The sequence below is a fragment of the Pogoniulus pusillus genome, chromosome 33 (assembly GCF_015220805.1).
Source record: "Pogoniulus pusillus isolate bPogPus1 chromosome 33, bPogPus1.pri, whole genome shotgun sequence".
Taxonomy (NCBI): Eukaryota; Metazoa; Chordata; class Aves; order Piciformes; family Lybiidae; genus Pogoniulus; species Pogoniulus pusillus.
In genome coordinates, this window is record NC_087296.1 from 724,869 (window position 1) to 863,848 (window position 138,980).

The 138,980-nt window shown below is 54.9% G+C and overlaps 2 protein-coding genes and 2 long non-coding RNA genes across 7 annotated transcripts in view; 1 reads left to right on the forward strand and 3 right to left on the reverse strand.

The window, feature by feature from the left end:
* Positions 1-44,282: 44,282 nt before the first annotated feature.
* Positions 44,283-46,708, forward strand: POU3F2 (POU class 3 homeobox 2). The gene has a single exon (XM_064170053.1). The coding sequence runs from the start codon at positions 44,350-44,352 to the stop codon at positions 45,667-45,669; it is 1,320 nt and encodes a 439-aa protein (XP_064026123.1). The 5' UTR covers positions 44,283-44,349; the 3' UTR covers positions 45,670-46,708.
* Positions 46,709-58,142: 11,434 nt separating this feature from the next.
* Positions 58,143-88,262, reverse strand: FBXL4 (F-box and leucine rich repeat protein 4). 3 transcript variants are annotated; one of them, XM_064170177.1, is made up of 9 exons: positions 88,215-88,262; positions 84,580-84,724; positions 82,989-83,563; positions 78,991-79,336; positions 75,616-75,860; positions 70,355-70,568; positions 66,632-66,703; positions 65,212-65,524; positions 58,143-62,289 (listed from the first exon to the last, which is right to left on the reverse strand). In XM_064170177.1, the coding sequence occupies exons 3-9, from the start codon at positions 83,495-83,497 to the stop codon at positions 62,126-62,128; spliced, it is 1,863 nt and encodes a 620-aa protein (XP_064026247.1). In that variant the 5' UTR covers positions 83,498-83,563; positions 84,580-84,724; positions 88,215-88,262; the 3' UTR covers positions 58,143-62,125. The 3 variants fall into 3 exon arrangements, with proteins under 3 accessions (XP_064026247.1, XP_064026248.1, XP_064026246.1); XM_064170178.1 differs by lacking the exon at positions 88,215-88,262 and adding an exon at positions 87,727-87,934 and having other exon boundaries at positions 84,580-84,671; XM_064170176.1 differs by lacking the exon at positions 88,215-88,262 and adding an exon at positions 87,727-87,934.
* A 26,522-nt stretch (positions 88,263-114,784) lies between these two features.
* Positions 114,785-118,278, reverse strand: LOC135189566 (uncharacterized). 2 transcript variants are annotated; one of them, XR_010308153.1, is made up of 3 exons: positions 118,242-118,278; positions 117,928-118,045; positions 114,785-115,454 (listed from the first exon to the last, which is right to left on the reverse strand). It is a non-coding gene; the product is annotated as an uncharacterized LOC135189566 (long non-coding RNA). The 2 variants fall into 2 exon arrangements; XR_010308154.1 differs by lacking the exon at positions 114,785-115,454 and adding an exon at positions 117,702-117,824.
* Positions 118,279-137,021: 18,743 nt separating this feature from the next.
* The window catches only part of LOC135189724 (uncharacterized), a 2,008-nt gene continuing 49 nt past the window's right edge, over positions 137,022-138,980 (reverse strand). The window contains exons 1-2 of the long non-coding RNA XR_010308243.1: positions 138,962-138,980; positions 137,022-137,172 (exon numbers count right to left, since the gene is read on the reverse strand). The exon at positions 138,962-138,980 is cut by the window's right edge and continues 49 nt beyond it. This is a non-coding gene — a long non-coding RNA (uncharacterized LOC135189724). The remainder of the gene's footprint in view (positions 137,173-138,961) is intronic.

The following is a 138,980-nucleotide window of genomic DNA, read 5'->3' on the forward strand; positions in this document are numbered from 1 at the left end:
CCCTCCCCTGCCCCAATTTCAGGCCTTTTCCTCTCGTCCTATTACCTGATACTAGGGAGAGGAGACCAAGCCCCACCTGGCTCCAGGCTGCTTGCAGGGAGCTGTAGAGGAGAGCTGCCCCAGGAGAGCATTTCCCTGGTGCTGCCTGAGGACAGCAGCCCTGTTCCAGAGGAGCATTTAAGCATTTGCTTATGTTTAAGCACACACTCAGCTCCCGCTGACCCACGCAGAGAGGAAGCATATGTCTTTAGATGAGCATATGCTTAAGTGCATCCCTCAGCCAGGAGGGAGGAGGGCAATTAAGCAGGGATCTCTCTGCAAGCTAAGTGTCTGTCATGTAGGTTTAGTCATTGTCTGCGTCTTGGACAGTGAACAATTCTGGCAAGGAATTTTTTACTGATTGCTTCACAACATTTGAAAGCTTTCATGAGAAGACAGCATTCCCTCTTCCCTGGAAATCAGACTTCTCTCCCCTTGAACCAGAGTGGTGAATAAATAAAGCAAGGCACAGATCTTGTAGCTGTGACTGGGTTCCCTTTAGAGGAGGTAACCAACAGCTCTGGGGTGCCAGCTGCAGGCTGTGGCCACTCTGGGTCGTTTCACCGGGGAGGGACATCGTGCACAGGGATGAAAGGAGACAGAACTGCCTTTGCGAGGCTTGCAGTCCAGGGTGGAGTTTTCCCACCCATTGCTCTGGTGTGTGTGGGTGAGTGCTACCTTCAGCCAGCAGCGTTTGACTTCCCCTTGCCCGCGCTGCGGCTGGTCCCATGGGGTCCCATCGGTGCCATGCAGCTGTCCCCAGGCACAGCTCCTGCAGCCTGGTGAGACTCACTGCAGCAGTGTTTATGTGAGAGTGCTGCAAGTACTTGGGAGAAGGAAGGCTGGGAAGGTTGAAAGGCAGTGCAGCCATAAATTCCCAGTCCTGCTGCAGTCGGGGAGTGACGCAAGGTTCAGTGGCCTCAGCCCTCCACACTGTGTCCCCATTGTGTGGGACACTCATCTGACTGCCACCAGCCAGGGCTGGCTCTCTCCCGGCCTGGATGGGCTCTCAGAGCAGGACTGGAGGGGCTTGAACTGGTTCTCTGAGGTCTGTTGTGTGACTTCCTGGTCTCCAAGACAAGGATCAGCCTCAAAGCTCAGCTCAGTGACCAGAACAGAGCAGGGAGCCCCTGGGGGTGCAGCCTCTTGGGCCTCACTCACCCTTTCTTTGGCTTATTGCCCCCAGTGCTGCTCAGAGCAGCAGCAGGCAGGCAGGGCTAACCAGCCCAGCAGATTTCTTTGTCTGAGGGTCTTTGAACTACATTTTGGGAGCCTTCTGCCCAGCCAAGTCTAGAGAAGCCCAGAGCCAATGGGTTGTGGCACTGCTGGCACCACTGGAATGTCCCTACCAGGCAGGGGACATCTGGGGCAGCATTTGCCCCAGGACAGGTTGGGAAGGAGAAAGAGATGGAGCCAGGACAAGGAGCCTGGGGGAGGATGCTGCTGTCCCCTGCCGTGGCCATCACTGTTTGATCTGCTGCCCAGCAGCAGCCTGCTGGCTTCTCTCAGGCTGCAGCAGAGGCAGAGTGAGCAGCAAAGCCAGGGCAATCCTGGCCCACACTGTCCCTGGCACCTTTCATCTGTGTCTAGACCAGCACAAGGGAAGACATCAGCAGATAAGTTTCTGCATAGCAAGATTGCTCCAGGCTGTCCTCAGCCAGACCGTGCCATCCTGACTCCCTGCTGAGGCAGTGGAGGGCTCTGTGGTTCAGGCAGATGGCTCCTTGATGAGCTTTACTTGGAAATGACAAGTTTCACAGAATCCCAGAGAGGGAAGGGGTGGGACAGGAGCATTGCCCTCTCCTGCTCCTCTCCTCGTTGGGTGCCGTGGGAGGAGGGCAAGCCCTGCCCGGGAGCCAGTGCTGTGTGTGGGGCAAACAGCTGCTCAGCTCTCTATGAACACACTTCTTCCAGACCTTCAGAGAGCCCCACTCCTTCTGGTTTCACTCTCTCATCTCCTGCCAGCCCCTCCTCAGCATTACTGGTGGCTGCAGAGTTGACCCCAGGCTTGGGCTGAGCTCTCCTCTGGCATGAGTCACAACTTCTGGAGATGAGATGCAGCAGCACTTCCGAAGCCTGTTTGAGTGAGATGGGCAACAGTGCCCTGCAGCTGAGCATCCTCCAGCCACACAAGGTCCAAAGTCACCTCTGCTAAGCAGAATCTAACTCCTGCCCCTATAAATGTGCATTATTTCTATCTCATCATCCTGCATACTTCGGAAGCAGTTAGGGCCTCAGAGAGGTGCCTGAGCTCTTGCCTTTGCAAAGCAGTGCTTGGGCTCTGCTGCAGCGAGAACTTTGCTCTTAGCTTTAATTGCAGACCATTCTTCGAGGAATGTCACTGCAGCTTGGCAGCTAAGGGGTAAAGGAAGACTCTGGGGCCAAGAATCAGACTGCCAGTTTCACTTGAAGAAAGCACAGCCTTGTTAGTCAGAGGGGGAAATTAGGAGCACTGGAGGAGAGGTTCCTTCTGCAGGCTTTAGTTGTCCAGATGTACCTAGAATGCAGGTGGAGTCCATGGCAAGAAGCAGAGGTCTCCAGAGAGGGATTTGTGTCTCTTACCTGGGATGGAACAATCAGGAGTGTCAAAACCACATGCTCCTCAGTGGCATGGAAATGCACAGATTTAAAGACCACAAACCTTTGTGGGCCCTCTCCCTTGATTTCTTCCCTCCTCAGCCTGCCCACTGGTTTGAAGACACATTCTTCTACCACCCCCATTCCTCTGGCCCTTCTCTCTCTGGCTGCACAGGAGGGGTCCCAGGCTGTGGTGCCTCCACAGTGGGTGTGCAGGTGACTGCTCAGGGCAGCTCCTGAGAGCTCTTCCTCCTTCTCTCACTTGTGCTTCAGCTGCATGACCCTCTGAGCAGCTTCATTAGCTGATCTCTGCTGTTATCTCCCCTTTTGAGACCAGGTAGCAAAAATGGGTTTGCCCTTGGGTCTGTTCTAGGCAGAATCCATCTCTTTGGCCCAGACCAACACATGTCGCAGTCTCAGCCCATGTGCTGTCATTTCAGCTTCCTCAGACTTGTCTCCAGTGCTCCCTGGCTTTGCCTGCCAGAGCCAGGTGAACAAGTGCAGGCTGCAGCCAGTCCTCTCTGCGAGATGATTCTTTGCAGAACCTCTGCCTTTGGCTTTTCTCAGCACTTGCCCTTTCCCTCACAAGGTTTGTTTATGGTGCAAACGATTTACAGGGGCCTGACAGCAGTTCAGCGAGGTGAGAAGCAAAAGGCAGAGAAACTCCACACTCCATCGTGTCACAAACATGATAGAACAACAAAAACAATTCCATTTTCTGCTTCCTCCTTGCAGTGGTGATGGAGTCAGCTCTCTGAGGAGGTATTACTGTGAAACTAACACTTCAGTAGGTGTCTTTGAGGCTCCCCCCCCCATTGTTTTCCCTTTAAAATGAAGTTTAAAAATACATTTGGGATTCAGTAATATCTATAATTCAGCTGCAGCTTTCTGCCTCCCTGAGATCTGCTTCTTGGAGTGTCTTTCACTCTCAATCCACCGCTGGTGTAAGCAGCTGCAGCACTCTCCTCATCCACAGAGCTGCACCTGTGGAATCATGGAATTGTTTGGATGGGAAAAGGCCTCCAACCATCACCCAGCAGCACTCTGTCCTCCCCAGGTGCCACTGGCAGGAGGGGATGGGTGGTGGTGCTCAGGGTGCAGCTTGCCCCCTCATCCCCACAGGGCTCCCTGCCTGTGCTGCAGTGGATTCACCATGGGCTGGCAGCTCCTCCACCCTGCCTGGGGCCTCAGCCTGCTGCAGGTGGTGGGGGCACACCAGTGGCACCTGATGGCTTCAAGGGCACCTCCATGCTCTTTGTTTAGAATCACAGAACCGTTTGGGTTGGAAAGGCCCTCTGAGACCATCCACTCCACCCATCACCCAGCAGCACCCTGCCCACCACACCATGGCTTGGGGACTCCACCACCTCCCTGGGCAGCCTGTGCCAGTGCCAGATAAACCAAACCCTTCACCAGCTCTTATTGTTCCTCCTCCAAAGAGAGGAAATTTACACTTGGAGGGTGGCTGCACCTTGGGGCACCTATTCTGGGACAAAGCAGAGCAGAGGTCCAGCTCTTCTGATTCTCTTTGTGTCCTTGCAGCATTAATTGATGCTTATTGGCAGGACATCAGATCTGTCCCTGTCTTGCCGCTTCCCCTCCAATCAAAACTCCAGCCCAATCATTTTACTTTGAATAAAATGCAACCACAGGTTAGCAGAATTGATTTGTGAATAAGATGGCAAGGCCTGGGGGGAGGGAGGTGTGGAGATATCTTCCTATGAATCAATCTCTTGGCAAAAATTAAAGCTAAAAAAAGAAGGACAAAGTTAAAATGGGCAACTGAGCAAAACCCAACCTCTGCAGCAGCACCTGCCCCTGTAGAGGGGCTCAGGGAACACCTGCCCATGGGCCCCAGGGCATGGCTTAGTGGCCATGCTGCTGTTAGGTTGATGGTTGGACTGGATGATCATAATCATAGAATCACCCAGGTTGGCAGAGACCTCCAAGCTCAGCCAGCCCAACCTAGCACACAGCCCTAGACAGTCAACCAGACCATGGCACTAAGTGCCCCAGCCAGGCTTGGCTTCAACACCTCCAGGAACAGAGACTCCACCACCTCCCTGGGCAGCCCATTCCAATGCCAATCACTCTCTCTGCCAGGAACTTCCTCCTAACATCCAGCCTAGACCTGCCCTGGCACAACTTGAGGCTCTGTCCCCTTGTTCTGTTGCTGTGTGCCTGGCAGCAGAGCCCAACCCCACCTGGCTACAGCCTCCCTTTAGGGAGATGCAGAGAGCAATGAGCTCTGCCCTGAGCCTCTTCTTCTGCAGGCTGCACACCCCCAGCTCCCTCAGCCTCTCCTCACAGGGCTGTGCTCCAGGATCCTCCTCAGCCTTGCTGCCCTTCTCTGGACACCTTCCAGCACCTCAACATCTCTCTTGCATTGAGGAGCCCAGAACTGGACACAGCACTCAAAGTGTGGCCTGAGCAGTGCTGAGTACAGGGGCAGAAGAACCTCCCTTGTCCTGCTGCCCACACTGCTCCTGAGCCAGCCCAGGCTGCCATTGGCTCTGCTGCCCACCTGGGCACACTGCTGCCTCCTCTTCAGCACCCATTGCCCCTGCACCAGCTCTGCCCCTTAGGATGGGCAGGGCTGCTCCTGCTGCCCAGAGGGGCTGGGGATGTTGGCATCGGGGTAATGGGAACGTTGCCTTTGGTGTTAGTGGCTCAGGGGTTCATCCCCACAGGATGCTTGCATTTGGTGCTTGCAGCACTTCATGAGGGGAAATAAATCAAAATCCCATTTCCCCTTTTTGATGTCAGCTCTGACATCAGTGCACTCAAACTGTTTGCCACTCGAAGAGAGCAGGATCCTTGCCCAGCCTTCAGTTCCTGTGAAGCTGTTGCAGGCTGATCAAGAGCTCTCTGGTCACCCAGCAGAACCCTCTGAAACTTCTGCAGGCATTTGTGCTGCCTTTTTCCGTTGTCCTTTCATCGTTTGCATATCACATCTGCCTTCTCCAACCATCTCTTAGCTAATTAGCTCAGCTTGTCCTGCTCAGACCCTTCCTGCAGGCTGCAGCAGACATACCATGGGATGTGCCAGAGTCGCTCCAGCGCTGTTCTCAGAGCTAGTGAGAAGAAATTCAGTTCACACAGCAGCTCTGCAGGATCCAGTTCCACACTCAGCCCGAGTGCAGTCAGTGCCCCTGTGCCTGATCCCTTTATTTCAGCCTGGGTAACCCTGCAGCTCGTTTCACCTGCCCTGAGTTGTGCTGCTCCTACTCAGTTACCATAAGCAAGTTGTTGTTGTCTCCTAATTGTCTTGAATTGTCACCTTCTCTTCCACCTCCCGTGCCTAGGACCTTGGAAGAGCATTGTGGGGGTGCTGGGGGGAGTGAAGGGACAGAGGGCTGTGTGTCTGGCCATCCAGTCACAAAAAAGTCCACTTTGATTTCCATAACACTGAGCCTGCATAGTTTTGAATGTTTAATTATTTATTCCAGCCATCAGAGCACGGCAAAGTGCCTGACCTATTGCTTTTTAATTATTGGGGTTGCTTCTGAGACTATTAACCGTGACATTGTGCTGATTCAGCTGCATTCTGCCGCGGGATTTGGCCCCGAGATCATTCAATGTCTCTGTCCATCGCTGTCAGCAGAGAGTCAGCTGCTGCTGCAGGATGCTCTCACCCGAAGATGCCTTTGTTCGTGGTGGCAGCTCCTGCTCTGCAGCAGGGAAGTGCCTGTGGAGATCGTCAGCCCTAGGGCGTCACAGGACCACAGGCTCACAGGATGTCAGGGGCTGGAAGGGACCCAAAGAGCTCATCGAGCCCAGCCCCCTTGCCGAGCAGGGCTGCTCAGTCTAGCCCAGGTCACACAGCAGCACCCCAGAACGCCAGACTGGGCAGGACCCCAAAGAGACCACCTGGTCCAACCTTTCTAGGGGATCGTGTGGTTGTCCTGATGCTCCCTTCCCAGCTGGAATTCTGTGGTTCTGTGACACCATTGGCACCCTTGAGGCTCACCGAGAGTCTGTACCCACACAGCTCCTCCCCAGACCTGTGTGAGCTCACCTGGGCAGGTGTCCTGCAGCTCCGTCCCTCTGCTGCCAGCAGGCTGGGGCAGCTCAGCCTCCCAGGGACTCTCTTTGCTGCTGACAACCCCAGCCCGTGGAAAGATTGGGCCAAGTGCTGCAAGCAGCAGAGCCCTGCTGGGACCCTGCTGCACCCTGCTCTTCTAAGGGCGCTTTCTGCAGCTCTTTCTCAGCCCCTCAGAGGTAATCAACTGTGAAGCTCTTCACAACAGCCACATCTCAGCTATTAATATTAATCCAGAGGAAGAAAAGGCAGAACCTGCTGCAGATGCTGCTGCCAGACCCCTTGCAGGTCTTCTGGTTTGCAGAGGCAAAGTATTCCAGACCTGCTGCAAATGCAGGTCTTGCTCAGCTCCAGGGGAAAGAAAGCAGGTCCCAGGCAAGCTCATGGGAATTTCCCCATTGGCTGTGCTGTGCCAGGACTTCAAATGGGTCTTTAACCTGGTGAAGAAATGAGTGGAGACGATTGCAGGGTTTCCTCCCGTTTGAAGGTTCTCATTAGATGAGGCCTGGCTGACCTCTGGGCTGCTGGGTTGCTCCAATGTTTAATTGCTTTGACCTTCGGGGAGGTTCTTTTCATGTCCAACATAACCTCAGGTTTCCTTAGTTTAATGTGACAAATCACTCCATAAACCCAGCCCTGGATATTTCCATTAGTCCAGGACAAGTTGTGTTACACATAACAGATGTGTAACCCTGGAATTGTGCTGCCCGAGCTCCCCGGTGCCTGCTGGCACACCCCAGGGGAGCTGCTGTGCATCCCGAGGGCGTGGAAGCGGTGCTGGAGCTCCAGGAAGACAGGGCTGTGGCTCCCTGCTCCCCCAGCCAAGCCTTTCCACGGGCCCCACTTGCTGAGAACAAGTTGCTTCTTTTCTTCTGAGAGGCAGCAGAGGCCCCTGCCGCCTCGCCAGGGCAGCTCTGCCAGAGCACACCATGCTGCCGCGCTCGGGTGGGGCTGGGCTGGTGCTTGGATGGGATGACCTTAGAGAGCTCTGCCAACCAAGGTGATTCTATGATTTTGTGACTTGAGGCCAGCCCTGCCCAGATGGGAGTTGCAATTTCTGCATCTCTGAGAGACTTCAGAGAGGTCCAGGCAGAGCTCTGACACCGCCACCGCTGGCTGCTTCCCACACAAGCCCAGCACCAGCTCCCCTTGGCACTCTGAGCCACAGCATGCCAAGAAAAGCATTTCGGCACTAAAGCCTGAAAGCCTGAGGATGGCTCCTGATGGTCCCTTTGAAAGCAGAATGGCCTGAAACTGTGCCAGGGGAGGGTTAGGTTGGAGATGAGGAAAAATTTCTGGGCTGCAAGAGTGGTCAGAAACTGGCACAGGCTGCCCAGGGAGGCTGCCCAGGGAGGCATTCAAGAGAGCTGTGTCCATGGCACTTGGTGCCATGGTGTGGTGGGCAGGGTGCTGCTGGGTGATGGGTGGACTGGATGATCTCAGAGGGCCTTTCCAACCCAAACGGTTCTGTGATTCTAAACAAAGAGCATGGAGGTGCCCTTGAAGCCATCAGGTGCCACTGGTGTGCCCCCACCACCTGCAGCAGGCTGAGGCCCCAGGCAGGGTGGAGGAGCTGCCAGCCCATGGTGAATCCACTGCAGCATGGGCAGGGAGCAAGCTGCACCCTGAGCACCACCACCCATCCCCTCCTGCCAGTGGCACCTGGGGAGGACAGAGGCCACCCCAGGAGGCACAAAGCTGGGGATTGTTTAGGCAGAGGGAAAACGACACCTGGGGTGCACAATGGGATTTTTATTGTCGATGGCACAGATAGGAGAGCTGCTGCTGACATGCTTGAATTGGGAGAGACAAAGTGAGCTGTTAGGAGAGGAGGCCACTGAGCTGAGGACAAGTGGAACCCTCCTGCTTATGTTGCAGCATTCCATTTCCTCCCCAGCCTCAGCAGCAGAGAGCAGATCTGTGTTTCAGCTGCCATCTCCTGTGTCTGCAGAGCAGGGGAGGGCCGCTCCAAGGCGTGGGCAGTGAGGAGATCAGCTCTGCCATCCCCACTCACTCCCGTCCCAGCACACATCTCTGCAGAGCTGCAGCTGGGGAAAAAAAGTCAAGTATCAGAGAGCCAGAGAAAGATTTGGGTTGGAAGAGACCTTCAAGACCTAATTCCAACCACCCTGGCATGAGCAGGGACATGCCCACTAGAGCAGGTTGCTCAAAGCCTCATCCAGCCTGGCCTTGAACACCTCCAGAAATGAATCAAGTCTCAAACCACCTGCCATGGACAGGGACACCTTCCACTAGCCCAGGTTGTTCAGGGTCTTCTCTCAACCAAGGGAGGTGTCCACAGCCTGCCTGGACAGCCTCTTTCAGTGTCTCACCAGCCTCACAGTAAAGAACTTCTTCCCAGTGCCCAATCTAGATCTGCCCTGCTGCAGTTCCAAGCCATTGCCCCATTTCCCACTAGAGGGGCTGGAGACATGGCTGAGAGCTGAGCAGCTGACAACATCTCAGCTCTGCCATGTCCTCAGCATGCCACTGCTGCAGAGGTTTGGGGCCTCCAGATTCATAAGGAGCCAGGGAAATGGTCACCTCATGCCTTAGAGCTGCAACTGGCCATAAGAACCTGCAGGCTTTTGTCCCTGGCAGAGGTTTGGATGGCAGCTGCTCTGAGAAACTGGGCAGTAAAGGTGGCACTCAGGTGCCCATTTGTTTTTGGGATGTATTGGAAACACAAAGTAAGTGGTGCCCTGTGGTGAAAATGGGAGAATGGGGGAGGTCCTGGCCCTGCTGGCCAAAGAAGGGTCCTGCTCTAGGCCTTGTAGAAGCAGCAGTGTTGAAGGGGAGCAGGTGTAGGCTCCACAGGTCCTTTTTCCTTCTAAGGAAACCAAAGTGTGCCAAGGGCTGCCCAGCATGGCATGCAGGAGGCTGGCGTGGTGCCAAGGGCTTCGTTCCCAAGAGCAGCCTCGCTCCCTGAGGGCTGTTAGCATCTTTGCTCTGACAGACAGACACAGACAGACACGGAGGTGTCTTGGGAGGCCAACGATCTGGTCCTCCCCTCTGCAGAGCTGTGCAGCAATGAAAGAGGGCAGCTGTCAGGAAGGAGAGAGGAGAGGCAAAGGAGGCTCTGTATGAGTCAGAGCTTCCCAAGTGGTCAGTGAAACGCTGCTCTTGGTCACAGGCTGCATTCTTCAGCTCTGTTTGCTGCTCTAGGAGACACATGAGGTCATTTTTGTCACCAGCCTGATGAATGGGGACTGGAATTTTCTACAAGCTCTTCTTTTCTTATCCCCCACTTCTCCCCCCTTTAAAAACAACTCCCAGTCTGCCAGTACAAGAGGGTTCAGTGTCTGGGAGTTCCCTGCCCATGATACCTATAGCCCTAGAGGGGACCTCCTGGCCCCACTGGGTCCACAGAGCAATTTGCCAGCTTACCTGCAAGCAACCTGATCTGCAACCCCTGCCACCCTGCCTGGTGTCATCTGGCATCGGTGGGAGGCTGAGAAATGTCAGGAATAATAGAAGCCTTTTCCTCTGAAGCCAGAGTTTATGCTAAGGAGGAGAAGTGAGCGGCAGGTTGCAGGTGTCTGTGGCAGAGGAGAGCATGAGCTGCTCAGCAGCACTGCCTGCAAGGACAGCAAACAGCTGGAGCTGGAGTGGAGGCCATCAGCTGGGTCCCTGCTCCCTGCACTCCTGAACAGTAGCAGCTGCTCTTGAGTGCTGGGGCCAGGAGGAGCACAAAGCTTCTCCAGCTTCAGGTTGGAGAAGTTTCTTCACAGAAGGGTTGTCAAGCCCTGGAACAGGCTGCCCAGGGAGCTGGTGGACCTTCCCTGGAGGGATTTGAGACAGGGATGTGGTGCTGAGGGATGTGGTTTAGTGGCAGTGCCTTGGCAGTGGCAGTGGCATTGTGAGCTCTGGGTGTGTGGTTGGGCTTGGTGATCTCAAGGGTCTCTTCCAACTTCAGCAGTTCTATGAGTCTGAAAGCAGGACTCTGATTCAGACACCTCCTCAGTGCATCTGAGGGGTGGGGAGCAAGAAGCAGGGCTAGGCTCTTTTCAGTGGTGCCCAGTGACAGGACAAGGGGCAATGGACACAAACTGGAACTCAGGAGGTTCCACCTCAACGAGAGGAGAAACTTCTTCAGTGTGAGAGTGCTGGAGCCCTGGAGCAGGCTGCCAGAGAGGTTCTGGAGTCTCCTCTGCAGACTCTCAAGCCCCACCTGGATGTGCTCCTGTGTGGCCTGCCCTGGGTGATCCTGGGGATTGGACTCAACGATCTGCAGAGGTCTCTTCTGACCCCTACCATTCTGTGAGCTGGTGGGGGTGCCCAATTGATGGGTGTGCCAGACTGGAGGGGGTGCCAGACTGACAGGTGTGCCCAGCTGATTGCTTGGCCAGGCTGGCAGGTGCACCACGCTGGCCGATGTGCCCGGTGATGTGGGTGCCAGGGCGAGTGCGGCACCGCAGTGCGTCCTGAGTGCGCGCAGGCTGCTCATGCTGCGCAGGGCTCTCGCCCTGTGCCCCTCCCCACAGCCAGTGCTGCCTCTGCTGAGCTCCGAGGCCTTCGCTGCCACAAGTGTTCTTGTCAGGAATGCCTGAAGAGAGCAACAGCGACAGCTGCGAGCAGGGGACAGCCTCTGCCTCCGCTTCCATCGCACACCTGGGCAGAAATCACCTTTGCCACTTCGTCCTTGCCCTGCACGTCTTCAACAGCGACCCCCACCCCGTGCTGCCAGGCAGCTGGCCCAGGGAGGGAGCTGGTACCTGGTGTTCAAAGGGTGACACCGCCAGAGGTGCTGCCTCGCTCCCCTCTGCAGCGGAGCCTCGGCACGGCGATGAACTGTGCCAGGCAGGAACCTTGGCTGCCTTCTGTTGGAGAAAGCCACTCAGAGACCTTTGATGTGACAGCGAAACTGGGAAATATTCCTGACTCACAGCCTTTAAGCAATCAAGGAGTGATCAAAGCAGTGACTCGAGAATGCAAGGGGAAAATTACATGCTCAGGGAAATGAGGAGAGCTTATTACCCACTGATAGGCAATGGAACAGGCGACTCAAAGTCTAATTTGGGGGAATATGCTTTAATTGCTGCTCCCTGCCTTATTGTATATTATTGATGGGAAAAGCAGCCTTGCAGTTACAGAAAAGTACAGGGAAATGAACGGCTCCAAATTCCTGTCATGAGTGTGGGCTGGAAATGCTTTGTCCCACTGCAGCTCTGTCTGACTCCTACGTAAAGCACACAGCAGGGAGACATCCAGAGGGCTTCAGAGTTCACCTCCCTGACCTCAGCCTCTGAGCCATCAGCCCTGTGCAGATTTGTCCTCTGCTGAAAGGTGAAGGGCTGGTGAGAGCATCTGGGCATCACTCAGTGGAGTGCCTGTGCCTGCAGATCAGGCAGGAGCAAAGCAGAAAACTCAGAAGAGCACCTGGGGAAGCTCCAGTTAGCTGTGCAAAGTCAGTGAGATTTGGACATCCAAACTCCCCAGGGAGGTTCCCACAGCTCATGCTGGTCTGTGCTTACTTTGCTGTGCTCTCCTTTGGTCTAAGCTCTGCATTCCTCAGTTTCCCACCATGACTGTGCCCCTACTGGAGCTGGAACCCATGGGTGCTCTTCACTGCCCAGTAGCCTAGACATGCAGGGAACACTAAATTGGATCACTCCACCTGAAGGCCAGTGGCAAGAGGGCACATTATGAAACTCCACACAGCTGTGAGAGCTGTGCTGATGAGACAAGGTCACACTAGCCAGAACATTTCCTTCATGGGCAAAGAGATAGAGTCCTTTCACCCACTAAACACCAGCAGACAGTCAGGCACTGGCACAGGCTGCTCAGGGATGTGGTGGAGTCCCCATCCCTGGAGTGTTCAGGAAAGGTGTGCACTTGGGGCCACAGTTTGGGGGCCGTGGTGGTGTTGGGTTGATGGTTGGACTGGATGACCTCAGAGGGCTTTCCCAACCCAACCAATTCCATGATTCTATGATTTGATGTTTCTGTGCTCCTGCCCTGGTGGGCAGCACCAGTTAATTTGCTGGGTGAGCTGTGCCATCAGCCTGGCTACAGATAATTGTTGTGCACCTCCAAGAGAAGCCTAACAAGTGACTGATTTGCTGCCCGTGGATTGCTTGTCAGGCATCACTGTGTGCAGCACAGCTTGGGTATGCCAGTGATCAGCTACGAGCTGCAGCTGCTGGTCTTGATGTTCCACTCAGTTCCCTCTGGACTCCCGTTTTTAACCGTCTCCAGCGCTGCAAAGGAGAGCTCGGTGCTGAGAGGCTGATCCATGCTGACAGGCACTCGCTCGCTGTCTGCCACAGGTAGCCCAGCATTAAGGTAGAAAGCTTCAGGGCATGGGAAGGATTTGATCTAATCTTATATTATAAGAAGCATCCAACGTTGTACCTTCTCTCTTCCGACACAGACACTTATGTACAGGCCAAGGACCCAATCCTGCTCTGCTTGAAATCAGTTGGAGGTTTTTGCAGGAGAGGGAGCGACTCCTGTCAGGGCAATAATGATGGCTGGGCCCTCGGCCTGGCCTCCCAGGTCACTGCTCAGCAGACACAGCGCTGCTGGGGAGCTCTGGCAGTGGCACTGCTACCTGCATAATGAGAGCAACCTGCCCCCCAGCTCTCTGCTGTCACTTAGCTTCACTTCCCCTGCTCCTTGCCAGAAGTCTGCCGCTGGGTGTGCTGACTGGAGATGTGGATTAGGGGAAGGAGAGGCTCTCTCAGCAGAGTTGTGCAAGGGTAAAGAAGATTTGGGGCCTTCTGTGAGACACTTAAACACAGAAGCAGCTCTAGAAGGACATTGGTGCAGCATGCAAGGGCAACTCAACACTTCTTGAAGGCAGGTGGTGAGCTGTGCTTGTTGAAACGAAGCCTGAACGCAGAAGGCAGTGAGACAGCCTCGAGGACACCTCCCTTGTTCTTTCCCATCTTGTTGGCATTTGCCTGCCCCTTGGAACTGGATGATCTGATGGGCCCTCAGACGACAGACCCTGGGGCTGACACTGCTAACCCACGCTGGGACACCCACACTGGCAATCCTTTCTCTTCCAAGCGACACAGGTCCTTAGGAGCTGGTGCTGGCTGCTTGCAAGCAGCACTCATCTCTTCTTCCAGCAGCTGCAACTACAGGACCGGGATCGAAAACAGAGAGTCAAAAAGAAAGTGTTGACCAACACCAAGGCATCGAAATCCTTTAACAGCTTCGAACACAGAGACAGAAATGAGATGTAAAAGCTTGAGGAAAACAGCCCAGGAAGGTCTGGTTCCATACCACATGATCCACTCCCGGCTGCAAGCATCAGAACCTGCTCCTGCCAGGCTTCATCCCTGTGGGCAGCCCCTTTGAGCCCCGCCACAAAGGCATCACTCCAGCTCGGGATGGTCTCCAGGTACCGGTCTGAGCTGACAGCTGTACACACACACACGTTCTGTGTGGCATCCCGGAGCTGCAAGAGCAAGCAGGCTGGCCTGGCCTGGCCTTGTGCCTGCAGGGAAAACACGAATTATCCCAGCATGCCCACACCAGGTCTGACTTCTTAGAGCAAAACCAAGTAACAATCCAGGTGGCTCACTTTGGAGAGAACCTTTGGGTTTGTGGCAGTCCTCTTTCCGTGAGCCTTTTCTCCCCCCAGGGCAGACATTCATACCCATATAATTCCCTCTTCTTGTCACTGGGCTTCTGGGTCAGTGAGCATTCCTCTGCTGTGGTGTTTTTCAGATGGAACTCCAAGAGAAACACTGTCCTCAGTGATGGGTCGGATACAGAAGAGGAGGATGGGCAAATATTCTAAGATTGGCCTGGATTCTTGCCAGGAGCAGAAGAAAAGAGCCTTTGTGCTGGGACATCTGAGGGCCAGGCACAAACATGTTAGCCGATGCTTAACACCCAAAGCCAGAGCCAGGACCGTTAGACACCCTGAATAATCCTCCCTCGGCCTCCTTTGGGTTTCAACTGCCCAGCACAATGGGGCAGCCTCCTCCAATTACCGAATGTGTTTCTTCTCAAAACATCCTTGCAGGAACTCCCAAAATAGCAGCGATTAAAAGCAAACAGCCTGCGATTCATTGACATATGCAAACCTTTTAATGTTTTGCTGGAGACGAGTTGCAACTTTTTGTACCTACAAGACTATTTATGCATTTTTAATAATTACCCTTGTATATGATGTGATACAATTCCTTTAGGCATTTAGTGAGGAGAGGCAGCAGAATTCACATTCAAAAGAAACTGTTAGTTTTGCTGCAAGAAGCACAGCTAATTTATGTACTGAATTTTTTATACTTTCCTTTTTTTTCCCCCTGATTTCTCTTCCCTGCTGTCCTCTTCCCTCTTTCTTCTTCACTACATTAAGAAATTCTGATGTGCCTGCAGCAACATCCACTGGTGGGGAGTGTCTGCAGTGATGCCAGCCCTGGCTTCCCGGCAGTGGAAGCCGCTGATGTGTGCCGCTTCAGCAGCGCAGGCTCCCCCGGCAGCCCCGCTGGGAATCGCCTTCCTCTGGGGGCCTCTCTAATCACCTGCCTCTGCGAGCTGGAGGGGACCCTTCTCTTCTGACAGGCAGCCCCAGCCCATCCCTCCTGCACAGAGCACAACACCAGAGCAAGAGTAGTCATAGAATCATGGAATCGTTTTGGCTGGAAGAGCCCTCCAAGGTCATCCAGTCCGACCTGCAATCCAACACCACCATGGCCACTAAACCACGTCCCCAAGTGCCATAGCCACAGGTTGCCTGAATACCTGCAGGGATGGGCACTCCACCACCTCCCTGAGCAGCCTCTGCCAGTCCCTGACCACGCTTGCAGCAAAGAAATGGTTCCTCGTCGCCAGGCTAACCCTGCCCTGGCACAATTCCAGGCCATTTCCTCTCCGTCTATCACCCAGTACTAGGGAAGCTCAGACACAAGGCTGGGCAGTGTGCCCGCAGGTCCCACCACACACAGGCTGGGAAAGCAGGATCTGAACTAACAGCACAGCTCACCAGAGCAACCAAGGCTGTAGCAACAGGCAGTGCTTGACCTGCCTCAGGGATAACAAGAGGAGATTTGGGTTCTTCCTCCCCGGACGCCAAAGCAGTGGCTCCCAGCTGTGCAGCTGCACTGGGATCACCATTTACACCTGACACAATCTGCTGCTCCTTCCCTCCCTTTTTATCCCAGCCACCAAAGACAGCCAAGGCAGATACTTTAGTGTTACTGAAGAGGGGTTCTCAAGCCAGCCCATGCAGATACCACAGGGAAGAGGAAAGGAAACCTCTTGCTCATTACGTGCAGGTCACAGTTCTTGCACCACAGCACTTCCCTTTGGCTTCAGGAGGCAGTTTGTCGAATCCAGGACTTCATCTTCCTGTTTCAGATCAGCAGTAGATAATTAGGAACTGCCTACAATTAAATATTGATGTTAAAACACAAATAAACCCCAGCTCTTACCTGTTTGGGCAGTAAGGAGAAGGCTTGGCATGGAAAAGCAGGGGACATATCAGAATGTGAACAGCAAAAAGCTCCGACAGGGAAGATAAACTCTGTCAGCTTCCTGCCTTCATGTATTGCTCTGTGACTGAGAACCTGCACAAAGAGATGGGATCAAGAGCCAACAGGCACCTTGATACCAGCTGTGAGCTGCTGCTTCTGCCACCAATGCCACCTGACACAAAGGCAAGATTCACACAGCAGCCACATCGAGTCAGCTCCTACAGCTGCGGCAGGACAAGCCCAGCACTCACAAAGCCCTTGGCCAAGTGAGCTGCTGGCTCAGCCCCAGTGTGATTTGCCAGGGGGTGACTCCTTCTGCAGCTGCTCCAGGGCAAGGCCAGTCCTGCACTGCCAGGTTCCAGCATCCAGCTGCATGTGGGGTAGGTCTTTGTCTGCAGACCGTGAGGTGGCTTTGGTGTGTGGATCAGAAACCATCTCTGGCTGAGGCTGGCAGAGAGCCCACCTGCAGTAGGGGACAGCACTACAGGGTCCCCAGAGCATCACCACAAGGCAGCTGTTTGCTCATTAACTTCAGCATTTGCTTTCCTGTCCCACAAAAGCACAAGGATGGAGACCGGCAGAGATTGGCAGCATCACTCCTGCCCCGATACCTTGCTTTGGCTCAGGTCTTTTCTTCTGACTCTCTCTCCTGAGCCAGATTCAAGCCTCTGGTGGGCCTGATGCAGACACCTCTGGAGCAAAGCAGTGCTGCTGAGGAGCCAGGCAGGAGAGTTGTCAAATAAACTTCCCTTTTTATTTACAGTTCAGGAGCCCTGCAGAATGAGACCCACTTCTGCTTTGGGATCAGCAGCAATTATGGTAAAGGTGAAAGCAGATACTGCAAATTTAACAGGCCTTTTGTATGGACTAATTGCATTAGAATACATTAAGAAGGGTGCACGTTGTAGGTTTTATGTTTCATTGGAAAGGTCATCCTGGAATCTGGCTGAATAGTGAAAGAGAGGAAACCATATTAGCACTGCATCCAGCAAGTGTCTCCAGGATGAATTTCCTTCAGGTCATTTGCATGATGTGATTGTAGCTGAATAGTTCTCGCTCTGCTCAGCAAGTAGGGGAAGACCTACGGTGACAATAGGGGAAGTTCAAAGTCTTTGAGCCTTATTAGAAGGCTCATTTTCTGCACTCATTTTCATGCACTGCTTTCCCAGAACTAGGCTAGCAGCTGTATAATCAGGACAGCAAGCTGAGGTGTCTCCTGTAAAATGCCAGCCTCCCAGGGGAAGTTGCTGGTGGTTCTCAGGAGGCAGGAGGGCTGCTCCCTCGGAGCTGGGACACCCTCTGTGCCACTGCAAAGTGCCCTCTGCTGAGCTCTGCGAGTGATCTGGGCCTGCCACCTGAGCCGTGCCAGGAGGGCCTGCCTTAGCTGAGAGATTCTGAGCAAACTCGTGCACCCTGCCCCCAGCCCTGCCTCAGCCACCTCCAGTGGCCCCAAGCACTCTGCTGGGGCCAGTGACCACACCAGCTGCAGCAGCCCATGGGGCTCCAGCAGCTCTGCAAGCCCAGGGGAGGTGGCGGCACTGTAGAGAGCACAGGGGTGGCAGAAGCAGAAGGCAATGGGAGCAGAGAAGCCAGCAGGACTCTGAAGGAGGGGAAGGGATGGGGAAGCTGGGATTTGCCATTGGAATGGGATTGGACAGGGCTGGGTGCTAGGTTAGACTGGATGAGCTTGGAGGTCTCTTCTAACCTGGTTGATTCCATGACTCTAAGATCTGGTTCAAAGGGGAACCTCTCCCCAGTCAGGCAGAACTCCTGGGAAGCTCTCTGCCAGTGCTGCCTGATCCCAAAGCGCAGGGACCAAGCACTGGCCAGAGAAGGGCAGGCTGTGTCCACCAAGACATGGAGGTTTGCTGACCTGACTGAAATCTTCTGCCTACTCCCTGCATACCTCCTCAGGATCTCCACAAGAGTGGCTCCTGTCCTCCACTTTCCCTGGCCCATGGACTTAAACCAGCCCTCCAGAAGACCTGCAGAGACCATAAGACTGTGTTGCACCAGGCTAAACAGTGCCAGCAAAGATGGTAGAGAAGCTAAATGAGGGTCCCCAGTGCCTCTCCTCTTCCCCAGGCCCCTCTCTATCACTCTCTGGGAAGGTGTAGTGGCATTTACCCTGTCACCAGCCACCTTTGCTCTGAAAGGAGGTGGCTCCTATCCATCTGCCACCCCCCAGAAGATGTGAAAGAGAGGAACATATGGTTCTGAGAAAATAAAGGGTTCTGGTATCTCAGCTTGGTAAAGCTATTGACTTGCTGTCTGACCTCCAGCAAGACACGTGCCCTCCATCTGCCCTGCTCAGCCTGGCTGCCAGACAGGCAGCAGTGACTCTGCTGCAGAGATGCTGAGTTTGGGTTCAGGCTGTCAGAGCCCCAGCAGCTGGTCACTCCTTTGATGCTGACAAGCCTCGTCAAGGACCATTTCAGCCAGCTCAGCTGGCCCTGCTCTTCTCACAAATTCAAAGTGGCTGTGAAGGCTCCCAGCAGCTTCCCCAGCCCATGAACAGGAGGAGTGTAAAACCACAGCACAGCTGCTTCGAGGCACCCCTGAGCCCTGCTGCACCTTAGCCCCTGTCCCCCCAGCTCCATAACCCAGGCCTCCAGCTGCTGCAGCCCCATGGGCCCCTGGCAGCTGCTGGCACTGTGTGGCCAGTCCTTGCCTGTGGCTCCTTTACACAAATGCTTCCAAGGGAGGGAATCAATCCACTCTGCAACATCTGTCACCTCTGGCAAGGTCAAACCTCCCACTCAGCAGAGTGCTCCTGCCTCTGGTCATGGGAAGGCATCCTGTGAGCACAGCACCCTGCGACAGTGCAGCGGCTGGGAGAGCTCTTGGGGTGCTTGGGGTCACAGAGTCACACAACTGTTTTGATGGCAAAGCCCTCTAAGACCATCCAGTCCAACCTTCAACCCAACACCTCTGTGGACATTCAACTGTGTCCCCAAGTGCCATGGCCACAGGCTGCTTGAACTCCCCCAGGGATGGGGACTCCACCAGCTCCCTGGGCAGCCTCTGCCACTCCCTGACCACTCTTGCAGCAAAGACGTTTTTCCTGAGCCCCAACCTAAGCCTCTCCTGGCACAGTTTCAGGCCATCTCCTCTGGCTCTGTCACGTATTATATTAGAGCCTCCTTACAAACCAGAGCCATCCCAGCTCTCCAGCACCGGGGCAGCCGAGTCTGAGCACGGGAACAGCAAACATCCCTCACTCTTCTCAGAACCTGCAGGTCAGCCCAGGCAGGAGCTTTTGCAGGCTTTGGCTCCGGATCTCAGTGTCCCGCAGTCTGCACCCTGCATTCCAGGGAGGACCTTCGCTGGAGCGTCTGCCAGAGCTGCTGTGTGCCTGCGCTGTATCCAAAGGGCATGGCAGTGGAGCGCAGCATCAGATAAGGCCTAATAATGGCCATCTTTGAGAGCCCACGTTAAATATTTAAAGGACCAATCTGAAATAAAAATGAAGTGTGAACCGTCTGTATTCATAACGTTATCATCGGCCATTAGCCAAGTCAGAGCCCCCAGTTTCCATCACACTTACAGCCTCCTTAATAGCTTCCTCCTGACAAATGCACTGAGGAGCTCTATTTGCTCCAGTTAACACCATGGGCCACTCCATCATCTCCTTTCACAGGCAACTAAAAGCTGAAGTGCTGGAGGGGAGGTGAAAGCCTCCCTGTCCCACCAAATCCTGCTGCCCCAAACGCCGCGAAGCTGTTCCTGCTCAGAGAGCCACAGAATGGCTTAGGTCAGGAGGGACCTTCGCCTGCCCCCTTGTCTTCATTTGCTCTGCCCCTCTTTGTGGTGTTTCTCTCCAGCTCAGTGGGGAAGCTCAGTAGGAAATGACTGAGTTCTCACAGCCTGGCACAGGCTGCCCAGGGCGGGGGCTGAGCCCCCATGCCTGGAGGTGCTTCCCAGAGGCAGAGCTGTGGTGCTGAGGGCCGTGGCTTAGCCCCAGCCTTGGCAGCATTGGGCTGGGCAAGCTTGAAGGGCTTCTCCAGCCCAAACAACTCCATGATTCTAAGAAAGGAAGGGGACAGTGCTCCTGCCTGCCCTGCACAGGGTGTGGGTGAGGCAGGGAGGCTCCATCCCAGAGCCACATGAGTTTAATATTAATTATATCAACATCCTTGCCCAGCAGCACAGCAAATATGGGACTTGGAACAATGTGTTTGGAAAGCTCATGAAAAGACATTAAAAAACAACAAATCAATAGCAAGAATTCCACCAGCACTCTTGGAAAACCTTAAGTAGCTCCATGCAGGAATGATAACCATCAGAAAGAGCTCCACAAGAATCATTTCTCACTTTGGTATCCTCTTAAGAGCTGATGGAAAGATTTTTCTGCTGGGGAAGAAACTGATTTGTTTGTAATGTCAGCCCCATGCTCCTGGTGCCATCGATTCCTGTTAGGCTGTGGACTGGGGAAGGGCTCAGGCCTTGGCACCACGCAGCTGGTGGAAACCTCTCACTGCAGCCTATGCCTGGGCCAGGTGCAGAGCAGTGTGCCCAGGGTCCTGCCAGGTCCTGCCTAACCAAGCAGTGTAACCACCCTACAGGTCGGCAGGGAGCTTCTCCCTTGCTTCACATTGTCTGGGTCAGCTGAAAGAGTTTTACCCACACGTGGAGACCTTGAGCACCTGCCCCTAAGCCACACTACAGCCCTAATTCCCATGCTCTTGGGAGTGCACATCTCAGCCCAGTTTGGCCACACCCAGACCAGAACCTTTCATTAATAACCCTTAAAATAAAACCACTGCTAAAATCCAGCAGAGCAGGAAAGCAGAAGCACAGTTTAGGGTGAAGGCTCATGTGAGGTAATCAGGGCAAAATCAAACAGGATCACACAACCTGCCCTCTTCTTCATTTTTGCTCCAGCAGACCCCCCCTCAGCAGCCACTGCAGCCCCACATTTAGCCAAGCACTGCAATTATCAACTGTGTGCAGTTGCTAAAGCTTCTGCCCTGTCTGTGGCTGTCTGACAGGGAATGCTTCAATCATCAAAGGGCACATGACAGGCAGGTGCAAGAAAGGAATTTCCCTCCTCTTCCCGACGTGCCAGGGGAAGGCTCCCTGCTGCAAGATGGAAATCTTGTATGCAAAGGAGCACAGCACCTTCCAGTGCACAATCACTCTGCAGCCCTGTGTCTGGGTCGTGGCCTTATTCCTGAGCCAGGTAAGGAGGGAGAATAAAAGGAGGCCCTAAAAAGGAGTGGCAAAGTTCTGTGCTTCTCTGGGTGCTGCAGAGTGCTGCTAGGGCCAGCAGCGGGAGATTAAAATGCACTGAAGCTCCACACAGGGACCTGCCCTCTCTGAGTGACACTTCCTCTGCTGCCCCCAAGGCCGTGGCAGTGGAGAGGTCTTCAGACACAGCTGAAGCAAGGTGTGAGACAGAGAGGGATGCTGAGTGCAGCAGGAAACAGACAGGGACATCCTGGATTGTGTCTCCTAGAGGAGCAAGGGGCAGGCTGCAGGGACCTGGCAGGTGTGTGCTGGGCTCTTACTGCTGCTTCTGGGCAGCATCCAGACAGGAAACTGTGCAGAAAACCAAGCTGCCATTGGACTGAAGCAAAACTGACTTGGGGATAAATACATTTCCTTCCCCTTTCCTATTTCCTTTTCCCTTTGGCCTTTTGCTTTTGCTTTTAATTTTCCTTTCCCCTTCCCCTTTTCTTTCCCTTCCCCTTTCCCTTTCCCTTTCACGTTTTCCTTCCCCTTTCCCTTGCCCCTTCCCCTGTCCTCACCATCCCCAGATGAAACCTGGGCTCCTTTCTGCTGCAGTGCTTCCCTTCCACCGGCAGCCCCAGCCTGGCTTTTCTGAGCACCTATTTACATGATGCATTTTTTGCAGGAAAAGCACATATATATTTTGCTCCCAAGCCCTGTTTGGTGAAGAATCCACATTCCTGCTGCAAAACAGTCTCAGTGGACAGTCTCTTTGAATTACTCACAGAGAAGTTGAATAAATCCCAGCAGCCAGACACACTGTAGAGAAATATTTAGTTCCTGAGGGAAATAACACAAGGGGAAAAAAAACGTTCAGTAAGTGATGGCTGAAACCCAGCAGAGCTGATCCTGGTGAGTGTAGATCAGCTCTTGATTTCAATGAACCCAGCTCATAGAGTCACAGAATGGCTTGGGCTGGGTTGGAAGGGACCTTAAAGATCATCCAGTTCCAAGCCCCTAGCCCAGGTTGCTTCAGGCTTCATCCAGCCTGGCCTTGAACACCTCCAGGGAGGGGGCAGCCGCAGCCTCTCTGGGCAGCCTGTGCCAGTGTCTCCACTCTCACTATAAAGAATTTCTTCCTCATCTCCAATTTCCATCTCCCCTCTTACAGCTCAAAGCCATTGTCTCTCATCCTGCCACCACAGGTCCTTGTCTGAAGTCCTTCTCCAGCTCTCCTGGAGCCCCTTCAGCTACTGGAAGGCAGCCCCCAAGGTCTCCATGAAGCCTTCTCTTCTCCAGGCTGAACAGCCCCAACTCTCTCAGCCTATTCCCATAGCAGAGGTGCTGCAGCCCTCTGATTTTCTTTGTGGCCTCCTGTGGACCATGTCCTTTTGGGGCTCCAGAGCAGAGTAGAGGGGCAGGGTTGCCTTCTTGACCTGCTGGCCATGCTGCTTTTGAAGCAGCTCAGTATGGGAGATAAGTTTTGGCTCTGCTCACACTCTGGAAAGGAAGGCACAGCAAGCATTGGAGAGCCCTTCCCATGGAGGTAGGGCTGCGGGGGGAGGGTGGAAAAGAGATGAGGGAAGAAGCATGGAGAGCTGCTAGATATAACGGCTAGCAACCCAGTGCAGCTTTGCCACAGGTGAAGGCTCCTGAGCCACCACTTTGGAGCCACGAGCCCAATCTGCTCCAGCAAAAGCAGCAGAGAGACAAGAAGGAGGAGCAGGGGAAGCCTCCTGCAGACAGCTCACTGCCCACGGAGCCGTGGCAGCAGAAGCAGCTCACAAGGGTGAGTGTCTGACCCAGCTCCCCCCCACCAGAGTTGTCAGATCCAGGAGAGTCAGGAGAAGGGAACTGCCAGGGAGAGGCTGCGATTAGCCAAGGCCTCTGCTGGGAAAGGAGTTTGTCAATTGTCATAAAAATTTAAAGCCCAACCTCAGCCGAGCTGCTGCAGTGACTCTGCTCCCACCTACAGTACACTTCATCTCCTTCCACTCTGCCAGCACAAGGGGGAAATCTGCTGGCTCTTGCCCCCAAAATTAAGTGCTGAAGCAGCATGTCATTATCTTTCACAGTCAAATCTATTATTAATGAGCGACACACTACAAACAGCTTCTGAGCAGGAGTGAGACATCTCCTGATCCTGACCTATTAACAGAGGCACAGGAGTCTCCCTGGACCACAGAAACCAGTTGCTGAGGAAGATTAATCACTTCTGCAGCCCAAGGAGCATGGCAGTTCCTTGAAAGGGCCCAAATAAAAGTTCGTGAGCTGACGGATTGGTTTGGCTGCTCTGAGGCTCGGGCAGGCAGAGCAGAGCAGCCTCTGCTGCTTCCTGAATCGCAGGAGTCAGCTGCTCCCCGGGGCTGTGCTGAGCAACAGGCTCCCGAGAGCCTGCCAGGGCCAGGAGCAGCACAAGGCTGCTGCACATCCTTCATGTGCTTTGTAGCCACAGAGCCATGGAGGTCTTGAGGCTGGAAGAGCCCTTTGAGGCCACCCATTCCAACCACTCCCCCAGAGCTCACAGCCCCTCCGCTTCTGCTGAGCCACTGCCACCGAACCACCTCCCTCAGCACCACACCCAGGCAGCTGCAGAACATCCCCGGGGTGGGCACTCCACCAGCTCCCTGGGCAGCCTGGGCCTGTGCCAGTGCCAGAGAAACCCTTGCTGGGAAAAAATGTTTTCTAATAGCTGACCTGAGCCTCCCTGGCACAACTTGAGGCTGTCAAGTTCCTCTTGTCCTGGGCTGCCAGGAGGAGGGCTGAGGGAGGCAACCCACTGCCGGGGCTGTGGCCGAGCAGGAGCCCTGCAGGCTGCCGGAGCAGAGCAGGCTGCACCAGCACGGGTGGCCAGCCCACGGTTTCCATTCCCTCAGGCACTTGCCAAACTGTTTCCTTAAGCCTGCAGCAGGCTTTCAGCAGAGGTCTCCCAGGCTTTCAGCAGTTTCTAGCTGTATTTATGTGCTCCATCCCTAGAGCAGGATAAACAGGTTAGCAATTAACTCCAGCTTCCTGACCCCTCTCTGGATAACCAGATCTCTAATTATATTTCCAGTGGCAGCAAATCTCAAGAGTTGTGTGACACTAGCTGAGAGTTCCCACTCCTGTCAGCATCTGCAGCGCTCTGTGGAAGCTGGCAGCTGAGAAAGGACTGGCAAAACAGAGAGCAAACCCTGCCCCTCCCTGGCTCTTCTGCCTAGTTCCAGGCAATGGCAGGAGAGCAAAGGGCCTCGAGTTGCACCAGTGGAGATGAGGAGAAATGTCTTTGCTGCAAGAGTGGTCAGGCACTGGCACAGCCTGCCCAGGGAGGTGGTGAAGTGCCCATCCCTGGAGGTGTGCAAGAAAGGTGAGGCCATGGCACCTGGGGCCGTGGTTTGGGGGCCATGGAGGTGCTGGGCTGGTGGCTGGACTCCATCGCCCAGCCCCAGGGATTCCACCACTCTGCAACCCTGCCTCCTCAGCACTTCCATGCTGCTGCTTGGGAAATGCTTCCCCTGAGAGGTGATTCCTGAGCACAGCACAGGCAGCTCACCTTGGGAGGCAAAAGGTTCTGAGAGGGATTTCATTCCAAAATCCTTTTTATTTAATAGGGTCCTCTGGGAGGAAATATTCACAGGGGTCAGTAAACTGGAGGCAAGGCTAAGCCCCGTGTCACAGAACCACAGCATGGCAGGGGCTGGAAGGGATCTCTGGAGATGGTCAAGGCCCTTATGGGATGTTTTCAATGGCTCCTCAATGAGGCAGTGTGTGGGGAGAGAGGCTGAGCTGGTTCCTTTGCGCTGCTACAGAGCTGGCATTTATCAAAAGGAAAGAAGAGGAAAAGGATTGAGCTGCAGGAGCACAACTGACCTCAGAAAGGTGGCAGAGCTGGAGGGCCTGCTCTGGAGCTGGCAGAGCACACCTCTGAACCAGAGGATCTGGGTGGCCTAATGCCAGCAGGGATGAAGCAGAGCAACTTGGAAAATCAGCCTGGTGCCATCCTGAGTGCATGGAACTGGTGGAAGAGAGCAGGACTCTGCCAGCAGGCAGGGCATGGATCTGCTCAGGCAAGCACTGCCCGCAGGGGGCACAGAGTTCTCTGTGGAACAGGGCTGGAATCCACAGCAGATGCCCCACACTCACCTCTGTGCTGCACTTGTCTGAAGGGCTGCAGGCTCTCCGGGAAGCTCTGGCATTCCCCTGCCCCTAGAGTGGGCAATAATCCTGCATGAGAGGATTGGGCTTTCAGTGGTGTCCTGGAGTCTGGTATACCCCAAAATCCCTCTCCCCCTGTGCTTTGAATGGGAGAGGAGAGGCTTGGAAAACATGTCCTGCCCTGCCTGGTGGGCACGAAGGGGGTGGCAAAGGCCCCCTCAGCACCAGGGCTGCTCGCGGTGCCCGCGCTGGGGCCGCGCTGCCACTGGCTGTGCTCTTGGCACCTCGGCAGCAGCAACTCGACCCTTCGTCTGGGAAGTAAATGTTGGGGTGCTGCCCACCTTGGGGTGCTGCCTGCCTGCATGGTGCCTGCAGAAGGAGTCCCCTGGCGCTGGGAAGGACACGCTCCGGAGGCACAGGCCCGTGCCCACCCTAAGCAAGTGCTTTATGCAGCTTGGTTGGCCTTAGCCAATTGGACCCTCGGATGCCCTTTGAAAGAGAGCAGCAGCCAAGCCTCTGGCCGCCCCTTCTGTCAGCCAGCCTGGAGTGAGCTATGGGCTCAGCCTGACTGGCGCTGGGGGATGCTATGGTTAGTAGCTCAGCCTTTCCATCTCCTGCCTTCCAAAAGAGTCAGATTTATCTGTGGTATCCTTGTAAGGTCTTCTCGATCAAACTGAGTCTGCTAATTAAAACTAAATCCATTTCTGTGTCTAGTTTTGGGGGCAGGTTTGGAGAAAATGAAACAAGTCTATTTTTATATATATTCCTGACTCAGCCACGTTAATTCCCTGCCTCCACAGACAGTGGTAAGTGGTCGGCACAGGTCAGTGCCCAGCCTGCACCTCAGCAGGAATTCCAGTTTCAGTTTTGGTTTTCAGCCCTCTGTTAAATTCCCCAGAAAACCAGAGGTGATGCAGAGCCAAGTTAAGGCTGGCAATGAGAGGTGGCACTCACCTGCTGCCACCACCCAGGCACCATCACGCATCATCAGGTTCTTAATGTATAATCAAGCAATACCTCACACCTTTCTGGAGTGGACCAAAACCAATCTGCTGCTGGTGCCTGCTAGTTTGGTGTAGAAATGATGAGTGAGTAGCAGCCCTCCCTGCTCACAGGAAGCCTGCAGGTCTGAGTGAGAAGTCTGAGACTGGATTTATGGAAGAGCCTTGGCAGTAAATAACAGCACACCTCAGAGCAGGATTCATCCCACACCTGTGTGCTGGGGAGTGGATGTCAGCTTCATCGCGCTTCGGGTATCAATCACTCCCAGGATGCAAATTCCATGAGCCACAGAGAGATTACTCTACATAAGCTGCAGAAAGTTGTTGAATCAGTGGAATGAAAGCTTCAGCAGAGCACTGTGCAGCGCAGCAGCGGCCTGAGGAGAAGGCTTTTGCCATCACCTGGCGTGGGAGCAGGAGCATGGGGGGCAGAGGGACTTGCCAGCTCAGAGCTCTGCACATCCCAGCCTGCCTTCAGAGATTTGTTCACAGCTTCCAGCAAAGAGTGGTGACTCTTTGGGTCAGAAGGAGCAACTTCTTCCTTCAAAGGAGCAGCCAGAACTCCATGGCCCTCACTAAGGGTGGATCTTCCACCCTACATGGATTTGCTGTGCTCTGCTTCTTTCTGACAACCTCTGGAACTCCTGAGTGGTGTCCAGAGGAGCCTCAGCCAGCCAGGACATGCAGCCTCATCCATCTACATCATCCTCCTGGCTGGGACTGCTGCTCTGGAAGTGTGCCCCAGGCACAGCCATGCCTTCCTAGAATCATGGAGTGGTAGAATTGTGGACTCATTAAGGTTGGGAAGGCTCTCTAAGATCATGCAGTCCAACCATGAACCCAGCACCACCATGGCCACTAAACCATGGCCCCAGGTGCTGTGGGCACACCTTTCCTGCACACCTCCAGAGATGGGGACTCCACCACCTCCCTGGGTAGCCTGTGCCAGTGCCAGACTTCACAGACTGCAGCCCTCTGTGGTCCTGCCCCTGTCCCTGAACAGGCTCCCAAAGGAAACCCCTGCACCTCCAAGCCACCCAGCATCCAGCAGCTAAGCCTGACTCAAAATTCAGCCTCTGGGTGAGGCACATTTCTAAAAGTCAAATTCTTTTGAAGCAGACATCCCAAGAGGTTGGACCTGATGTTCTTAGAGGTCTTTTCCAACCAAAACAATTCCATGATTCTATGCCATTTGCTAAGACCACACAAACTACTGCATCCTGGATACTGCAAGAGATTCCTGACACCAGGACACCTTAGGGGAAGAAAGAAGAGGCAGATGAAATGTGAAGGGGAACACAATGAAGATCTCTTTTTCTTTCTCTTGCCATCAGAGAATGTAGCCATAAATACACAGATCCTAAAGCTCCTTTTGGCTGCTTTTCCCATGTTAAACACTGCACTGCCTTACTTCCATTCCTTTTGAGAGGTGATTAATATACAAATGTTTCTGAAGGAGGCATTTTGCCTCCACTTCCTCCCCGTTGCACTCTTGGTGGTTGCTTTGAGATGACAACATGAAAAAACACACCAGAAGGCTGCAAGTGGCACTTTGTTCCCTGCACCTTTGGGTCCAACTCAGCTGCCCAGCACGTTGGTCTGACTCCCTTCCTTCTGGCTACCACCCATCCTCACAGGAGATTTTGCCACACAGTCCTCCTTGTCTCAGCCCATCTACACCTGTCAGCACACAGCTTCCCACGTTGCTTTTCTTCCTTTCTTCTTTTTTTGTCCCTTTTCCCCTCTTCAAGATTCCCAGATACAATCCTCACCCTCACTGATGTATAAAACATCAGGGGGAAAGACAACAAACCTGTTTTGCCTGTACAGACATTTTAAGTGTAGTGGTTCTTATTTTATAGAGGTACCTTTTTACTTCAAAAAAAAACGGGGGGAGGAAACGCCCAACGCTGGAAGCAGTTAAAATGTTCTGTTCAACACCGACTTACTGTTTAGCTGTTTGCAGCTTAGAACGCTAAGCCATGTGCCGAAGAATCACCAGGGAGGAGCAAGAGCTCTGCCAGCCTGGCAGCAAGCAGATGGAGGCAGCAGCTCTGCAGAGGGAGCACAGGGGCAGCAAGCTGGGGGCCCTGGGTCCTGCAGTCACAGCCAGAGCTAATTGAAGTCACTGCCAGCCTCGCTGTGACACAACTGCAAGTCTCAGCTCAGACACAAAACTCCCTCCCTTGCAGACAGGCTTCGTTCAGGGCACATCAGAGGGCCAGCAGCAGGCAGCTGCTGGAAATGAGGCACAAGGCTGATCCCCGAGGGGCAGAGCTCTGCCTCTGCTGCAGCTCCAGGGGCAGGGCGCGGGGGCTGCGTTCCAGGGCACCACAGCAGCGTTCACAGCAGCCCTGACCCTCAGCAGTCCTTCCTGCTCCGCCAGGCTGTGCAGCCCTCTCGGGCTTGTTTCTGGGGAGTTCGCCTGGGGAATGCTCCTCATTAACACCGACAGGTGTGTGGCAGGTGCCCAGGTAACCTGGGGCTCAGGCTGTGCACAGATGGAGAGGGAGGAGCTACAGGGAGGACGGACGTGGAGGAACTTTAAGAAAGGATGGAGAGGGAAAAGCTAGAGGGAAGATGGAGATGGAGGAGGTAGAATGGAGATGGAGAGCAGCAGCCAAAGCCAGGCCTGGCTATAAGCTTCTGCAGCTGCACTGTGCCTATTCACATGGACAAGTTGGACCAGCAGAAGCTTCCCAAGCCTGTTCCAGCAAGCTCACATCTCAGAGGTCCTGCAAGGTCCGAGTGAGCACCAGACATCGTGGCAGGGAACAATATGACATCAAGTGGTATCTGTGCTTCATTCAGGCTGAGAAGCTGAGGGGCAGCAGGCAAGGATGACCCAGCGATGCTGTTCTCTGCCCTCCCCAACAGAGCAAGCAGGGCGTGGTTTCGGGTGGTTTCTGCCCTTCCAGGCAGCAGGCTGAGTGCTGATGCTCCACAAACAACGGGTCAGATTTCCTACCCTGCTGAGGGCTGGCTTTCAGAGAGGAATGAGGTGTTCCACCCACATTACGAGGGAGGCTTTGGGATGAAAACGAAGCACATGAGATGTGTGGTTGTTATCTATCAGTGCCATATGCAATTAAAACCTCCTACTGGACCAAACTCCTCACAAAGCATCCCTCAGCTTTGGATGTCCACTTTGGTCAGCTGGGACCAGATGTGGGACCACACAAGAACATTGGATTTCTGCACAAAACAGAAGAAACAATTCCAGCATGCTGGAACTTGTGAAGACTCAGTTATTCACCCTTCATAGCCCTCAGACAGATGGGATTCAGGAGGAGGAAGACTTTATTACTTGCTTTAAAATAAATGTATCACTGGGTAGGAGAATGAAGTCCTCCACTCGCATTTAGCTCTCTGGCATCATCACTTGCTCCATACAAGAGTGGTAACAGGCTGTTAGCTTTCAAGTGGTGCTCATCAGAGGCCCACTGCTACAGCCTTCTCTTCTCCAGGCTGAACAGCCCCAGCTGTCCCCACAGGGGAGGTTCTTCAGCCCTCTGATCATCTTTGTGGCCTCCTGCAGACCTGCTGCAGCAGTTCAGTGTGCTGACTTGATAGCCAGGGGAGGTGTTGAGGGAAAAGAGAGCCATGAAAAAGACAAGGAGACAGAGACTTATTGCTGCACTCCTATCTCCCTGCAGCTTCCAGGGGAGCTCCCTGAACATGTATCTAATGCACCTTCTAAACAGCAAACCAACTTTGGCAGCTGCAATGAGCTTGCGGTGGCAGCATGAAGGGCAGTGGCTTTGAGCTGTAAAAAGGGAGGTTGAGACTGGAGATGAGGAAGGAATTCTTGGCAGTGAGGGTGGTGCGACACTGGCACAGGCTGCCCAGGGAGGCTGTGGATGCCCCCTCCCTGGGGGTGTTCAAGGCCAGGCTAGATAAGCCTTAAGCAACCTGGGCTGGTGGGAGGTGTCCCTGCCCATGGCAGGGGGGTTGGAACTGGATGAGCTTTGAGGTCCCTTCCAACCCAACCCGTTCTGTGAATCGATGACTGAGAGGAGGCTCCTCACACACCCAACACTTCCAGGTTTACATCGTGGATGTCTCTGCCAGCAAGGAATGGGGTGGCGGTCCCATAATTATAAACCCAGTTATGTGGGCATGGAGATGGAAAGAGAGATGCAAAGTGTGCTGGGCAAGAAGCCCAAACCTCTTTTTAAAGGGGAGCGTCTCAAGCCAGTCTCAGGCACCTGTTGTTAGGTGCTAAAGGGGAAATCTTGCCACCAAATCCACAGGGCAGGTCTGCGATAAGCAGCTGCAGTGATAAGTTATCTGTGCTGCAGTTCAGGAAATAGAGATGCTTCAGATGCTAATGGGGTGTCAGCAGGGGGACAGCCGCGGCGCGGCGGGGCTGAGCCAGCCGGGAAGGCGTTTATTTATGGAGAACGGCTGCAGAGAAGGGGACTCCCCACCTCGCTCCTGCCTGCCCGGAGGAGCTGCTCAGAGCCCGGAATGTGCTTGGAGAAGACAAGCAGAAAGGTTGGGTGAGGTGGGGGTGAATGCCTGCCGTGACAGCCCTCCCGTCGGTGCTGGTGGTCACCATGCACGTCCCGGGAAGGGCAGCAGCCTGCCCAAAGCCTGACCCACACAAGCTCCTGCGCTGGTGCCAGCAAGGGCACCAACTGCCAGCTCCCAGGAAGCATGAGGAGCTGCAGCTCAGAGCAGAGGGCACTCGTGCCTCCCTCTGCAGCTCAAGGCAGAGGGCACTTCTGCCTCCCTCCGCAGCTCAGGGCAGAGGGCACCTGTGCCTCCCTCTGCAGGCTGCATCCCCTGCAGCCGAGCCGTCGCCGTCAGACTTGTGTCCAAGCTATTTTGAACTGCCTCCCACTGCCACTCGAGGCAATCTATTCTCGTGCTCTCCAACTGGAAGTTAGAAAGCTGTTCTTAATGTCGAATCCAAATCATAAGTCAGCTTTAAACGTGACAAGCAGGGGTAAAAGTTTCGAGCTCCTTCCTAATAATAAATGTGGGTTTCATGTTATTTCTCTGCTGCTTGCTGCGCCTTCCGGGGACTTTCAGATCTCTTTTTAAAGCATCCCTCTAGAATCACGAGGTATAGAAACCATATTTTTTATTTTCCACGAGAGCAGAGATTGTCATTTAATTACATAAATCCGGGAGTAGGAGATTTAAGGAGGAAAAAAATGGTGCTGAAGTCCTGTGAGAGAAGCCAACACTTAATTTAGCTGTAAAAGGCTTTTTTTCCTCCCATCCTCATGCCTCACAGACCCATTGCCCAACAACCTTCTGAAGAGGAAAGGGGCTCAAGTCGTGCCTCAGGTTGGTTATTAGGAAGAATTTCCTCCCAGCAAGGGCTCTCAGGCACTGGAATAGGCTGCCCAGGTCAGTGGTGGAGTTACCATCTCTGGCAGGATGTAAAGGACTCATGGATGTGGTGCTGAGGGACTTGGTTTAGTGGCTTGGCAGCAATGGTGGGATTTGATGATTTGAAAGTGTCCTCCAGCCTCAGCAATTCTATGATTCTATGGTCCCCTGGGTCTATGGAGCAGCAGCACTGTCAAGCAGAAGAGACATCTCACCTGCAACTAAGAGAGAAGACCTCAGGTGTGGGAGACAAGTTCTGCTGTACACATATGCACTGACCTCTCCTTTGAATCCACTGTGCCCATCCCAGTGCTGAGGACTTGGCTTCTCAGCAGCAGCAGTGTGAGATCCTAGTCAAACAGGTCGATATCAAGAGAGGTAATTTCCTCCTGTGTCACCAGAGATGAGCCCATGGAGCACCCAGCTCTAGTGCTCCAGAGCACCTGGGCTCACTTTCTGCTTCGAGGTTTTGGGATGAGCAGTCTGCAGTTGCCTATCAGCCCCAATGCAAATGCAGAAACAGAGTGAAAGCACAAACAGGAGTCCTGATCTCCTACAACAGAATCCCAGAATCAGAACCAGACACAAAGGGAATTGACACCACCTCGACTCTTTAGACACACACAGCTGGGCACCACAATGTCCCTGGAGACAACCACATTCAGAATGTTCATCCTCCAAGCCTGCTGTTTATCACTGGCAGTGCCTGGCTTTTTCTCTAGGGCCTCACATTAGTATTGCTCCACTCCGGCAGCGCCGGTGCAGCCAGCTACATCCCCGGGAGCCGCCCTGGGCAGAGCTCAGCACACCACAGGCGCCCAAACACAGCAGAGGAGCTGTGCCTCCTGCTGACTGCCAGCGGCCCCTGCACTGCCGGCAGCTGCCCAGGCAACCTGCTCCTCACCATCACTGCCTGGAGTCCTTCCCTCCAAAACTACCCAGGGGGAAGAGGGAGAGGGAAAGGGAAAAGGAGAGGGAGAGGGAGGGAGAGGGAGAGGGAAAGAAGAGGCTACTAGGAGGAAGGAGATTCCCTTTTTGCAAGGAATCCCATGGAAAAGACATGGGGTGATGGGGACAAGATTCCCGTTGGACTCCAGATGGAAATGTTTCCCCATGAGGACAGCCAGACACTGGAATCATCTCTCAGATGTCCTGGGGATCCCTGCACTGAGGAGTTTGAAGCCTCAGCTTGCCAGGCTGCTGGGCCAGCTCACTGCAACTCCACCATCACCTAGAAAGGTTGAAGCAGACGATTCTTGGGGGCCCCTCCAGCCTGGCACTCTGGGACTCTGTGTGACTAATTTTGGAGCAAGAGGACTAACTCAGAGGCCCCTTCTGCAAAAGAAAGCATCTCTGTGGAGAGGAGAATGAGGTGCCATGAAGCCATGGCAGGGAGAGCAGTGACACAAGGCCACTCGGGATTATCACTGCAGCAGACAGCCACCCCCGGCTCAGAAAATGCTCTCCTGACACGCCCAGGATTCAAACTGTCTCTTGCCAACCACCCTCACCACCCATCCCCAAACCTGCCATATGGTCCAAAGCAGCAGAGCAGCTTTGGCCGGGTTCTGGTGTGCATTGACAATGAGTCCAACACACAGAGTACATCATCCCTTAACTTTCTGTGATGTATAACATCAGACAGCTTTGGCTGGGACAATCCATCATGAACTAGGCTTGTTGACATTTTGGATCCTCTCTCCTGACCTTGTCCTTTTAGGCATAATTGTGCTTATGATAATTTTATTCCCAGTTAGGCAGTGATTTTGCACACCTTTGAGTTGCAGAATAACTAAGGAGCCAGCTCTCCACCACCCCCCAAACGAGGCACCTTGAGCCAGTTTGTGCTGGGGAGCAGGCAGGTGGTGCAGCAGCAAATCCAAGTGGGTCCTCTCTGCTCTCTGGGTGCACAGAAGCAGGCTGGCTCGCTCTAGCTGTGTTTGCTGGTGACTGTGCCACAGGTGCCAGCACAGTTGGGGCTCCCTGCTGAGGAAAACACCAGCAGAAAGCACACAGCAGAAAGCAGAAGAGAGGTGTGGGAGAGTGCACAGCTCAGTCCTCACAATAGGAAGGGTCTAGTGGGCATCCACTCCTGCCACCCAGCCCATGGGCAGAGAGCCTCCCCTGTCACACAGGGAGCTCCAGGTGCAGGAATCATCACTTGTCTGTCTCTGCATCCCAGCCCTGCATCCTAGCCCAGCCTTTTAGGGACGTTTTCAGCAGTTCTCTAGGGTGATGGCCAAATCCTTTCTCCTGAAGGATCACCTGCTCAGAGCCACTTCAGTGGGAACACACAACGATTATGGAGCATGAATTATTTGAGCTGCTCCCTACAGAGACTGATTGCCTTTCCTGGGCTGTGTGTGGGAGCAGCAGAGAAATCCCTTCTGTTCTAACTGACGGCAGCACCCCCAGAGAGAGAGGCAGAGTCACCATCCTGTCACCTGTTGCATGTGCTCCAGACAAGGTCCCTGCCCACCCTACCCTCACAACAGGAGAGTGATTTAGCTTGTTCCTAACCACCAGATCTACAGGAGCGTGAGAAAATCTGCTGGGCTGCAAATAATTCCACTTAGAGCTATCACTCAGCACAGCAAAGGGAAGGGCCATCCCACCACGTCCACGGCTGCACCACCAGGGAAGATGCCAGCTGCAGCCTCCTGTCGGGGGAAAACTTGCAGGCCCATGATTAGCTGATCACAACAAAGAGGCTGCTCAGCTCACGGAGTACTAAGTGGTGAACTCGGTGGGTGCAGGTGTGTTCTAGTTAAGACCACAACCTCACATCACCCAATTCTGCCTTCTTCAACATATTTTTCAGCCTCTTCAAGGCCTGGCACTGAAGAGATGGAGGAGCAGACCAGAGGAAAAAGTAGCCTCCTCCAGACACCATGGTGGTGGCAAAGTGGGAGCTCTGCAGGATGCTCTGGGTTTTTGCTGCTTGCCACAATATCCTTTTGTGCTATTTCTGGAGCTGTTTCCTTTTCCCGTGTGTTTTGCAGCCGTTCCTGGCTGCAGCATGGATGTGTTCCTGGAGATGCTGTTCAAGCTCACAGACTGCTTGCACGCTAGCAACTTCCACTGCCCTGGGCACTCTTGGCTCCTGTCAGTCAGACTTTATTTTGCCATCAGATTTAAAATTAAAGGTAATGATTATTTAAAATAAAAGCTCTCTGTTATTTATCAGTAAAAACTGCCCCCCCTGGGGAGCAGTGACTTGGTCTGAGCATCACTCTGGCTGCACGGCCTGGGCCTCATACCTGAAGGCAAAGGTGCTCCTGGAGCGGAGGGAGGCAGCCCAAGAACAAGGCAATTTCCTCTTATCTCCTCCACAGCCTCCTCACCTACTCCCTTTCTGGAAGCTGTTACTTAAGGCAGCATTAAAGGTAATTGGTTATCAATCCAGCCCAGAAAGTGAGCCAGACACACTCACAGACAAGATGTGGATGTTTGAGACAAATGTTGAGGCTCATGGAGCAACAGCAACAGCTTCAGCTGAGTTGGGAAAGCAATTTCCTCCTCTTACGGAGTGAAGTGAGACCAAGGCAGCACTTCGTGTTGGGATGATTCCTCAGCACAGCTTTCTCCGGGTGGGGAGGGGCTTGCCATGGCCTTCGGGTAAAACCTCGAGGCCACCAAAGGCCACCCCAGCTCTGCTGCTCTCCTCTGGTCCTGGCCTCCTGGGACCTCTCTGCAGGAGCTGTCCTGGGAGCTCAGCACAAACTCAGACCTGAGGAAGGTCCATCGAGGTGACATCAGCATTGCCCCACCAGACCTGAGGAAGATGAGCTCAAGTGACCCCAGCATACCCCACTGCCACTCCCGGGATGCTGCCAGGAGGAAGGGGCCACTGGAGCCACCTGGAGGCTGGGGGCAGAGAAGGGAAGGCTCCGTTTGAGGTGGCTTCGGTGGCATCTCCACCCCGCGGGTGGGCACCCACGCACACCCCCCCCCACCCGCCCCCCCACCCCGCTCCCTTTTCCCTTCTGGTTTTCTTTTCTTTTCTTTTCTTTTTAGCTCTTTTCCCCCTGCAGGAGCCGAGGTTAGAGCCCTGAAACCCGAAGCCCGGTAACCGAGCTGCCTGCCCCCGCCGGTGGCACGGCCCCGCCACTCACTCCCCTGTCCGCTCTGTGGCCCGGGTGCCGCCGGAATGGGGAGAGGGGGACGGGGGACAGGCACCGGGCGTGCCCCGTGGGTTACGCGTGGGTGCCAGTGGAGATGAAGGAGTCCAGGAGCAGGGGAGAGAGGGATTCCCGGCGAGCTCCATCTCCCCACGGGAAGGAAAAGGCAGAAAGCCGCGTGTCTGCCCGGGGGCATCAGCACCCACGGGGGTTTATCCTTGGCAATGAAACACAGCTCGGCCCTGTATCTCGGTGCCCACCCCCGCGGGACAGCCCGGGGCATCGTGGGTGGCTCAGAGCAGCCCTGGAGATGGACGATTCACCTCCTCACTTCTGCACACGCGCACCCTCCGCGGACGCCCCCACCCCCCCTAGACCGGCCCCGCCGCCGCCTCGTGGGCTCCGAGGGGGAGAAACCGAATTGGAAAGAGACCCGGAGCCGCTCCCCGGTCCCGCTGCCAGCCCGCCGGGGGCCGGGAACACCAGGATGGAGCCGGGAGCAGCGGGGACGTGGTGGGGAGCATCGGGACGGGGACAGCAGAACGGAGAAAGGGGCAGCGGGGCCGGAGACAAGAGGATGGGGCCGGTGGCACCGGGATGGGGCCGGGAGCAGCGCCCGAACCAAGCTGGTCTGCACAGTCTGCATTTTAATCCTGAAAATCTGAAAATGGAAATTGTTTGATGTATGAGGAGACGTTATCTAATTAGGGCGTAAGAAATTTAATCTTTCCAGCAGGCAGGTCATATAATTAATGTTAATTTAACGCTCAAATTCTCAGTCATTAATTTTTATTCTCTTAAATGTAGTTTGGCAAGGCCCCCTGATCCATGGCAATGGATTTCACTGAATGTAAGAGCACACTTGGTCTTCGGAGTGAATTACTGCAGCCCTTCGTAGCCCAATAACAAGATCACATCGTGTATGCATTATTAAGCCATGTAATTGAATGGTCCATAGTTTGCATATCAGACTATTAAAATAATGTGTTTTGCTTTTCTCCCAACACGTAACGTTGGAGCCTTTGCGAATATTTGGTGATTCTGATAATTATCACCAAATTACTACAAATGTTCTCTTCATTAACGTGATTTCTTTCAAGCATTTCTCACAAAATGTGAATAATGCATTAAGTGGTGGCTTGAAAAGTGTTGTGTTAAAAAAAAAAATAAGAATAAAACTTGTCAACTACAATTCGAACATGAGACCAAGGGCGAGGGGCGGGGGAAGAGAGAGAGAAAGTTAAAACAGAACAATTCTCCTCCAAGACTGGCAAAGAGGAGTTGCTTTTTCCCCCTTCTCTCAGATAAGTGACTCTACACCTTTAAAGTTTCGCTTCATCGGGAGCAGAAAGTGCACGGAATGTAAAGAACTGTCGATTGCAGATGATACCCAACAGATGGAGGAACAAAGTTGGAGCTTTTTCTCTTTATGAGGGAATAGACAGGGACACAGGCAGACAGACAGAGAGATTGATTTGAAAAGATACTGACCTCTCTCCTTCAGCTGCAATTTAACTTGTCCTGGAAGGGAGCAAAAATAATACCCGAGCCAAATCTACCTCCTCCTCCCTCCCCAAACTCCCACTGTCATCTGAGCAAACCGCTTTGTCTATCTCCAAAGGTGAATAATTTCCAATTAACTAAGTAACTAACTTTCTTCTTGCCATCTTGAGTCACTCGACTCAATCGTAAGCCTTCGAGACCCTTCATTATTGCCTCCTGTTTGTAAAGTTCAATAGCAAGGCAACCAAAAAAGCAAAAAACGCCGCTGCAAAATAAGAGTCTCTTTTAAACTAAAAAGCCGGGCATTTGCATCGCAGGAGTTCTTTTTCCCTCTCTTTTCAATTACTTTGGCACAAAAGAAAAACCCCAAAACCCCACAACCCTCAGCCGGGCACCACCGAGGCCGTGCCCACCCCACGCATCCTCTACCGGCTACCCCACGGTCGATGGAGGATGCGCGGGGTGGGCACGGCCGCTCCGTGGGGCCAGGACCGGCTTTTTTTTTCCTTTCCCTTTCCCTCCTCTCTCTTTTTCTCCCCTTTCCTCCTCACTATAGCAACCAACGCCAGCCTGACAAAAATGCACCCTCTGTGGACAATGGCCCAGCCTTCCTGCGAGCCCCGCTCCTCTTCTTCCTCACCGAGCGAAAGTTTCAAGCCCCCCACCCCTCCCTCCTCTCCTTCTCTCCTCTTCCCCTCTGTGCAAATCCTGGTGTGGGGCAGCCAGGACCGGCCCGACACAGACGTGGGAGCCGAGGCGGGGGACGCACATCAGTAGCCCCCCAGCCTGGGGTCCTGTTTCTCCTTCAGCAGTCCCGCCAGGGGGAGGGGTGATTTCTGCCCTGCCGGGGGTGGGGGGTTGCCCCCGGTTGCGTTGGGATGGAAGGGGGAAGGGGTGAAGCAGAGGGCCGGCAAGCTGTGCCGGTGCTGTCCGCAGCTCCGGGGTACCCAGCGGTGCTGTCCCCAGCGCCCCGCCGGCTCCCGGGCTCGCCTGTGTGCTGGCGAAAAAAATGTCACCCCCAGCCTGGCACTGCGGGCGGTGAAGCGGGGCAGGAGGGGGGAAAAGCCCCCCGAGAAGGTGGATCGGGAGCAGGAGTTGTGACCGAAAGTGCCCCGGAGGCTGGAAGCGCGGAGGGAGGATCAAGTCCCCTGGTGAAGCAAGGACATGATTTATCGGGGCTCTGCCCGGGTGTCAGACATGAGCACTGAACGAAACAAACACAAAAGCAACTCTTGGACTCCTCAGAGCAGGCTGGGCACTTTGCCCTCTCTCGTCCTTTACCCTTTTCTCCTCTTCATTTTTCACTTTATTTCTTTCTTTTTAATTATCATTTTCCTTGTTTTTTCCCCTTCTTTTTTATTTCCTTTTTTCTTTCTTCTTTTCTTTTCCTTTCCCCCCATTTTTAATCTTTCCTTTTGTTTTTTCTTTTCTGTTTTGTCTTTTTAAATTTTCTTTTCTTCGCTTCTCTATTATTTTCTTCTCCTTTCTTCTCTTTCCTTTCCTCTCTCCCTTCTTTTTTTTTTTTTTTTCTTTCCTTCCCCCCACCCCCCCGCTGTGTTTCATCCCGCCTCAGACAGAGCAGGCTTTGGAAAGCCACTGCTGAACGCCTTCCCAAACCCGGAGAGGCTGGATCGCCTCCCCACTCTCACCAGTTCACCTGCTCCTCACACCAGTAGAAGTGCCCTTTCTAGCTCCAGTGTGGGGCTGCTACCTCCCAGCCGGGCTGGGGACCGCTGAATCGCCACCTCGCAGCATCTGGGGCTGTTTCCGAGAAGTCAATAAACGAGCTGAATCCGCTCCAACCAGAATTTATCTCCTCGACTGATGGAATTTGTCTTCTTTTTTTTTCTTCCGTCTTCTACTACTTCTGCTTCTTTTCCCCTCCAAGGCCTCATATTCACCACTCAAAATTTAGCAGCCTGCCTTTGATAAATGACTCAAAGTAATCCCTGCACCAGCCGAGCCTGACTGGTTGATGCTGTGTTAGAAGTGTTCCTAGCGCTATCTGTCTATAAAATATTCACTGGCGGACTACAAAGGGTGGATCATTTTTAATGACAAGATTCAGAACTGGAGGATGAAGGGAAAAGATTAATATCCGTGAATTCAAATAATTTAATTTCAAACACCCAACTTAGAACGACGAGTTTGAACAGTGATGCAGATAAAACAGCAGAGCCTCAGCTGCATGAAGTGGCCAGAACAGGCAATGCTGGAAAGGAACATTAACACCAACTTCACAGCAACTTCTCTTTTCTCCTTTCCCTTTCCTTTTCTTCTTTTCATTCTTCTTCCTTTGATTTTTTCTTTTCCTTTCTTTTTTTTGTCTGTTTTTTGTTGTTGCTTTGTTTTCTTTCTCTTATTTATTCTTTCTTCTTTTCTATTTTTCTTTTTTTTTCCTTTCTTTTCTTTCTTTTTCCTTTCTTTCTTTCTTTCTTTCTTTTTCTTTCCTTCTGTCTCTTTCTTTCTCTCTCTCTTTCTCTCTTTCTTTTCTCTTTTCTTTCTTTCTTTCTTTCTTTCTTTCTTTCTTTCTTTCTTTCTTTCTTTCTTTCTTTCTTTCTTTCTTTCTTTTTCTTTCCTTCTGTCTCTTTCTTTCTCTCTCTCTTTCTCTCTTTCTTTTCTCTTTTCTTTCTTTCTTTCTTTCTTTCTTTCTTTCTTTCTTTCTTTCTTTCTTTCTTTCTTTCTTTCTTTCTCTTTCTTTTCTTTCTTCTTTCTCTTTCTTTCTTTCTTTCTTTCTTTCTTTCTTTTTCTTTCTTCTTTCTCTTTCTTTCTTTCTTTCTTTCTTTCTTTCTTTCTTTCTTTCTTTCTTTCTTTCTTTCTCTCTCTCTCTCTTCCTTTCCTCCTTTCCTTCTTTCTTTTCACATTCTACACCTTTCCACCTTCTGGAATAATCAATGTTTTAGCAATGTTTAAGTAGCACATGTGTGTGTGTACATCTATCCACGCAGGGAGAGAGATTTCTTTCCTCTAGAGATAGGTGGAGAAATCTATTTAGACGTCGAATTTTAATTTCAATGGGTAATGTGAGCCTGTGCAATCAAAGTTATCAATTTCTGTCCTTTTTGTTTAGATTTCTTAGTTAAATGTGTTTGTTATATCTACCCCGAGGAGAAGCAACTTGAAAGTGTAGCTTTTGAGTCATCTTATAAATACATCCCTGAGGCTGCGGTTCTTGCAGCTTTAAGCAGTTTTCATTAAAGCAGCCAGCTGCCTCTTTGTGTAGATTGGATTTTTTTTTAAGCAATCACTTGTGAAGCCCCGGCCTCAGTTTTGTCTCTTCGCAGGCCCTTAAAGTTGAAGTTTCATTCATGTCTTGGGTCTCTCCACCGAATCAGACTCCTTGGAGCAACACTGGAAAGAGCCACACGAAAAGTGCAGGGTTGAATACCTCATAGAGAAAGGTTAAAAAGGAAGCAGAGATCAAAACAATCCCATCTCACAAAAGGTGCATTAAACGCGCCCCAGCAATAAGCACAAATCTTCCAAGTTGGCCTTTAAAGGCAGCACCAGGAGCCTCACGTTTATTGCACCCAGCAATTCTCGCAGCAACTCCTGGCGCATTTCCTCCTAAAACAACATCTAATGGGAAGATAATAGAGAGGCAGAGAGGAGCGCGGGGATTCGCTCTCCCCCCTCCCTCCCTTGACTTTCCTTTTAGCTGCAAGAGTCTGTCTCAGGGCTTTGAGAGAAGAGTTTAAAATCAGCTTTCTTCCTCTGAACAGGACAGGCACATACAATAGATGTTATCCGCCCTGCAAACGCGGGCACCCAGGCGCAGCAGGAAAGAGCCTGTGCCCGGAGCAGGCTCCCCCCGAGCCGAGGAGGCTGTTTGGCCGTGGCTGGCTGCCGAGGATGGCTAGGAAAGAGCCCTGCTCCTCTTTTCCTTCTGGAAATGCATCTTTTCCTCTCCGGCGCGCTGGGAGCCGAAACATCAAGGGAGCCCCAGCAGCTAGCAAGTCAGAGCCCGGAAGGAGGGTCGCTGAGGACCCCCCCGGGAGAGGGGGGCGAAGGGGGGTTGGGCTCTCCGGAGCCTAGCAGTGTCTCCTCTGACCGCACCTGCTGTGGATGCGGCACCTCGGCTGCCAGCCGAGAGGCAGAGGAGCGGAGCTTTGCGTTTTAGAGCGAATATTCTCGAGTAGCTGCACTGCAATGAAGGAGATATCAAGGAGGCCTGTCAGTTCAAAGCTTTTGGGGTTGTTTGAAAATCTTCTTCACGTCAAAGTAAGCAGCCCCAGTATTTGAACAGCTGCTTTTGAACAGTGAAAAAGGGCTGAGCTGAATCAAAACACTGCAGTGTCTGCCCAAGACATCGCATCACCTTCAACCTGCTTTTATAAGGAGCAGAGAAAAGGAAAAGAAAGGCTGCTGAGACCTCTAATCCCGTGGGGTCAGCCCTGCCAGAAAGGGGCCACATTATTGTCCCTTTCACATCCCAAGCTGTGCCCGCTGCCGATGCCCGCAGCCGGGACCCCGCAGCCGGGAGCTCCTGGTTGTGGGCACCGGCTCCCCGGGGCTACAAGGGGAGCGGAGGATGATGCTGAAGAAGCGGTGTTAATAACAGGGCTAACAATGATGGGGAGGATGAGGAGGAGGAGTCTACGGCGGCTCTGAATACACTGGCCGCGCTCCTCGCTGCTCCCAGCTGCGACTCCATAGGCGTGCGCTCAGCCGAGGAGGGGGCAGGAGGGGCTGCAAGAGGCTTTGCGGCGGGCCTGGGGGGTTGTCCGCCTCCTGACAGTGCCTTGGTACGCCGGTGCTGGTGTGACTACTGTTATGTGCCGCTGAGGACGGCAGGACGGTGTCTGCGGGCATCACCTGCCAGGCAGGGTGGAGAGGGGAGCATAGATGCACGTCCCGGGGTTGGGGGATCGGCTGTGTGTAGGACGCACACACGCCCCGTGGGGCCCGGGCACAAGGGAGCTCCCTCCGACGGGAGACAGGTCCCGCACAGCCCCCGTGTGAAAACCTCGCCCCGGTAATGACGCGCGGTGCGGCCCCTCGGGTTGCGGCCACGCACGAACTTTTGGCGGCGGAGCCCGAGGCAAAACCGCCCCCGGCAGAGCTCCGGGAGCGGGGCGGGAGGGCTGGACGAGATGCAGCGAGGGAGCGAAGTAGTTCTCCCAGGACGGTCCCTGCGATGCTTTAGAGGAAGCCTGTTGGGGACTTGCCCCTCTTGTTTTGTTTCAACTCACTGGTCTACACCTAATTGGGAGGAGAGAGACGAGAAAATGAGCATCAAATGATAAAACTCCTCCGTGCCCAGTTGTTTGTTTCCACACGGGAAACAAAAGGCAGAGCTTCACTTCAGAAGCGCTGCCTTCCCCCCAGCGACACCCGCAGAACAGGCAGTATTGTTCTTCCCTTCGCCTGCACCTCAAAGAAAGGGGAGGGGGGCGCTTTAAGCGGGAATACCCACTCTTTCACGGACTTAGTTTGTTTTCCAGGTCCCTCTCCTTCCTTTTACTTTCCTTCCCATCCCCGGAAGAAGCAGCTCTCGATACACCACTAAACCGCCGAAAGGAGGTGACTCCCGCTGCGCCCCTCGTCTGGGGCACTGGATATCCTGTTTGTGATGCTCCTCTCTGGATGTTGATGTGCAGGAGGAGCCCATCCCCCAGCTCCTCCACACCCCCACGCAGAGGAATATTTCCAGGCGAGGAGCCCTTTCCGAGCGCTCACGTTAAATGCGATGATTTACAAACAACTCGCAGAAGAAAGCTGCTTCTTGTTAGTAGCAATAAATCCCCGCTCCGCCCTATTGTGTTGTTTCGCTGGAGATAGCGGCAGCCTGCGACGCGCACCTACCCCGGAGCGCAGGTTATTCTCCAGACAAAGCTGCGTTTTCCAGCTCGGAAATGGGCAGCCAACTCTTTTTCCGCGGCGGCCAGCCCGGCGGATTCCTCATTCCTAGGAAATGCGGATCCACTTCCAGGGTCTCCTTCCTTCCTGTCCAGGCCGCAACTTCTGGTTTGGTTGTTGTTGTTGTTGTTGTCGGTTTCCTTTTTTCCCCTTGTTTTCTCCACTCCCTATCCCATTATTTTTTCTTCCCCCCTCACACACACCCACCCACCCCCCCCTTTTATTTTCCTTTTTTTCCTCTCCTTTGCTTCTTCACCACCGCGACCCCGCATCACCCCTTCAGCCTCCGAATCTCTCCAGCGGCCGCAGAGCTGCCGAGGCGGCCTCGCAGCACCCCGTTCCCCGGGGATGGCACAAGGGGAACAATGCCACCTCTGCAATACCGAGGTGCTAAGCCCCGGCAAATGCCTCCATCGGAGCGGTGTGCCCCGGGTGAGCGGCGGGCAGGAAAGAACGGAGGGCTCCCGTGGCGGCTCCCCGCCCCCGGGAGGCGCGGCGCACCCCAGCCCCGCCGGCGGGGCTGGATGCGGGTGGCCGAGAAAGTTGGGGGAGGGCGGGAACCGGACATCTCTCGCCCCGCAGCACCCGCCCCCGGGGGACAGCAAGGCCGCGGGGCTCCGCGTACAGTGCCGCGGAGGGGCGCTGGGGGTGGAGGAACCGGGCAGAGAGAGAGCAACAGGAGCCGGCGGGCGGAGCGGCAGCGGCGGCAGCCTCCCGCTGACGGGTCGTTGGGGCGGACCGAGGCGGGGCCGGCGGCGGAGCCCCGTCCCCTTCCTGCCCTGCCGTTCGGTCCCCTCCCGCCGCCGCCGCCCCCCGCGCCCCGTTCCCCGAGTTGGATTCCAGAGGGGCGGGGCGAGGCCGAGGGGGGCGGGGGGGGGGGCGGGGCTGTCCGCAGGGACGCGCCAATAGCGGGCGGCGGCGGCGGTCGTCGCCAGGGGCGCCGCGTCCGTCAAGGCTCGGGCAGCCAATGGCGTGCGGCGGCGGGGCGGGGCGGCCGCGCGTGCCTTCGCAGTGGGCCCCGCGCGCGGGCCGGGGGGGCGCGGGCGCCGCGCGGCGCCCGAGGCGAAAAAGTATCTGTCAAATGCGCGGCGCCTTTAACCGGCGCGATCAGTGCGGCGCGGCGAGCCATGGCGACCGCAGCCTCCAACCACTACAGCCTGCTCGCCTCCGGCTCCCCCATGGTGCACGCCGAGCCGCCCGGCGGCATGCAGCCCGGCGGCGGCTACCGCGACGCCGGCGCCCTGGTGCAGGCGGACTACGCGCTGCAGAGCAACGGGCACCCGCTGAGCCACGCTCACCAGTGGATCGCGGCGCTGTCCCACGGCGGCCCCGGCGGCGGAGGCGGCGGAGGTGGCGGCGGCGGGGGCGGCGGCGGAGGAGGCGGCGAGGCGCCCTGGTCGGCGGGCGCGCTGGGCCAGCCCGACATCAAGCCGGCGGTGGTGCAGGCGGGCGGGCGCGGTGACGATCTGCCGCCGCCGCCGCAGCACCCGCCGCCGGGGCGGGCGCCGCACCTGGTGCACCACGGCGGCGGCGGCGGGCACCACGCGGCGGCGGCGGCGGCAGCGGCGGCGGCGGCGGCGTGGCGGGCGGGCGGTGCGGCGCACCTGCCGCCCGGCATGGCCGCGGCCAACGGCGCTCAAGCTGGGCTGCTCTACTCGCAGCCGCCCGGTTTCACCGTCAACGGCATGCTGGGCGCCGGGCAGCCGGCGCTGCACCACCACGGCCTCCGCGACGCCCACGAAGAGCCGCCGCCGGGGCCGCCCGGGCCGCCGCATCACGGCCCCGAGCACCCGCCGCCGCCCCACGGGCCCCACCCCGGGGCGGCCGGGCCGGCTCCCGCCTCCGCCGCCTCCGCCGCTCCCCCCGGGCCACCGCCGCACCACGATCCGCACTCGGACGAGGACACGCCGACCTCGGACGACCTGGAGCAGTTCGCCAAGCAGTTCAAGCAGCGGCGCATCAAACTGGGATTTACCCAAGCGGACGTGGGGCTGGCGCTGGGCACCCTCTACGGCAACGTCTTCTCGCAGACCACCATCTGCCGCTTCGAGGCCCTGCAGCTCAGCTTCAAGAACATGTGCAAGCTGAAGCCTTTGTTGAACAAGTGGTTGGAGGAGGCGGACTCCTCCTCGGGCAGCCCCACCAGCATAGACAAGATCGCGGCGCAGGGCCGCAAGCGGAAAAAGCGCACCTCCATCGAGGTGAGCGTCAAGGGCGCGCTGGAGAGCCACTTCCTCAAGTGCCCCAAGCCCTCCGCCCAGGAGATCACCTCGCTTGCGGACAGCCTACAGCTGGAGAAGGAGGTGGTGAGAGTGTGGTTTTGTAACAGGAGACAGAAAGAGAAGCGCATGACTCCCCCGGGAGGGACGCTGCCGGGCGCCGAGGACGTGTACGGGGCCAGCAGGGACACGCCGCCGCACCACGGGGTGCAGACCCCCGTGCAGTGAACTCGCGGCGGGGGCGCCCGGCCCCTCCTCCTCCTTCCCCCAACTTTTGATTGTCCTCCTCGTTTTCCTTTTTTTTTTTCTTTTTTTTTTTCCTTTCTTTTTTGGTGGTTTATTTTTTTGGTTGGTTTTGGTTGGTTTGGGTTTTCTTTTAGTTTCTCCTATCTTAAAAAAAAAGACAAAAAAATTTTTAAAAACCTACAAAACGCGGGGAAAAAAAAAGAAAACAAAAAAGCGAGCGGAGAGGGTGAGCACGAATCACAGCAGACAGACAGACAGACAAAGCATCCACGCCGGCCTGTCCCCCAGCCGGTAGCAGGTGCGGAGCTGTGTTTTGGCCTTTGCAGGCGAGTGCCGGTGCACCGGAGCGGAGTGAGTACCGCGCAGAGGCAGCGGCAGACACCGGCAGGGCAGCGGCGGGGCCGAGCGCTCCGCACAAAACTCCTTTGCTCACTGGAGAGGAAAAACAAAAAACACAAAACAGAAAAACAAAATAACGGCGCTGCCCGGCCGAGGAGGGGGCGGGAGGGGAGGAAGGAGGAGAAGGGAGGGCTGTGCAGCCACCTTGGATCCCCTCCGCAGCCCCCTCCCGCCACACAAAGGCAGATTGCATTGTGGAATGTCGCTCGGTGTTGGCACATGCTGCTGTGTTTATTTTCTGTGGATCTCCTGTAGGAATATATGAAGGGGGGGAAAAAACGCAAAGAAAAGAAAAAAAAAAAAAGAAAGAAAAGGGGGGGGGAAGGAAAAAAAAAAGATAAAAAAACAGAGGGAAAAAAAGCTTAAAAAAAAAAGAGAAAGGAAAAGCTACCCCTTTTGATGTAGACAGTATTTAACCGTACCAATTTGCACTGCAAGAAAATCGAAGTTTACATAAACAAGTTATTTTTATTATTTTTTTTTCCTTTCCGACCTTAATTTTTGCATTCTCCACGGTGAGCGTTAGTCCAGCTGTGAGCGGTCTACAACATGTTCCTGTGTTTTAGCCTTTGCTTTATGTGTACATGTGAACTTTTGTTATAAACCAGTCTTCTTAACGATGTGTAACGCTTATTTTCTCCTCTTCCCCTAGCAGAAAGCCTGCGTGTCTCTGTCTGTCTGTCTGCACACAAAGTGCACAGCCCTGCAGACACACAGACGTACACAATCTGTCTGTCCACAGCTAGGTGCACCGCCAACTCCCCTTCTCCAGAGACACGGCTCTCCTGCTTGCCTAAATGGCAGGCAAGAGTCGGGTTTGGAGGAAGGGAGAATAATGTCAATGGACAAAAGTGAACTTCGTTTTCAGGCAGTGTTGTCTGGGGGCCGAGGCGGAGCCAGAGTGGGGAGGGGGAAAAAAATCAAATGCAAGCATCCCCTCCAGCTTGTGTCCAGCGGGCAGCAGGGCCCGGTGTGGGAAAGGGAGAGAAACGGCAAGCTTCCAGAGTTTTCCTGGAGAAAGTGGCACTTCCTTCCGAGGGAAAGGGAATTATTTCACCTCTCCCCAACTCTCCTGCAGCCCCTTCCCTTCCCCGCCTCCCCGTGCATGCCTTTGGCATCCCCGGTTCTGCTGCTGCGGGGCGATGCCAGCCCCCCAAACTTTCCCCCACTGAGCAGCTTGGCATAAAGGCAGAGCCAGGGAGAGCCCGCGGTGTGGGGGGCCGGTGCTTACACCTGCTTGCAAACACCCTCTGCCCCCTTCCCCCGGCACAGACCCCCTGCCCCCCGCCTTTCTTTTTCTTTCTGTTTCCTTTTCTTTGCTGTATTTATTTATTTATTTTCTAGTCGTACCTAACCTCCTTCCCCACCTGCTGCGGTCAGATTGCGGGATATAATTTATTGAAGGAAAGGGCCAGTTTTAACTCGGACAGCCTTGCCTTGTGTCTCACTGGAAAATGCAATCATGTGTTTGGGGGGAGGCGGGGAAGAAAAGCCATTTTCAGTCTCTCTTTTTTCCCCCTTCATTCATGAAGTGCATTTTGTGACATTATCTTGATGGGATATGGTTAACTTCGGGGAAAAAAAGAAAAAGGAAGAAAGGAAGCAGGGGGGAAAATCCACGGAGATGGAAAAAAGAACCAAAAGGGAGGGGGGAAAGACAACAAAAAGCTGTAAGGGGAAGCAGAGGAGCAGGACCTGGGAGCAGTGGGTGGGTGGATGTGTGTGTTTGTGTACCTCTGCACACACACAGCCGCGCATATACATCAGAGCAACTTCATGGTAGTTAGGAAATCATAAAGGGATCATTTACTCAGCACGAACGGGTGCTACAGAGGCAAAGCATTTTTGTCGCCTCAAAAGTTTACTTAGTTGAATGTTGGGCAATTTTGGAGCAGAACCAGTGAAGAAATTCTTTCGCAGAACTCTCCTATCAGTACTGCAGTCAGTAGCTAAGGCTTCAGAGTGTGTTTCTCATTGTCTTTTAAAGCGCCTGTGACACTGTGGGTTCTTTCCTCCTTTCTTCTTTTTACCCTTTCTCTTTTTTTTTTTTTTTTTCCCTGTCTTGCTCCTTTGCTCCCTTTCTTTTATTTATTTCCTTTATCTTTTTCTCTTTTTTCTTTTCTTTCTTGTTTACTCCCTTGCTCCCTTTCTCTCTCCTTCCTTCTTGCTCCCTCTTTTTCTTTTTCTCTCCCCTTTCTTCCTCTTGTCCTCTCTTTTTTTTTACCCTTCTTTTTTTCTTTTCCCCCTTTCTTTCTCTTTCTCCCCTTCTCCCTTTCTTCCCGTTCCTTTCTTCTTGCTAAGACAGATGCTGATTTCCAAGAGGCACATGCGTTACCCTCATTCCTAGTTTTCCAGCAATCCTGACAAAGATACGGGCACCAAGCTTTTCTCTCTTCTTCTTTTTTTCCCCCCTTTGTTGTTTTTGGTTTGTTTTCGGATGTATTGAGCTGCTTGTTATTTAAAGTGTTGAGGACCAGCGCCTAGTGCAGTGAATCAGATCGGGGAAGGGGGGGGGGGGCAGATCCAGAGGTAAAGGGAGGAAATGAACTTTCAGAGACTTATTAAATACGTGCGTGAGGTCAGAAAAGGGAGCGGAGAGGAGGTTTGAGAGAAGCCTCAAACTCCAAATAGGTTTACTTAAAAATAATAATAATAATAATAATAATAATAATAATTTAAAAAGTTACCAGGCAAACCTTACACTCTGTATATATGTTTAATATTTGTCCTTTGAGATGCAGAAATAGTTTCGATGTTTCCTTTGTCTATTTTTCTTTATTTTATTTTTTTCTTTTTTAAATGCTACCCAGGGAAAATATTTTCATATCGTTTTTAAGTGGCCTGCCTCAATGTATATTTATTTCTTTTAAAGCAAACAGGTTCTGGAGACTGCTTTTCTGTAGCTTTAAATGAGTAGGTGAACAAAATCTATATGGGATGTACTTTTTTTTTTTAATCTGTTTTGTTTGGGTTTGGTTTGGGTTTTGGTTTTGGTTGTTTGGGGTTTTTTTGGGGTTGTGGGGTTGTTTTTTTTTGTTGTTGTTGTTGTTGGGTTTTGGGTTTTTTTTGTTCGGTCTCTTTACAATGACTTTGTTTTGGTACATTTGGATGTGCTTGTGGGGAAAAAATAAAACCGCAGAGATCCTTATATATTTATGTTAAAGTAATATTTTATTATCTACATAAAACAGAAATGCACAATGCCTTTATAGTTTGTTCTAATTATTGAAAAGCCTTTATTTTATTTCTAAAGACAGCACAGATTCGGGTAGCTCTTAAGATCCGGAGGGAGAGCACCCCGGTACTCTCTGCTGAGTTTAGTTGTGTGTAAAAGCACCGCCATTCCTTCCTATTTCTTGGAATTTTTTGGAATAAATTTGATGCCTATACCGAGAGGTTCCACGCTCATAACTTCCAGGGGCTTGGAGGAGTAGCCGAGGAGCTGTGTTCATTGTGTCTGTCCGCCGGGGAGCCGCAGCTGTGTGTTTGGAGCGTCGCTTTCTGCGCGGGTGCTGGTGTCCTGTCCTGGATGCTGCTGCTGCTGGGGGGATTTGCTCCTCGGGTTAACCAGGCGATCTGCTGCTCCTGCTAACCAGGAGATCAGCTCAAGTTAACGAGAGGATCTGCTGCTCAAGTTAGTTGCACGTTGTGGTGGAAGGCGCGGAGAGGAGAAGAGCCTGGACTCTCCTCCTTCCCTTTTGGTAGTTTAAGGTCTGACTCCTTGAAAAAAGGAAAGAAAGAAAAGGACGAAAATGAAAACAGAAAGGCGGAGCTTAGCCATGGGGAGTGCTGGTGGGAACCCGGAGGAAGGATGCGGTGCCGGGCGAAGCTGTGCAGCCCTAGCGCGGGTGAATGCTCGCCGGGCCGGGCCAGGCAAGGCCCTGAGGCTCCGCGGCGGCGGTACCGAGCCGAAGGGAGCCGGGGGGCTGCGGCTCCGCGTGTGTCACGGCCCGATCGGTTTTACCAGGGTGGGAGGTTCGTCTGGGTAGCGGGGGCACGGCGTGTTGGCGAGCGGCAGCAGGCTGAGCGGTGGTGGCACACGGAAGGTGTGCGCAGGTCGGGTTTGGCTGCCTCGGGTTCCTAAGCACAGTGTCCTGCTCTTTTCTGCTCCCCCCACCCTTCCGCTCCCTCCTTCGCCTTGTTCCTCAGGCTTATTAGATTTAATATCTTTCCTAACTGCTGGTCAATATCGCACTCATCGCGAACAAATTCAGCTAAATGATCTTATCAATAGTTTGGAGGAGAAGTGACAGAAAGAAGGAGTGTTGTGTGCCGCGGACGTGCCATGGGGGCCGGGGGTGGCGGCGGGACCCGCGGTCAGCACCCGCGGAAGGCGAGCAGCCTCTGCCCTCTGCAGGACACTCGGGTGGGCGCCGGGGACAGGACCCGGCTGTCGGCGACAGCTCCTTGTGTGTCGTGCGGCCGGGCGATGAGAGCTCAGGGCTGTGCTCGGCGGCGCGGGCCCCATGCTGCGGGGATGGCTACGGGGAGCCGGTGTCGGGGCTCTGGGACAGCTCGGGCGGCTCCTGGGGGGCTTCCGGAGGCTGACCCGGGCGGGAGCGGCTTCTCCCGTTTCTCCCGGCTGTCTCTCAGGGCCGTTCTCCCTGCTTCCTTCCGCCTGCCTTTTAGAGGAAGAAGAGGGGGAACGGAGCGTCCGGGATGCTGCTACCGTGGGTGCTGTCGAGGTGCGCGGCAGCTCCCGGGGCTCCCCTCGTTCCCAACGGGAACTCCTTGCCGAAGCTCCAATGGCACCGACAGAAGCCCCGCTTCCTCGTCTCTCCCGGGGCAAGGCGGGAGGGGACTGTGTCATCCCAAAGCCGCCGTTGCTCCCGCAGTGTCCCCGGGGCTGAGGGGCAGCGAGCAGCTGTTGTCCACCCTGGGGAGCTTCCTCCGACGCCCCTAACCCCATCAGCTCTCCTGAGAATGAGGCTTGGAAGAAGGGGAGACGACCCGGCAAGCACCCCCGGGGCTGGTCAGGCCGCGAGGTACCGGGAGATGCTCTCGGGCTGAGCAACCTCTGAGACATCCGACGGGCGCAAAGGCCCCGGTCGTCCGCTGTTCCGCCTCGTCGTTTCTCTCTTTCTCCCTAGAGTGGAAGCTCCGAGTTCTGCTCTCCATGACACCTTCCTCAGCGTCCGATCCCCCGGGCAGCGGGGGTGAGGCGGGACGGGCCCGGTTTGCCTGCCTGCTTTTCAGCCTCCTGCTCTTGGCCTCGACTTCCTGGCCGGGGGCCGCCGATCCCCGTCCTTCTCCCGCTGCTCCGTTGCGGGAAACCCTTTCCTTCGGTTGCCTGCCCCTGCCCCCGAGGCCGCCTCAGGTCCTCGCGAAGTTGTTGAGGGTTTAATAGCGCTTTGTGCCGGTACCGTCGGTGCGGCGTTTCTCCGGTACGGAGGGAAGCGGCGGTGGGGTCAGCGCTGAGCTCTGGTCTTAGATAAAGCCATGGGGCAGGAGGGTGGGAGCAGGCGGTTCTCTGCGGCTTCTCGAAGGTGGCTGGGGCCAGGGCAGCCTCCCGATGCCTTCAAGAGGGAGGCCAGGCTGCGGGTGCGTCCCGGGCAGCGGCTCTGAGCTGCAGCCTCTGCGGGGTTGTAGCTTCGTTTCGTGTTTGGGAAGGAAACGCGGGGCTCGGGCTGCACCCCCCCCAGCTTTGACTCGAGGTGGAAAGGATTTTAAACCGCCACACTTGCAGAGCTGCAGAGGCTGAGCTGTCAGTGCGTGGTCGGGGCTGTGGAAGGGGCAGAGAAGGGCAGTGCCAGCCTGTTTGGAGCGGAGGTTTTCCAGGGAAAATGAGCCGGAGCAGCCCCGAAGCGTGCTTTGGCAGAACAGATAAATTAAAAAGCAGGAATTCCACCTCAGACCCAACTTCTCCTCCAACTACAAACCAAACTAAGCAGGCTTCCCGGCAGGCTTGCCCGAGCTGCCCTGTGGAGAGCTCCAGGGAGTCACCAGGCCGCACCGACGGCGACTCCCTACCGGCAGGGTCGGTGTGAACCTCGAGGAACCCCGGCCAAGTGTCCTTGGCAGCGCCTCGAGACCTGGGATGTCGCCTCTGCCGGCGCCGAAACCCTTCCTCTCGCACCCTCGGGCCCCGTGGTGTCCTTGGCGGGACTCACGGCTCGGATGCTGCCCTCCCGGCGGCAGGGGAACGAGCCGAGGACGGCAGAAAGCCTTTGGCTGTGCTGCCGGGAGACTTTCCCCGGCGGGGCGGGCAGCCGGGAGCGGGGCCACTGCATCCCTTCGTCCCCGGGCTGGGGGCAGGGTTTGGGCGGTGTTTGCCCTGAGCCCCTGTTCGTGCCCCAGCTCAGTCGCCTACCGGGGCCGGGCGGACGCCTGCCTCGCTTTTCGGGCCTGTGATGGGCGAGGGGAAGCTCCGGGAGGTCTCTGCCCGCTCGGCGGCCGAGGGGCCGTGCGGGCTGTCCCGGGGAGCTGCAACGGGCTGCGGCTTCTCTCGGCGGCCCCGCAGCCTCCATCCCACACCGCCCCGTGAGTCTCCGAGCATGTCCCCGCTGCTGCCAGCCATGAGGACCGGCAGGGGCAGGCCGGTAGGAAGCTGGCGGCCGGTGATGCTTCGCCTCCTGCTCGCAGGGAGCTAAATCCCGGCAGGAAAACGCGGGCAGAGTCGGTGACTGGGAGACCGCTTCCCCCACTGCTCCCCCCTGTCCCATCCCGGGAGCTGCAAGAGGCTCTGCTCTCAAAGTTCGGGCTCGTTTTTAGCCAGCCCCGCTCATTCATTAATTCCCTTCTCTCCTTGATTCATTCATCTCCGCAGCCATTCATTGCCAAGTCCATGGAGGCATCAGCTCCTTGGTCAGTAGGGGAGAGACACAAACAAGGATGCTGCTATTTATTTCCCTCTGCCTGTGGATTTCTAAGACGTTCAAGCAGGCACAATCATTAAACTAATTTGTATTTGATTGTTTGGGCGGACGAGGGTGAATTTTATTGCACTAAGCATTCAAGCACGCACGCATCGCTGATTACCAGTATACATTAAATAAAGTTGTTTGTACACATTGTCTTACCACATATAGGCAGTCTTATTATTCTAATTACTCTAATTAGTGCATTGAAATGTTTTCTACTTGATTTGAGGAGACAGTGATTAGTTCTATTACTTCTTTTAACTCTTATTTCATGGAAAACTGTTGGTGCATGTACCAATTACCTTGGGTCTTTTTCTCTTTAATATAGCGCGGGCCAAAATTATGATGAAATGGCATCGTTGGCAGGCACAGAATTTCGTCCGTTCCCCCTGCTTAAAGAGCTGCAGTATTTTACAGATCTCCCCATCAGACAGACACTTCTCTCCCCCCATCTTCCTCAGCGCTCGGGAAGAATCATTTCTAGGGAAAGCAGCTCGGGGTTTATTTACAATTTCTTCTGCGACTTCTTAGCGACTTTGTGCTTGTAGCGTTTACTATTTGGTTTTTTTTCTCGAAAAGAAAGGGAAAGAAAAGAAAGGGAAAGGAGAGAAAGGAAAAGAAAGGGAAAGAAACGAAAAGAAAGGGAAAGGAAAGTCTGAGATATATTTGACGCCAATCTATTTAATAACTTTTAAATTAAGGTTACTATTAATTGATAAAATCAGTTCGCCAAAGAAGTTTCTTCGATAGGGAATTGTAATTAAAACCTTAATCTCGATTGAGGGTTTTTTTTTCTCTCCCCTTAAACACTTTCTTAAGGGATTTTGTTTGATTTTGTTTTCCTTCCCCCCCCCTTTTTGCGCTGTTTTCCGTTTCCAAGCTCGGAGGAGCCCCCACCCTACCCAGAGCAGGGAGATTGTTTCGTTATCGAAATCTCCATCTCCACTATTGAGCCAATAGAGGTTCTGGGGGCAGGTTTGGGCTGTTTTGTGTGTGGTGGTTTTCGCCTTTTGTGTTGATGTGGAGGCCACTCAAACCCAGCCGGTGACAAAGCAGGCGGCGGGGAGGGAATCTCGCCTTCCTCTCACGTTACAAACAGGGAAGCCTGGCTATTTCTCGGTCACCAAAACACTGCTTTTATTGTTGGGGTCTTCCTTCTCTTCCTTCTAGTTTGTTAAATAAATACAAAGGGATGGAGAGGGGAGGGAAAAAAAGGAGGGGGGGGAAGAAAGAAAGAAGATGGGGGGAAGGAAAACAAGGGGGGAAAGGCAGCAGCGCAAAGCATCCCATCAATTCCTAGCAGCCCAGGTCTGGAGGGAAATCTATGGAGTTACATCGGTAAATACCGAGCCTAGGCTGCTTCTACTTTTAATATTTAAACTAGGATTAAAGAGGCTCTAACGACGCCTTCCTAACCTTTGCCAATCGCCTGTGCGAGGAGAAACGCACCAAAAATTCACAGAAGGGGCGAGATGGCTCCCGATGGCCTCTGACGAGCGGCTGGAGACCAGGACAGGGGTGTGGATGGGGACAGCGGTGGCGTTTAGGGGCTTGTTCGGTGTAGAGCGGGGGGATTCTGCTGCTGCTTCTCGCAGAGCATCTTCTCGTCCTGCTTCGTGGGCTGGTCGCAGGGTTGGCAGTGTTTGGGTTCAGGGAAGACGCCAACGTTCTCGGCTTCGGTCCCGGGCTCGGTCCCGGCCCTGGGCCCCAGGTACCAAGGGACAGAAGCCGGGACCGAGCCCGGGACCGAAGCCGGGGCCGTGCCGTGGAGTGCGAGCTCCCTCCAGCGGTCTCCGCCGCCTCCACCGAGATGGGCATTGGAGCATCCCCCGCTGTCCTCTCCGAGACCCACCTCTGCCTCCTCGGACACAAAGGCAGCGAGGAGCTTCTCTTCTTGATGAAGATCAAACCATCCCAACGGTCAGACCATCATCAGAACCCCCAGATCTCATGCCCAAAACCTTTCCCTTTGGGTGCACCCCCCATTCCCCAAGGAATAGGGAAGCAGAAGCAGCCCTGATGACTCGAGGGAGCTGCTTTGGAGCTGCTTGGGTTCTGTCTCTTCTCAGCCAACACCACAACATCCTCTCCAAGCCTCCTGCCAGCTCTCAGCGGTTTGAGTCTCTGTGGGGCTCCGACCCCAGCAGCACTATGGGGTTGGTATAACCACAGGGGTTTACATCCTGTGCTTGTTTCAGTCACTGTGGCTTGCCAAGCCGTGTAAAGTAGGTGCTGGAAAGGTTAGAACATCGTGGGGATGAGGAGCCTGAGCTGCTCAGACGTTCTGCTGCAGCAGACTGGAGCTCACTGCAAGCAGAGAGGTGACATATCAGGATCTCAGGAACTCCCTAATTCAACGAGCAAATTGTGCTGAAACAAAACAAAACAAAGCCACAAAGAAGTCTGAGAACGGAGTTCTGCAGAGAGCTCTCCTCACACTCAGCCAGCCAGGCCCATGGCACTCGCAGACACGGGAGAAGAGAGGCAGCTTTCCAGCTGGACGTCAGCTGCGGAGCTCTTCAGGCGACAAAAGCAAGAGGCGACGCCAGGCTGGAGCTGGAAAGGTAAGCAGTGGCTGCACCTCTCACTGCAGCCCAAGGCTGAGAAGATAGCTCTGTCCACACTGGGCAGGAAACCACCACCAAGGCTCAGGCTTCAGACGGCTTCACTTCAGGAATCTCTCCTACACTGGCAGACCAGTGAGGGTTGATTTATTTGCTGACAGGTCAGGGGAGCTGGGTTGACATCAACCCTTTGTGTACTAATCATGCTGAGGACCCCCAGTGTATAAATCATTGATCTGTAGGATGGTTTGAGTTGGAAGAGACCTTGAAGATCCTCTAGTTTCAACTCTCTGTATCCCAAGGCAGTTTTGAGCACAGCCTTAGCCCTTCACTTCAGCAATCCCTCAGCAAAGCCATGCAAGTCTGGCCCTTGGCACTGGAGGAGCGGCCGGAGAGCGCAGCCTGCCCGCACACCTCGGGAGGGAGGTGCTGCAGAGGAGCAGTGGAGGCGCAGCTGCACCGTTTGGGGTCGGTGCTGCCACCTCTCAGCTCAGGACCAGCCGCAGCGGGGGCCAGGTCACTCCAACAACGGCCACAGCTGCATCTCTCTGGGGCAGGTTTGATTTCACTTCCCACAGGCTCTACCCACCAGGCTGAAATCAATCTCCCTCCACCCAGCCTCACCCAGCACCGTAGCTCCTCTCCTGCCACTGCATCTGCAGGGAAAGGGCAAAAGAGGCTCACCCAGAGTGCCAGTACGTGGCCCAGCAGCTGCACCCTTGAGTCCCCTGAATCCAAGCCTTCCCACATCCTTGGGGTGCTCCACCACCAGGCTTTGTCCTAACACTCACCAGGCTGAGACAGGCCAGCAGCAGACAGAGCCTGCACACAGCGAGTGGGAAGCTGTCACTGACAAATCCCAAACCCTTGTCCTGCCAATGGGCACCACTGGGTCTCACCTTCCTGACACCCACCCCTGAAGTACTGATCAGCAGCGATGAGATCCCTCCTCAGGCTGCTCTTCCCCAGACAAAACAGCTCCAATTCCCTCAGCCTTCCCTCCTCACAGGGCATTCCAGTCCCCAGCACCTCTGTGGCCCTTTGCTGTGCCCTCTCCTTGCAGCAGGGAGCCCAGACCTCAGTGCTGTTTGAGTCCAGTGGAGACTGTCACCTGCCTCTTCCAGGGACAGAGACAAGTCCACGTTTCTGAGCCCCCCCCTGCAGCAGGCTGATCTCTGTGTCCCTCTGGCCACACACGCCCAACCCTGTGAGTGTGAAGAACATGCAACTGCTTCCCCATCCCAAAGCAATCCTGGAATCATAAAGGTTGGAAAAGGCCTCTAAGAGCCCCAAGTCCAGCAGCCTTCTACTTAATGCACTCCCACACATACCAGCTTGAGGTCTGTCACAGTCTCTTGGGCAGGGAGGTCTGAGAACCCTGAAATATTTTGAGGTCTGGCTTCCCCTGCGTGGTTTGTAAACCACTTGCATGACCATGAGTGCCAGAGAGACACCTGGCAGTGCCCAGTGCTGGGGGGGAATTTGCAATACAGGCATCAGTCACCGTCGGGGCACTCAGGACACCTGGAAGAGCACCTGGTGGGTGTCAGGAGTCAGCTGTACTCTGCCCCAGACGCACAGAAGCCAGGTTCAGCCTCCTCCCTCTGCTTCTTGCTAATCAAAAGCAGCAGCAGCTGTGAGCTGGTGCTGGAAGGGAGGCTGAGCACGTCTGAAACAATATTGGCCTGAGGCAGAGTTGTGATACAAAAGCACATGAAGGAGGCTGAACACTCCTGGAGGTGCTGGAGATGAACAGAAAAAAGAGAAGTTTCCTTGAGATGCAAGCAAAGGACTCAGAGCTCAGTGTCTGAGCAGGAGCTTTGTCCTCAACCATTAGCAGGTGACTCTGACACGGACTAAACTGCCCAGAGGAGAGTGGCACAGCTCAGACCAGGAGCTCTTGGCTAATTCTGAGCCAACAAGCAGGCTGGGTGCACAGTGGCAGGCAAGCTGCCCAGCAGGGAAGGACCAAGGTGCTGGGGGACAGCTGAAGATCAGCCAGCAGTGTGCCCAGGAGGGCATCCTGGCTTGCAGCAGCAATGGTGCAGGGAGCAGGGCAGGGGCTGTGCCCCTGCACTCAGCACTGGTGAGGCCACAGCCTGAGGGCTGGGGTCAGGCTTGGGCTCCTCAATCCCAGAAGGACACTGAGGAGCTGGAGCAGGTCCAGAGAAGGGCAACAAACTGGTGAAGGGTCTGGAGAGCAGGGCTGGGGAGAGGCAGCTGAGGGAGCTGGGGGTGTGCAGTGTGGAGAAGAGGAGGCTGAGGGCAGAGCTCACTGCTCTCTGCAGCCCCCTGAGAGGAGGCTGCAGCCAGGTGGGGTTGCACTCTTCTGCCTAGTATTGGGTGACAGAATGAGAGGAAGGAAATGGCCTGGAATTGTGACAGGGCAGTGTTAGGCTGGAGATGAGGACACATTTATTTGCTCTAAGAGTGGCCAGGGATTGGCAGAGGCTGCCCAGGGAGGCAGTGGAGTGCCCATCTCTGGAGGTGTTCAAGAAAGGTGTGGCCGTGGCACTTGGGGCCAGGGTGGTGCTGGGTTGATGGTTGGACTGGATGACTTCCAAGGGCTTTTCCAACCCAAACAGTTCCATGATCCCATGCCTTCTCCAGTAGCCCAGGACAAAGAGGCAGCTTCCAAACAGCTGAGAGGGGGTTTAATTTGTTCTTTAGGAAAGGGGGTCAAAACATGCAGAAGAACTTCACTCCCCACAAAGGATCCCTCCCAGGCCAGCTCTGTCCCGCCTGGGCCAGGCACAGCTCTTCAGTCAGAGGAGGGCAGGGAGAAAGCAGAGACACTCACATCACTGAGCAGTACTGCGCCCAGCAGCTGGAAAGGAGCCCCCAGCACTGTCTGCTGGCACCAAGACCTCCAGCAGGGCCACCTCTTGCTGAGGCCCTTCTCTGGAGCTCAGCAGGGGCTGTAGGGTCTGTAGTGTGCAAGACTGAGGGCAGCTCAAACAACCTGTCCCATGCCTGCTAACGTTCCCCAAAGAACCCTTTCTTAGGGTTCTGTGCCCAGCCAGAACCCTCATGCCACAGAAACCTCAGTGCAGGAGAACTGTCTCAGACACAGCTGCCAGCCTGCTGAGTGCCCAGGCCACAGGAGGAACGAGGAACATGCAAACCCAGGCAGGGTGCCCCTGCCCCACACGACACAGTGCTACATGTTCATCTAGGCTGGGAACATCTGGAGACCTGGGAAACACAGCCCAGGAGATGCAACAGACAGCAGGAGCCAGGAGGGAGCAGTGCACAGTGGACACCACTGCTGCTGGCAGCAGAGCAGCTACACCTGGCAGTCTTAGAGCCAGATGAAAGGTATCAAAATAGCTGCAGCCCATTAATTCCCCTGGCCCCTTAATTCCATGTGTTCAGAGCCACACACAGAGCCACTCAGGTCAGGAGAGGTCAGAGCAGGCAAAGGGGACTGCTTCTGCAGGGTCTGAGGGGCACAAGTAGCTCCTGACACCTAAACCACTGACTTAGGTTTTTAATCTACTTCTTTCTGGATGGAGCTGGGAGAGGTTTGAGCCTGAGGATGGATGTGGGTCCAGGCTGCCGTTTTGCTGTTCCCAGCTCAGCACTGGATGGAATTCCTCTCAGCTGGGTATTCTAGGGCCAGGTGTCCAACCTGAGCCCAGTCACAGCTTCTGCCGTCTCCAGAGAGGTTCTCCAGAACATGACTCATTCCACCTGCCTTCAATATCTACCTCAGGAGATTCACAGCTCTGCAGAGGTGCTCAGGTTCCTCCTTTACCGTAGGTGTCTGAATTGCAGGGAGCTGCTCTCTGCTCACTGCTGACCATGACCACTGGACAGCTTCTGTCTGGAACAGCTGGCACAAGAGCTCCAAGAACCAGGCAGCAAACACAGAAGTCTTCTTTTTTACTTTTTTTTGCCTGAAATTTAGACCTCTAAGTCCCCAGGGATCACAAGTCCAACTCCTAGGAAAGCTGCTCTTCCACACGAGTCCTGCTGGACTTCACCATGTCCACAGCCAACTGAAGCCTCACTCACCTCCACAGAGCTACCTGGGCAGGCAGCTCAGGATTAGGCATACAAGTGGGAACACTCTGGAGCTGCAGTCTTCAGGAGCTGGGGAAATTGCTTTAAGTGCTCAAATCAGCACATCAGTTGCCCAGTGAGATCTTTGCCTCCATGCCACATCAATTCCTCCCAGCCAGCAGAGCAGCCCCTTCAGAGCAAGCCTCTGCTGCTGTTGGCGCAGGCAGTGCTGTGGCAGCTGCTGCCAAAGCACATCTCCTGCAGTGCTGCACAAGGCCAAAGGGCAGGGCACAAGAATGGAACATCCTTACAAGCAGACTGTGGAGAACACGACTGAGGGATCTCCAGTGCTGGAGAGGAAGACCTGGCTCCAGAGCAGTGAAATTCCTCCAGCTGAGGAACTGCCACAGTTCAGTCGGGAGGAACTGAAACCAGGTTTCCTCTGTGGCTGCCTCCCTAGGAGACAGTCCCCAGCAGTGAGCAGCCTCTGCACTCCCTCTGAGCTCCCTGGGACACCTCTCCCTGTGCAGACAAACCAAAGGCACTTGTGCAAAACAACAGAGGGGTCCACCACACCCTCCTGTCCAGCTTGCTCCTGCTGCATGGATGGAGAGGGGCTCAGCCTGCAGGCAAAGCAACAGCTGGCAGCAGGCCTGATGTGAAACACCTTTTGCTATTCCAGCCACTTCCCAGATGAAGAACCTCTGAGATTTGTCCAGGTGTTGATGCACAGATCAGAGACCTCACCTGTGCATGGATCTGCACCCAGACTGCAGACAGACAGGGGTGGAAGTGCACAGACACACAAGCACCAAACAGCAGAGCTGAGCAGGGATCTAGCCTTACTTCTTTGTGAGGTATAAGGAAGATCCAAAAGCATTTTGTTTCCTTCATCCTGGAAACATTGCACCTGCACTGCTCTCTCTGTGCTGGAAGACTTCTTGGATGTACAAAGCCACAGCTAAAGGTGCCTCTGGCTCCCCAGCTGAAGGCAGAGCCTGCAGCCAGAGATGCAAACCTTTCCCCATGATTTGAATTCATTGTCTCAGCAGTGGCTAAGTTTGAAGCAGTCCAAATAAAAAACAGGCTCCCATTTATCTTTCCAGTGACAACAGAGACCTCCTGGCAAAACTCAACTTCACACATAAAAGCACAACACAAAGGAAAGGGAAGAAATCCTTCAGGATGAACAAAATGCCAGTTTAGACCTCCTTGACACCAGCTGGAAGCAAGAAGAGAGAACCTCCACCCAAGGGAGTGCCAAAAGAAGAAACATCCACAACTTGTCCAGCAACAGCCCTCTGAGACCACCAAGTCCAAGCCCCACTGCTTCTGTGAGCACATAGTCCTGCAAACCCATCCCTAAGGCCCCCCAGATCACACTGCCCTTGTTCCAAAGCCACTGCACTGCCACTGCTCTCCTGCTGGGTACAGAGGGTTGGGCTGGCACCTGGCAGTGGACCTGATGCCCGTGCAGGGGACAGCAGGCACACTCCCCTAACTCCTGTCCCTCAGTACTCTGGATGGTAACAAGACAGAGGGCAGAACAAGTCCTGGCCACCAGAGGACCTTGGAAACACTTGCCCTGGAGTTGTCTACACATGACCAGTTCTGACACCAAGTGTCACAGAGTGGCAGGGGTTGGAAGGGACCTCTGGACATCATCCAGTCCACCTCCCCTGCCACAGCACTGGCACACAGGAACACACCCAGGTGGGGCTTGAAAGCCCCCAGAGGAGGAGATTCCACAGCCTCTCTGGGCAGCCTGCTCCAGGGCTCCAGCACCCTCACACTGAAGAAGCTTCTTCTCATGCTGAGGTGGAACCTCCTGGTTCCAGCTTGTACCCTTTGTCCTTGCAAGTACCTGGCTCGAGCTTCTCCTCCAAGACCAAGCAGCAGCTGGCAATTGTCTCTTTTGTTCCTGCTCAGCTCAGGTTCTTGCATTGCTCTGCTGTGTGGCTTAGGCTGGCCTGTAAAGCATCACCACAGCTACCTCAGGTGCAGGAAGGGAGCAAAATGGGTCAGGAACAATTCACTGCCAAAGAGATGAGAAACAGTCTGGGGGCCCTGGAGCTGGACACAGCACTCCAGGTGAGGTCTCACCAGAGCAGAGCAGAGGGGCAGAATGTCCTCCTTTGACCTGCTGCCCACGCTGCTTTTTTTCCAGCTCCAGACCCCCACCATGGGCAGGGACACCTCCCACCAGCCCAGGTAGCTCAAGGCCTCGTCCAGCCTGGCCTTGAACACCTCCAGGGAGGGAGCAGCCACAGCCTCCCTGGGTAACCTGTTCCAGTCTCCCCACCCTCACTGCCAGGAGGTCCCTCCCCTTCTCCTCACTGCAGCCACACACCAGGCTGCTGCCTGCAAACAGCACTGCCAGCGGCGAGCACAGGGCAGAGCAACTGCAAGGCACGACAGCAGCACTCCCAAGTGCCCAACCTACTGACTCATCTGTGTAGGAATTCCTCTCTCCACCGTTTCAGAGAGCACTGATCTCCTGCTCTCAAGAAGATTCTTTTAAAGACATTCTTCTTCAAAACCCCCAAGCCCGCCAGCACAAGCTCACAGCCACAGCCCTGGCAAAGGACTCCCAGAGCAGCAGGTGGGGAGTCACTGGGTGAAGCTCTTCTTGATGAAGACGTTGGGGAAGTTGGCATTGAGCTCCAGGACAACTCTGTTATCAATCTGTGAGCAGAAGGACACATCAAGCAGAGAAAGGTCTTTGCAGGACTCCAGCAGCTTCCTCAGCGAGGCAGGGCCCACCATGCGCGTCCCTGCGGACAGAGAGCAAACAGCTGCAGAGCTGCAGCAGCGCTGCTGGGACACAACCCCCCTCTGGATGGGCTCAGTGAGACTTCACACTCAGCACCTGAAGGCAGCCTGCAGGGAGGCTGCGGAGAGACTTTTCCTGAGTGTCTAGAGACAGGACAAAGAGCAATGGTTGGAAGCTGAGGCAGAGCAGGGTTAGACTGGAGCTGAGGAAGTTCTTCAGTGTGAGGGTGGTGAAGCTCTTGAATAGGCTGCCCAGGGAGGCTGTGGCTGCCTCCTGCTTGGGGGTGTTCAGGATCAGACTGGATGAGGCCTCGAGCAGCTGAGTCCAGTTGAGAGGCAGGGAGGTTGGAACTGGAGGATCTTTGAGGTCCCTTCCAACCCAAACCCTTCTGTGAATGTCAAACAGAGTCACAGCCTTCACCTTCAGCCAGTGCTTCTCTCCTGTCTCCCATTGCCTGTGACTGCCTTTCACTTCCTGGGTTCCACCTGCCCACTGCTCCCCTCAGAACATGATTCATCTCCAGAAGGATGCCTCTGGTGCCAGCTGCCTTCTGTGGTCACTTCTGTGGCCAGCTCAGGGATCACTCTCTCCGAGCCATCATTTGACATCCCCTTGCTGGCACAGCCTCCCTTTTTACCTCGCTCACAATCCTGTCCTTACCACTGTGATTTGCAACTCTCTCATTAGAGGCTCATCACAGCTGCCTGCTTCTTCATGCAACACTCCCCATGGCCACTGAGAACCTTCCCTGATTCACACCCCTTGTCCAGAAATCCAGCACTGCCTCACTGCCAGGATCTGCTCTCCCATCCCAGCTCAGTCTCTAACACCACCACCACATTATGCTACCCTTTTTTTCATGCCCCCACCAAGCCTTAAAATTGCTCCTGCCTCAGCACCTTGCTTTGGAGCCAGCCTCGTTTACACATCACAGCTCTCACACTTGGAGCTCCCAATGCGTTTGCACCCAGCCAGATCTGGATGCCTGGCCCCAGATTGTCTGTGTAGGATGCTCCTCATTCTTCCCTACCTGAACTTCAACAGCTCTCCTACTACTGCAGCTCAGCCTGGCAGCCTCACTGGTTTTGTAACAAAGTGGGCCACCCTGAGCTGCAGGTTGCTCTGCACCTCCTTCTCTCCTCCTCAGACTGAATGTTTCTGTGCTCCTCTCAGCACCTTGCTGGGGTTTGGTTATTCCCACCTCGGGTGGAGCAAGCCTCACCTGCAGCCTCGCTGTCGTGCTGGTGATGGATCTTCCCTAAGAGCACATCCTGCTGCACTTAAGGAGTGCAGCAGCACATGGAAAGGGTTGGGCTGGAGGGACCTTCACAATCATCCAGTTCCACTCCTCCTGTCATGGCCAGGGGCACCTCCCACTAGCCCAGGCTGCTCCAGGCCCCATCCAGCCTTGACCTGAACACTTCCCTGGGCAACCAGCCCCACTGTCAAGAATTTCTTCCTCATCTCCAGTCTCAGCATATCCTCCCCAAGGTTCAGTCCATTCCCTCTCACCCTATGGCAAGCATCATGCCCTCAAGTGTTCCTGCTTCTCCCCTCCTCCCCTAGACCAGCCAGATCAGCCTTTTGCTCTTCACATTTCCTCCCCTCTGCTGCACCCAAGCCAAGGCCCAGATTTTCACGTTGGAACTGACTACCCATGTGTTGATGCTCTCAAGATAAAGCTGACAATGTTGACAGCTGGCAAGGGGGCAGGTGGGTTTGTGGCTCAGGAAGGTGTGGGAGGTGTTGCTATGCAGACAGGAATACACAGAGTTTGTGACAACAAGGGGGCCTGCTTCTCTTTACTCTTTGTTGGGCAGGACAGAGGAGTTGGGGCTTTGGGGGAGTGAGGTTAAAATTTCTTCTTCAGCCTTGCTAGCAGCAGTTAGCTCCACAGCCACAGAGCTCAGCAGCTGCTATGATGCCCAAGAAAAGCTCTGGGCACTGCCAGTTCAGGCTCTCACCGACCTGTCCCATTGTTGAACGCTGACCACAGCTTGGAGACCAAACTACAGGCCTAGATGTGTCCAGATGACTTCAGACAGCACTGGATTGTGCACCCCAGCACTACAGGACTGCTCCCCAGGAAGCACCTGGGGAACCAAATCCCTTTTCCACAAGCACAGCAGTAGGATGTCAAACTGAATTCAAAAGCAAAAGAAGTGGGGCAAGAAACCTTCAGTGCTGGCAGAGAGGCAGCAGAAGTCACAAACTGTTCGTAGGCTTGACACAGCCAAACCATTCAGTGAGCAGCCCCTGGAGAAGTGGAAAGGTCAGGCCACTGTGGGCAGGCACAATGGCACTGGAACAGAAAGCCACAGCAGTGGGTGGCCAGGAGAACATGTGTGCCTCTGAAAGGCTTCTTTCACTCTGCCCTTTGGGAACTCTTCCTCTCTGGAGAGGGAAACGTGCCATGATGCTGCAGCTGCACAAGAGTCCTCAGGGATCCAGAACACACTGCCTGCTGGGGACACAGGCAGCAGGGCTGACAACCTGCACCAGGTGCAGCCCCCTCAGAACCTCTGCACCCTCCTTGCCCGTGCTGGGCAGCAGGCAGCATTCACAGACTCAAAGAATGGGCTGGAAAGGACCTTAAAACTTATCCAGTTGCAAGCCCCTGCCATGGGCAGGGACACCTCCCACCAGCACAGGCTGCTCAAGGCCTCATCCAGCCTGGCCTTGAGCACCTCCAGGCAGGGGACATCCACAGCCTCCCTGGGCAACCTGTGCCAGTGTCTCCCCACCCTCACTGTCAAGAATTTCTTCCTCATCTCCAGTCCCAACCTGCCCTCCTCAGGCTTCAATCCATTCCCTCTTGTCCTGTCACTCCAAGCCCTTGCCAGAAGTCCCTCCCCAGCTTTCTTGTAGCCCCTTGCAGGTAAAGACAGGTAAGATGCAGATGAGTGCTGCCCCCCTGCCTTACCCAGGATGTCCAGCTGGCGCAGGTGGGTGCAGTTGGCAGCCAGCTCCTCGATGTCTGTGTCACACACGGACCTGTTGGCTGTCAGGAAGAGCTTCTGCAGGTTGGGGAGCTTCCGTGCAAGGTTGGTGAAGCAGCCTGTGCTGCTCTGCAGCGTGGGGCACCAGCCAAGGTCCAGCTCCTCCAGCAGCTGGCAGCCTGAAGCCAGCTCTGCTATCCCACTTTCAGTAATGTTTTTGCATCTCCACAGATCCAGGCTGCGGAGCTTTTTGCACTTTGCTCCCATCATGCTTGCTACAAGATCATAGTCTTCAATCTGCAAGGCAAGGGAACACTCTGTCACCGATGCCATCTCTGCAGGCACACACAGGGGCTCCAGGGTGTGCTTGCTGCCACACCTACAGATCTGTCTGAAGCATCTGTCAGCTCTAAGGAGCTCTGAACGTTATTCACTGCAGAGCACAGCAAGCTCTGCTTCTACAAAAGACAAAACCAAGATGCACTTCCTCTCAACCCCCAGACAAAGATGCTCCCAAACCCATGTCATGGCAAAAGGCAGGGAGCAGCTCGTGGCTGGGAAAGGGGGATGCAGTTCTTCCTTTATGAGGTGATTAAAGCTGCCCTGGTGACAAGCGCCTGCAGGCTGAAGAATGTGCTCATTCCTTTCTGCCTTGGCCATCTCCTTATGGAAGCCTTAATGGTTACCTTGGGCAAGCCAAAGGGACTGCAGCAGGGTCCCACCACTCGGGCAGAGAATGAAATCCACTCTCAAAAAGCAGAGGAAGGCAAAGGCGTAGGAGAGCCACAGCCACACTGCCTGCGAGTGAGACCAGGGAGGGCTGACCAGTTCTGCTCTGTCCCTTGTTTCCTGAGCTAGGAGGTCCTGAGGGGTGATGGAGAAAAGAAGGCTCCAGGGTGACCTCACAGCAGCCTTCCAGTACCTACAGGGGGCTGCACAAAAGCTGGGAGGGACTTTTTACAAGGGCCTGAGTGACAGGACAAGAGGAAATGGACTGAAGCTGGAAGAGGGGAGATGAGGAAGAAATTCTTGACAGTGAGGGTGGGGAGACACTGGCATAGGTTGCCCAAGGAGGCTGTGGATGCCCTCTGCCTGAAGATGTTGAAGGCCAGGTCTGATGAGGCCTTGAGCAGTCTGGGCTGGTGGGAGGTGTTCCTGCCCATGGCAGGGGGCTGGAACTGGCCGATCCTGAAGGTGCCCTCCAGTCCAACCCACCCTGTGACTCCAAGGCACTTGAAGCCACAAGCTGCGACTTGTGCCTACGGAACTGGGCTGTGACCCCTCAGTGCACAACTAAGCTCTGGGAGCTTTCAGCAGCCTGGCATTTAACACATCCTTGTGCAGCAGTCACAGGGCAAGCCCACACACAGACGCCCCAGCACCCCAAGAGCTGCAGGTACTCACCATGACACAGCTGCCCAGGCTGAGGTGCTGCAGCTCGGAGCAGAAGTTGAGGATACTGAGCAGAGCTGTTTGCTGCCGCGGGGGAACACATCAGGAGCAGACATGGGAAGCGAAACAAAGAGGAGAGGTCGATTAGACATGAAAGGCTCTCACCACACTTCCTGAATTGCAGCCCAAAACTCTGTTACAGGCACCACAAACGCCACTTGCTGAGTCCCGGGGTGCTGTGCCCATTGACTGACTCCAAGCACTGGCAGTCCTGACAAACTGCCTTACAGCTCTGGCTGGGTTCCTGCCCTGAGGGTACCTCCACACCCACCACCTACCCACTGGGCTCCCACAGGAAAGCTGCTGAAGAACTGTGGCAAGCTCAGGCAGCAGGCAAGGGCAGCCCAGAGCCCTGGTGGCAGAGCAGAGGCTGTGACGGTCACTCCTCAGCTGCGGGCTGATGGATCTGCCAATAGAGCTGCTGACTGCCATGTCCCAGGAGCCCCTGTGCTGACAGGGATGCTGGCACCCACCGAGCACCTGTCACTGCCAGCACAGGCACCGAGACAGGCACAAGCAGTGCTGTAAAGCCACCTGCCTGCCACTGAACCTGGCCCTTCTGCTCAGCCTGAAACTGGGCTGGAGCATTGCTTGAGGGCAGGGATGGCAGCCAGAAGGGTCTCGACAGGCTCGAGAATTGGGCCAGTGACAATGGCACGAGGTTGGACAAGTCCAGGTGCAAGGACCTGCAGCTGGGTCAGGCCAAGCCCAGGCACAAATCCAGGCTGGACCTGAGAGGCTGAGAGTCAGCAATCATCCTCCTTAACTGACACAGAGTGCAGAAGAGAACAACCTGCAGGACGTGAGATCCACTCCAGAATTCCTCTTCTTCAGAGAGGAAGGCTCACATTCAGAGCTGGCCTGAGGAGCTCTCTGAGCTACCTGTGTTAAGTGGAGCAGGAATCTGAGGCAGCTCTCAGAACACCTTCTTTAGACCCTCTCTAATTTCAGTCAGTCCTTCCTGTACGGATGTGCACTGAGCCCACCCTTTCAAACACCTTTTACAGCTTAGGCACCCTAAAGTATTACACAACCACTCTAGAAAGCCCACAGGATGCAAGACAGGCAGCAGTGCCAGGGGGGCAGGAGCAGGGGCTTGGTGGGACACCACACACCGCAGCAGCCAAGCCCAGGAGCACACAACTGCTCCCCGCGCATCAGCGCCACTCACTCCACTAACCCTGCTGGGCACGCAGGGGCCCACACGGCCCGAGCCAGGCATCCTGCAGAGGCAGTGTCTGTCCTCCTGCAGCTGAGGTGCAGCCTGCAGATGTCAAGAAAGAAGAGAGCCTCTTTGTGCAAGCCTGCTGGGCCTCAGGCAGTCGAGAATGCAGGTGGCAGAGGACGTGAAGAGAGCCGAAGAGAGCCAGGGAGAGCGGCAGCGCGCAGCGCCCAGTGCACACATCCAGCGGGGCCAGCAGCAACCTCTCTGCTGCCAGCCAGCTGGTGCCCAGCTCAGCTCTGCCCCACAGCACTCCTGCTCAAGCACCGAAGAGGAAGGCAGGCACCCAGCCCTGGAGCTGTAGCTCAGGACAAGCTTCTCACTTTAAGAGTGGTTTACAAGAGAACCCAAGAGGCCACCCAAAGTCTGCTCGAACCTACAGAGAGTCCAATTTCACTTCCTCAGGCAAGAGAGTGCCCAAGCAAAGGCCGTGGAATACCCATCTTGAGTCAAGACACCAAGAGCTTGGAGACTGCAGTCTTCCCCGAGCCGAAGGCAAGGGCTGGCTGTGTGGCTGCTCCTCAGTGTGGACTTCCTGCAGAGCCCCTGGAAATGGACCTTCCCAGTGCAGATGCAGCCTTTCACCAGTCGAAACGTTCCCTCCTCACAGCTGGGCACAGGCAATTTGCAGGCTGGGATTCAGGAGGTGCAGGGGCACCTTTTTGTTCTGCAGAGCTCCTTGGCAATGCCAGGGACACGGCAGAGACTGGGCCCCAGCAGCACAGCAATTACTGCATTAATTCAATGCAAGTAACAGTCTCTGCAGGTAATTCAGTTACTGCATTTCAGGGTTGCTTCATTTGGTCAAATTATGTCCTCCCTTATGTCTGCAAATCGGTTTTGCACCTTCACTCTCCCCCCTCCCTCTTCACATTCCAAGCTCCAATGGCCACACTCAGCCCCAGGAGCCTGACACGGGATCAGGCAGCGCCATCAGGCCCTGCACTGCTCAGCTATTCCTCACCAGCTCAGCCTCCTCCCGGGAAGCCTCTTTCTAGACAGAGGCTTTCCCCTTCTGCCCACTATTTGCTTGCAACTCTTAATCCTAAGGATTTGTAGCGGAGCCAATGAAATTCCATCCAAGCTGAAAGCTCTCAGACCACAGCTCTCACAAGTATAACATAACCCGCAGCAGGCTGCTGCCCAAACCTCTGCACAACGCTTCTATGGCAGCATTAACTCCTTCAGCACTCAAGGGACAGGGCAAGAGCTGTGCATCCGCTGCTTTGCTCAGTCTTCTGCCTCTTCTTGGCAGCTAAACTTCCAGCGTCCTCTCCTACAGCTGCCCAAGCTCCAAATCTCCCCCAGTTTCCCTGGTGCCCTTACAGCTACCCAACTTCCAAATGCCCTCTTGGTTAAAGGTGTCAGATGAAATGTCTAACCACAACAGCTGCTTGGAGCTGCGTGCAGAGCAAAGCCCTGTGCCCACTGCACCTGGGCTTGCCAGGCAGGCCAGGCTGTACCCCAGCTTTAACCACCTTCCCTCAGACACCCCACGGCACGCAGAGCTCCGTGCCCCGGGAGATACAAGGTCTTGCAGTAGGGAGCCTGTCAAGCTCTCTCCCGCTGTAATTGCGGCTGCTGGAATTGTTAGCTGGCTGGAACGCTTCCTGCTGAGCATTAAATCAAGATAATATTCATAGCCAACCATCAAGATGTGCACTGCCAATTACTGTACACAACAATACTCCCTTTGTTCACTGCACTCTTCAAGTGCATCAACGCCGGCAAGTCCTTCAGGGGCACTGAGAGCGCTCTCAGTGAATGAAGAGTCACTAATACCGTGTTATTAGTGTTAAATAAATACCCAAACCACCAGGACTCAAATCCCACAACTACAAAGGGGGTCTGGAGCAATGACACCGATAAAATCCTGAGATCAGTTTCTTCAAGCAGGTTTTCATCGTTTCAAACACAAACACAACTGAAGAACATTTAAGAATAAGAACTTCAATAATCCTGGAACCCTAGAAAGGGACCTCAGAGATCACCTCCCCACCCTGGGCAGGGACACCTCTCAGCTAGCCTCAGCTGCTCGAGGCTCCCTCCAACCTGGCCTCGAGGTGCATTTAGTGGGGAGTGGTACAGCAATGCAGGGCAGTCTCATTGGCTTCTTCCCGAGCCTGGAACAAGTTATTCAAAGCCATTGCACTGCCCTTGTTAGGGAGAGGCTGGAATAACTCAAGGGTGTTGGAAGCTTCAGTTCAGAGCTTTGTACACAGAAACACTCAGGAGGCAAGGAAACGTCACCCACAGCCTGCAGCACCAGCAGGGGTGGGATCGGTGACCACAGGTTCATGGAAGGGGTTGTAAGGGACTTAGATCACGCAGTTCCAACCCTCCTGCTGGGACACCTCCCACCAGCCCGGGCTGCTGAAGGCCTCGTCCAGCCTGGCCTTGCACCCCTGCAGGGAGGGTGTGTTGCTGCCAAGGTGAAGCCCTTTGGCTCTTACCTCCACCTTGGTGCGGTACAGGACGAGGCGCCTGAGGCTGCCCACTTTGGCGATGTGGCTGAAAGCCTGCGGTGGGATTTTGTCACACGAGGACAGGTTTAACTCCTGCAGGTTTGGGCACATCTCAGTAATCACCTCCAGGCAGGTTTCGTTGAGGAAATGGCCACAGGACAACTCAAGCCGTACGAGCTCAGAGCCACAGACTTTCAAGAACCTGTGGGGAAAAGCAAAGCAGGTCTGAAGTGAAAAACAGGCTGGAGGTGAGCCTGGATGCTCTTAGCACCTCAGCCATGTAAGCCAGGGAACAGCACCACAGGGCCACACCAGAGGGAAACGTTTCCCCATGAGCACAGTTGGACATGGGAGTCCTCTCCTGAGGGGAGCAGAGTAGTCCCTGCACTGGGGAGTCTGGAGCCTCAGCTTGCCAGGCTGCTGGGCCAGCTCACTGCAGCTCCACCAGCACCTGGAAGGGCTGGAGCAGGAGGTTCTTGGGGTCCCTTCCAGCCTGGCACTCTGGGATTCTACCCCATCAACCCTGACCTTCAGTGTCTCCAAGAATGGGGCTCCCACCAGCTCCCTTGACAACCTGCTCCTGCAGACCAAGCTGCTTTAGGCTCTGCCAGACCCACAGCAGACTGGTGTCAGCCCTTGAGGGTGGACTGGCAGGACAGAAATGCCAAAGAGCCACGAGGCTGCTGCTTGCCCAGAGCTCCTGCTGCTGAACAGGGAGCAGCCTCCCAAGGCTTTGCCCCTGCTGCCCGTTAGCACGAAGAGCTGCTGCTGTTAAGGCAGGCACCTTGGGGGTGGCACTCCTCAGCGCCAGCAGCACAGCACTGGGAAGTTCACCTTTCAAGAGTCTCAAACCTGCTCTCACTTCTGATTCCTCAGGTCACACTTCAGCCAGCATCACCTTCCCTTACTCCTTTCATCCTGCACCCTACATGGCCCTCGATTGATTAAGCAGGTCCTGTGCAGTACAGGAGGGAAAGGAGATTCCCAGGAGGCATCTCCGTCCCTGGAGGTTTCCAAGAGTCACTTGAACCCTTGACTGACCTGATCTAGCGTAGGGACAGTGGCACTTCAAGTGGGAGCCTGGAGTAGACGACCTTCAGAGGTCCCTAACAGCCAACATTTCTATGAGCCTATGCAAACAGAAACAAAGAGAGGGTCTGAGACATGAAAGGGGAGACAAAAGCCCCAGAGCCACAGGGGTTCTGCCAAGCATGGCCTCCAAATCTGCTCCTCAGAATCTCTTTCACTGTGAAACCAGAGTTTAAACACCCCAGCAGGTCTGTGCTGTTTCCACACTGGATGCAGCAAGTTCACCCAGACTGGAAGAAGCCTCCTTATGGGAATGTCAGAGCTGGAAGGACAATTCCCAGCCATCAGCACCAGGTACTGCCACACCTCGGGCTGCTGTTGCTGGCAATGGAGTTCAGCACTGCCACAGAGAAGCACAGGATGGAAATCCCCTGGAAGGCAGAGCAGAGCCCTAGGGACTGGTTGCTGACTCCCAGTGAGCCCATTCCTCCCTTTAACGGTGCTGGCATCACCCAGCAGCAGGGCTGTCTGAGGGGGTGTTCTCCACCATGCCAACCGCCCAAACCTCTGGCTCTGGATTTGCTCAAGGATCAGTGCTTTAGCAATGACTTCACTGACAGCAGATGGTAACTGCCAGGTCACCCCACAGGCTTTGACTGCTCTAAAGGTTGGTACAGATCAACCCTGTGCTCCTAGAACAGTCACCACCAGCAGAGCAGGGGACTCTGAGAGCTCCAGGCTCCTGCCTTTGAGGAGCTGGCACCTTCAGAACATTTCAGTGAGACTCATTACAGCTGAAGCACAGAGGCAGAGCAGGTCCAGAGGCAGCACCAAGCACTGCACCTCAGGCCTTTTGGGAAGCAGTTACTTAGGAGACATCACAAAGAAAAGAGGGCAAAGGGACATGCAGCAGGGGCAGGACAGGTGTGAAGTAAAGAAATTTAGAGCGGCAGGAGGAAGGTGACAAAGTCCCCAAGCAGCAGAGGACAGAGACTATTGGACAGAACATTGGTGAGACACTGGCACAGGTTGCCCAGGGAGGCTGTGGCTGCCCCCTCCTTGGAGGTGTTCAAGGCTAGGCTGGATGAGGCCTTGAGTGACCTGTGCTGGTGGGAGGTGTCCCTGCCCATGGCAGGGGGTTGGAGCTGGATGATCTTGAAGGTCCCTTCCACCCATGCCATGGCTCTCTGAGCAGGCTGATGCCACCAGCACTGCCACCAAGCACTCCACAGGCAGGACTTGGCTCTTGGCTGTCTTCATCTTCACCCTCCAGCTGTGTACAGCTGAGAGCAGGCACCCAGTGTCTCTCCGGCCAACCTGCCTCTCTTACCCTGTCTAGGTCCTAGCCTCCTGGGCTGACACTGCCCTGGCATGAAGAACTTCTCCATGCTCCCGGCGCCAGTGCTGCTTTCGTAATGCTCTTCTGCCCTGTCACTTTGCATTCCAGACCCTGGAGACTGCTCAGACCTTCAGCTGTCTTTCACTTTCCCCCTGTACTTCTAGCTCAGCTAAATCAGTGACTTGAGTCAGCTTGCACTGATTCCTGACCTCATCTCCAGCCCCGAGGAGCAGATCTTATCAATAAGTTAAAATACCTTCAGCTTTGCCTGGGGATGTTCAGGTGCCTGAAGCATTCTCTCTTCTCCTGCTAACAGTGTTAGCTTCAGCCACTTCTTTAATGTTCCCTCCCTAAAAAATGTTCTCCTTTCACACATTGTGGCAAGAAAATCTCTGGCTTCGACTCTTCCTTACAGTGAACCTTCTCATACAGCCACAGAACTGCTCCAGCTGGGAAAGACCCTGAAGATGCCCAGGTGCAACCTGCAGCAGCTTTTAAAGCAACAGAACTTCAGAATTGGAGGCTGGCACTAAAAATGGCAGAGGAAGCAGTTTGGGAAGGTATTTGCCAAAAGAAAATTTGACCCAAATCAGCATTTCAAATAGCACAACCTGCAGAGAGGGCCTGAGGGGAGCTGCCAGGGACAGGGCTGCTCCCATTGCCCTCTATGGGGCCTGGGGCCTCTTGCCATGGGCACCCCCTCATCCCCAGGCAGGGCCCAGGCTGTGTGCCCACCCCTCACCATCCTGTAGTGCCAGTCCTGGCTCTGCTCTGGTGCAGACAGGGGTGGGGGCTCTCTGTCATACTTGTCTGCTCTAAACCATCCAGTGCCAGGGGGAATCTGCCAAGCTGTGCCCAGGCAAGGAGGCTTGTGGTGGGAGGATGCACACCCTCAGCTCCCTCAGCCTGTCCTCACAGCAGAGCTGCTCCAGCCCTTGGATCATCTTTGTGGCCTCTTCTGGACTCTCTCCAGAAAGAGAGGGGAGAGCAGAGCTGGGGACAGCACTGGAGGTGAGAATGCCACAGCTGCAAGGCTTAGAGAGCTCTGAATGTGAACGTTCATTTCTCTCAAGCCTACAGAAACTTTCATCAGTGCTCCATGTTAGAAACAGAGTCGTGAAAGTTAAAAGCCATTGCCACGAGGCTGCAGACCCTTTGCATTTTCAAAGGGCAGACTTCAGCACTGAGCATCAGACAGCAGCCACTCCACCAGTGCAGAGCTGAAGCCTCCATCCACATCCTCTGAACAATGCATCTACAGGAAACCCAAACTGAGCAGAAATGTTCCTACCCATGTAGCAGCAGACTGATCTCTGCCTCCCTTTTCTACCAGACAGAGCACAGGGCTCTTGGGTTGTACTGGAAAAAGGAGCTGAGGGTCCTGGAAGGTCAGGAGGAAAGGGCCTGGGATTCCTGGGAGATGAAGGAAAAAGGAATTGCCATTCCCACCTCCACAAAGCACCTCTTCACATTGTGTGACCTCCCCAGGGAAAGGACCCAGGCACCAAAGGAAGGGAGATGTTTGAATGCTTGACTTCACCTTTTCATTCAGAAAACAACTGAGAGTTAAGACAATTTTTATGCTTGTTTTAGCCATATTAAACATTTCTGCTTCCTATCAGGCAGGTTCTGCTCTCAGCTGCCAGTGCTGATTAGCTGTGAGCTGGAGCAGCAGCCCTGGCTGGGAGGAGATGCACTGCTGGGTGCTGCTAAGCAGCGCAGGGAGCAGAGCAGGCAGAGTGCTGTGTGCAGGCAGAGAGCTGTGTGCAGGCAGAGAGCTGTGTGCAGGCAGAGCAGCAGTGCAGGGAGCAGAGCAGGCAGAGAGCTGTGTGCAGGCAGAGCAGCAGTGCAGGGAGCAGAGCAGGCAGAGCTGTGTGCAGGCAGAGAAGCAGTGCAGGGAGCAGAGCAGGCAGAGCTGTGTGCAGGCAGAGCAGCAGTGCAGGGAGCAGAGCAGGCAGAGCTGTGTGCAGGCAGAGCAGCAGTGCAGGGAGCAGAGCAGGCAGAGCTGTGTGCAGGCAGAGCAGCAGTGCAGGGAGCAGAGCAGGCAGAGCTGACCTCCGGACAGCAGCGGCACTGCTCCCCAGCGGGGCCATGCTTTAAAGCACTCGCATCAAAGCATCTGCACCTCCAGTGCACTCCAGCGACTACCCAGGGCTGTCCCTTAGAAGAGCACTGCAGTCACTGCAGCACAGCTCTGCTCTCGACTCACCTGCACACAGAACAAGCACAAACACTTGCTCCAGAAGGTGGACAGCTTGGTTCTAGAGAACTCTGAGGAGCCCAGGAGAAAGCCAGGCATTGGGCCTCCTGAAGGAAGGCCCTCAGTCAGTCTGGCACATGCAGACTCCACACAGTGAGGCTGTACCCAGTGTCTCTGACTGCCTTAGCTGCTTTTCTTACTTGGGTTGGAAGGGTCCTTAAAGCTCATCTAGTTGCAACCCCCTGCCATGGGCAAGGACACTCTCACTAAACCAGGCTGCTCAAGAGTATCTCCAGTGAGGGAGCAAGCACAACCTCCCTGGGCAGCCTGCTCCAGTGTCTCCTCACCCTCACTGAAAGGAATTTCTTCCCAATATCCAGCTTAAATCTGTGCTCCTCAAGCTGAGGATCACAGCCCATAGATTCACAGAATGGGCTGGAAGGGACCTTGCAGATCACCCAGTGCCAATCCCCCTGCCACAGACCTCTGGACAGGCTGCTCGAAGCCTCACCCAGCCTGGCCTTGCTCTGCTTGCTTGTTTTTCCTCCATCCCAGCCCTGACAGCACACCAAAGACACTCCTTGTCTTTTGATAAGGTTTCCAGTGAGGAGTGAGGCTCCTGTGCAGCAGCAGCTCTGCACACAGAGCTTGTCAAAGCCCTTCTGCACGTTTGGCACTGACCTGCTAAATCCAGAAACAGAGATGGCTCCCCTGTTCCCAGTCCAGGACAAGTTCAGCCACTGGAGGAGAGTGCAGCGAGACTGTAGATGCTCCAGAGATGTGTCATTAATCCTTGCCCAGTAGGGTTGCAAACTGAGGTGAATGTATTGCAGAGGATCACAGCAGTGCTGATACAGCAGCTTACAGGTTTGTGCTAGTCTACACAGGTCTGGCACTGAGAGGTGACTCAGAATCAACTGGATCAGCTACATCAAAAAACAGAAAAAGAAGTCAGAGCCAGTCAGAAAGCAGTGGAGAGGGAGAGAGAGCTGCAGAGGGCTGAGGAATCCTCCAGCTTCAGAGGAAAGCAAAATCCTTTCACTTAACAGGAGCTTCTCAAGTATTCATTGATTAACTATTCCAGAGGCTGTGCTGCCTCTCCCTCTGGCACCAGGCGAAGCAGGAAGGGCTGAAGCAGAGCAGGGAGTGACAGAAGCTTTCCAGCCCAAGCTTCCTCACCCAGGTGGCTCCGGCAGTGGCAGCGGTGTGGGCACTGGGGACCTGCTCCCTGCACACCGCCGGCAGTGCTGCTCACCAGGGCACTCGGCTGGCACCCTTCTCCCTCTCTGCATTTGGTCTTTAGGCTGGCAGCAGGTTTGCAGAGCACAGGGAACAACTCTGCCACGTCCCAGTTTCCCTACACCTGGAGCTGGCTGCAGATTTATTCCTTTGCTCCCTGCTTTAAAACAAAACCAGTCAGTGCTCTGTCCTCTGCCTCCTCTGCTCCATCAGTGCAGCTAGGTGAAAAAATCAGTGTGGTCAGACAGCAGAGAATGGGTTGGGTCAGAAGGGACCTACAAGATCATCTGGTTCCAACCCACCTTGCACTGGACCAGGCTGCTCAAGGCCTTGAACAGGCAGCAGGCATCCACAGCCTCCCTGGGCACCCTGTGCCAGTGTCTCTTCACCCACACTGTCAAGAATTTCTTCCTCTTCTCCACTCTCAGACTCCCCTCTCCCAGCTCTAAGCCATTGTTCCTTGTCCTGGCACTCCCAGCCCTTGTAAAAAGTCCCTCCCCAGCTCTCCTGGAGCCCCTTCAGGTACTGGAAGGCTGCTCTGAGGTTTCCCTGGAGCCTTCTCTTCTCCAGGCTGAACAGCCCCAACACTCCCAGCCTGTCCCTACAGGGGAGGTTCTCCAGCTTCTGATCATCTTTGTGGTCTCCTCTGGACCTGCTCCAGCAGCCTGAGGTCCCTTTTATGCAGGGGCACCAGAACTGGACACAGTGCTGCAGGGAGGGTCTCAGCAGAGCAGAGGGGCAGAATCCCCTCTCACCCTGTGCCACCTCCCCCCAGCTTCCCTTCTTCTTCCTCCTTTCCTCTAAAACCACTCCAGGCTTTTGTGTCTCTGCAGCTGCCTGGAACTCCCACCTCAGCCTGACGGAGGGGATCTGTGTGGACATTCCAATGGGACAGCAATCAACAGAGAAATAATAGATTTTGAAGACAGGAAAAATAGGCAGCCCAGCAGGCAGCTGTGTGCTGGCTGCAGCCAGAGTGTGAGCAGAGGGTAAGAGAGGGGATTCTGTCCCTGGGCTCTGCTCAGACCTCACCTCCAATCCTGCTTCAACTTCTGGTGTCCCCAGCAGAAGGACACAGAGCTGCTGGAGAGTGTCCAGAGGAGGCCACAAAGATGATTCAAGGGCTGGAACAGCTCTGCTGTGAGGACAGGCTGAGTTCAGCCTGGAGAAGAGAAGACTCCAGGGGCACCTTAGAGCTGTCTCTCGATACTGGAGGGATCCTACACGAAGGCTGCAGAGAGACTTGCTGAGAGTGTCTAGAGACAGGCCAAGGGGGAATGGTTGGAAGCTGAGCCAGAACAGGGTTAGATTGAAGCTGAGGCAGAGCAGGGTTAGACTGGAGCTGAGGAAGTTCTTCAGTTTGAGGGTGGTAAGACTCTGGCACAGGCTGCCCAGGGAGGCTGTGGCTGCGGCTGCCTCCTGCCTGGGCATGTTCAAGGCCAGGATGGATGAGGCTTTGAGCAGCTGAGTCTAGCTGAGAGGTGTCCCTGGGCATGGAGGGGTGGTTGGAGAGGAGCTCTGAGCTCCCTTTGCACCACCTGATGACTTCAGTGAGAACTTCCTAACATCCAGGACACTGCAATCTTCCCCACCTGGGATGAAGTCTCTCTCCACAGGAGTGTTTCCATCAGAAAAAAATAAGCCTCCTTCATTTTGTGCTGAAATTCTGCTACCTCATCAGATCCAGAGGGAAGAAAAAGCATTACAAGTCCCCACAATGACAGCAAAGTTCTTTTCTTCTGTGTTTTTGATTGAACAAAGATAAGAGGTTCCAAACCTCCAGGCTAATCACCATTAATCCCTGCTAGTCTGGAGTCTTGTCAGAGATCTCTTTTTGTGTCTGTGTATGCCAGCAGAGCACAACTTGATACCATAATGAGTGTGTGACACGAGGGGCTCTGCCACATCCTGCCACGGGGCCGCCAAGAATGCTGCTCTGAGCACTGCTCTGGGACGCTGACAGCCTGGAGAAGCAGCCAGTGCCAGCTGCACCAGCTGCAACAAGTCCACCTGCCAGGGCCTGCAGCCAGGTCAGGCTGACTGCAGGCACGAATCCCAGCTCAGTGCATTTCAGGAGAGGTGCAGACAAGAGGCTGTGTCCCCATTCCTCCTCTCACTGGGGCACTCAGCCTCTAGACACCGCCGAGAAGGTCCTTCCCGCACACAGCTTTCAGCAACCACACTTCACCACCTCAGGAAAGAGAGCACTGATCTGCACAGCCTTCAGCACACCTGCACCCACCCTGCTGCCAGGGCATCTGCAAGAGGCCACTTCTGCACAGCTGCTTACTGGGCTAAGGACACAATAAAAAAGCAGCAAACACCAAACCAGGAGCGTGCAGAAGTCCAGCTCCAGCTTCTGAGCTGTGACACGACTCAAGGCTTCGCTGCCAAAAGCTCACTCCATAACAGCAGGGAAGCTGAAGAACAGAGTCCTGGGGTTCCGTAAAAGAGGTGACAGTAAAGGCTGCAGTAAGCTCAGAGTTTCTGCCTCCACTTAAGCGTCTTGAGTTGACCTTTTCACACCTCTTCTACAGTCTTCCTCATCAAGCAGGAGGACAGAAGGTGCAAGACTGCCAGAGGCTGAAGGCAGAACTCGTGAGGCGAAGGGCAGAGGAGGTGGTGCGCAGCCTCTGCGAGTGGCCACAAGCGGTGCAAGAGCAGCAGCCTGGCCTGGGAATCTCCACCCCTGGGGGCGCAGACCCAGCCAGCTCCGGAGTCGCTGCAGATCCAACTGCAGCTGCAGCTGGAAAACCCCAGTGTGGAGCAGCAGCCCAAGCAGCAGCCATCCCCTCAGCACAAACCTGCCTCCCTTACCTCGTAAGGCAGCTTGTCGAAGTACCCATTCGTTGGCCATTCCCTGAGGGTAACGATACTGAACTGCTTGCTGAGGGTGTCCACCTCACAGTCATACTTCTCCTCATCCTCATCTTCATCTATGTCATTCATATCAATCAGGGAAGCCTTCAGTGAAAGCACAGGTCTCTCCTTCACCCCGTGCAGGATGACCGCGTCCAGCTCAGTGTAGTAGTCCAGCAGAGAGCTGTTCACCTCCAGCCTGATCAGGTTGGTGGGGAAGTTGATCTGTTTGATACAAGGGGTGAACTGCCGAGCCTGAGGGCTGCTCACCTTGCTGGGTGCCTCTGACCAAAGGATCTCCCATCTGTGGAAGGAGGATTGCACACACGAGGCATTAAACCCAAGGGTACTAATGCAGCTCCTGACAAGTGACAAAGGTGGCTGGGAAGAGAGCTGCAAATGGTCTTTGCTCCAGACTGGGAAGTGCCCTGAGGATGTCTCTAACAAGACACAGTCACAGCCTTCAGGTAGCCTCTGCACTGGTAAGGAACAGCAGCTGCAAACTGCTAGCCACATCCCTGTGCCAGAGTGTGCCCAAGGTGTGCCAGTCCCTCACAGCGACAGCCAGCCCCGCACCAGGTGTGCCAGCCCCTCACAGGGAAGCCTAACAGCTGGGTTACAGAGGTGCCTAGACCAGGGGGGTGCTGGTGCAGGCATGCAGGGCACAGCCATGCCATGGAACCCCAGTCTGAGCTGAGCTCTCTCACATCTCACAAAGGACTTTCACACAAAAAAGCAGCCCCAAAGCCAACAGCAAAGTAAACCCCAAACCAAACACACACCAAGACCCCAAACCAACAACAAGCACACCTCAACGCCAACCACCCTCCCCCAAACCAACCAAGCTCTCTCCAAATTAAGGAGGCTGTGGCTGCCTCCTCCCTGGATGAGGCCTTGAGCAGCCTGAGCTGAGGTGTCCCTACCCGGGATGGAGAGGTTGGAGCAGGGGAGCTCCGAGGTCCAGCCTGAGCCATTGCAGGTTTGAGTCTCTACACTGCCAGGCAAGGTGTGAGTGGGAGGCAGCAACAGCTGCATTATTTTCTCTGGTGGCTGAAGAAAATGAGCACTTTCAAATCAAGTTTTCCCAGCTTCAGTGGACTGAGGTCAGAGGAGGTCACAAAGATGAGCAAGGGTTGGAGCACCTCTACTGTGAGGACAGGCTGAGGGAGCTGGGGGGTGTTCAGCCTGGAGAAGAGAAGGCTCCAGGGGGACCTTAGAGCTGCCTGACAGTGCCTGAAGGGGCTCCAAGCAGGCTGCAGAGGGACTGTGCCCAAAGGCCTGCAGGGACAAGACAGGGGCAATGATTTGAAATGAGAGCAGAGCAGATTGAGATTGGATGTGAGGAACAGGTTCTGCACCAGGAGGCTGCTGGAACACTGCAGCAGGTTGCCTAGGGAGGTGGCTGAGGCCCGTCCCTGGAGACATTCAAGGTGAGGCTGGACAGGGCTCTGAGCAACCTGCTCTAGTGGAGGATGTCCCTGCTGAGTGCAGGGGGCTGGACTGGATGAGCTCTGGAGGTCACTTCCAAACCAAACCATTTCAGGAGTGCACCCCTGGCCACAGGTCTGAGCAGGCTGATCAAGCAGGGCAGGCTGACCCTGAGAACAATTCCAGGTCCACTCAGATGAAGCTGCCCAGCAGAGCTCCCAGCAGTCTAATCAGGATTGGGGAATACACAGCAGATTTTCACTCCTGCTTTCAGTTAGGTTCTGAACTATCAGAGGCAGTGAACAGGACTCGAATGCTCAGAGCACTTAAAATAGCAAGAGGGGTATCAGATAACTGCCCTGTCCACAAGAGCCTTCTCTGGGTCTCTCCAAAAGGACTGCCCCATGAACCCAGGACCCATCCTTCCGTGCCAGCCTGGCAGGGACCTTTCCTGGACACACAGCAGCTGCTTCCCTGCGGATGTCAGAACAAGTCAGAAGTAAGGATGCAAATGGCCAGAACTTGAGTTGTGTTACAGAAAGGTGAGATACAGCCCTGGGGGTCCCTTCTCACACTCTGATGTGTTGATGGGAGCAGAAGTGTTTTGGATGTCTTCATCTGAGAGTCAGAGGGAATAAAAGGTAAAGAACCATCTAGAAGTTTCTCTACAAGCAAGAGACTCACAATATCCTACACCCAGTCCACTGCCTTTCTGCTTCACTTCCCTCTAGCAGAAGGGGGGGATTTAGTTAGGTTTTGTCCATCATTTTGATCCCTACCCTGGCTGTTGGCAAACAGATCAGAACGTTCCCACCTGGAATTGCATTGCCTAAACACAGTAAGCTTCCTAATGGAAGGAGAGGGAGCCTTTACCTTGCCCATCTCCCTCTGCTTGCAGTTCCTGCCTCTGAAGGCTGCAAGACCTTCCGAAAGAGAAAGCAACCCCATGTGCAGCAAACACAGCTAAGCTGGCAACACTGAGCTGAGCTCTTCACCTACAAATCCAAGCCAGGATTTTGTTCTAAAGAGCACCTAGAGGAACCCCAAACAACAGGAAATTAACCTGGACAGAAGTCCAGGGAGGTGGTGGAGTCAGCACGCCTGGAGATGCTCAAGAAATGTGTGGACATGGCACTTGGGGACATGGTTTAGTGGTCACAGTGGTGTCAGGCTGATGGATGGACTTGAGGTCTCTCTCAGCTGGAGCAGTTCTATGGCTCCATGAAACAAAGGATGGAATGGGGCTGTTCCCAAACAGCCAAAGGACTGCGGCACCTCACCTGTGGGAAACGACTCGACCAGGGTGACACTGGATGAGGCAAAAAATCAAGCACAAAGCAATGCTCAGCCTGCCGGGGCTGCAGAGCAGTGAGGACATCTGTGAGACAGCAGCACCAGCACTGCCACACAGCCCAGGCCAGGCAGGAACCCCAGCTTCAGAGATGTTCCAGAAGCACATGAATAGGTGGTGCCAGGCTAAGGCACAGGAGAGAAGAGAAATTGTCACAGCCAGTCACAAAATCATGGCAGAAGCAGAGCAGGCACCAAAATGCAAAAGTTATTTTTGTAAGAGGAGAAACTTGAAAAACTTCCCTAAAAAAGAAATGGATTTCTGCCTCGAGAGCTGCCATCTGAACACACAAACTCTGTGCCTGACAGCAGCTAACCAGCAGGTGCCTCGGGATGCTTCAGAAGGGCTGGCACTGAAGAAGCCATTAGGGAATCACCAAGAGGAAGCCTTTTGGGAAAATGAGGAAAAAGCGGGAGGAAAGAAAGCATCTTCCCCATCACAGCAGTTAGCTGTGTCTTATCCATCAACCTCACACACTGGGAAACAAAAGCTTCTCGTGGTTAGCTTCAGCTCAGGCCACTCTCAGGTGCAGTGTCCCTAGCACACCTGTGTGGAGCTCTGACTCTTCTGCTGGCCAGAGAGACTCACGGCAGTCACCAACCCACAGCACACAGCCTCAAGGCTACAGCACTGTGACAGTCACAGCACAACACAATGCAGCTCTCACTAGGAGCTTCACAGCCCCAACAGTGTTACTTTTTGTTGCTGCCCACATCCAGCTTCAAGCCTGGCTGCAGAAACTGCACATCAAGGGTGATGACGGAGTCCCATGGCAAAGCCAAGGGGTGATGGGGACAAGTTGCTGCTGGGGAGATTCCCACTGGACTCCAGAAGGAAATGTTTCCCCATGAGCACAGCTGGACCTGGGAATCACCTCCCAAGGGGAACAGTGGAGTCCCCTGTGCTGGGCAGTCTGAAGCCTCAGCTCGCCAGGCTGCTGGGCCAGCTCACTGCACCTCTGCCAGCACCTGGAGAGGTTGGAGCAGGTGATCCTTGGGGACCCTTCCAGCCTGGCACTCTGGGGTTCATGTCACCAGTTTTAAACCCATGCACAATGAAGGAAACACTGATGGGCCAGACCTAAAGCAGAGAAATCCCAGGCAGTAAAGCCTGGTACCAGCACAGCCTGCAGCACCCAGCACCCATCAGGAAAGGACAGAACAAACCCAACGACTACCTGACTTCAGCTGGGGGGTTCTGTGAGTAGGGATTGGCAGAGCAGGCCAGGATCCGCACTATGGCTCCAGGGTGGTAGGTCTCCAGGACGTGCACCGCAGTGGGATACACTGGCTCCTCAAAGGCCAGCTCCACGTAGTCCTGGCTGCAGAAGGAGGCAGGCGTCCGCTGGAAGGGCAGGCGCGCGCTGGGGCAGCGGTCCCACCAGGTGCCGTAGGTGCGGAACACGGCGGTCTGGGTGAAGTCCCCGGAGCTGGGGTAGACGTTTGGGATGCCTGCCAAGTTCCACATGGTGTAGGACATGCTGTTCTCACTGCCGTAGTGCGAGCTGAAGTCCAGCACCTCCTTGGCGTACTGGACGATCTCCACGTTGAGGGGCAGCGCCCTGGTGCTGGCCTCCATGGCCCTGCGGCTGCTCATCTCCCCCCTGCTCGCTGTCCTGGCTCGGCGCCGAAGGCACATGTAGTAAAACATGCTCAGGGCTGTCAACATGGGAAACACTGGGGGCATCTGTGGCTCGGGAAGAGACACGAGGTCAGGAGGCCTCCCTAGGGCGCACAAACTGCCTGTGGTGCTCTGGAAAAGAGCAGGAATAAGCAGGGGGAGCAGAGAAAACGCCCTCGGAAAGCAAGCTGCTCTCCAACAGCCTCCCCATGTTCTGCCAGCAAAACCACTCCTGTCCCACTTCTGCCATTAAAATATTAATAAACTAGGACATTTTATTTAAAACAATTAGTTGGAGGCTACTAAATGTGGCTCCCATGTACTGTATTTAAGAAAGAGAAAACTAGGAAGGAATATCAGCTTGTGACAGGGTGAGGGGGGATGGACTGAAGCATGAGGAGGACAGATTGAGACTGGGCATGAGGAAGAAATCCTTGACAGTGACGGTGGGGAGACACTGGAATGGGTGGCCCAGAGATGCCCCCTCCCTGGAAGTGTTCAAGGCCAGGCTGGATGAGGCCTTGAGCAGCCCGGGCTGGTGGGAGCTGGAGCTGGATGAGCTCTGAGATCCCTTCCAACCCAAACCATCTGTGACTCCATGAACAAAAAGACCAATGGGCACGTCGAGCACCTCTGGCAGGGATTTACTGAGAGAAAACCAACAGAAATGAAAGCAGGTAGCAAACAAAACGTGGGCCCTGCAGCGAGCAACAAGAGTATCTCAAGGTACAGCTCAACTTCTCCATGGTATAGCTTTGAGGTACTTAAAACTACAACTGACTTTAAACTGCATGCTCAGGTAGGCTGCAGCAGTGACCAGCCCAGCAAAGCCTCAGCTGCTTCGCTGCTCCTGCTCTTCACCATGGCTGCTCCCAGACACGGATTAGTTAAAAGCCAGCTCAGGTATCTCTATATTAGATACACTGCTGGGAAAGATGGACAGCTACAGGTTGGACTGGATGATCTTGGAGGTCTCTTCCAACCTGGTTGATTCTATGATTCTATTGCAGCAAATTCCCTCCTCTGGTTTGTCCCCAGAATTTGTGAATGGTTTCAACAAGCAGGGTAAAAAAAGAGCTTTGAGCAGCTAATTTAGACCAAAACCTTGGCCCACTATAGCCTGAGACTGACAAAAACATTGTCTTTACCCTTTGAAGTTGTCCACGGCATCATTCACCAGTGCTAGAAGGGTCAGCAGGCTCCTGCAGGATGCTCAGAATTCATTAACCACACCATCTTCCTTGAAGGCAAGCAACAAAGTCAGTCTTCAAAGAGCTCTGGCAGCAGAAGTCCCTAGAGAAAGATTTTACTTCTGATAAGAGAAAAAACATTTTCACTGCTGTTACAAGCGAGTTAAACACAGGCTGCAGCAGATCTGCATCCTGCCAGGCCTCCTAAACCCCAACACAAGCCACAGCAACAATTAAGGACGTTAAGGCAGAAGGACAGGCAAAGCAAGAGGCAGGTCACCAACCAGAGGAAGCCTCTCCAGGGAAGCTGTCTCCTTACAAGAGCAAGGAAGCGTTTACAGCCCAACGCTGTCTTCAGGACACAGAAGGGATCTGTCACCTTACTAATAGAGATCCTCTTACATATGCTTGCCCCACATTTAGCAGCTGCTCCATACCTGTGTGATGTAAACTGTGAGATTTCCCAGCACCCCACACAGCCTGCAGGGTGCTCCCCGGCTGCTGCCGGCAGCACACACCCTGCTTGGGCACTAACGCAGCGCTCCAGGATCACAGCTTCCAGTGCCACCAACTGGTCCCCCAGTCGGCTTCTCTATCAGCTTGACTAGGAGAGAATAGGGAGCAATGCCTACAAGCTGCGAGGAGGCTAACAGGGATAGCATCACAGAACAGCTTCGGTGGGAAAAGCCCTCTGAGATCCCCAGCCCAACCACTCTAACTCTGCCGAGGCTGCTGCCCTCGGCACCACCCACATCCCTGCGGCTTTGAAACACCTCCAGGGATGGGCATTCAACCACCTCCCGGGGCAGCCCGTGCCAGACTTTGAGAACCCTTTCAGAGAAGTTTCTTCTGATGTCCAACCTAAACCTCCCCAGCACTAACTTGAGGCCATTTCTTCTTGTCCTGTCACTTGCTACTAGGGAGACCAAACCAAGCCCCATCCGGCTCCAACCTCCCTTCAGGGAGCTGTGCCTGTGCGAAGAGATAAGGACAGGCTGCACCATCTGACCCTCTTGCTCCTGACAAAGAGAAAGTTAACTAACAGTGTTCACTTCCCACTTTCTTGCCTCTATTATTAGCTTTTTGTTTAGCTCTTGCTCTTCCCTCAGCTTCACCTGCTGGCAGAGCTGTCAGCAGCACAAATTACTCCTGACAGAAGCTGATGTGCTTGATCCACTTCAAGCTCTCCTGGAATGCCAAAACCCAATAATGTCACATTTCCCCCAAGCACCCTTTTGAACCCCCTTTTAGAAAAGGCACTGGGGAAAAAAAACCAAAGCAACAGAAGCCTCAATCCCTCCTGCTTAACGATGACACAAACCCCACCAGCTCCAAACTGAGAACTGCTCTTTCAGCTGTCTGTAAGATGTAAGTGAAGGGAACAAGCATCTTGGCCTCTTGGATTTCTTGCTCTTAAAGTCTATTTACAGACTTCACCAGCAGACATGAAACCTCAAATTCACTGCTGCCGAGCCCTGGAATCACAGAATCATGAAAAGATATCTAGGCTAAGTCCAACCATCAGCCCAACACCACTGTGGCCATTAAAGGAGCCTCCAGGTGCCAATGGTGCTGGGTTAATGGCTGGACTCAACGCCCTTGGAGGTCTCTTGCAACCTGAACAATTCTCCAGCTCTGTTTGGAGAACAGGCACTAATGGCACTAAAGCATCCGAAGGTACCAGACCTCATCAGTCCATTTTGCCTCTTTTAACAGGGATATCAGCTACACAAATCTATCTTCCAGCTTTCAGCAGCAAACCTCTGGCAGAAAACCACCCCATAAACGTGGCATCTCTCAGCCCTGAGCCAGCCCTGACAGTGCAAGTGTGGAAGCAAAGTCTGCACTGTTTCAAGAGAAGCAGATGCTGTGGATGCAAGTCCTGTGCACACTAGGTTTGAGTTTTTTAAGGCCAGAAAGGTAATAACTCCTTTTTACACCAGCTTTGCTAATCTCACATCTGGGAGTGCTGTGAGCAGCTTCCTTTTCATTCGACTATAAAAGAAACAGCAACACTGACAAACTACAAAGAGCACATAAACGACGAAGCCAACAGACTGTGCTCTCTGAAGAGGGATTAACACAATTTAATAGCTGTGTCTCAGATAAAAGATGGGAAATGGGGAACCTCTTCATTATCTCTGTGCACTAATGCACAGGGGGAATGCTGGCGCCTTACATCACAGGCTGAACCTGAGCGTTTGCACCACAGGTTGGCATCTCTGGCTGTTAATTACCCAGCTTACACCAGCAGCTGCATTTAACTTGTTGAAACTAGAAGCTAAGATTAATTAAACATTAATAAGCTCTTAGAGCACACTTTAAACTCAAGGCCCCAATTGTTGTTTCTTGCAGTTGTGGCACTCGAAGCACAGCTACAGCTTGCCAATTTACAGGCTGAAAGAAACGAGGCCAGAAAGAAGTGTCTGAAATGTTGCTGTCACAAGCACCAAGATGTGCAAGCCTCAAGAGCTTCAGATTCCTTCACTGCCTGCCCTTTCCTCCCTGCTACGATCAGCAGGAGCTGCTGCACGGTTCAGCACCACGGCAGACCAAGGGCTCCAGGCGAGCAGCTGCCTTCTGGAGCTGTCCTCACAGCTCGCAGAAATGGTTTCCCAGTTAGCAGAAATGGTCTCCCAGTTAGCAGGAATGGTTCCCAGTTAGCAGAAATGGTTCCCAGTTAGCAGGAATGGTTCCCAGTTAGCAGGAATGGTTCCCAGTTAGCAGGAATGGTTTCCCAGTTAATCGTCAGGTAGTGACTTCTAAAGAAGACAACTCAACTGCACACAGAGCCTAAAGGCAGCAGCACCACTCCGAACTCTGACCAAGTGCCCTTCCAGCCGTGCTGAAACTCTCCTCCTCGGCCAAAAAAGTTAACTTTCAACAAGCCCCCACTCGATCGTGACTTCGAGCGAGGAAGTCAAGTGCGTGTGCCTCATGGCTCTCCTCCTCAGGGTTGTGCCGCCTGTCCGTGCAGTCACACCCGGGCCAGCTGCCTCCTCTCTGGACTCACTGTAGCTACTGGGCCCAGAGTTATCTCCCACTGATGTCCACTCCTCAGCCTGCAGTGACAAGAGGCGAGGTGAGGCGCCCCAAAGCACGTACCAGAAGCACCCGATGCTGCTCGGCAAGGTCCTCCTCGGCTTATGTTGTGTCGGGGCAAGTGGGTGCAACTGGTGTGACACACACGGAGCCATGCGGCAGGTCACAGCCAGGCCGAGCGGCCGGCGCAGGAGGGCTGCACCGCGACCCTGCACAGGCTCTTCCCCAGCTCCCTCTGCTCCTCCTGCCCCCCGCACCTCCGGGGCACCGCAGTCCCCACACAGCCCCTCGGCCAGGGCCGGTGCCGCCGAGGCCCACGGGCACTACCGGGACACCCGCACCTCGCAGCGCTGCCCGGCCCCCTGGATCTCCCTCTCAGCCCCGCAGCCAACGCAGCCTGGCTCGGCCTCGCCAAGCACCGCCGCGCAGCGCCCGCGCCAGGCTGCTCCCCGCCAGGCTAGGCCAGCCGCCAGCTGCGGGTGGCAGGTGCCTGGCACCGGCTGCCCGGTCCCGCCGGCCGCGCCCCGGAGCCGCCGCCGCCGCCAGCCTACCCCGCTCGGAGGGCGGAGCCGCCCCGGCCGCGCCGCTGCCCCGCGCCGGGCGCCGCCGGAAGTGACGCGGGGCGGCCCGGGCGGCGCGTGCGCGGGGCGGGCGGAGCGGGGCCGGTGGCGGCGGCGCTGGGGCTCGGGGCCGGCGCTGGGGCTCGGGGCCGGCGCTGGGGCTCGGGGCCGGCGCTGGGGCTCGGGGCCGGCGCTGGGGCTCGGGCCGCGGCCGCACGGTTCGCCTGCAGGGCTGGGCGCTCCGCCGCTGCCCTGGGCAGCCTGTGCCAGTCCCTGACCGCTCCTGCAATAAAGCCATTTTTCCTCACCTCCAACCCGACCCTCCCCTGGCGCAGTTCCAGCCGGCTGCCAACCGGCACCTCCGGGGCTCTCTCTGCTGGGCACTTGGCAGCCGCTCTGCCCCAAGCTCGCAGCGTTCGCGGGCTGCTGTGCGCCGGCACTCGGTGGACCTGCCCTGGTGCCGCTCTTCCTTTCAGTGCCAGTCAAGCAAAAGGCACTGGGGGGCTCCCGTTTGGGTGCCTGCTTTTTAACAGGTGACCTTGTGCGCCTTGCCCTCGCACCAGCCCAACCAGGTCATGCCTTTAACGTGGGGCTTTGATTCCCTGCCGTGTCGTAGCGCAGCCCTGGTTTTAATTGACCGTAACGAGAGCTTGCCGCAGTGGTCCGCGGCGCCTCTCGGGCTCCCGAGCGGCATGTAGCAAGCAAGAGTCGCGTTTTGGGTCCGCACCGAGTCTGGCAGGCACGGCCGAGCGCTTGTGCGCTCTTGCAGCTGCCTCGGGGCTTTTGCTCTGGCAGTGCTCAAGAGCTGGAGGTGTCGCAGGCTCCTCTGGCTTGCGTTCAGCTCTGTCACAGCCGTGTGTTTGCTCCTGGCTGCCGGGAGCGCTGTGCGATGGGTGTGGGCTCGGGGCAGTCCAGCCTGGCCCAATGTCGTGGGGCTGCAGCAGCGGCTGGAGGCACGCCGGAGATGCCCCTGTTCGGAGGCACACTCTCCCGTGGCGTAGCCCAGCCCCAGGCTTTCATGCAGCAAGCAGCATCCGCTGAGCGTGAGCGCAGCCCCGAGCCGGACGAGCTGCAGGGGCAGCTCATTGTTATTCACAGAGGTTGTCCAGTGGCAGGTGGCATTTTAAATCTGCAGGGAGGCCAGCCTTTATTGAAAGGGACAGAGGTGACAGTGTCCTTTTGTCTGGGCTGCTGTCTCCACTCCTAGCTATGTGCATTCAAGATGTGCTCCAAATTACTGTCAAATTGTCATTCCACAGCCTTTGCAAGAATCGATTGGTGATCTGGTTTTATTCATCAGCTCCCCACATCTGGAGCTGACATCGCTCCCAGCGAGCTGTGCCACACCAGCACTTCGTGCCTGCTTCTCTCTACACAGCAGCACACATCTGGGCAGAGAACAAGTTCCAGGCACGGTGCTCTGTGCTCAGCACTGGCACAGCAGGCTGCCCGGGGTGGATGCTCCCTCCCTGGAGGTGTTCAAGGCCTTGAGCAACCTGGGCTGGTGGGAGATGTCTCTGCCCATGGCGTGGGGTTGGATCTGGATGAGCTTTAAGTCCCTTCCAAGCCACCCCATTCTCTGAATCTATGAATTTAGACTGCAGATTGCCAAGGACAGTGCTTGCTACGTCTGCTGCGAGCAGGCATTCTTCGCTCCCGTGTGTCCTGCGTACTGTACTGTAGGTAGGTGGTACATACTCACAGAACCAGTCAGGGTTGGATGGGACCACAAGGAGCAGCCAGTTCCAACCCCCCTGCCATGCCCAGGGACACCCTACCCTAGAGCAGGCTGCACACAGCCTCAGCCAGCCTGGCCTCAAACACCTCCAGCCATGGGGCCTCAACCACCTCCCTGGGCAACCCCTGCCAGCCTCTCACCACTCTCATGCTCAACAACTCCCTCCTCATGTCCAGTCTGACTCTCCCCACCTCCCACTTTGTTCCATTCCCCTCAGCCCTGTCACTCCCTGATATTCTGAGAAGTCCCTCCCCAGCTTTTTCGTAGTCCACTTCAGATCCTGGGAGCCTCCTCTTCTGCAGACTGCACAGCCCCAACTCTTTCAGTCTCTGCTCACAGCAGAGCTGCTGCAGCCCTCTGAACATCCTCCTGGCCCTGCTCTGGACACACTCCAGCATCTCCACAGCCCTCTTGTCCCAGGGGCTCCAGAGCTGGATGCAGTACTCCAGGTGGGCTCTCAGTAGATTGAAGTAGAGAGGGAGAATCCCCTCCCTGGCCCTGCTGGCCACACTTCTGCTGCTGCAGCCCAGGCTCTGCTTGGCTTTCTGGGCTGCAAGTGCACACTGCTGGCTCCTGTTGAGCTTCTCCTCCAGCAGCACCCCCAAGTCTCTCTCCTCAGGGCTGCCCACCCTGGATTTGTGCTTGGCATTGCCTCCACACAGATGCAGAACACTGCACTTGGTCTTGTTTATCCTCCTGAGCTTGGCTTGTGCCCACGTCTGCAGCCTGCCCAGGTCCCTCTGGATGGAACCCTGCACTCCTGCCTGTCTGCAGCACCACACAGCTTGGTGTGGGCAGCAAACTTGCTGAGGCTGCACTCAGTGCCTCTGTCCATGGCACCCACAGAGATGGTGATCAAGACTGGTCCCAGGACTGATCCCTGAGGGACTCCACTTGTCACTGACCTCCACTTGGCCGTGGAGCCACTGACAGCCACTCTTTGGGTGTGGCCATCAAGCCAGTTCTGTATCCATCAGTGCTGCACCCCTCAAAGCCGTGTGTCACCAGCCTGGAGAGCAGGCTGTGGTGCAGGACAGTGCCCAAGGCCTTGCTCAGGTCCAGGTAAATGACATCCTTTTACATCATCCAGTGACCACAGCGTCAGTGGAAGCACTCAGCAGGATGTGTTGCCAAGCTGTAAGAAAGAAGCATAAAGAGTGAGGAGATCCTCATTTAGCAAAAGAGATTCCCACCTGCTTAAAAAAAAATCATCTTCCTTTTGTGTCTCTTGGCAGAAATATGAGCAGTAATCCTAAAGCCCGGGAAGGATGTGCTGGCTGAAGGCTTCAGGAGGTTTTTAATAGGAGCCAGGGAATCTGAGATAGTGAAATCTGCTGTGTACAAGGAGGGTTTTGTGCAAGAATCTTTAGACAGATTTGAAATCAGAATCCTTTGTCAGCAGCAGCAGGATCCAGTAAGGATAATATGCTAATTTTCACCAGCAGTAGGCTTCATATAGGGGCCTAAAGAGCCAGAGGTAGATACCATCTTCCTGAGCTTTTTGTGTTGACACTGCACAGCTTGTTGCTGCACTCAGCTGAAATTTAAGAGTGGGAATGCAAAACCTGCCCAACGCTTCGCAGGAGCTACGGCGACGCCGAAACCTGAATCGCAATTGAGAGAGCGAGTAGGAAATTCCCTTAGCCCTTGGGCTACCACCCCTCTGTCTGTGCCAGCAGACAAGGGACTGCTCCAGGTGCCTGTGCCAGGAGAACTTTCCCAGAGGCCATTCTGGCAAAGCAGCTCCTCTCTTCAAACCCAGCCTGCCACTTTCACCTGCTGGATGTCAGAGCTGCAAAGCTGAGAGCTTCTGCCGCGCCATCTCTGGGCTTCCCTCGCAGCCTGCCGGGAGTGCACAGAGTATCACAGGTGGCTTTGCTCGAGCAGCAGGCACAACTGACTCCTCCTTCATAAGCAGAGAGCTGCAAGGTGCATTTGAAGCTGGCCTGGTGTAGCTTCGTGAGGAAGGGAAGCAGCACTCTGTGTTTCGTCAGGCTGCTGGTATTGATCGGAGGGAGCTGCTCATCAGCTCGAGTCTCCCTCACTGTGCCACTGCTTTCTCTTGGGGGATTTATCAGCCATTTCATACTCTCTTGCAGGATGGTCTTATGAGCTGACTGGCAGCAAGTAGCAGATGAGTGGTGGCTCTGAGGCAGGCGTGTGGTGTGTCCAGACCGTGCAGTGCCTCAGCACAACCCCCAGGGAGCAGATACAGCTGCAGTGCAGTGTGTCGGTGTTTGCAGGTCTGAGCCACGTTGATCTCAACAGAGAGATGTCATTTAGCCCCACAGAAGGACATTGTTTGCTTCTCATCGAGCACCACACGACTATTTCAACCCCCCTGTAGCGTATGCATACGACCAGAGGTATGTCTGGGTTTGTAGGTCAGTTGTGTTCCTGGCTGCAAAGCTGCCTGAGCTTGTCCACTGCTGCCACATTTCACAAGGGCATGGTCAGTCAAATCAGAGCTCAGCAGAGCTGAAAGGCTACAGATGCTAAGCAGTAAGATGATCCCACCCAAGGGTTAGAAACCTGCAGAACTATGGAAAGTGCTGTGGAGCTCCTATCACTGTTCCAATCAGATCAATGTGAGCATTGTTATCAACGGCCATGAATGGAGGAGGTGTGGTGATGCTGTCTTGGGCTTCCAACGCCACGGTTCAGGTGTGCAAAGGTTTCCTTTCAGAGACAGCCTCTGCATCCGCGGTGCAGGAAAGCTGCTCTCAGCTGTGTCAGTGTGCTGCCAGGAGAGCTCTTGTGCTTGTGGAGTGCCCCTCTGCACTGCTGGGCAGCAGGCACCCATGAAGTGAAGCCGAGGGACCACAGGAGAAAACACACCCATAAGCACCCAGGAGGCCTCAGTGCTTGCTGTGCTCTGCTTGAAGCAGGAGAGCAGAAAAGCAAATGCACGGAGCACGTTGCAAGGCTTATCCTGTGGTGGGGCAGTTAGGAATAGGAACTCTGATTCTGTTGTCGTCTTCTAAACCAAAAAGGTTCCTGAATTGGAGTGAAAGAAAATCTGTGAGCTCTGGATGTGTGCCAGCCCTAAACAGTCATGGGAAATCTCCCACAACTTGGGCCGTTAATGACCTAATGACCTCTTGGTTAACCTAATGAGTCCTCTTCAGCAAGCAAGGGCACAAGAGAGCGACTTGTCCTCTCCAAGAGATAAAATCTATTCATCGGCAGGAGTGTGGTCCTCCCGGAGCTGAGGGTGAATGGATCCAGGTCACCCAGCTGAGTTTGCCGTTCAAGCATTCCTGCAGAATGTAGAGCAAACCACTGGCATGGGCTGAGAAAGAGGCCTCATGTTGCTGGCACCAAACGCTTCCTTCCCTGCCTGGAGCATGACTGAAGCTGCAGTGACATCTGCAGCCCCTGCAGAGCTGGAGGAGGCTTAGGATGCGCAGATGCCTTCTGGTGTCTGCAGCCCAGTCTGCTGCCCACCGGGGACACCAGAGTGACTTGGAGCCACTGGCACAACGGACCTGCCTCTGCCCGGCCTGACCTGCCGTCGGCCTCTGGCGTGCAGTAACGAAGGAGACGCAGCTCTTGCAGCGAGAGCTTCCCCTCCTCTGTTACTGTAACCTTTAGGGCTGCGTCGTGCCCTACCCTGGCTTCCCGGGGCTGACTTATTCTGGGCACATGCTGGTGCTGAAGGTGGCACCGTTCCTGACTGACTGCACTGACTGCCTGAGGAAATGTTGATTGCTTCACATTCCTGAAAACTAATCCTGAAACCTTCCTGAACTGTATTAATCAACTCCTTTAACTTCTTCTCCAGAGGAGAAGGTGGAGGCCAGCAATGTCATCAAAGAGCAGATGCTCCTCCCTGCCTCATTAGCACCTCCACTTCCTCGCTTGCAAACCCCTCCAAACCAAGGAGGCTATTTATAGCGGTGACAAAGCTCCCCTGGCCTGGCCTGGCTCTGCAGCAAACCATTTGTCTGCCTCTTCCAGCCTGGTAAATCAGCTCCTGCTGACAGCACCCTCCAGACCTGCAGCAGCAATGGTTCTGAGCTGACGTGGCGGGTCTGAAGGAGATGGATGGCAGCTGGAATGGGGGGCCGAGGGGAGCATTTAAACACACCAGCTTCTGAGAGACTGAGGAAGAGATCAGGATCATGAGGATGATAAAGGGGAATGTGTGGGCATAGGAGGGAGGAGAGGCAGAGACTCCCATAAATAAGGGCTGGCTGGATCCCCAGACAGGAGAGTAATCTCAGAATGCCTATAAAGAGGCTGCTGCTAGCAAACGACTTCTTGTTTTTTATGTGTGTGTTCAGACTGCCTGAGGAGCAGGATGCAAAGGGGCACTCAGACCTAAGGAGGGAAGCTGTGCTAGGAAAACAATGGGAATCTCAGTTTACTCTTCTGGATGGGAAAGGTTTGAAGGATCTGACACAGAGTTTGTCCTCCTGCCTCTCTAAAGCCCAAAGAGATGATTGCTAAGGACCCAGAGCAGGCATTCACCTCTGGGTGCAGCACAAGAGCTCTTCCCATCTGGTCCTTGTGCCAGCTACCAGAGCTGACAGGTCGTGGAGGGGCTGGGTGGAAATTGGACTTGATGATCTCGGAGGTCTCTTCCAACCTCTGATTCCATGACCACAGAATCACAGTGTGGTGGTGATTGGCAGGGACCTGTGGGGATCATGGAGTCCACCCCCCCCTGCTAGAGCAGGGTCACCCAGCGCAGCTTGCTCAGGATGATGCCCAGGCAGCCGCAGTGATGTGAAGCACCATCTCTTCACCTGGCACTTCATTCCTGGTTAGCAGCAGAGGACACACAACTCAGTCAGCATTTATAGAGGCTCTTAGAGGCACCTGCACCAGAATGGGTTCCCCTCTGAGAGCAGCAAACCACCAGCACAGAAGCCTCTGCTTGTTAAAGCAAAGGGGAGCAGCAGTGCCCACTCCTGATCCAAATTCCAGTTCTGATTTGGGGCTTGCTTTGGCTTTGCTGCTCTCCAGTGATCAGACCCCCATGTTCCTCGAGCCAGAGGGGCTCTATCCTGTGCTGATACAAACAGGAGTGTCCCAGGAATGCTTCTGAGGATAAGGCAGGTGCTAGTCAGGTCTCTCAAGCTGCCTTTGTGTTTCCTTCAGGACAAATAAACCAGCAGCGATAAATCACTCCTTTATTTCCTTCTGTTCCATGCTATTAGGCTTCCCAACGTGAGCTGCTTCTTGCAGCAACTAAGAGCAGGTCCTTTGGAACCTCCACTGAAACACCTTCTGCAGCTCCCTGCCAGTCTTTCCCATCCCTTTTCCACTCCTGACTTTCCACCTGGCTTCAGAACACTGAAAAAAAAAATAGAATCATGGAATGGTTTAGGTTGGAAGGGACCTTAAGGATCATTTAGTTGCACCCTCCCCCCCCTCCCCCCCCCCCGCCATAGGCAGGGACCCTCCCCACTCTTCCAAGGGTTAAATTCCTGCCGATGAATATGGCCTATTTGATATGAAACCCATTATTGTTTGATCTGTCAAATAGAACATTTGTCAATCACAGGTCTTTAAGCAGTGGGCTATGTGACATTTACTCTTTGATAAAGCACCCCAGTCCCTGGTGGCATTGCCTTTCTCCCTCTCCTTTCAGTGGTGGTGGGAGAGCAAATCACACTTCAGGGCAAGTTGATAAGTGCCAGTCACGATTCCTGCCTTGTTTACTATAATGAGGAGGGTAATAAATGCATCTGACCATTTCAGCTGGCATTTGCATAGATGAATGATTTGTCCAGTCAGTTGCTCTCCAGTGATTTGGGCCTTTTTGTCAGCACAAAGAGCATTCAGTCTCCCTGGAATTTACAGCAGCCAAGCTCTCATTAGCAAACATCCTTTACCATGAATGATTCAAATAATTACCTCTGAAATAATAAACTGTTTCACAAAAAAACGTTGTATTTGATGGCTCCAAACATCAACTTTTCTGAATTGTTGACATTCAAATAAGGCAGGGAGCTCGATTGTTGGGCAACAATGATCCCCTTGTTACGGGGGGGCATTGTTTTACCTCCAGCAGACCTTTAAACTTGGCCAGCTCTCAGCCGTGGCCCCCAGACAGCTAGCCAGCGTGCCGGGGGCTCACAGGGCACCTACCAGCTGGAGCTGCACTGCAACTCCGTGGGCAGGCTCCCAGCTAGGCTTCACTTAGGATTTACTTCGGACGCTGCGTGTGGAGCTGCAGCCTCGTTAGCAGCGAGCTGCCGTGTCCAGAGGAGCGGTGTGGTTGTTAAACGCTTCTGCCCGCACTGGCCCTCGGCTCTGAGCCCCTCCCGTGCTGCTGTTCTCTCTGTGTAATTAAGTGCTGTTTGATAGAGTTTTGGAGTTCAGTCAAGTGAGCAAGCAACAATTAGACCCCATTATCATCTCCTCCAGTGCCTGGCAGTGGGAATGATGTCACTGCACTTCCAAACCCATCGCATGAGGTGAAAGGAATTTCCTGCTCTGCCTCTCCTTTCCCCCACGTGTAATTAGCAAGGCTCTGCCAGTTCATTTGGAGCAGGGCTGTGCCCCGCAGCCTCTGCCCGGCCGCGGGCCTTGCAGTGCTCTCTGCACGAGTGTCTGCCTGGAATTATTATCCTAATATCAAGCAAAGAGGATCCAGTTGCACATTTTATGCTTCTCGTAACTGCAAAGGAACAAAACACAGCCCCAGAAGGGGGAATATTTCCCTCAGCCCAGCACTCTCCATTGCATGTTCTCACTCTGGCATTAAGGCAGGGTGGGTAACAATAAACTCCAGCAGCCTGCTAGCTGAGCCCTCGGCGTTTGGGAATAGAATAACTTGAGCCCTGATTTTCATTTGCAGACCCTTTCTATCCCTCTGGCAAGCTAAATTTCTTATGCTGCCAAGGAGAGGTAGAAGAGCTCTTAAAAATATGGGAGAGTCAGGCCAGCAAAATTAAATACATTAAAGCCCAGGGCTGGTATTTGCAAGCTGTAAAGTGTGCTCCTTAAAATGTAATGGCTGATAATTGCTCTGGGCCAGCAAGGCAAATATTTAGAACCCTGCTTCTGCCTGGGTGTCTGCAGCAGGAGGCACAAATTCTGCCTCCCTCCTGGTCACCCTAGGATAATTGCCCATTACAGCACCCCAATTTGGGACTATATATCCTGCTGAAGCCCCGGGCTTTGCAGGCTGGCTCCGAGTGAATGAAGGTCCTTGAATCAGTTGTACAGCAGCTTTGAGCCCTCCAGGTCTGCCTGTGAGCACTTCTTCTGCACCCTCTGCACCGCTCCAGCCCAGCCCAGGGCTACTTTTCCCTTCCTCCTGCTGTTCCTCTATCCTGCAGCCAGTACCTGGATGAACCACAGAACTGCTTTGGTTGGAAAAGCCCTCTGGGATCATCCAGCCCAACCATCAACCCCACCCTACCAGTGAACCATGTGCCCAAGTGCCATGTCTATGCATTTCTGAACACCCCCAGGCATGGGCACTCCACCGCCTCCCGGGGCAGCCTCTGCCAGTGCCTGACCACTCTTGCAGCAAAGACATTTTTCCACATCTCCAACCTAAACCTCTTCTGGTGCAACTTGAGGCCATTTCCTCTCCTATCACTTGACACTGCTAAGAAGAAGAGACCAACCCTCACCTCACTGCAGCCTCTTTCCCAGTCTGGGGTGGGCACAGCAGTGCCAGGGCAGTGGTGCCCAGAGGAGCTGTGGGTTGACTCTGACACACACAGCTTGTGCTGCAGTGGATGCTTGAAGGACTCGAGTTGCAAACTGTTGCACAGAACGTGAGGAATGCCAGGGTAATGCAGTGCTCCAAGGGCACCCCTGTGCTCTCTCTTACTGTGTGCCTGGCTCCCTGCACTGGGTATTCACACTGGTATCAGAGTGGGCCTCCTGCCCCAGTGCACTTGGGAGCTGTCAGGCTCCATGAGGTGACTCAGCTCTGTCAGGATGCTGCTGCCTGACCTCTTTGGCAAAGCCTCAGCTGGGCAGCGAGCAGCAGGCAGGTCTGGTAGCCAGCAGGCTCCTCTCTTTCAGGCTGGGAGCCTTTGCAAGTGAGGAGCTTACAGCCAGGAGCAAGCCCTCACCTTCCTTTCTCACACAGACAAGCACCAGGGTCTTATGATATGGGCAGCAATCAGGTTCCAGACACTTCTCTTCCTCTGGGGGTAGGTCACAAGTGGCCATTTGTGAAGTCTGTCCTCAGACCTCCTGAGTCTGAAGTCTGTGTTCTTTGTGTATGCAGATTTAGGTTCAGGACCTAAAAAAAGCTCAGCAAGCCCTGAGGAATAAATAAATCCCAGCTCCCGAATTCCCTTGCAAGCCTTGTCCTCTGCAGAGCTTTGTCTGACTCCTCCAGAGGTGAGTCATTTGGGCCTGAAAGCTTTCTGTCAGCCAGCCACTGGTTCCTGCCTTCTTTGACATTCCTCCTGCAGAGATCTCTGGCAGTGTCCCAGGGGCACAAAGAGTAACTCAGCCCCACGGCTGTGCCCTTGCCACAGGACAGGTGTCCCCACGGGCCCTGCTGCAGAGCATCTTAGCTCCCTTGCTCCCTGGCAGTCCAGATGCTGAGCCAGGTTAGGGGCTGGGGAGCACTCCGCAGGTGCAGGCTCCACACCTCCTGTCTCTGTACTGCTACTGCTCTTGTGCCTCTGCCATGTGAACCAGTGTAGGCAAGAGAGGGAGATGGTGGCTCATGAGTGGGAGAAAATGCATGGATGTGCTTGGAGGTACAGACCAGTGTGTGGGGCTGTCAAAGCTATGGGCAGCAGGGAGCAGAGAGGAGCTGCCCTGGCCCAGAGAGCAACCAGAATTGAGAAGGTGACAACATCAGCAGACTGTTTATTTCCTTCCCAGGCCACCCAGCAGCCAGTGCTTTCTCATCAGCTTCTGGAGCCTCTGGAGTCAGACAAGTGCTGGAGAATAGAAGAGGAGCTCTGTGAAGTGCTTAACATGGAGATATTCTCCTGCCCAGGGAGGTGGTGGAGTCCCCACCCCTGGAGGTGCTCAAGAAACTGTGGCCATGGCACTCCAGGCCGTGGTGGTGTTGGGCTGATGGTTGGACCTGATCACCTTAGAGGTCTTCTCCAGCTGAAGCAATCCTGTGAGGATGTCTGATCCTCAGCAGTCCAAACCTTGTCCTGCAGCATCCACAAATGCAGCTGCAGACACCTCCAGTCTCAGGCAGGTAACTGCCTCCGGGGAGTCCTCCCTGTCCAGCTCCAGCATTCCAGCTGCTGCACAGCTGCTTGGTGGTGGTGAGAGCAGTGCTCTGCTTCTCCAGAATGCAGCACTGCAAGCACAGGCAGAGCTCCTCCTCCGTCCCTCCCTCCCATCTGCAAGCTCCATACCTCTGACTCCACTTTGCAGGAGGCAGGAAGGGGTTAAACCCCCACTGCACGAAATGAAAATGCAGGGAAGAGGATGTGACTCCCACATCTGCAAGCTCTCGAATGCTCAGCATATTTGTCCTGAATGAAAGCCCTTTGGGGACTTTTCCTTGGAGGGCCAAATGCAATTCAGAAGAATAGAAGTCCACAAAGAGGGCACAGAAGCAAAGCCAACACTGCAGATATTATGAAGGGCCAGGCCAGGCACCATGGATGGCTGAGGGCACTGCTCAGAAAGCCTTGAAGCAAGGCTGCTGCCTACACTCCCTCTGGCCTTGGTTCCTGTGATTTGGTGGTGGCTCAGCAGCAGGGGTGGGGTTGTGAGCTCTAAGCGAGTGGTTGGACTTGATGATGTCAGAGGTCTCTCCCAGCCTCAACAGCTCTCTGGTCCTCTGATGTACTAAGCTCAGAGCAGTGCTTAGAGGCCCTGCTGTCAATCCAGCTGCTGAAAGAAGTGTTGTTCAAGACAGCCACTGGCTCAGATTTCTCAGAGATGTCCCTTTCAGCTCTCTCCAGATCATCCACACCAGGTCTGGGTCTCTTCTGGGCCAAGTAGTGTCTCCCTCCACGAGGTTCTTTGGTCTGAGCTGCTGGAACAGAGCCCAACATGCTCTGGCAGCCCCTAGAGCAGGGAGCCTGCCAAACTGAGGGCTTGGTCTAACATGTCCTGGAGGGACAATGTCCTCTGACTGCCCTTCAGGAGCAGGCCTGGGAATGAGCCAGCAGGGAAGGGACCTGTGACTGAGTTACCTGCAGTGGTCTAAGCCCATGGCAGGAGCAGAACAACTGGCAGGGGGCATAAGTGGGGCCTGGAGTGCAAACTGCCTCTTTGGTCCTTACCCAGTGTTGTGGGCAGGCTCCTATAGGCAGGTGAGAAGCTGCTGAGGCAGGGCAGAAAGTGAAGCTGCATCTCCTGGATCTCGTCCCTCTCCAGCAGGTCCATGTCCCTGTTGTGTCGGGGGCCCCACAGCTGCACACAGGCGAGATAGAAATGATGGAGGGGTTGAGGAGAGCTCTCTCAGCACAAAGAAGAGCTGCAATGCTGTGTGCTGTGGCCAGGGCAGCTCAGGAGCCTCTCTGCTGGCCTGGTGTGATGGCAGATAGCACAACTCCACTCTGCTTGGCCAAGTTTGCTATCCAGCTTTATCAGGCTCCATGAAATTTCAGCCTGATATTTTCAGATCTATCTAAAGCAGCAAGAGCAGAGATAGGTGCAGCACCATGAATATAAATGCAAGCCATTTAAAAGGTGTCTGAGCCAGCAGGGCAGGAGCAGGCAGGAAAACAGATGATCTGAGTTTGTCTGTGCCCGTGTCTCTGTGTAAATACCCAGCTATGCACACTCATACATATTTATCTGGATCTAGTGTGGATTTGGATTCAGCTCCCAGCCCGGGGAGGCAGAGTTCACAAATTGCCTGTGCAGGGATCCTGCTTTGTTTGGCGGCTGCGGAGGGCTGGGGCCGGCAGCCAATATCCCAGCGCAGGGAGCCTCAGCGGAGAGCAGCAGCTGGAGGACAAGCCCTGGGTGCTGAGCAGGCACCCGCCCGGGCTCTGCTGCGGGGGGCACTAGGAAGGGCAGGCAATTCGCTGCTCAGTTGCTTCTTGGAGGGATTGAGGCGAGGGCTTGGGTTCTAAACAGCTCTTGTGCTGCCCTTCGCAGGAGAGCACCCAGGGCAGTGCTGCAGAGCACCCCCCAGCATCTGTGCCCGGGGCTTGGCAAGGCTTTTCTTCACTCAGGAGTGATACCCATAGGGTATCTGTAGCCCCAGGCAGTGGCAGGTGTGTGTGGGGGTTAATACCTAAGAGCTCAGGAGAGGTTGTGGAGTCTCCCTCTCTGGAGATATTCAAAACCCACCTGGATGTGTTCCTGTGTGATCTACTCTGGGTGATCCTGCTCTGGCAGGGGGGTTGGACTGGATGAGATTTTGAAGGTCCCTTCCAGCCCCTGGCATTCTGTGATTCTGACATTTGAGTTGTTTCCTGTTGGCTTGTACAGAATTAGTTTTGACTGCCATGAAATAAGGGAGCAGGAGCTCAGGGCAGGAGTCCCCAGCTCAGCTTTTCTACCAGCTCTGTCTTAAAAAGCTTCTCAGGTGCAACATCTGTGCCTCACTCTTCCTGGGCTGTGGAGTTGAAATCAGCACCTGAACACCAGCAAAAGATGAATCATGACCATGCTCAGATGCTTTCTGCTTTCCTCAGGAATACAGAAGCACAGAATTGGTTGGAAAAGCCCTCTAAGGTCATCCCATCCAACCATCAACCCAGCACCACCATGGCCACTAAACGATGGCCCCAGGTGCCATGGCCACATTGTTCTTGAACGCCTCCAGGGATGAGGACTCCACCTGAGAAGCTGGAGCCACCCAGGCTGTGGATGTTGCCTGGGGAAATGCTGTGATGCAGGAGGAGTGCCTGGAGAAAGGAATATGAATTCCTTCTCTGGGCTCAGCAGGGGAGTTCTGTGACCCTTGAGCCTCACCACACACATTTGTGTGCAGGATGGCAGCAGGTCAGGCTTTTGTGCACCATGTAGATGTGAACCCTAACCTGTTCCTCACAGGGCCTGGGAGAGAAGAGCGCTCGGAGCACATTGCCCAATTGTCTTTCTGTAGACCTTCAGGGATCTTTTTTCCTCTCCTTGTGCTTTACACCAGGCTGTGCAATGTGCCTCCTGTGCCACGGCACTGCCAGCTCCTGAGCAGCTGTCAGGACAGCAGACAGGGCTGGCTGCAGCACAGAGCAGCCCTGCACACGGCGCAGGTCTCTCCAGTTCCAGCCCCGCTGCAGCAGCTCCCTAGAGCGGGAGCCTCACATCACAGGCACAGTCCCAGAGCAGCCCTCCCAGCTCAGCCTGGCTCTGAGGCACAGGCACACAAAGCCACACCGAGCCCCATCCATCTTCCAAATAGCTGCTGCTGACAGCTGCTGGATGTGGCCGAGTGTGCCCAGTGTCACTCTGGCTGCTGCTGCTGTCACCCCCGGCAGGCCAGGGGAGCACTGGCAGCTGCTCCCCGGGGTCACAGGAGCCTGTAATGAACAGGAGGGCAGCAGGCAGAGGGGCCACATGGAGCTGTGAGCAGCGAGGCAGAGAGGTGTGGGGGCTGCAATAAATCCCCCTGCAGCAGACATAAAACTTGGATTTTCCCCTTAATGGGGCTCTTGGCTCCTCTCTAATGTGATCTGAAACAAACCCAGCAGCAGGAGAGAGAGCAAGGAAAGGAAGCCTCCTGGAGACCCAGGCACCATCAGACTGATCCAACTCTCTTCACCAAGCCCATGTTCTCTCGAGTATTCTGCAGAGAAGATTCTGGGGAGAGCTTAGAGCAGACTTCCAGGGCCTGAAGGGGCTCCAGGAGAGCTGGGGAGGGACTTTTGACCAGGGCTGGGATTTATAGAACAAAAGGCAGCAGCTTTGTGCTGGGAGAGGGGAGACCAAGACTGGAGATGAAGAAGGAATTCTTGGCAGCGAGGCACAGGTTGCACAAGGAGGTTGTGGATGTCCCCTCCCTGGAGGTGACCCAGGCCAGGCTGGATGAGGCCTTGAGCAACCTGGGCTGGAGGGAGGTGCCCCTGGGCATGGCAGGGTTTGGAACTGGATGAGCTTTGAGGTCCCTTCCAACCCAAACCATTATATGAATCTATGAAATCAGCAAGATCCACCTGGCAGAGCTGCTCAGTCTGGCATCCACCTGGCAGAGCTGCTCAGCCTGCCATCCACTGGCAGAGCCGTTCAGCCTGGCATCCACTGGCAGAGCTGCTCAGCCTGGCATCCACTGGCAGAGCCGTTCAGCCTGGCATCCACTGGCAGAGCTGCTCAGCCTGGCATCCACTGGCAGAGCCGTTCAGCCTGGCATCCACTGGCAGAGCTGCTCAGCCTGGCATCCACTGGCAGAGCCGTTCAGCCTGGCATCCACTGGCAGAGCTGCTCAGCCTGGCATCCACTGGCAGAGCCGTTCAGCCTGGCATCCACTGGCAGAGCTGCTCAGCCTGGCATCCACTGGCAGAGCCGTTCAGCCTGGCATCCACTGGCAGAGGTGCTCAGCCTGGCATCCACTGGCAGAGCTGCTCAGCCTGGCATCCACTGGCAGAGCCGTTCAGCCTGGCATCCACTGGCAGAGGTGCTCAGCCTGGCATCCACTGGCAGAGCTGCTCAGCCTGGCATCCACTGGCAGAGCCGTTCAGCCTGGCATCCACTGGCAGAGCTGCTCAGCCTGGCATCCACTGGCAGAGCTGCTCAGCCTGGCGTCCACTGGCAGAAGTGCCCCGGCTGGCATCAGCCTGGCAGAGCTGCCGGTTGTGCCCCCTGGCCGGGCAGGGGAGGGCCCTGCAGCGCCTCCCGCACAGCAGGCTGGGCGAGTGCCGCGCCGAGCCCTGGCCTGCCGGGTGCAGGAGGAGCTGTCAGCTCGCTGGGGCATCACCGCGGAGGGCTGCGTCACCTGTCAGTGTCGGTTCCAGCTGAGTGTGCCACGCAGGGGTGCAGCGGTGCCTGCCAGCTGCTAACACGCTGCCAGGAGCGTGCTGCTTCCTCGTCTGTCTTCTTGTAGCTGTCAAACCCAGACTCCATTAATTGGTTTGTTCCGGCAAACTGGAGTTGTTCTGCGGGCATGGAAATGGCCAAGGCGGGCGCAGGCTCGCAGGCACAGAGCCGCCGAGCTGCCAGGCAGGTGCCAGCGGGGGTCCCGCGCCCCCGGGGCCCCTCGTGGTGCGCGGTGAGTGCTGGCTGCCAGGGCTCCGGCTCAGGGACTGCAATGGGGTGCCCACTGCCACCACAGCGCTGCCGGCAGCCCCAGCTGCAGGGGCCTGCAGTGGCAGCTGAGGAGGGGGCAAACGAGGCACCAGGCAGTGAAGTCCTTGGGGAGGGACTGCTGGGAAGGGCCTGTGGGGACAGGGCAAGGGGCAATGGCTTGAAACTGGGGCAGGGCAGATTTAGGTTGGGCATCAGGAGGGAGTGCTGCACAGCGAGGGTGGGGAGACTGGCACAGGCTGCCCAGGGATGGGGTTGAGGTCCCATCCCTGCAGACATCCAAGATCAGACTGGATGTGGCCCTGGGCAGCCTGCTCTAGTTGGAGGTGTCCCCGCTGCCTGCAGAGGGGTTGGCCAAGATGCCCTTCGAGGTTCCCTTCCAGCCCAGTGCCATCTGTGGCTCTGTAAAAGTCAGGTGGATCAGGGGGGCTCTGCCTGCTGTTTGTGCTGGGGCTTGGTCTGGTTGGGTTTTATCTCTTTCACATGGCACTTGCCAAGTGAGGAGGAAGCCTTCCCCTGGGCTTCATCTCCCAGGCCTTGCATCTCGTGGAAGAAATACAGTGATGGCTGGAGGAGCTTTTGCCAGCTATGGGTTCTCACTGCTGCACTTGGCTGGCAGTGTGCCCCTGAGCAGAGGAGTGGCTCTGCTGCCACGTCAGAGAGCAAACGCCTCGGTCGTTATCTGCCATGGGCACTTGTGTGTCCTCCCTCCCTTTCTCAAGCTGTCAGCAAAGAGACTTCATGCAAAAGTTTCATGAGCTCCCCAGGTGAGTAGGGGACTGGGGAAGCCTGCACTGAAGTGGCAATCAGTGGGAGCTCAGTGCAGCAGAGTATGGTGGAGCAGAGCCTTGGAGCCAGCCTCTCCAGCAGGGATCAGCAGAGCTTGCTGCCTCCACCGTTTTGTCCCAGATGCTGCCCACAAGGACACCCAAAGAGGTTCCCCCAGCACAAGAGGTGGAGCTGGATATTAACAGATAAGGCAAACCTGCTTCCAGGAAATCAGATCCTTTCTTTGCTTCTGCACTGGTTACAGAAAAGGAAATTAAGCCCCAGATTTGCAATTCAACAAGGACACCTCAGTGTCAATAAAATCCCTTTCAGCAGAGCTTTATGGCCATTGTGCTTGGACATCTTCATTTGCATGCACCCACCTCGTGCGACAGAGCACAACCTGCCTGGCTCTGGAGATGTCTTCTTCAATATCCACTGAGCAGCTGGCTCAGGAGCAGCTCTTCGGGGGCTGCTTTGAGTTCATCCACTCGCAGGGGCAATCCATGGAAGAACAAAAAGCGTTTGAAAGGCTCCTCAGGGAAATCAAAAGCTGCTGGGTGTGTCTGGGGTGCTCCCAGGGCTGGTGGAATCACAGGACGGGATGGGTTGGAAGGGACCTTCCAGATCAGCCAGTTCCAGCGCCCTTGCCGTGGGCAGGGACACCTCCCACCAGTCCTGGTTGCTGCAGGCCCCCTCCAAGCCAAGGTGCTCACCTAAGGAAAAATAAGCTCCACTTGTGGTGGCTGTGTACCTGGAACAGCCCAGTGGAGAAGTCCCAAAACCTGATGGCCTGGCACCAGAATCTCTGTGCCACGTGCAGCAATGTCCCTCTGTGCCCTTCAGCAGTGCCTGAGCTCCCTGGGAGCTGTTTCCTCTTTTCTCTGGCTTCAACACCAGCCAAATCCTGCCAGAGCAGCAGTTGGCACACACAGTCAGACCCCAAGTATTTGCACCATGCCAGGAGGAGAGGGGCAGGCAGCTGCAGCTCTTCCCTTCTGCACTCAGGCTGTCAGTGCTGCTCTTCGTGGTGCCTGGGGCCATGGTTTGTGGCCATGGTGGTGTCAGGCTGAAGGTTGGGCTGGATGTTCTCAGAGGGTTTTCCAACCCAAAGCATTCTCTGCTTCTGTGGTTCTGCTCACCAGCAGCCCTGGAAGACAAGGGAAGTGCCTAGATCTGCCCTGGTTCCAAACCACTGCCTCTCATCCCATCCCCACAGCCCCTCTTCGGATACTGAAGTGCAGCTCTAAGCTCTCCGTGGAGCCTTCTCTTTGCCAGGCTGAACAGCCCCAACACTCCCAGCCTGGCCCCACAGGGGAGGCTCTCCAGCCCTCTGATCATCTTGGTGGCCTCCTCTGGACCCTCTCCAGCAGCTCCTTGTGCCTGGGCTAGACACAGCAGTGCAGTGAGGTGCCCCCAGAGCAGAGCCATAACAGCAGCCTTGGCTGCTTTGGTCCCATCCATTATGCAGCCATTGGTTTGCTGTAGAAGAGGAGACCTGGAGCAGCCTGCTCTAGTGGGAGGTGTCCCTGCTATGGCAGGCAGCTGGAGCTGGATGAGCTTTGAGCTCCTTTCCAACCTAAACCTTTCTGTGATTCTATGAGACTAGAAGATGAGGACTACCCCCAAGAACACAGAGCTGCCAGCTGCTGATGGAGTCCTTTGGGAGCACATTTCCCCGTGAGCAGCTCAGGAGAGCTTCTGCTGCTTTCTGTGGTGGGCACAGACTCACAGTGCCAGCCCCACTCTTCTCCAGACGCCCTCCTGCCACTAGAGCAATTTGCTTGGTCCAGCCCAGGTGATGCTGCACCATTTGCAAATCTGATTTTCATCTCCAGGGCTCACAGCTGAACATCTTTTGCCACCACATTAAGGTAACGTTTTTATCTCTTTGCCACCCAGACAGCTCCTGGTGACCTTTAAATTCCCTGACAGAGGGGAGCCCATTGGTGCAGCTGGGCCAATTGGCCTGGCTCACAGGCTTGGTGACAAACCATTATCCCTACCCCAGGTCTTTAATTGGCCAGAGTGCTCTCTGGGATCTATGAGCTGTCACAAGTGCCTGCAACCCTTTGCATACTTCCTGGAGAGTGTCCAGGTCATTAAAGCAACATCTTCTGTTCAAGTCTGGAATATTTATCCGGTGCCAAAATCCTAACTTTCTCCCTGCTTTTAATTAACTGAAGCCTGGGGAATGCTGGTGGCTCGCTCTGCAGGCCAGCCCTTTGAGATGGCAGAACCACCCCAGATCTTTCCTGCTTCCTCCTCTTTTACTCATTCAGCAGTTTTGCTTCACAAATCACAACCCTCTACTATTTAAATTTCCTCTGGTTGAAGTGTTTTACTTTCATTTCTGCTGAATTATTTTGCACTACAATAAGGCAGGCACAGGAATAGCAGGAGCAGGGCTCTAACTCCCAGCGTGGGATGGGCAAGCAGCTCTGCCTCCCTTTGTGCTCATCCCTCCCATCTCTCTAGGGCTGCAATCCCACCAACTCTGCATCCTCTGAGGGTCAGAACTGGCTTTGGAGGGACAAAACCCACCCTGCAGCTACGGCCAGGGCTGCTGCAAAGCTCTCTGGCCAGGCACTGGATTGAAGCTTGAGGAGGAGACATTGAGAATGGAGATGAGGAAGAAATTCTTTTCCAGTGAGGCACTGGCACAGGTTGCCCAGGGGCACTGTGGATATCCCCTGCCTGGAGGTGCTCAGGGGCAGGCTGGATGAGGCTTTGAGCAAGGTGTTGCAGCCCCTGGCAGGGGAGTTGGAACTGGATGGTCTTACAGGTCCCTTCCAAGCCAACCCATTCCATGACTCTCTGCACTTGCCCCGTGTGCCACTCCTGACCCGGCGAGTACCCATCCTCGCGTGGGAGTTCCTGCTCTAAATGGGTCAGAGCTCTCGAACCAGCCATATGGTGCCAGTCCTGCTTTGCTGGTGGCAGGGGGCTGCGTTTCTCAGCCGGGGCACACACGGCAGTGCTGTCGCTGCTTGCTAGCGGCGTTGTAAATAGAACTGAACTTGTGAACGACACAAGGTGCTAATTGCCGGGGCACAGCCTCGCCCTCGGCAGCTCTGCTCCTCAGCTGCCGCCCTGGTTTCTAAGGAAACCTGACTCCTCGAACCCCTACACTCTCAGTTCTCCATCATCCTGGGCACTTTGGGCTGCAAGGGGAAAGGTGTGGATGTGACCCATCTGTACCTTCGGCACTCTCAACTCGGAGGCAGGGGAGGTTTGTGCCGGCACTGTCTGTGGGAAGCCCTGGGTTGGCACCCTGTGGGAGATGTGACAGCATCTTCTCAGCTGCTGCTCCTACCTTGCTTAGTTCAGGCTGTGCTAGACGTGCCAGAAGAAGGGCTCTGTGTGTCTGCTCTGCTAGAAACAGTTGCCTGTTGTTCTATCAGGTGGGCTCCATAATCTTGCCAGTGAGTGGGAGGCGACACTGGAACAGGTCACCCCGGGAGGCTGCGGATGTCCCCTCCCTGAAAGTGTTCAAGGTCAGGTTGGATGAGGCCTGGAGCAACCTGGGCTGGTGGGAGGTGTCCCTCTCAGTGGCAGCAGGGTTGGAATTAGATGATCTTCAAGACCTCTTCCAACCCAAACCATTCTGTGAGTGTTTCCCATCGCTCACTGCAGCAGGGCACTGTGCAGGGCAGCACTGGCTTGGGCCAGCATCCCCCGAAGAAAAAGCTGTCCCTGGTAACTGCAGTGCCAGCCCTCTGCCTGGTGTCTGGGGCACTCTGCTGCCCCACCACGTCCCACACGTAGAGGCACAGTTACCGAACCCAGGTGACCAAAGCTGGAGGGCATCTGCCCGTTGGTGCCTCCCTGCAGAGTGGAGCCTCCTGGCCTAAATCCCACTGTGCTGTGGGTGGTGCTGGAGCCCCCATCTCTGGAGCTGCTCGAGAAAGGTGTGGCTGTGGCACTGTGGGACATGCTTTAGTGGCCATGGTGGTTGGACTGGGTGATCTTAGAGGGCGTTTCCAGCCTGAATGACTGTGATGCTAGAGGTGCAGGCTCAAAACAAGAGGCTGTGCTCAATTGGCACTGGATAAGGACAGGGGAACCTCTGACAACCAGAGGATGTCCCCCCTGTAGCCAAAGCCACACCACAAAGCAGCAGCCCAAATTTGAGCAGACCTGGTAGCTGTGCCCCACTGAAAGTGCCTCTCTCAAAACACTGCTTCCTGCCAGCTGCCTGGACGTGGGCAGAAGGGATGCTGAGTGCTCTGCTTTAAGACTCAGCTGAACCCCTGACACTCAGGAAAGCCACCGAGGGGCTTTTGCTGTCCCAAAGTGATCCCTCCTGTCCTGTCAATCCCTCTGCTCACTAAACTGTGTGATACAGTCCAAGAATCACCTCCTTATTGCAGGCAAAGCTTCAGAAAAGGAACCTGAGGAGCTGTGGCTGTGCATTTCCAAACCCTTGCTGGGAGGGCAGAGCTGAGAGCTTCCCAAATCATGGCTCTGCCAATGGCCTTGGGCCCCCCTGGGCTGCACAAGAGTGAGCAATGCCTGCTGGCCCTCAGAGCCCTCACAAAATGAAATGCTCCTGAGGCTCAGAACCCAGCTGGCATTGCTCTGCTTTGCCCATGCACTGCTGCCCTTCCCCGTTTCACCTTGAGATTAGCTAACTAAACTAACAGAGGTAGCAGGTTGGGTTTGCTGGGGCTGTGCCTTTCCTGGTGGAATGAAAGGGAACTGCCTGCTCTGTGTGGCAGTGTCTGAGTCACTGCCAGGGAGGTGACAAAGCCGTGTGGCTGAACCTGCCTGCTCGCAGGTGGACAACTTGTTGTGGTGGTTGTCATCAAACCACTCTCCCTCAGCTCTGTCTTTCAGCCTCCCCACTCAACAACTGCCTCGCTAGAAATTACTGAACACATTTTCCCTGCCATAAGAATTGGCCAGAGCTGTATTTCTGGATTCCAAGAAAGCTTTTGACAGCCAACCATGATACTCTCTGTAATAAGTTGTCAGCATACTGTGTATCACCTAACGCTGTCACTTGGCTTAGGTCAAAGCTGTCAAATTGCCAACAAAATATTGTTACTAGAAGCACTAAATCTTCCCCTCAGCCTGGGCCTGTTGGAGTCCATCAGACGCAGTCCTTGGTCTGTTATTGTTTGTGCTGTCTCTAAATGACCTGCCTCCTGAATATGCATGAGCAGCAAAGCTTACAGCCTGCAGGCAGCACTGCCAGCAGAGCTGCAGCCGGGCTGCAAGAGGGTCTGGGGGCTGCTGGGGGAGGACCTCTCATGGTCTGCTGCTGGCTTTAAAAGCACACAGAAAGCGGTGCAGGGTCCAGACCTGGAGCAGAGCCGTGGTGCCTGCAGGTTACACTGGGGCTGTGCAGCCTGCAGGAGAGAAGGCTCTGGGGAGACATCACAGCAACCTTCCAGTACCTGAAGGGGCTCCAGGAGAGCAGGGGAGGAACTTTTGACAAGGGCTGGGAGTGCCAGGACGAGGGACAACAGACTGCAGCTGGAAGAGGGGAGAGTGAGGGTGGAGAGGAGGAAGAAATTCTTGGCAGTGAGGGTGGGGAGGCACTGGCATAGGTTGCCCAGGGAGGTTGTGGATGTCCCCTCCATGGAGGTGTACAAGGCCAGGCTGAACGAGGCTTTGAGCAACTTGGGCTGGTGGGAGGTGTCCCTGCCAAATCCAACTGTTACCTAAGCCTACAGAAGGCAGCCATGCCTGGTGTGCCCTAGCTGCCAGTGCCAGCCACGGGGCCAGCTGCCCTGGTGCTTTGCAGGGGAGCAAAGCTGGCACAGCTCCAGACCTGCCCGAGGTGTGAGCTGCACAGCCTGGATGGTCAGCAGTCAGGCTTGCTCCCCAGCCTGGCTCTGCTTGGCAGCACAGGCACAGCCTCTGACAACTTGATTGTGGCTCTGAGAGCAAGCAGAGGGCTCGGGGCAGCATCCACAGGGTGTGAGGTGTGACTGCAGTGCTGGATCACTCTGGCAGTGCCATCCAGGCGTGACACAGCCTGCAGTCCTCTCTGCTGCTGCCCAGGAGCCCAGCCTGACACTTGTGGTAATTTGTGCCTAATGCTGGAGCTGCTGAAGAGGCAAACAAAAGGATGAAATAATCTTTGGCAGCCTTAGAGATGAGAGAAAGGGAAAACCCACCCAAAGTGGAGTCCCTCTGCTGCCTTTAGCAGAAGGCAGCCGCGGGCTCTGTCTGCAGGGCTGTGTGCAGGGTTTGCTGCTCTGGGTGATGGTTTGGTTGGGCTGCAGCAGAGGTTCCACCAGCCCCGTGGCCTGGTCCGTGTCTGCAGGCAGTGGTGACACCAAAATGCAGCCCTGCCTTCGAGCTGCTGTGAAGGCATTCCGGTGTCAAGCGGCAGTGGATGTGTTGTGACTCAGAGCAGAGCATCAAAGCCACAGCATGGGATGGCAATAAAGCACACACAGTAATGAGGAGCAAAGTCTGGGAGAGGAAGAAAGGAGGCACTTGACAGCCTCTGCGGGCTGGGGAGCAGGCAGCTCTCAGCGGCAGCGCTAACGCAGCCCTGGTTTACTGGGGAGCTGTGCCCTACATTCCCGCTCCCCTCCTCCTCCCCAGCCACCCCCAAATCCTCACCGTGCTCCCCCTGCCCTCTATACCCTCCCAGAGCATCCTCCCCTGGTGCCGTCACCTTCCCCCCGCCTGTGCCGCCCCAGCAGCAGGCTGCTGCCGGCCAGCCCCAGGAGGTGAGGGTGCTGAGGGCTGCCCGGGCAGCACCTCCTGCTTGCCAGCTGGCAACCTACCCCCAGCGAGAGCTGCTGGGCTCAGGCTGCTGCTGCCGAGCTCCTCCCTGAGGAAATCTCCAGCACAGCATTCCCTTGGATCTCTCTTCCCTTTGCAGATGCTGTCACAGTTCCTATGAACTCAGCTCTCTGAGAGCTGCAGCAGGGAAGCCTCCTGCACATCAGCCAGGGGTGGATTAGAGACTGACGGGGACAGGAGTGGGTGGCATCCCAGGCAGGGCAGGTTTCAGTCTTTTCCTTCCTTGGAAAGCTGGCTCAGGATTCCTGTCCTGTCTCCACTTTTCCAAACAAGAGCTACAGCAATCAGCTCTGACCAAAGGTCTCAGCTGCAGCCTCTTCCAAACGCTCCTTTTCCTTCTAAAGAAACATTCACAGAACCTTTGGGCTGCAAAAGCCCTTCCAGAGCACCCAGCCCAACCATTCTCTGGCTCTGCCAGGGCTGGGGCTAAGCCATGGCCCCCAGCACCACAGCTCTGCCTCTTGGAAGCACCTCCAGCGATAGGGATTCAGCCTCCTTCCTGGGCAGCCTGTGCCAGGCTCTGAGAACCCTTTCAGGGAAGAAGTTTTTCCTAATGTCCAACCTGACCCTCCCCTGGTGCAACCTGAGGCCATTTCCTCTCATGCTGTGTCCCATCAGGTTAGCTGTGCTCTGGGGCAGTATAAACCCCACAGAAATAAAGACCACAGCTCAAAGACAGCTTCGGTGTCCCTCAGTGTTCCTCGGCCACCTGCATGCTGTGGAGGGACTCTGACCACCCCCTACAGAGCTGCAGCTCCACGCAGGGCTCAGCCCCAGCCTTGCCCCTAGCTATGCTCCTCCTTTAACTGTGACTTGTGCATTCAGGAGGCTCCCACTCTTCCCCCCCACCATGTCTGGGGGCAACTGGGGCAGATGTGGGGTGAGAAGTACCCAGCAGGCTCCCAGCTCTCACCATCACCTGGGGATCTGTGCAGGACTCTGCCTGATGGCATCATCAAAGAGAGCAGAGCTGAAGTTCAGCTGCCACTTCTCCCCTGCCTTTGACCCTTTCTCCTTGCCGGGAGCATTATCTCCCAAAGGAATCCCCATGGAATCTGGGGGCCCAGAGGAGCCCCTCTGTGCCTCGTGCCCAGATCTGCCAGCACCAAGGCACCTGGGGTGGGTTGGGAGGGCAGCCTGGGCTTGAACCTAGGGAGATAGTGGAGTCACCAGCCCTGGCTGTGCTTAAAGGTCCTCTGGATGTGGTGCCTGGGGCTATGGTTTAGAGTGAACCTTGCAGGGTAGGGATATTGGTTGGACTTGGTGATCCTGAGGGGCTTTCCCAACCCAAATGTTTCTGTGACTCTCTGAACTTTCTGCCTCATTTGATGCCAGATTTCCTGAGCAATGTGGATGCATTTCCCGAGTTGTAGGGATAAAAATTGGACAGGGACAAGCATCTGTCTGGCAGCCTGAAGGAAAGCTTCCCATTGCACTCCCAGAACCATCCAGACAAGCAGGGTGGGAGGGATGTCCTGCTGCCCCAGGCATTCCCACAGCCCCAGCAGCACCTTGTTAAATGCAGAGAGCATGCAAAAAAGGACATTTGGAGCCTCCCCCTTTGACCATTTCTCCAAAGCACAGCTCATTCCCACCAGCTGCCAGGAAACAGTTTGCTCTCCCACACAGCCTCTTTCTCCAGTGTCCACTTTCTGCTTGTTTGGACAAGCCTGGGCTCATCACGCAGCACTGAGTGCTGCCCAGGAGGCAGGGGTGCCTGGGCCCTCCAGACTGATGGCTCAACAAGGCAGAAGGGACTTGGGACAGCTCTGGCAGTCGCAGGAGGAGGCAAAGAGCGGGAAGCAGGTGAGAAGGTGGAGGTGGCTGCGAGGCCACAGCTGCTGGGGCTGCACAGCTCTGGCTGCCAGCACGTCCGGCACGTAGGCAGATCACTCCTGGGGGTGATGGTGACCATATGGTGGAGCCTGCAGCTGTGAGCCAAGACCTGGAGCAGTGACAGTCAGGCTGCATCATGCATGTGCCTTTGGCCACCACACTGACTCCGTGACCATCCATCTCTGCTGCAGCTCTCGAGATGGTCCAAGTCTCTGCAGAGACAGCTCCTGCTGGAGCCTTCCTTTTGGGTTTGCTGTCCAAGGAGCAGGACAGATGCTGTGCCTCACTGGGAAGGAAGCATCTCCTCCTCAGAGGTGTCACGGGGCAGGCTCTGACTTGCTCTGAGCCTGGGAGGAATGCTGAGGGAATGGACTTCCAGTGCAGGGTGGTTTTATGCCCTGAAAATCTGCTGTAGGCCATTTTAAAGCAGCTTTTGTGGCTTTCCCTGAGTTGTGCTCCCATATTATTTGCTGCCTGGCTGAAACACAGCTCAAGGTTATGGATCCATACTGCAGCTACCTTCAACATCAGAAATATTTGTTTGACTTGAGTCTCCCAATGTCACAGGAGTTCAAATACTGCTGCAGCAAGATTTTAAGGCAGAAAACCCAAGTTAAAAATTGAGGCCAAGAGGTCAAACTTTCAATGAAAAGGGAAAAAAACACAACTATAAAAGAAAAGCAGTTTGGGATCTGTGTCTTAAAAGATATTCAGCAGGCCACCAGATCTCAGGCAGGAGCTAGCTTTGGAGAGGATGTGTGTTTTAAAGATGCAAAAGAGAGGAACCTTACTCAAAGGGAGCTCAATTCATTCCCTTCCCTCCCTTTTTAAAGGAAATAAAATATGGAAATCTGGAGAAGGTGTCTGTGAGCCCCTGGAAGGTGCTACCCAAGGGTGTTCAGTGCAGAGAGGAGGAAGAGCTGTATTAAGATGAATAATTTCGTGGGGAGAGGAGAGAGAGTTGTTGCTGTAAGAAAGGAAGGAAACTCTTTTTGATTGGCATGAGAAATTGCTGCCACATGAAACAGTTCATCTTCTTTGAAGGGCTCTTTTGTCGGGGAGGTCAGGTCAGAGAGGTTTGAAAGGTCCTCATCAAAAGAAGCCTCCTCTCCAGGCCCGGTGCACCGCCTAGCTGGAGCGGTGCCGGCTGCCGGAGCTGCGCGGCGGCGGATGGCAGCTGCATCGCTAACGAGCAGGGCCGGCGGAGCCGCGAACCAACACTGGCACCTGCCGAGGCCGAGGAAGCTCCTGGTGCCCAGGCACGGAGAGCTGCTGCGGGGGGGCAGCAGCAGCGCCTGGCCCCAGCAGGATGCTGCTCAGCTGGTGCCCGGCCCCCTGCTCAGCACCCTGCAGCCAGGCTCTGGGAACAGCCACCTCAGCCAGAGGTGCCTCCTGCCCGGCTGCTGCCCCGGTGCCAGCCCTCTTCCCTTGGGCTCCTCTCTCATACATCACGGATAAGGGCCTGTGGTGACAGGGGCAGGGCAATGCTTTGGAACTAGAGCAGGGGCACACTGGGGAGAGCTTCTTTACTGGCAGGCTGGACAGACACTGGCACAGGTTGCCCAGAGAAGCTGTAGGTGCTTCACCCCTGGAAGTGTTTGAGCCTGGGCTGGATGAGGCTTAGAGCAAGCTGAGCTGGTGGGAGGTGTCCTTGCCCAGGGCAGGGGGTTGCAACTGGTTGATCTTCAGGGTCCCTTCCAACCCAAACCATTCTCTGACCCAGGAGCAGGCGAGTCCAGGTTCACCTCTCAGAGGCAGCCCTGCCCCCTGACTCCTCTTTGCAAAGGGAATGAGCAACATCTGCTGCACTCCAGCCCTGCTCCTCTGGTCTCACGTGCCCGTGCCATGCCCAGGTGCCACTAATCCACTTGATAACCTTTAAGGTCCCTTCCAACCCAACCCATTCCGTGGCTGGACCAACATCTGCAGGTGCCTGTGCTGGCCCGAGTGGCTCGGAGCTGCGCCCAGGCTGCTGTCCTTAGTAGCTCAGCCCATGTGCCCAGGGGCATTTCCCAGTGCCATGTCTGAAAACAAGAACAGAAGGATCAGAATCAGAGGGTTAGGGTTGGGGTTTTTTAGCTGTCTTTAAAAATGCATCAGGTTTTGCTCCAAGAGTCCCTGCTGGAGCTCTGCCATTATGCTCACAGCACAGGCTACCTGCGGCAGGCTGCAGCTGAGGAGATTGCCTACTGTGAGCAGCTTCCCTTTCCTTCCAAGGGAGACACAGGCCCCGAGTGCCCACCTTGCAGAGCTCCCTTTGTGACTGTTGTGAAATGGGAATGGTTACAGACATTGTCTCTGCTTTTAGACACCTGGCTTAAAGAGCCAGAGCAAAGCCTTTCAGAGTGGTGGAACTGTTAGGGCTGGAGGAGACCTCCAAGGTCATCCATTCCAGCATCAGCCCAGCACCACCATGGCCACTAAATCATGGCCCCAGGTGCCATGGCCACACCTTTCTGAACACCTCCAGGGACGGGCACTCCACCACCTCCCTGGGCTACCTGTTCCAACCCCTGACCACTCTTGCAGCAGAGAAGTTTTTCCTCATCTCTGACCTAACCCTCCCCTGGTGCATCTTGAAGCCATTTCCTCTCCTGCTGTCACTCAGTGCTTGGGCAGAAGAGACCAATTCCCACTTGGCTCCAACCTCTCCTTTCAGGGAGCTGCAGGGAGCAATGAGGTCTCCTCTCATCGTCTTCTGTAGGCTGAAGACCCCCAGCTCCCTCAGCTGCTCCTGCCCAGCCCTGTTCTGCAGACCCTTCCCCAGCTGGGCTGCCCCTCTCTGGGCACACTCCAGCCCCTCAGTGTCCTCCTCTCATTGATTTGATTTAAATCAGCTACAACTGAAATGCAAACTTCTGCCCCGTTGCAGGTGCACTACTCTCTGCTGGCAGCCTGATCCTTGCTGAGGTAACCCACTGAATTTTAAGTTGCATGTCAAATGAAGTGACTGGCAAGGACAAATTAAGGTTAGCATTTGGCTTTTTCTCCCCCCTCTTTTGAAGCACAAAGTTATTTCCTTGCAGAGGTAAAGCAGCAGCTCCTGCAAAGCTCTCCTCTCTTATTGATTGCAGAGATATTAAATATAAAGCTGCTGCCTCTACCACTCTGCAATAATTAAAAGTACTTCATCACACAGCCAGGAGATGTATTTTAAATGCACAAAGTATGCTGCTTATTGTGATTCACAGGAATTTACTGGTCTAATTTCTTCAGAGACCAGCAGGAATATCTATTGACTCTGGGTTATTTATAAAGCAGCCCTCTGAGCTAACCAATGTTATTTACATTGTTGGGGTCCCCATCAGTTAGTCACCATCTGCAAAGGTCTCACAGTGCAGTGACATCCCATAGTGCCAGGGAACAGGTTGCCCAGGAGGATGTGGATGTCCCCTCTCTGGAGGTGCTCAAGGGCAGGCTGGGTGAGGGCTGGTGGGAGGTGTCCCTGCCCATGGCAGGGGGTTGGGACTGGATGATCTTGAAGGTCTCTGCCAGCCCAACCCATTCTGTGCTTCTGTGAACTTTTTCACTCTTGAAATGAGATCTGAAGAGTCTCCAACTCCAACACCCATCCTGGAGGCTTTCAGCTTTGTGTCAGGCACAGATCTCAGCAGCTGGGACTCAGCACTGAGCTCAGACTAACTGCATCTGTGGCAGGCTGAGAACTCAGCCATGAGACATGGCCCAGCAGAGCAAGGCCTGGGGTAGGTGGATCTGGAGCTCAGGGAGAGCAGGAAGGCAGAATCTTGCCCTTCCTCCTCCTTTGTCGCACTGAAAGCTGAACTTTGCTGGGACTCTGGAGAAGAATTTGCACTGCAGGGTTTGATGGGAGAGTGCCTCCAGGCTGGAGCAGCCATCCTGGGGGCTCCACCAAGGCTTTGCATGACTCTGCTGTTGCTGTTGTTGTTCTTCCTCTGCTCAGAGCCAGGGATGTGATGCTCTGAGCAGAGGTCCCCAGACTGCAGCTGCCTGCAGGCAGAGCTGTGACAGAGCCTGGGCAGTGCCTCCTCTGGCAAGGGCAAGAAGAGTGTTAGGGGCAGCACCAGCCCTTGCAGACCAGAAGTGCTGGCACTTGGTCCTAGAGCTGAGGCTGAGCTGCTGGCAAGAGCCCTCCTGCCCCTCTCCCACTGCTGAAGGAAGGGTCTTGGCCCCCTGCAGGCTGCCAGTGCCCCCTCCAGGAACAGCCAAGCCTCTCCTGCTGGGCTTGTGCCGAGAGTGCTCCTGCTGCCGAAGCTCTGGCACTCGAGCACTGACTCTCTACTCACCTTAAAGCCACCAGCAGGGCTCTGGTGGGGAACTGCAGCCAGCGGGGAGGCTCCTGTGAAACTCCTGCCCACGAGGTGACCTTGTGGCTGAGACGGTGCTGGAGATGCCTCAGGGGGTGCTGGGGGTGGCTGCACAGCCAGAGCACAGCCGGGTGGGCAAAGCACAGCTTGGGGGCCAGCAGGTCCTGAGGGCAGAGGACCGAAGGGCACCTGTGGAGCTAAGGCTACAAACCTTCCTCCTGCAGAGCTGCCGCGGAGCTGGGGGGGTCACCAAGCTGCTGCAGCACAGGGATCCTCAGGCTCTTCCTCCAGGCTTGGTCAGTGCTGCTCGAAGCATTCCAAACTCATTCCTGTCATTGGCACAAGAGAGCAGGAGGCAGCAGCTAAACACAGCCTAAGTGAGGAGGCTCAACCACCACCGTGAGTGATGCTAAGTGACCACTAAGCATATCTCTGTTTGTACCCTAACGAGCCGGGGGGCCACACAGGCCCCCCGGCCTTTTGAATCCCCTCCACCATTCACCAGTGCACACCACAGGGACTCACCGGTGATGATCCGAGGAGGATCCTTCTGCCCACAATGGGCAAGCTTGAGGCTTGCTACTGCTAGGGCCAGTTATAAAGGGGAGTGGGCAGGGAGGGCAAAGTGGTGACACCTGGGGTGGGAGGAGACTCCAACAGGACCCAGGTGCTGTGCGTTTGGGGGGGGAAGGGAAAAGGTGGGGTGGGAAAAGGACAGGTGGTGCTGAAAGGAGATGGAGAGGAAAGGAGGGAGATGGAGATGGCAAGAGGAAGATGGAGAGGAGAGGAAGGAGATGGGGGAGAAGGAGGATTTTAATAAAATGAACTGGACTTTAGAACACCCCAAAGAGGAAGTCCTGCTCTGGCAGGGGCTTGGCCTGGGTGGGCTTTAAGGTCCTCTCTAAAGAGGCTGCCCACCCCTCACCTTGAATGTGGGCTCGGTGCAGTGCTGGACCAAAGGTGCCTGCTGGCTTTGGTGCCTGGCACCCCTTCCCCGTCTCTCGTTGTGACTGCTGCCCTGGTGACAAACCCAAGCACAGCAGCAGGAGACCCCCAGAAGAGTTTGGTCCTCCACACATCTGGCAGGAGCTGGCTGCTCCCTCCTGGTGGAGGGCACTGAATGCTCTCTGCTTCGCTGCCCTGCGTGAGACCAAATCCTCTGAGGGAAGCCCTTTCCTCAGCCAGGGCAGGCAGCCCCTGGGCCCCTTTTGGAGTCAGGAGGATTCCAGTGAGTTTTGGATGGGGGGGCTGGGATTTGCACCTTCAGAGCAGTTTTAAGGGGGCTGAAGAGGTCACAGAGGCAGGGCTGGGTCCTTCCCGAGCCAGGAGATGCCGATCCAGAAGTCTCTGCTCGCAGTGGCACACTGAGGATCTCCAAACTGCCATGAATTATGTATCCAACCTTGAAATGCTGTTACAAATCTAATGGAAAGTCACACACTGTGCATATTGGAGGCTTTTTCAGTGCTCATACTTCATAGCTCCGAGCCAGCTTCCTTCTCCTCCGTGACATTTGTCCACACCAAGGACTGAGTCCAAAATACATTCAGAGGCAATTGGAAGTTGTTTGGATTTTTCTCTGATTTAAAGCATTTTGCTCAGTGTGCAGGCTGCCAGGGGGCTGGACACAGGGCACCTCATTTTCAGTTCTTCTCAGCAATCATTCCATTTATTTCTCTGCAGCTTGAATATTCCCACAGCTTTTGTTCAATTTTCACATCATGTACTTCAAGATCATTTTTGTGGAGTGCCTTGAACAGATACTGTTTTAATTCCCAGCACACAAATCCTCGTCCTTATTTATTGGTAATGTTTCCTCCTGGACAGAGCCCAAGGAGCTGAGGAACTTGGCTCCAGAGGATGGCAGACACGGAGAGGGAATGCTCTGACAAGTGAATTTGGGATTTAATTGGCTTGTACCAGTAGATGCTGGCTCTGATGCATTGACAGCAAAGGACTGGGAGAGAAACCTTGAGAGGTGCAAGAGCTGTGCCGCTGATAAAGTGGAGAGCAGAACCAGCACTGGCATTGCTCTCCCTGGGTGCTCCCCCAAAAACCAGTGGAGATGTTCCCCAGTCACTCCTCAGCTAGTGTGGAGCCACCTCTTTAAGGCAGGGCAGGCTTGCCCTTTTCACTGCCACCTTTGCAGGGCTTTCTGATAACTCCTGATGCTGGTTTGGGTGCCAGGGGGAGTGCAGAGAACTCCTACGAGGCTTTGACTTTAGGCTCTATCAGAGAGGAGCTTAATAAGTCACAGAATCCTAGAGTGGACCAGCCTGGAAGGGTTCTCAGAGCTCATCTCCTCCAACCTCCCCACCGTGCCCAGGGACACCTCTAAACTAGACTCAGCTGCTCAAGGTCTCATCCAACCTGGCCTTGAACATCCCCAGGGAGAAGGCAGCCACAGCCCCCCTGGGCAGCCTATGCCAGAGTCTCACCACCCTCAGACTGAAGAACTTCTTCCTCAGCTCCAGTCTAACCCTGCCTCAGCTTCCAACCATTCCCCCTTGGCCTGCCTCTAGACTCCCTCCTGAAAAGTCCCATAGGATCCCTTCAGCTCCTGGCAGGCAGCTCTGAGGTCCCCCTGGAGTGTCCTGCATTGTGCCAGCAGCAGGAAGGGGCTGGTGTGCACCAGCAGCACCAACAGCCTGCAGCACAGGTCCAGGCTTCAGCTTCTGTGATGCAAACACCTCCTCCTGGGACAGCAGGGAATTTATCTCGAGCAGAACCCTAAGTACCTTTAGACTGCAGAGTCCTGGCATGGCAGGGGCAGCCTGGAGTCAGGAACCTGCCCAGGAGAAGGCCTGACATCAAATCGCAGCCCAAACTCTGGTCCCTGGATTCAGAAGCACTTCTCTGCATATTCATAATCTGCTTTTGGTATATTTATGCATCTAATATTTGTAAATTCTTATTATGCATCCCTCTGCTACCCTCAATCACCACCCACCCAAGATAACTGCTTATCTCTCCCCTTGGAAACCAATTCACTCCCTGCCCCTCATTATTTCTGTAGGGCTCATTTCTCCTGTAAGACAGAATCTTATGATTAAGGAAGTGCCTTAAATGAATTCAGCCCTCCCTGAATTATGTCTCCAGCAAAATCCTTCTGAAAGGGCCTGAGCCTTCCTTTTTACTTCTGCTGCTGCTCTACTTTAGTCACTTTCTGATTCTATGGAGGTTTTTATCCTCAGTTTCACTGCTAATTTGCCTTTTGCCACCCCTGGTAGTTCTATTTAGTTACCATTCTCCTGCTTTTTCTGCTCTCTACCATTAGGGATAATTATTTCCTTGGCAACCTTCCCCCCCCACAAGTTCAACATCACAACTAGAGAAATGCATCTTTGTGCTGCTGAGCAGAGATTGTTGCTTGGGATTCTTTGTGCATCTGAGTCAGGCAGAGGAAATCCCCCACCTAGGAGGAGGAATTTCTTTGCCTTCTCTGCTGTCTTCTACATCTTGATGAGTTAAAACCTCCCCAGGTAGCAAGGATCATTCTGGCACCTGGCTCAGCTTGGGGCCCCTCTGATGGCCAAAGAGCTGGAAAGGGTTTGGTCGTGCTCTGGGGAAGAGCAGAAGCCCCAGGGCTCTGCAAGAGAGCACAGGCCTTGGGAGGATGCCTTCTGACTCACTGGGTACAGGATGTGGCAAGGGTAGGTGACATTGCCCTGGCAGACCAGATATGGAACCCAGGACTTTTGGAAAGCTGATTGTTGCTTTCTGCCCTTTCTGGTAGCCTTCAGGTGACTGAAAGGGTTCTCAAAGCCTGGCACAAGCTGCCCAGGGAGGTGGTGGAGTCACCATCCCTGGTGGTGGTCAAGAAGTGTTTAGATGTGGTGCTCTAGGACATGGTTTAGTGGTCATGATTGGACTCAGCAATCTTAAAGGTCTTTTCCACCCTTCAGGATTCTGGATCCTGTGACTGCAGCTGCACTGCTATCAGACACAGGCTCTGGGCTGGGGTCCTGTGACTGCAGCTGCACTGCTATCAGACACAGGCTCTGGGCTGGGGTCCTGTGACTGCAGCTGCACTGCTACCAGACACAGGCTCTGGGCTGGGGTCCTGTGACTGCATCTGCACTGCTACCAGACACAGGCTCTGGGCTGGGGTCCTGTGACTGCATCTGCACTGCTACCAGACACAGGCTCTGGGCTGGGGTCCTGTGACTGCATCTGCACTGCTACCAGACACAGGCTCTGGGCTGGGGTCCTGTGACTGCATCTGCACTGCTACCAGACACAGGCTCTGGGCTGGGGTCCTGTGACTGCATCTGCACTGCTACCAGACACAGGCTCAGGGCTGGGGTCCGGGGTCCTGCACGGGCACTGCGCTTCCTCCCCTCTACCCAAGGCGTGTATAAAATATGGTAATTAAGAGAGTGCCTCAGCCAGGCTGGATTTGTGGTGATTTATATGTTCAGGGGCGTTGGTAAAAGGCCAGAGCTGGCATTTCTTTAACTAATAATTATTGTGTTTTATTGTTGTGCTTCTCTAACACATTAAGGAGGCAGCCCCCAGCTTTATTAGAATTCACTTGGCCCCGCCGCTCCATGCATATTTATTATGGGAGAGAATGGGACTCTCTTCCTCCAGCCTCCACTAATTTAAAAGAAGATATCCTCAATGAAATGTATTCAAATATTTTGACATTTTGCTTCACCTCACTTACAGAGCAGAAATTGTTTCTGACAGTTATTATCCAGCACGGGAATCCTGCTGCTTCCCTCCGCTGGAGCGCAGGTTGAAAAGACACAGCGGCTGCGGCTGCCTTCAAAGAGAGCTCCTCTGGCCCAGAAATAGCAGCACTGTCAGCTGTGATTCACTGCAGCTCCAGATAATATCCACTCTGTAGCTCTCCACCAAGAACAGGGAAGCTTTTTTTTCTTCTTCTTCTTTTTTTCCCTTTTCTTTTCTTCTTCTTAAAACAGAAAGAAAATGAATCAAAGTGAGGAACATTCAGCATCTCCGGCTCGGCCTTCTGAAGGGAGAGGGAGGTTTGGATTTTGAAATGTAAATGAAAGTTGGGAGAAACAGGAGTGAGAGAAGTGGAGTGGGAATTTTTTCCCTTCTTTTGGACTCCTCCAGTCCTGCTTTTACTGCGGTTTAGACTCCCTGAAAGGACACTGGAGCCAGGTTGGTCTTTTCTGCGTTGTAACAAGTGACAGCACAAGAGAGAATGGCCTCAGGTTGCACCAGGAGAGGGTCAGGTTGGACATCAGAAGAAACTTCTTCCCTGAAAGGGTTCTCAAAGCCTGGCACAGGCTGCCCAGGGAGGTGGCAGAATCCCCATCCCTGGAGGTGTGTCCAAGAGGCAGAGCTGTGGTGCTGGGGGCCATGGCTTAGCCCCAGCCCTGGCAGAGTTAGAGAATGGTTGAGCTGAACGACCTTAAAGGCCTTCTCCAACCCAAACCATTCCAAGCTTGTGTGATCCCATGAGCTGCCCACAGGACACCACCAGCAGGGTGCTTCAAAAGATGTGAAACTGCAGGAATGATTACAGCTGGCACCTGCCTGACCTTTCTTTGGTGCCTGGTAAAAGACACTTCTTCACTGAAGGGGCTCTCAAAGACTGGAAGAGGCTCCCCAGGAGGGTGTTTGGGTCCCCATCCCTGAAGGGATTTCCAGGCTGTGTAGGTGTGGTGCTGAGGGACATGGTTTAGTGGCGACCTGGCAGTGCTGGGTTAGTGCTTGCACTTGATGCTCTTACAGGTCTCTTCCAGCAAACCAGTTCTGTGATTCTGTGATCATGCTGCACATGTGGCAGCCTCTCAGTGCACTCAGTGGCACCCAGGTGGAAAGCAGAGCTGCAGTTTCTCACCTAACCTTCCTCAAAATGGCAAATGGCAGCACAAAAACCTCACCCCTGAGGTTGTTTCCCCCTTTCAGAAGGCATCTGGGTGCTGTCTCAAATAAGTACAGGCTGGAGAAGAAATTTTATCTTTAGATCTATAGAGTCAGCTCTGAGAGAGGTTAAGAGGGGCAGTGGTAGCATATTGAATGCTTTAATTCAGCTCAAAGCCCTCCCTCTTAGAGCAGGTTTGAGAGGGCTTTGAGCAGGCTTTGGAGAGGGTGGGGAGCTGCAGCTGTCCTCTGAGCCATGCTGAGCCCTAAAAGCTGGGTGGTGCTGGCAGCCCTGCTGAACCAGCACCAAGCTCTGTGGCTGCCCAGGGCATCTGTCCTCCCCTTGTCAGGGCCACAGCCAGCCTTCAGTCACCCACAGGACCCTCCTCAGCCCACACTGAATCTCTCCTGCCAAAGAGTTTGTCCTCGCTCCTGGCCAACTTCCAGCTCCCTGCTGCTCCTCAAGGAATGGTCTTCAATGCCTTCCCACACAGAAGCAGCCACCAGCTTGAGGTGCCCTGCTGCCTGTGCCAGGCAGGGCACAAGAGGTCTCGGGGTGTCGCAGAGTGTCTGATGCAGCAGCACATCTGGTCACTTGGCCCAGTCACAGCATGGTGTAGGAGAGCTTGGGAGAGTGGGAGTGGAGTAAAGCAGGCTGGGAGCAGAGGGCAGAAAGTTTGCAGCCTCCACTCTGCTGCCTGAGAAATCATCTCTCTTTCTAACACCCACAGCAGCCAGAGCTCAGCCAGTCCCTTCCAGCCATTGTTCTCCACAGGTGACTTTCAGAGACAGGAGCACTGCTGGGCTGTGCAATTCCTCCTGCAAGCAGGAGCAAGCTCTGCTGCAGGTAGCTCAGCAGTGCCTTCTCCGTGAGCGCCAGCACCGACACTCTCACTCTGCCAGGCTGCTCAGCTGCAACCTTTCCCCTTCATATTAATTGGCCCTGGGGTTAAGCCATTAGCACAGGTCTCAGAGATGCCTCCTATTTTGTAAACCACTGGGCAGAAGCAACAACTGCACATCAGAGAGTTCCACCACCTAATTACAGAGCCTGCAGACTTGCTCCTGTAAGCAGAGCGAAATCCACGGCAGCTCAGCTCCCCTTGCTTATGTGGAAGGTAGAACCCTGCCCTTTTCTCACTTTAATTGCTCTGAGGGGAATGAAATCCCTCCCCATATCTCATCCAGCTGTTTCCCTAAGAGATCCATCTGGGTATTTATGTGGTCCCAATCATCAGAGTCTTTCTGCTAATCCCAAGGACTATATTCATGGATTTCTGGTGCAGGATCCCTGTGGGATGGGGTAGCGTCGTTATCGCCCCTGCGCAGGTAAGGAACTGGCACGCAGGGAGATGAGGAGCTCCCAGGTGGGAGAGAAGGGCCAGATCCACCTGGGATCTGGGCTGTGAAATGCTTGGCACCCCAGCAGCCTTCCCACCACAACAGTCTGCAATGCAGTCGCTCTGCCCACATGCAAATGAGGACTGGAGGAGCCTGGCAGCATAAAGCGAGGACCTCTCTTGGGGTGCCTGGGGGCAGGGGGAGTGTCCTTGGCCCAATGGGGCAGGTGCCCTCAGCAGCTGAGCAAAAATGCTCAGCATTTGCAAAAGGTGGCTTATTTCTGTCAGACACAGAGCAGAAGCCATTGCTCAGATGCACCACAGCTGAAAGTTGCAGCAGCAGAGGCTTAGGTTGGGCATTAGAAGAAACTTCTTCCTCAAAAGGCTTCTCAAAGCCCAGCACAGGCTGCCCAGGGAGGTGGCTGAATCCCCATCCCTGGAGGGGTTTCAAAGAGGCAGAGCTGTGGTGCAGGAAGAACTTCAGCTGGGGTTAATGCAGCCATTTAGAGAGCTGCCCCTATGATTATGCAGGGTCACCTATGGAATCTGGGAAGCTGGCAAGGCACCAAGCACAGGGCTCCTAATGGATGAGCAGGGCCCTAATTGCTGAGCAGCCTGTGCTTGCAGCATCCAGGCCAGCACGAAGTCACAGCACCAGTTGCAGCTCTTCTTAATGGAATAGCACTTAGGGCAGAATTGATGCCTCTTTAAGAGCAAGTCAGCCTGAAACAAGAAGTATCTGCCAGGTCTTGGGGAAAGCACTGTGCTCCCTGGGCACCATAACCAGAGAGCCATCCAAGTCATTGCTCACTCACTGCTTCTTCTCAGGCTGGGCTTTCACCTATGTAAGGGGTTCAGGATTTGACCCAAATACAGTAAAGAGGAAAATAAATTTCCCCCTGTGTCTCCCTGGAGGTTCATCTGCAGATGAATCCAGCAGACCTCACCAGTTTGCCAGCACTCACTGCTCTCCTTTGAGCTGATGGAAAAGTGGCAGCACGGGAAGTGATGGAGAAGCCAGCAGCAGGCTGTGGGCTGGGCGCCAGAGCCCTGCGGGGAGGGAACTCTCCGAACAAGAGCAGTGCTGCCCAGGCGAGGCTGCAGCGAGGCAGTCAGGGAGGACACTCACCAGGGCGCTGTAGCGCAGCTTACTTGGGCTCCGGCAGGCTCTGGCTGTGCCCGCGTTAGAGCAGGGTGCAGACCTGCAGGGAGGAACGGGTTGGAGGTTTGGAGCACCTGGTGGTGGCCCCATGCACGTTTCTTTGATTCAGGGCATCCTCGGCGGGATGCTGCCTGTTGGAGCTCTCCTCATGGGGCACGCTCTTGGTGTCTGTTTTGAGCCTGCCTGTAGATGATACTCACAGAGAATGCCCTGAGTTGGAAGGGACCTTTAAAGGTCATCTCATGCAAACCTTCCACAGTGAGCAGAGGCATCCCCAGCTGGATCAGATGGCCCAGAGCTCCTTCTAGCCTGACCTGTCCTTGAATGTCTCCAGGGATGGTGCCTCCACCACCTCCCTCCTTACTGCTGTTTGTCCTCAGCTTGCCTAAAGGAAGAAACTGCTCCTGGACTGCAAGAATCTCTTCCCTCGGAGTTCCACCGTGCTTGCTTTGTGCCCAGAGCCTGGGATCATGCCCTCCTGCCAGTTAGAGAGCCCAGAAGGCCTTCAGCACTGCATCCCTCAGGTACCCAAACATCTCTCCCTCGCAGCGCCAGCCCTGTGCAGCACTGTTGCCTCACTCCAGTTTGATCTGGAGGAGTCGTTCAAGGCAGAGATTGGCATTCACATCTGGCACCCTCATTAGTCCACTCTTCTTCATCTTCCAGGTGCAAGATGCCGTGGTGTCCCCTGCCAGGCGCTGGGCTGGCAGCGCCGCGGGCACAGGCTGAAGCAGCACGATGGGCTGGGTGTGAACGCAGGCGCCCTGGGTGCCAGGGCAGCGCTGCCGGGCAGGCAGCCTCCCCCTGCCGGCTCGGGGCGCGCAGGCAGCGTCACTGCCTCGGCAAGCAATATGGAATAGAAATTTCCTCAGCTTCAAAGGAGGCTTTTGTGAGAGCTGTGATACTTCAACAGAAGATGACAAGGTGCCACCACGGAGCCACTCCTGAATGCAAATGCTGCCCCCCTCACCGTCCCTGGCTTTCTTCAGAAGCTGCACATCTTGCTCCACTAAAAGATGTAGGCTGAGAGAGTGCAGAAGAACCTCTCAGTGTGCAGAGCTGTGAGCCTGTGAGCTCCACAGGTCTGTAAGGAGATCCAATTAAAGGCTCTTTATGTTCATGCACCTTACCAAAGAGGAGCTTTCTGCTCCCGTCCTGCCACCTTCCCCATGGGGACTCCTGGGCGCCAGTGCTGCTGAGTCTCGGTGCCCTCTCACAAGGAGACAGCTGCCCCCCGTTCCCAGGAGCTGGCAGGGCACCCAGCCACGCTGCCCCCCAGCAGCTCCTGGGAGCCACAGCAGGGGCTGGGCTGCGAGGGACCTCCAAAGCTCATCCAGTCCAACCCCCTGCAGTCTGCAGGGATGTCCTCCACTAGAGCAGGTGGCCCAGAGCCCTGCCCAACCTCACCTTGGCTATCTCCAGGGATGGAGCCTCAGCCACCTCCCTGGGCAGCCTGTTCCAGGGCTCCAGCTGATGCATAGAGGTCCTCCCAGGCCACAGGCTTCACATTTTCCTCTGCTGGGAAATGCAGAGTCTGAAGGTAGTTGTTCCCACACTGGGACCAACTGTCAATGGTGGACCTCTGAGCAGAAAGCTTTCCTTGCCCACTGTGTACAGCAGTGCATCATCACAGATGATCATCATCATCAGAATGGCCTGGACACCTCCAGGGAGGGGGCATCCACAGTGTCCCTGGGCAACCTGTGCCAGCATCTCCCCACCCTCACTGGAAAGAATTTCTTCCTCATCTCCAGCCTCAGTCTGCCCTCCTCAGGCTTCAATCCATTCCCGTTGCCCTGTCACGCCAAGCCCTTGCCAAGCTAGGAGTGGCTGGCATCCCTGGAATGAGGCTGCACAGGAGAGGGTTTGCTTGCTCAGGTGGCAGCAGCTGCTTTATGCTGCCGTGTCTTTTCCTGACAAGTTCTTCTGGGTAAACAAAGCTGCTCTTGCTGTGTTTAGGGTGGCACTTGCTACATCCTCATCTTACAGCCTCCTTAAGGCTCCTTTGATGTTCCTGATGGTTGCCTCTCAGTTCCTGCTTCCTTTCGAGATCCCTCTGGGTCCTGTTTCCTTGTGTTGAGTCACACATAAGACAGAGCTACAAGCTTGTGGTGCAGGGCTGGGGCTGGTGCTGAGCCTGCACTGTCTGTAGCAGTTTCATTATTGCTGCAGTGAAAGAGAAATCTAAAGCTGGCAGCTCAGCCTGCTGTGAATCAATATTTTACAGGTAGTGTACTTTGAAGAGATGACACAAAGACAGACTTGAGGGAGAGGGAAGTGAGGAAGAGAGGGATCTACCTTGACACCCACGGGCACATTTTGCCACCAAAAGCGAGGCAGCACAGGCTGCCCGGCCTGGCCTTATGCCTTTGGGATGGGTACAGAGCTACAGAACCTCCGAATCCGGAGAGCACAGCAAAGACCTGGGGGGGAGAAGACCACTCCGGTCCAGCAGCCTCTGCCTTTTCCTGGCGTCTGAAGGCTCTTGGCAAAGTTTGACTTATTTGACTTTTTTCTCCTCTTTTTGGCTGCTCTGATGAAGCCATTTGTGGTTCTCTGTGGAGGAGCTTTCTGTACCTGGAGGCACTGGAGCTTTGCCTTGCTCCCTGCTATCGCTTACAGCTGCTGCGCTCAGCAGCCTGGCCCGGGACTATCTGAGCGGTGATCTCTGCCCGCCCACCTCAGCTTCACGCCTGCTTCCAACGGGACACTGCCTGCTCTACCCGCAGGCAAAGCTGGCAGGAGCCAGGCTCAAACTCTGCCCCTGGAAAGAAGGGGGAAGCCTTTTTTAAAGCACCAGATGCCAGCTTCTCCTCCCCTCCCTGCACTGGCAGAGCACAGGCAAGCTGGTTGGCACCTGGCACCATCTGACCTTCGGCTCTGGGGTTTGCTCAGTCACCATCAAGGGCTGCAAAGTCCTGGGGAGGACCCAGAATAGAAACCTTTACCAAAACGTGCCAGCTGCAGTATCAGAGTGCCAGGTGTGCCCCACAAACACCAGGGGGACATGAGCCTTGCCTGGGCTGAAAGCACCAAAACACCAAAACTTGTGTAGGATTCCCTGTGGATGGGAGGGAAGGTGAAGAAGTCTTCTCCTGGCTGTGCCTTAGCAGAGGGCCAATAGGTGCTGCAGCTGGGCCTGGCACACCAACAGTTACTGTGCTTGCTGCTGAAGCTGGAGCCAAGTGAAGCTTCCCGAGGAGCCCAGCACCACATTTCCCCACCTGTGCACAGTGATGTCCCACATGAGAGAGCTGTGAGATTTAGCACAGCAGGAACCCACCAGGGGCACAGCAGTAACTTTGCAAGGATTTAGAAGTTTGCCCACAGTTTTACTACTAAAAAAAGAGGGAGGAGTGGGGAGGGCTAAATCCTAACATCAGCCTTTCCCCACAGCAGGCTGGGAATTCTGCACTCTTCCTCTGAGACAGCTCCAAAGTGGAAAAGACAAAGGACAAGCACCAGCCAAGGCTGGCTTTCAAAGGTGCTTGTGCTCCTCAAAGAGAGGAGGCAGCAGGATTAGGTCAGCAGCCCTCCAGCCTGCCCAGGAGGGCAGATAGAGTCATAGAATCAGCCAGGTTGGCAGAGAGCTCCAAGCTCAGCCAGCCCAACCTAGCACCCAGCCCTGGCCAACCAACCAGACCATGGCACTAAGTGCCCCAGCCAGGCTTGGCTTCAACACCTCCAGCCACACAGACTCCACCACCTCCCTGGGCAGCCCATTCCAATGCCAATCACTCTCTCTGACAACAGCTTCCTCCTAACATCCAGCCTAGACCTGCCCTGGCACAACTTGAGACTGTGTCCCCTTGTTCTGCTGCTGGCTACCTGGCAGCAGAGCCCAACCCCACCTGGCTACAGCCTCCCTTTAGGTACCTGCAGACAGCAATGAGCTCTGCCCTGAGCCTCCTCTGCTGCAGGCTGCACCCCCCCAGCTCCCTCAGCCTCTCCTCTCAGGGCTGTGCTCCAGGCCCCTCACAGCTTTGGCGCCCTCCTGTGGACACCTTCCTGTACTGCAACATCTCTCTTGCATTGAGGAGCCCAGAACTGGACACAGCACTCAAGGTGTGGCCTGAGCAGTGCTGAGCACAGGGGCAGAAGAACCTCCCTTGTCCTGCTGCCCACACTGCTCCTGAGCCAGCCCAGGATGCCATTGGCTCTGCTGCCCAGCTGGGCACACTGCTGGCTTGAGGAGGAAATTCTTGCCAGTGAGGGTGGTGAGAGTAGGTAATCTTAAGGTCCCTTCCAACCCAAACCATTCCATGAGTTTATGAATCCAGTCCCAACCTCCTGCCATGCCCAGGGGCACCTCTCACCAGCACAGGTTGCTCAAGGCCTCATCCAGCCTGGGCTTGAACACCCCCAGGGAGGAAGCACTCACAGCCTCCCTGGGCAGCCTGTGCCAGTGTCTCCTCACCCTCGCTGCCAAGGATTTCTTCCTCCTCTCCAGCCCAAATCTCCCTTCTCCCAGCTTCAATCCATTCCTCCTCATCTTATCACTACAAGCCCTTGTCAAAAGTCCCACATCAGCTTTCTTGTAGCCTCTTTCAGGTCCTGGAAAGCTGCTCCAAGATCTCTCTGAGCCTTCTTTTCTCCAGGCTGATAATCTCTAAGGTCCCTTCCAGCCCAAACCATTCCATGACTCCACACTCCCATGACCTGGAGCCGACTGGCAGTGTGCAGGAGATGTCTTTCAGCAGTGGGTGGCTGCTTCTGTCCATCTGCCAAGGCAGCTGGGAAAGACTTGGCCCTTCAGGACTCCCTCAGAAAGAGACCTCAGGTCTCTGGTTCTAGCTCCCTGCTCCTGTGCTGATGGGTATGAGCAGTAGCTCCTGAACCCCACAAAGCAATTTTGGTCAGGCATAAAAGGATTATTTGATTTGATCTCACCGAGTTCCAAACCCAATTACTTCTGGTATGGGAGATGTTATTAGTGATCTCCATGGCCTCCCTGGCTCATCTAAAAATTATTTTGCACATTTGAATAATGGAAAGTGAAACAATGGAGACTCCTACCCCCTGCCCAGCAGACCCTTAATCCATGTGTGTACCTAGAATAATGACTGAGCCAGGCTCACCCCGGCTCTGCGCTCACTGATGAGGTTGGTAATGAGCTGACATGAATTAAGGTAAATAAAACTCAGGAGACCTATAACCTGGAACCTCTGTGCCGTGGAACTGAGGGCCTGCTGATTGCTTAACTTGCACAGCCCGGCGCTGGCCACGCTGAGCTGCAAGCGCTGGAGAGCGCAGTGCGGTGTGCTCGGTGCAGGGGAAGCGGCAAGTGCACATCTGCAGAGAGCCTGCAGCTCTGCTCTTGCAGCACCCACACACAGGCACACCCTGGCAGGGACCCCCAGGGGCCACCTTGGCCAAACCCCTGCACGCAGCAAGGGCACCTCCAGCCGGTTCACAGGGCCCTGTCTAGTTTGACCTCGAATGTCCCCGGGGCATAGCCCCGGGCAACCTGCTCCAGGGTTGCACCATTCACTGCAGAGAACTTTGTCCTGATGGCCAACCCAAACCTCCCCAGCTCCAGCTGCAAACCACTGCAAGCCCTTCTGAACAGTGCTCTGCAGCCTTCTTGTGGCCTCCTCCAGGCAGCTCCAAGGCTTCCCTGGAGCCTTCTCCTCTCCAGGCTGAACACCCCCAGCTCCCTCAGCCCATCCCCATGGGGGAGGTGCTCCACCACTCTGATCATTTCCATGGCCTCCTCTGGACCCACTCCAGCAGCTCCATGTCCTACCTGTGCTGGGGGCCCCCGAGCTGGAGCAGCAGTGACAAATCACTCCCCGTGCACCACCAGTGGTGGAGGGAGGGACTGGTACCCAAGGCACAGAAGCTCCCTGCAGCCCACCTCTGCCTTGCAGCACAGCCAGGGAGAGGACACTGAGCAGGGCTTTGGCCACAGACATCCGATGCTGGAAAACAAACTGAGTTCACCAGCATGTCAGTGACCCACAAGAGAGGCAGAGGCAGCTTCTTTTCAGTCTTTCATGGCCATCATTAATAACAGATGGGATAAACCCAGGGCTGATGCCTGCCACTCAGCAGCAGATCCCAGGACACCATGCAGGGAGGCTCTTTTGCCACCTGGTGTGCCCCAGGTTGCACAGGGAGCTGGTGACAGGGCTGAGAGGGACCTTTGGGCTTTTCTGTGTAGTCCAGTCCTGCCTGATGGAGTAGAAGCTGCCTGGAAAGAGACACTGAAAGGGCTGCAGGGAAGCAGGAAGGGGAAAGCAGGCACAGATAACCCTGCAGACCTGGCTCTTGCGCTGCACGGGGACGTGGCACAGGCAGGCTGGATGGTGGTGGAGGAGCACAGCCTGGTGTGCACTGCTCCCCTTGCCCACCACATGGGCACGCCCCGGGCACCTCCCTTGGTGCTCCAGGTTTTCAGATGGGGCCCAGAAATCAAGGTTTATGCACAGACAGCCTCCAGCCTAGTGTCAGCCTTTTGACAGTGTGAGGAGCTCTCAGCCAGCAGCATCCTCTGCCCTTCACCAGCGACCCTGCTTCTAGTTGGCTCCTCAGCAAACTCTGCAACCTCCTGGCTCCTCTCAGACACAGCAGCTCCTTTCTGCCCTGGCTGTGGGAGTGCAGCCCACTGCTGGCAGCTGCTCTTAGCCACCCATTTGCCTCCTGGGTTTCCACTGCAGTTCTTTGTTTACCTGCTGTGAAAACCAAGCACCTCGGTGCCAGTGCCTGGCATACACTGGACACCCAATATGTGCTGGTCATCAATTATGGAAGAGAAAGTCTTCCCCCCCAGCCTGTCCTGCTGGACCCAGTGCTGATTCTAGAGGCTACCTCTGAAGCTTTGCTGGCTTTACAACTCCATCTGGGCTGGGGGACCAGGAGCCCTGCACCCAGCTCTGAACAGAGCTGTCAGAACAGCCAACAGAATCCTTCACCTACCAGGTGGGCAGAGGTCTCCAGCTCTCAGCTGAAGGTGCTACCCTGCTCCAGTCCCAAGCCATCACCTCTCATCCTGTCACCACAGGCCCTCCCAAACAGTCCCCCCCAGCCTTCCTCTAGGTCTCCTTCAGATACTGAAGTGTAGCTCTGAGGTCCCTGCTGCCTGCACGGTGACCCTCCAGGGTCCCTTCCCTCCTGTGATGCCACAGCAGCAGCACAGCCACTAAGGCCACAGCACTGAGCATTTTAACCCTCCCCAGGTCAGACAGAAAAACGAACATCTGATACATACAAATCTGGGACAAAATCCTGCCCTTCTCCCACATGAGGAATTCAGCCTGCAACTGACTTCAGGAGCAGGACTGTGTGCATGCTGCTCATTCCCCAGTCTGCATTTATGGTGTTTATAGCAGCCAGGGTAGGAGATGACCAAGGAATTAGCATAACAGCTTGCAAAGCTGCTGTGAAATATGATTTGATACACAAAAATCTATCTGAGATCAAAGATACAGCAGCAAGATCTATGAGGCTGCCAGCTGGAAGCCCAGCTGATAAAAGGGCACAAGGAACAGCCAGAAATGCTGCATTTAAAGAGGAACTCAGCCTCCAAGTGAGCCAAGCAGGTATAAACTCCCTCGCTGGGAGCTGCAGATCTCATCTAATCTCCCTCCTCGTTTATAGGATGCTCCACTTGCAGCATTTAAGCACCTTACAAAGATAATCACAGCCATAAAGCAGGCACATGCATGGGGTCTGCTAATCCACACAGCCCCAGTGCCTCCCATCCAGCACAGAACCCCTGCAGTAAAGCACTCGAGCTGCGTGCAGGCAGCTTGGAGCAGAGGCTGCTGGCTGCTCTGGCCGAGTCAGACAGTTCGCTCTATCGATGGCTGCTCCCGCTCTGCTCTCTGCCTTCAAAGTGCTGGCTGCTGCAGAGCTCACCACCAGCTGCAGGGGTGCATGTGATGGCTTCAGAGGGCTCAGTGCTCACCCCAAAACGCCCCAGAAATTCGAGGCTTAGAAATTTGCTCCTGATGCCACTGGGCACAGCCACTGCATCTTAGGGCAGGAGGTGCCCCCTTGGTTGGGCAGCCTCAGGAAAATGATTAGGTGGGAAGAGAGATGGTGCTAGGAAAAGCAATCCCAGCTGCCAGAAACAGACCTAGCAGTGATAAATGCAGGCAGGGGGGATGGCAGACTGTAAGCAAGGCATGGCCAGGGCAGCTTGGTCCTCTTTTCACCCACTGCCACACACAAAGGAATGCTGCTCTGAGTGGCTATAGCTCACTCCTGGGGTGCTGAAGAAGCATGGAACTGTTCCAGCTGGGAAAGCACCCCCAGGATCACCCAGTCCAACCAGCAACCCAACACCACCATGGCCACTGAGCCACAGCCCCAAGTGCCATGCCCACACCTTGCCTGAACACCTGCAGGGATGGGCACTCCACCACCTCCCTGGGCAGCCTGTGCCAATCCCTGACCCCTCTTGCAGCGCAGGAATGTTTCTTCATCTCCAATCTAAGCCTCCCCAGGCACAATTCCAGGCCATTTCCTCTCCTTCTGTCACTTGTTACTTGAAAGAAGAGGCCAAGCCCCTCACCCCACCCTGCTTTCAGGTAGTTGCAGGAGTCAGTTGTCTTCCTTCAGCCTCTTCTTCTCCACACCCTGATCTGAGTGCCCCCCCCCCCCCCCCAGCATCACGGAGGAGCCCCAGTCCTGGGGTGCTTTGCTCCCTTCTCATGCCCCTCGGCTGCATGGTGCCTGCGGTGCCCTGCAGCAGATCCTTCTCTCCCTAGGCTGTCCTCCCCTCCCCAGAGCACCTCAGTGGCAGCAGCACTGGCCAGGGCTGGAGCAGTTTGGGAAGCAGCTTTCAATCAGTGGCAGGACAGGGAGCACTGGAGATGCAGGTGGGACCCAGGGCTGGGGTACCCCCAGCTATCAGCTTTCCTTAGCTCTGTTTGCTCCTCATTAGTAAACATTTTCTTTAAACTATCTTGGATGCTCATTAAGTACTATCAGCTACTTAGGAGCGAGGATAATTATGAGTTTAATGAAGCATGCATCAGCTTGCTGGAGTCTAACGCTGGTTTCTCTGCTGGGACTCCATTTTACTCTGCACTTATCCTTCAGCAAAGCTACTCTACAAAGTCACTTTGGCAATAAGAAGTATTTAATTAGATTAATGAATTTTTATCACCTCTCCTAGGGATTAGGCTTGCTCAATCCTGGCGACTAAAGAACAACAGACTTCGCTCATTGCTAAATGTTTAGGGATGCTTTGGTTGTGTGGCTGTGGCAGTCAGGCTGCTCTGGGCAGTGCCACCTTGGCTGCCCCTCAGCAGGTGAGGGCTGCTTGGCAGGGACAGCCTCTGCCTGCAGTCAGATCACAGGCACTGGAGTGCAGGCTCCAGACAGCTCCCCAGCAGCTGACTTTATTTCAGAGTTTTCTAATCAGCTCTGTGGGGGGATTCTGTAGAGTGAGGGTGGTGAGACACTGGGACAGGCTGCCCGGGGGCAGGGTGGAGTCACCATCCCTAGAGGTGTTCAAGAAACGCGTGGCCAGGGCCCGTGGGCACAGGTTTGGTGGCCATGGTGGTGCTGGGTCGATGGTTGGACTGATGACCCTAGAGGCCTTTTCCAGCCCTAACGAGTCTCTGATTCCGTGACTGCAGACAAGTGGCTTCGGAGAGAGAGAGACTGGTGGCAGCAAAAGAGGTGCAAGAGCCCTCAGTGGTCAGAGGCTGCAGTGCAGCACCAAGCAAAGGAGAGCAAGATGCTGCTGCCAGGAGGCGAGGCGCTCAGCAGCCCTCCTCTGCGTGCTTGCACAGCTGCGTGGGGTGCTGCAGGCAGCTGGGCTACAGGGCTTGGTGTGCACACAGCCGTGCCAGCGAGGCCCCGGCTCGGCACAGGGTCGGTAGGCTCTGGCAGTTCCCCAGGGGCCTGGATGTGGCCAGCAACTGCCCACCCCCACCCACGGAGCGGCTGCAGCATCCCCACACTGCTGCACGCACACTGCTGCGCCCAGCTGCCTGCAGCGATCTGTCCCCAGGGCCAGGAGGGATAATTAAGATGTTCCATGAAAGAGAGAGGATGATTTTGACCAGAGAAAGTGACTTCTCCATGCAGCTCATCTCACAGACTGAGCATTGAGTCCTTCCTAGCAGGCTGCAGGATGGTGACTACAACAATTAAATGACTAAAGTGACCCTCAGGAATGCAACCTGGCAGTGCTGCTGAGCAGATCTGCTTCCTGAAAGGTGGCACTGGGAGGTGAGGCAGCTGAGGTCACACAGGGAGGCTGGCTGGCACCTAAAGACAGGCTCCACTGTGCTGTAGAGTCATGGAATCATGGGACCAGAGGATCACAGGATGACAGGGGTCAGAAGGGGCCCAAAAAGATCATAGGATCATGGATTACTGACTTGCAAAACCATGACATCATCGAATTGCAGAAGCATGGGATCATGAGAACAGCAGCCTTGACTCATGGAACCACAGAGCCATGGAGCTGTTCAAGCTGATGCAGCCCAACCACTCTCTAGCCCTTCACTGCTGTGTGCTTGCTCCAGTGCCAAGTGTGGCAGGAGCAGAGGAGCCCACCCTGGGCAGACCTCACAGCTTCTGCAAAAGCCTTAGACAAACAGGTGCAGCTTAACTCCCCATGCCCAGCCTCTGGCTGAGCCCCAGAGCAGCTCCTGCCCTCTGCACCTCTCTGTTAACCTGCAAGTGCAGAGACAGGTGATGGGGACATAGAATCAACCAGGTTGGAAGAGACCTCCAAGCTCATCCAGTCCAACCTAGCACCCAGCCCTGGCCAATCAACCAGACCATGGCACCAAGTGCCTCATCCAGGCTTGACTTCAACACCTCCAGGGACAGAGACTCCACCACCTCCCTGGGCAGCCCATTCCAATGCCAGACACTCTCTCTGCCAGGAACTTCCTCCTAGCGTCCAGCCTGAGCCTGCCCTGCACAACATCTCGGTGCTCACCTTGGTGCACGCAGGGTTTAGGTTGGCTCTGTGCTATGTGGCATTCACTTTACCTGTTCCCATTAAAGCAGCTCTTCCAGGGATGGACGGAGGGGGCCAAAGGTGATCCAGACAGACTCCTGAGGTCTCCATCTGCAGAGGCAGCCACGACTGCAAGCAGCGGAGAAGGCGCTTAGAGAGCGCAGCGCTGGGCGGGTTTAAAAGCTGAGAGAGAGAAGGTAAAGCTGTAATCTAATTGTGGAAAATGGGGATTAGAGGTTCCACTGCTCACGCTGCTCCCTCTGTGCACAGGCAGGCACCAACCTGCGATTTGGCTGGATAAAAACATCGGCCCCACGCAACGCAGGGAAACCCCCGCGGGGCCGGTGAGGAGGGGAGGTGAGGATCATGCAGATTGCGGCCGTAAGCTGCTTTAGCATCGAGCTGGCATAATGGAGAGGGATTGTTCGCTGGCAAGGCTGCATATTCCTCACCACCCTGGGACAGCCACAACAACAGCCCCGGGAGGCCGGCGAGGCTCCGCCGCATCCCCCCCGCGCCTCGCTGCTAATGCTCCATTTGGCCAGCCGCGGGGGGGCCCAGCCGCGGTGCTCCAGGCTGCCCGGCCCGGGGGCTGCCCGGCCTCTGCAAGCGTAGGCAAAGTTAGGGGTGAGGAGGATTTGAGAGTCGCTGGAGAGGTCTGTGGCAGTGCTGCAGACACCTGGGGGCGAGGCTGCCTGCTCTGATGGGCTCCCAGTTCCAGCTGGAGTAACATGGGCAGGGATACTGGTGCGGGAAGGGCTTCCCTGCTGAACGAGGAGGTTACTTCACACATGGGGTGGGGGTCCTGAGGATGGGGCTGAGCTCTTCTCTGCGGTGGCCAGCGACAGAAGGCACAGAGTACAAGCTAGGAGCCAGGAGCTTTCACTTGACCTAAAGGAGAACATCCTGTACTTGGAGGGCGCTGGAGCAGGCTGCCCAGAGAGGCTGTGGAGTCTCCTCTGGAGAGATGCCAAACCCACCTGGACACTGTGATCCTGGGCAAGCTGATCTGGGTGATGCTGCTTTGGCAGTGGGGTTGAACTTGATGATTTCCAGTCCAACCCCCACCCTTCCATGATTCTGTGGCTCCACCTCAAGCCAGAACCTTGGCCAAACCTCAGGCACTCCCAAGCAGCCACCCTCTGCATGGGGCTGAGCATTTACTTCCAAAGGCAGAAGCTGTAAAGCCTTGAGCTGGGGCTGAGGTTTGTCTCCTGCCCCAGGCCAGTCCCCTGGCTACATTTCAAGCAGGCTTCTGGACGTACACAAATGCACTTCTAAAACTGATCATCCTCTGCAGGGTTGAGGCTTGAATCCTGCTTCTGCTGATGAGGAGGGCCCCCAGGCACCCCGGCTTAAAAAATGATCTGACAGCAAGGAAGAGTCAACCCCTCCCTGACACACATCCAGCTGACACCTCAGATCATCTGCAGAGCAGCATGGAATTAGCTGGAACTCCATCCTCACCCCACAGCCCACACTTGTCACCTCACAGCAGAGGACATGCTGAGGAACTGCACTGCATTGGGGCCAAGCTTGGGCTACATTTTCAGTCCAGAAGAGAGAGACCTCTTTTTCCCCTCACTGTTTCCCCAGCAGCAGAGCAGCTCTGCCCCCGATGCCACAGCTCAGTTCTTAAAGCAGTGACTGAACCCAAGGAAGGGAAAACTGGGAAAGAGAAGGAACAAAAGGGAGCTGCTTGAGCTTGACTTGCAAACAAAGAACCCACCCAGCACCTCCATGCTCCGGAGCTGGAGGCCCCAGGCTGCCTCCAGTCAAATGCCTTCACTTCTCCCTGACAGCAGCAGTGTCTGCATAGGTGGGCATGGAAGGGCCTGGGCCCATGCAGCCTAAGAATCTCTCTGTGCAAGGTTTTTCTCATGAAACAGAACCTAAAGGCTGTGCAAGAGTCATGGGAGCAGATGGGTTTGGGACACAGGCAGCTCACGGTGCAGGGCAGCTCCCCCCTTACCTGATGCATTCTTGCCACA

Excerpts from the sequence above, each read along its gene's own strand:
- FBXL4 (XM_064170177.1), bottom strand. The coding sequence starts at position 83,497 with ATGCCCCCAGTGTTTCCCATGTTGACAGCCCTGAGCATGTTTTACTAC. Across the intron at positions 75,861-78,990 it reads TCGACAAGCTGCCTTACGAG|CTGATCCAGTTGATTCTGAG; the intron begins GTAAGGGAGGCA and ends TTTTTGATGTAG. Across the intron at positions 62,290-65,211 it reads GCGCCAGCTGGACATCCTGG|GGACGCGCATGGTGGGCCCT; the intron begins GTAAGGCAGGGG and ends CTCTGTCCGCAG.
- POU3F2 (XM_064170053.1), top strand. The coding sequence starts at position 44,350 with ATGGCGACCGCAGCCTCCAACCACTACAGCCTGCTCGCCTCCGGCTCC.